Below are 144179 nucleotides of genomic sequence, written 5' to 3' on the forward strand. Positions count from 1 at the left end.
GCTGGTTTTTTGGTTTTTTGTTTGTTTGTTTTTGTTTTTTTTTTTCTATTTTATTTATTTATTTGACAGAGAGAGATAGCAAGAAAGAGAAAGAACAAAAAGGGTAAGCAGGAGGCAGAGGGAGAAGCAGGCTCTCCACCAGGCAAGGAGCCTGACACGGGGCTTGATCCCAAGACCCTGAGATTATGACCTGAGCTGAAGGAAGACTCTTAACTGACAGAGCCACCCAGGTGCCCCTGAGATGGTTTTTTTTTTTACCATGTTTTTCCTCTCAATTCTGTGAAATACGCTCCTTGTTTCCTGATGCATTTTATTTTTTGCCTAAGTCATTCTCCATGGCTTGCAACTAAGAAACCTTAAGGGGATATAGGAGGAAACATTTTTTGGCTTAGGAACATTCTTCCAGAGCAGGTTGATCTGAAAAGCAAGAGCACAAGGCTGAGGGTAGATGGAGACGAGGACACAAAAGCTATCCCTAACTGCTCCACATTAAAAATACATAACGCCCTGGAAAATGAGGACAGAACAGAAGGGGAAATGCAGTTGAACAACCTGGTGAAGTTGTTTGAATGGCTGGGAAGACGACCTCCTGCCTCCCTACATGTTTCACCCTAAGACATTTTTCTACACACAAGGATGCTGAGTGTGGATGGTTTTATGGGAGGTAGTGGTTGGGAGAGGGGCACTGGAAATGGGAAAGACGTTGAGTCCCACATTCGCACTGCCATGGAGTGAACTAATGACAGCCTGTGTGGGATTGAGAGAGAAATTCAGAGATGATGGTAGCCAAGAGCCACAGGTAACCATGACTCTAAGCCTCAGACGTGCTGTCTGCCGTATGCCATCAGATCGGGACACGGGCCATCGGAGCCAGACTTTCTTAGAACACAATGACCCATCAGGTGGTGCCTGTCTTGACACATACACCTCAGGAAGAAAGCCTGGCGGAAGATACACCAACATATTAGTAGATACTTCACAAGGTGGGATCACATGTGATTTTTATTTTATTCAGTGTACCTTTTCAGATAGTGCAAAATTTCTACAATAAAATGTAATGGGAAAAATACTTTTTTTTTGAAGATTTTATTTATTTATTTGACAGACAGAGATCACAGGGAGGCAGAGAGGCAGGCAGAGAGAGAGGAGGAAGCAGGCTCCCCGCTGAGCAGAGAGCCCAATGTGGGGCTGGATTCCAGGACTCTGAGATCATGACTCGAGCTGAAGGCAGAGGCTTAACCCACCAAGCCACCCAGGCACCCCGGGAAAAATATTTTTTAAAGCATGATCAAATACACAACCTTTTACCTCATAAGACCGCTGTGAGGGCCAAGTCACATAATGTGTGTAAAAGTCTCTGGTGGGTGTAAGGTAGTTCTAGATAATCCTTGAAGGCTCAGAGCTGGTGCTGTTTACGCACCTGGATGGGCAAGGCTATTGGGCACAACCTTGCTGACTGGGCAGAGGTGGCTTTGGCGCTCTAGCCCTTCTCCTTCTAAGCGTGGTTGTCTCCACAGCAGCATTACTGTTTCCTGGGAGCCATCCTAGTGCCATCAGGGAGGGACTTCTCCTACCCCGGATAATGATGCGCCTACGGGCTTTTGGAAGAGACACACAGCAGGATGTAGAAGCCTCCACAGACACTCACAGCTGGGACAGGTTACTCTGGCATCCGGCGCGCCAGCCTCTAGCACCCAGGATGGAGCAGCCGGCACAGCTCTCTGTACGACAGGGCCAGGCCCTCCAAGTCAGTGTTGGCCCGATGTGGAGTCCTTCACCGAATGAGGGCGCGCCGCATGGTCCTCTTGCCTATTCCATGATACTTTGCGCGTCCCTCACTACGGCATAGACCACATGCTATAAAAGTTATGTATAGACACACAGATACAGATAGATAATGTGGATAATAGATATAGACATGTCTATTTCCTGATCTTTGCTCAGAGGACTACGGGCTCCCAAAGCACCGGGAATAAGCCTCGTCTTCCTATCATAGTGCCCAGCAGGCAAGAGCCTCAGACGCGATTTATGAAGCAAAAGATTTCAACCTCTTATTCAACATATATTTATAGCATATCTGCCCTGGGCCAGGCACCGTACAAGGCACTGGGGACCCTGTGATGCATGAGACAAAAACAGCCTCCCTTCTAGTGAGGGAGCTTCCCTTCTAGTGGGGGAACACAGGGCAACACAAATACATTGCCCCACAATAAATGTCCAACTTCACTGAGCGCCCTGAAGACGTGAGAAGAAGGTTCTGCAGTGGGAGGAACCCTGCCGTGTCCCAGGACCAGCAAGAAGGCCACACAGGAAGGGGCAGTGGCAGGGGGGTGAGATGAAGGGGAACCCACAGGAGCCCAGGAATACAGGGCCTGATGAGGCTCAGAGGGGAGGCTGGCCTCTCTTCTGAGTGAGGGACAAGCCACTGCAGGGTTCTGAGCAGGGAATGGTGTGATCTGATTTGTGTTTTACATTGCCTCGTGAGACTTAGAGCTGACCAAGGGTAGAGGCCGTGAGAGCAGTCAGGAGGGATAGTTAGACCAAGAAGACACTGAGGGGTGCCACTTGGATGGTCATGAGGTACGAAATACTGTCAGGTGCATCTGACTTGCTGTTCTTAGCCTGCCGGAAGCAGTCAGGCTCCTGGCTAGAAAAGTCTAGGGAAAGAACCAACCACGTCCAGTTCCCAGTGTTCCTGGAAATCTGGTCAGGGCAAGAAAGAAGCAGAGCTCAAGGATGAGAACAGATAGACTGGTGGGTCCTGGGTTTCCAGCTCCTGAAGAAGATGGGGCTGACAGCAGGGTGGGTGGGGGCTAGAAGGCACTGGGAGGACATTGCCCAGGACCCACCCTGCCCCCTGCCTCACATTCTCCCCCAGAAGCCACTAGATGGTGCCGGGGCTGGGATTCTGGCCTTGAAAGGTGCTGAGACCCTTAGGGCTGTACCAGGGGCTGCTGGATCCCACCGCCTTGTGCCCAGGTTGAAGACAAGGAAAAGGAAATTGTAGAAAAAATAAGATACCACACCCCTCCCCCTCTTTCCCTGCAAGCCAAACCAGGTCCCATTCTCCAGTGTGCAGATGGGGACAGGAATGCTTAGGTACACCCTGGGGGGTAAGACACCTTTTGCCATCGCCTGGGCTCCCTCGACACAGCTGGCTGCAGAGTTTTCTTGTGGAAGTGGCCCCAGGCTCCAAACCTCAGGACCAAGCACCCCTCCCTTTCCTGCGGCCCTCCAGCTCCCGGGTGTCACTTTTATTTACTTGCTCTTACGGAGGACTGCGGGGAATGGCAACTAAAATGCTCACATAAGGGTCTGAGGAGATTTATTCCGCTGCCATCTTAGCGCTCGTTAAAATACATGTAAAAAGGGATGCCGGGAGGTGCTGCAGAGCAGAGCCAGCAGAGAGAGCGCACGACTCCTGCACGGAACCTGACAAGGGGTGTTCATGGCCGTCGGAGTGAGGCCAGATGGCTCTGCTGAGCAGCCAGGGACCCCAGGAATCTGGACAAACATCCCCAGTGTCTCCCCCAGGATGGCTTCACACACATAAAACCCTCTGCTCCCAACCAGCAAGGGCCTCACTGCTCTACCCCTCAAGCGGCACATTCCTTGCACCTATCCTGTGCCTGAAGAGTCCAGTCCTCTGCAGCCTTCTGAAATCTTGGCCTGTAAGGTGCACCCTTGAGCCCTACCCTTAGCAATGTCTGCCCTCACTTGTCTGGGTCATGGGAAACTTCCTGTGGCAGGCGGAGTAACAGAATAGTGGCCCCCAGAGATGTCTGTGTGCCCCTGCCCTGCATGCATGACTCTGTTCCCTTCTGTGGCCAAAGGAACTTTGCAGATGTGCCCTGGGAATGGGAGGTGCTGACGGATTTTCTGAGCGGGCACACGGTAGCTGCCTGGCCCTTAGAAGACGGACACAGGAAGCTTCGAATTGGAAAAATGAGGGAGGACAGAGCCAGAAGTCGGAAGGATGCACTTTGAAGACGGAGGAAGGGGCCGCGAGCCGAGGCGTGCAGGCAGCCTCTAGATGCTGGAGGAGGCCAGGAAACCAGTCCCCCTCCATGATTCCAGAAGGATGCAGCCATGCCAAACACCTTGATTTTAAGAGTTCTTTCTTCCAGAAATGTTAGAGGATACCTGTGTGGTGTTTTGGGATAAGGTAGGGCCACCACACTGGGAATGTAGCTCATTCTCCCCTTTGTGAATGTGCTTCTGCTATTCGTTTTGCTACTTCCCCTCTGTCTGCCTCACACTGTTCCCCACATCTAGTCTCATCTCCTCACCCGGCTCCCGTGAATTCGAGGGACACATCTTCCCTAGCTTTTGCATGGGCTTTTGCAGGGCTTAACAAAAGGCTTCACACATACCGAGCTCTCTGCAAATACCCAGGAACCTGGCAGGGGCAACCTAACTTGGTCTGTAGAGCCCAGGAAGGCTCGCTGGAGGAAATGACCTTGAAGGTGAGAGAAGAAGGAATGGCTAAGAAGAAACAGTCTGGTCAAAGGGCTGGGTGATGGGATGGGTAGGGGAAACGATGTGCCAAACAAAACAGAGGAAGATGGGTATACCCTCTCCTTCATGGCTACACCTGTCACCCCAAAGCCAAAGCGTCAAGTGTCTGCTGACGGGAGGGGATAGATAAAAGAGAGTCTGTACGTACGATGGAATATTATTCTGCCTTAAAAAGGACGAGCCTTCTGACACAAGCTACAACACAGATGAACCTTGAAGACATCATACCAAGTGAAATAAGCCAGTCACAAAAGGACAAATACAGCATGATTCCACTCAGAGTTGGCACTTAGAGCAATCTACATCCTACAGACAAAAGTAGACCAGTGGCTGCTCAGAGCTGGTGGGGGACGGGGTGGGGGGGGGTCAGTTAGTGTTTCATGGGAATGTCAGTTCTGCAAAATGAAAAGAGCTCTCTGGACGGACGCCTGTGACGTCTGCACAACACTGTGAACGCACATGATGCCACTGAACTACACACTTAACAATGGCTTAGATAGCACATTTTAATTTTAAATATTTTCCCATAATAAAAAAAAAAAATAAGAATTTAATGAAACACAACAACACCGAGGCTAGTGTCGACACTAGTGTCTTGCCACCACCACTAAGCATCCTCCTTCCTGCCTGGAAGGCTCCTGGGTGATGAGGGAGGGTTGGTGGAAACCAAGGGGAGCTCTCGGCTGGCAGCCCCCAGCCTCACCACTGTCTGGGGTGATGGGGGAGGGGGCTCACCTTCTGCCATTGTATGGGTTTGCCTTGGATCTAGCACACCTGGCTTCCCGACCTCTGATGTCTTTGCAGGCTATCCACCCCCCAAAGAGCTGGGGACTTTGGCCGACTGTTGAGTCTGTGGCTTGCCTACAGGTTTGGGTAGTCTGAGGGTCACACACGCGTTTCCCAGCAGTGTGGTTAGGCGTTTCCCTGATGTTCCCTCCAGCTGTGTACCACTGATCTCCCCTCTTTGGAGCCAGTTGGAAAATGGATGCTCTTTGAGGCCCCAGACCCTTCAGTGGGGACCCCCAGCAGAGGGACGGGCCACACAATCGCACGGGGCTCCTGCCTGTCCCCTTCCCCTGCAAGGACTGGAGTTGCAAGACAGGAGGATGACAAGACAGAGGCGATTTCCAGGGCAGACGGGTCTGCATCAGGCTCTCCTGAGGCCCTAAACCCCAGACCCTGCCCCCGAGCCATGCTCACGGTGCCGGACCAGTTATTCAGTAACAGAGATTTCTTTTTTAATTATTATTTTATTTATTTATTTATTTCACAGAGAGAGATCACAAGTAGACAGGCAGGCAGAGAGAGAGAGAGGGAAGCAGGCTCCCTGCTGAGCAGAGAACCCGATGTGGGACTCGATCCCAGGACCCCGAGATCATGACCTGAGCCGAAGGCAGCGGCTCAACCCACTGACCCACCCAGGCGCCCATGGGTCACAGAGATTTCTTTCCACGGGTTCCCTTTCTCTCTCCTTTCTCCCATCCACCTTCCACTCCCCATTCGGTGGTCCCTCAGATTTATCCACAAAGCTCGCAATTCCAAATAAAGCAAAGCCTCCGATTATTTCCCATGGAGCTCCCAGGCCCCAGGGAAATCATAGGATGTTACTTGACACCTGTAACCAAGTCTTTGAACATTTTGTGACAGTCGGAGTGATGTTTTTCTGCCCAGAGCACAGAGAAGGCCTCCAGGGGTGTGTTGCTTAACCTCCAAGTTGTCATATTCTAGTCGCAGCCAAGACACCCTTTTACACCAATCTGTACTACAATCTTATAAGTGTTTTCTTAGCACTTTTGAATTACATGTGCAGGAGAACAGGGGCGGGAGAGATTGATTCTGCAGAGGGGAGGTTGTACAAGAGGGAGGAGTAGGACCCGGGTGACCCCAGGCCTCCCTGACTTCCGCTGAAGTCACACAGGGGAGCACAGTGCCCTGTGACCCCTCCTGCTACCGTTGCTCACAGTCCCACAGTCCACAGGTCATGCCTCCCCCCGAGACACAAGGGGGGACACCGCCACAGAAGGAGACAGTGTGGGCTGGTGGGAAAGCCTTGGACATGGAGCTAGAGATCGGGGTTCACGTGCTCTCCTCTCCCACACCCTGGGGGGTGACCCCTTTCCGCACGACACGCCCCCACCAATACGTTCACTGCCTCCTTATAGGACTTCTGCAACAGCCCAGTGGGATGGCATAGGAAGAAATCCTTCCAACACTGTCTAACGCTCTACAAATATAAAATAAGAATAAAAACGATAGTAAAACAATAAAAAGAGTATTTATCATAAGAAAGGATTCAGTGATAAAAAGCCCAGCATAAATCAGTGGGTCTCGGAAATGGCTGATCATAATCTTTCAAATAGGACATTATGGATATTTGTCATGGCCAGAAAAGCCTTCGTTTGGCAAGAAAGGTCCCCAAGCCCCCACAGAGGCGTCCCTCTGGGCTATGGATCAGGAAGGATGGAGGATGTGACCTCACGCTTAGCCATCAGATGTCATCCTGAGTGACCTGGGCACCAGTCCACGGTGCTAGTTACCCTGAACTCAAACCGATCTTAGGACACGCACTGCGACATTCTCATTGAACGCGAGAGTCAACAATAGCGTCACTTTGTCTGCTTGAGCTGTCCCCTTCTAGAACAGGGCTCGCATTGGAACAGAGACTGGGTTTCCTGGTCTTCTGGCCACAGCCTTGAATCCCCCCCCCCCCCATTTCTTTTCCCAGTTCTCCAAGGCAGGCTTCCCCCACTCACGGCAGTGGGATGAAGGAAATCCAAGGAGGCCGTGGGGAGAGAGGAGGCTCCCACCACACTCAGCGAAGGGAGAGGCCTGTGAACAGCGAGCTCGGGAAGGTCAGGGAAGCCGGAGCAAGCCCCACGTTGCCATGGAGTTTGTTGAATTAGACACAGAACAAGGAGATGCTGGTAAGAGGAGGCGACCCCGGCTGCCGGAGTTACATCCTCTCCCTGCCAATGCATACACACAGCCCTGCTAGAAAATTACCTTTCACGGGCTGGGATTTGGGCTCTGGGGTGGGGAGCACCGTGTGAGGGTGTCTTATGTTCAAGGCTGGGAAGATCCTCGGCAGAGCCTGACCTGGGGAGGGTGCTTACGTAGCAGCAAGCGGGGAATCCAGGACAGGCGGCAAGTTCAACGTCGTGAAGGGGATTGACCAGAATCAGAAGCCAGCCAGAGCCCGTGTGGATGGCAGCCATGGGAGGTGTAGACCATGGCTGATAAGGGACTCGCTGTAGCTTCGATGTCAGTCAACCACAGGTGTGTGGAGTCAAGCAGGGGCGGCTTCGAGTGCAAAGCCAGGGCTCAGTCAAGGCCCTTCTGCACCCTTGAAACCACTTACGTCCATTTTCAGCTTTCTTTTGCCCACCAGCCACACTCCCACCTCCCCACGCAAGCTTCCCCTGGCTGCTGGAATGTGCTCCCAGTTAGCTTCAATTTCTCAGATCTGGGCCTACTGTCTGATGGGAAACTCACCCTTAGGAAGAGCAGTCAATCCACACGTTCCCAGCAAGCTACGCTCTGTCACCTTTTCTCGACACACGACCCCACGGACAGGCTTCCCAGGTGAGTGGCTAAGAAGTGTGTACCACCTGAACAGGTGCCCACGTTTCGTGCAAGAGGAGGCCCAGTGAATGGCACTAGGAAGCCCACTGTGACAACTGACTCCAGGCCTGCCTTGTGTTTTATTATTGCTGATATTAAAGCAAGATAAGCAATATCCTAGTTAATTTATCATTGGCCTTCACCTTATACTTTTGCAATATTTGCAATTTTTCCCCCCTCAGTCCCCAGAAGAGGATAGCAAATATTTTACTTTATTAAGCACTTTATGGATGAAATTCATAGGTATAAGACCTGGTATCTAGCAACTTCCCAGTGTTAAGGTTTTAAAAGCAGCTTTTGATCTATTTTGGTGTTTTTCAGGTTTCTTTTGCAAACTAGGCAGTTTCTCAAGGCGAAGCTTTCTTCTTTTTCTCCGTATCCAATTTATTCACGTGCTGCTTTTGGAAAGAGACTATAGGCCAGGTACTCTTGTAAAATGCTAAACTACAGTAACAAAGAGAAGCATCACCCATTCCTGTCCTCACTGCGTTTACATTCTCTTGGAAGACACCAACAATAAACAAGATAACTTAGCAAACTATATAGCGCTAGATGTTGTTGCTTGGAGAAGAAAACAGAAGAGGGAAGAGGGATATAAAAATCTGGGGAGAAGGATAAAGTAGAGGATTAAAAAATCCTTATTAGGAGTGGGTGGCTCAGTAGGTTAAGCCTCTGCCTTCGGCTCAGGTCATGATCTCAGGGTCCTGGGATGGAGCCCCGCATTGGGCTCTCTGCTCAGCAGGGAGCCTGCTTCTTCCTCCTCTCTCTCTCTGCCTGCCTCTCTGCCTACTTGTGATCTCTGTCTCTGTCAAATAAATAAATAAATAATCTAAAAAAAAAAATCCTTATTAGACAAAGTGACATTTGAGTCAAGACCTAAAAGGAAGCAAGGGAGCTGGCCACGTGGTACCCGGGGGAAGAACATTCCATGCAGAGAGAAAAACAAGCGCAAGGGGCTGGCATAGGGTGGGGCTCGGTGTGCCTAAGAAACAGTGAGATCAGTGCGGCTGGCGCAGAGTTAGTGTGGGGAGTGTAGAAGGAACTGAGGTCACAGAGGAAATGGGAAGTCAATCATGCTGGGTTCTCTGGCCACTGTGAAGACTTGGGCTTCTACCCTGGGGGGCCCAGGAAGCATGAGAGAGTTTTTAACAGGATCCCTCTGACTGTTGGATTGAAAACAGAACATGAGGGACCAAGAGCAGAAACAAAGAAAATGATCAAGGAGCTAATGCAGTATTTCGGGCTAGCGATAATGGTGGATTGGACCAAGTAGCGACAGCAAGGGGTGGTCACCAGTGGTGACTGGTGAACTGTGGGTCTATTTTGGAAATTAAGTGTGAAAGGATCCCCGCCCCCCCAGAGGAGACATGGTGAGTGATAGAAGGGGGAGAGTCACTGATGTCACCAAGACTTTGAGCCGGGACAATAGGAAGAATGGCATTGCCATAAACAAGGGCACAGAAGGTACAGGAGAGGATGGCTTAGGAAGGAGGAGCAGGAGCTCGAGTTTGGACACGTTGTGCTGTGATGCCTATAACAACAGTTCTACTAGGTCGAGTAGGCAATGCACATGTGTGTCTGGAGTGGAGGGGAGAGAAGGTGCGGGGGGGGGGGTGATCTTTAAAGCCACGGGGCTGGATGAGCTCCCCAATGCCACCTGGGTGTGGAATGGATCAGATCTCAGAGCCCTGAGCCCTGATGTGTTCCTACATGGAGAGCTTGGGTGCATGAAAAAGGATCAACAAGAATGACTTCAGACAGGGGCGCCTGGGTGGCTCAGTGGGTTAAGCGGCTGCCTTCGGCTCAGGTCATGATCCCAGGGTCCTGGGATCGAGCCCCGCGTCGGGCTCTCTGCTCAGCGGGGAGCCTGCTTCCTCCTCTCTCTCTGCCTGCCTCTCTACCTACTTATAATCTCTATCTGTCAAATAAATAAATAAAATCTTTAAAAAAAAAAAAAAAAGAATGACTTCAGACAAAGCAGCCAGAAAATTTAAAGGAATACTAATGAGTGTGGTGTCCTGGAAGCCAAGTGAAGGCAACGTCTCAAGGAGGAGGAACTGGTGGAAGGTTCCTACTGATGGGGCCAACTAGCACGAGGAGTGAGAAATGGGCATCCCTTTCGGAGTGATCTTGATAAGAGATTTTGGTGAAATGGTAAGACGAATGGAGTCAAAGGAAATTTTCTCTCTCTTTTTTTTAAATATAGGAAAAGTCGTGGCAGGTGTGGATGCTGATAAAAATGACCCAGAAGAGAGGAGAAGTAATCCTTCAAGAGAAAGGGAGGGTGGTGACTTGGAGAAAGGTTCTCGAATAGGAGTGAGGAGATGGGGTCCAGAACACGCATAGAGCTATCAGCCTCGTTTGGGTCATGGGTAGTTCATGCTCCTTACTAGACAGAGGGTAGAGCTTATGCATTTAAATGCAAATGACTTTTTTAAAAAAAGATTTTATTTATTTATTTGACAGACAGAGATCACAAGTAGGCTGAGAGGCAGGCGGTGGGGGGGGGCGGGGGAAGCAGGCTCCCCACTGAGCAGAGAGCCCGATGCGGGGCTCGATCCCAGGACTCAGGGATCATGACCTGAGCTGAAGGCAGAGGCTTTAACACACTGAGCCACCCAGGCGCCCCGACTTTTTTTTTTTTTTTTTAACTGACAAGAGGGCTCAGAAAAGTAGACTATCAGCTCCAAGTAGTCTTTGGCCCCTGAAAAGCCAGGGTAGGGGACACAAGGACTTCTGGCTCTTTGTATCTATTACTTTGGACTACTTCGATAGGAGTCACGGAAGCAAAATATTTCCTTATACTAGGTATGACCCCAGTGGCTTATTTTTAAACCATAGACCCAAGGGGCATGCTGTGACCAAGAACATAGTGCCTACAGCAGGGTAATCACTCCCTAGATGCTGGTTCAAGGACTGAACACAGGAATGCATGAAATCATGAATAACTGAATGGCAATATTGCCCTTTTACCCGCTATCAACCCACAAAGGAGGGTTGCTCTTCACATTTTCACCTGCCTTAGAAAAGCAGACTAGCTAGACATATCACAGGCTTGGGAGTTGGACAAGTGTAAGTTTAATTCCCAGGATGCATCTCAGTTAGATAGGTTTTTTACCTGTAGGAGTCCTGTTTATAAAATGGGAATAGCAGTGGTCTCTCACTTCTAGAAGGGTTGTGAAAATCAAATCAAACAAAGATTATTAGGCACCTAGCAAAGTGCCTGAGAAATATTAGATAGTAAATAAGTGTTGACTTAAAAACAACTCTGCTTTATGACCTTGTAAAACTCAGTGACTTCTGCAAAATCTGTAAGGGTTTGATTCAAGCCAGCCCACGGTATAAGGAGTTCCAGAAGGTTCTCGCCAACGGTGCAAAGTCCTGCTTCTTTCTTTGAATATAAACTTCTTTCTCCTATGCCTCAAGCCTCTTCTCTCCCTCTCTCCAATTTGGTGATTCGTTCTTACATTTTCGGTGCTTCCTCTGTTTGTTTTTAAGTTTGAAAAAAAAATTTTTTTTTTTTAAATCTACAAAGTACCGTTTTCCTAATGCAAAGAGATGGAGACTTGGGGATCCTGCCTTACTTTGAGTGAAGCTTCCCCCCCACAAGAAGACATTTCTTGGAGACACCCCATGAAAAGAGGCGGGCAATGCAGACATAGGAGCCTCTGACCACATCCCCTCCAGGGCCGGCTTTGCTGCACCAAGAGCTAGATGCCTAGCGGGTCAATGAAGAGGGTCGCCTTGTGGTGTTTTCACCCCCATCAAGTCATGTGTGACTAGCAGGAGATTTGTCTGCCATCTCTTTTCACGTGAGGTCAGTAACACTCAGCAGACGGTGTTGCAGGCAGGAAGGATGTTCTCACAGGACCCTGAGAAGGCTTGTCGTGAGAGATGTTTCTCAGGCACCTAAGGCCACCTACAAGGGCTGGTAAGTAATCTGAAAGCCGCTTAGACTTGGGGTGCCTACATTTTTAAAAACCAAGAAAGGATAGTTTATCTGCAAGGAAGCTTTGATGGGACAAAAAGAAAGTGAAAAAAAGACAAAGGGGAGCCCGTGGAAGAGTCTAGGCCCAGAAGTACATCAGGACACTCCGGCCAAAAAAAAAAAAAAAAATGGCAGCATCCAAGGTCAAGTGGGAAGCTCTGTCCCCAGCACCTCTAACCTGCCCATCTTCCCCTGCACCTATCGCAAACATCCATGAGACTCCCACTCCAGGTGGCCTCTTGCCTGAGACACTGAGCCCTGCGCAGGCTGTGAGGCCCATAATTCTTTCCTGGTGTGAACGTTTCATGGCCTTAGAGCCCGCATTCTCAACTCAGGGGGTTCCCTGCCCTTTTTCATACTACGGGCCATCACCCTGGCGGCAGTCTGAGGGGCCCACGAGAAGTTGCTCAACATGGAGGGCAACTTTTGAGGCCTCCCTGACCACTGCAGGTGCTGATGGGAGAAATGTCATGGCAACCTATTCCTACTAATGGCCAGTTGGGAAGCTAACCTCCTGGCTTTAGAAATTGCCCCCTGAAGAATGAGTCTGAAGAGCGGGACAAAGCCTGAAGGGAATCCACAAAGTCAGGTGTACAAAGGTTTGAGGTCCAAGAGACTGAAGGCAGCAACCACTCACAATATGCTTATAGACGACTCATCCCCGTGGGCTCTGGCTAATGGCCTTACGTGGCTTACCCCAATTTTGGTAACAACCATGTGACAAAGGTGCTTGGAATGAGGGCCAGTCACAGCAAGACTCATCCTCTCTCCAACCTGAAGTGGGATTCTCAGAGAATTCACCAGGACTTCTCCATGGAAGCTTTCAGAGCAAGGACCCAAAGAACACTTTCTAACCAGCAGCACCAGCTAAGGACAGAAGCAGTGTTCCAAGAAGTCAGGCCTTCTTCAGCTCAGCCCCAAGTTGGATACAGACATGGAGGCCGTAGACTGGGCTTCAAGGGGCTCATTCATAGCTCATCACTTCACGGTGTGGGGGGCACAGACGGAAGGGTGTGTGAACTGAACCAGTGCATCTGGGCGTGTGGTAGTCTACCCAAGCGGACTGAGAGGACAAGACCGCGTTGTAGCGCCTGTCCCTGAGGAAGACCTCGTCTGTGAGTCTAGAAATAATCTCAACCTGAGGAGAATTTTGTATGCCACGAAGAACAGCATGACTCATTGCTTCCCGGAGCCAGTGAGGTCCCTTCCGGTTTTATTTCCGGTTATGGTTCCTGTAAAAGCTCACATCCAGAGGCCTGAGGCATTGCTGGGTCTCCCAGTCCTAGGCGTCGTGGGAGATCACTCCCAGAAAGGGCGCCAACGCAGAGGAAGCTGAGTTGTGTGTCTATTCAAAGATGATCTCCCTCCCCCACCACACACACATGTGAGCACAGACCATTTGAGGTTCCGGAGACCTCTCAAGGTCATGCCCCAGTGGGGCTCTGAGGCCGTCCAGCTCCTTGGCTTGTTTCCAAAGAGGCTGGCCACAATCTCTCAAAACCCAGAGATCACGAAGCTTTGCTCTTTCTCAGAAGGCCTATCAACAGGCTTACGCTGAAGCGGGAGGGATTTGGAGTTAGAACAGCTTTGGAGGAAGCCTTGTGAGACCTGATTTAACAAAGGTGAAGAGCTTCGTCTTCTCCAGAGGCTTTAGGGCATGTCCTCCGGCTATCCTTTGGGAGAATTTGAGAGCTTCTCACCAGGAGGAAGGGGGGTAGATTAAAAGTCCGGAGAAGGAGAAGAGCTCTGGTCCACCCTTCAGAGGTCAATGACAAAGAAATTCCAATCAGTGTCAGAAATTAACTTTTTTTTTTTTTTTTAAGATCAGGAAAGGGGCACCCTGAGGGGGGGTCTGACTCTGAACGCCATCGCTCTGGGCCTGGACCCTCTGGGCAAGAAACACCCGGATGCAGTCCTGCTCCCTCCCTTCTTCTTTCCTTCCCTCTTTCCTTCCCGTTTCACCTGCTCCTCCTCCTCCCCTTTGCTCACAAAGCTTCGGAGAACCCTAAAGCTGTCTCCTGCCTGAGCCCAGCGGGCAGACAGCCCAGCCAGGAAGCAGAGCTGGGAGGCAATGTCATGTAAAGGAAGGTCCAAGGGCAAGGGCAAGGCCAGAGGGTAGAGACTGGAATGTATTTAGCTAAACCAAAGAGGGCTAAGTATGGTAGGTCAAGGGGGTTTACAGTGTGTCTGGAGATACACGAGTAAAAGAACAGGTCAGTGGTGAGGCCAAAGCACCTGTGCCCACAGAGATGGGAAGTTGTCTGCAGGGACAAGGCAGGGGTCTCCGTGAATCAGAGAAATGTCACCCCTCCATGCTCAGCAAGGCAGCCAGCGTTCAGACAATAAATCTATTTTCGGCTAACAATAATTGCATAAAAGGGCTCTGGAGTAAGTCCACCTTAGAAGGGAAAGGTTTAAAATTCAGCTTGCACCCACTCTTGAAGGCACACTCCCCATCCCTTTATCCCTACCCCCCGCCCCCCAAGAAAAAAACAAAGACTCCCTGGGTCTCTTTCTAGGGGAAAAAAGAAGAATCTGGTTCAGGGATTGGATCAGAAACATGCATTGTTCCCTCACCCACACTCCTAATGTCTGCAAGGCACATGATGACCTCCTCCATCCCAAGGCCTAACCCCATACTCACACACACGGAAGAACCGTACTCATCTTTGACCACATCTCCACGTGGCACCTGAGTAATGGGTCTTTGTGCCATGGACCCCTTTGACAGCCCAACAAAACCTATGAACCCCCTGAGAAAACTGACTCTGAATGCATAAAACAAAACACATAGAATTACAAAGGAAAACCATGACACTCAAGTTCAGTTTTCAAAGCCTCTTTGAAATAAATCTGTGGAATGGTAGTATGCGGGTTTTCTTATTAAAACTTTAAGTGACGTTTAACGATGGATCTTAACGAATGTAGTAACTATGACTGATATTCTGGTAGACCAGCCAGAACTGTAAAATGATATGAAAATATCTGTGATTTCTATTGGTAATAAAATCACAGACACCGTAATACTACTGTGGATTGTTGCCTACAATATATTGGAAAAAATGTCACATTTTGGTTAGAAGTTTGTAAAAAAATGAAGATTTCATGTTTTTCCCCATTCAGGCTCATGGTGCTTCTGAAATCCGCCGAGGGCCACTTGAAGATCCGTGGCTCCCAGTTACCCACCACGCCGACTGAGCTAGCAGGTGTATGCTTCTGGATCATACACACTCACACACTAGACCTAGAAACAGTCACCAATTCACACACACCCATTTCCAAATCCTGCCTCAAAAATAAATACCCATCACTCTCACATAGAGTCGTGTGATGGTGAGTGTTTAAGAACCAGCTCTCCAGGTAAAATAAATAAATAAAACAACCCCAATCTGCCACATTTACTCCCTTCCGGGATGTAAATATGGCCACGTGGCCCATTTGAAGTTACCGAACACAAATCGGGAAGAGACCAGGCAGGAATATTCCATTCTACCATACAGATAACCACAGATTAAACAACCTCAAGATGCAGATAAGAGTAAAATGTAAAATGAGGAAGGAGTGAGCTGTAATTATTACTTTCCTTTTAATGTAATTTACATAATTGTAAGCATATGCAATTTAATTTTTAATAACGGTGGATTTTAACCAGCAGCTTGCAAAATTCCTCAACGTCAGAATCTGCTCTCACAGGCCAGCTCTGGCCAGCTCTAGCAGACCACTGCTCGCACGGCTTCATGGTCATGTACATGCCAAACCCTCGGGTCACATTCTACACACACATTCAGATGATCACCCACTCCTTCCCTTATGACCCCAAGCCCCGACGCGTGGACATACACCCCACTAACACCTTCACTCATGCACACACCCACGAGTCGTTTGTCTACACCTTTGATATATAACTCGCACTGCTACAGTATACAGACATAATCGCAAACTCACAATTCAGAGCTACCCTCAAACTCACACACCCCCAAATGCATAAATGCCAACACGACTAATAGCGCAGTTGTAACACACTCATCACACACAGACCGTTCTCAGAGACCCGAAATCCTACTCATTAGCACAAACACCAACACCCCCTCCACGGCCATGCTCAGAATCCCTAAACATGTCCATGTCGGCACCCCTATGACCCACATATACTCCAGCACTCACGTAACGCTAAAGGTGCGTTCATTACACACATATTCAAATACCCACAGTTTCCCCGTGTCCCCGTAAAAAATGCACAACTAACCTCCATTCATGCGTCTGCACATTCATACATTATTCATATCGACTCAGGCCTACAGACACCCCCCCCAGATCACCTATACATACCCCTCACCCCTTCTTCACACTCTCACACCTGTGTGCCCCCCAAACCCCGTACCCACCCACGGGGCAGGGCCTGGCACTCCCCCCGGGAGGGAAGCCTTCCACTGGCTCTGAGAGCATCTGAAGAGCCAAGGCAGAGGCCAGCACTGGCCGGGTGACCCCAGGCTGATCCATCAGGAAAGAGCAAGACAGCAACTTGGCCAGAAAGCCCATTGTCTCCGCGGAGTACAACCATCAGTGTTTCCTCTTTTGTCTTCCGATTTCTGATTCACTGAACTACGGATCCCTTAAATCTCTGCCAACAGAAGCGACGGGACAGCCTGGGCTGGGTGGCAGGGTGCCACGGAGGACCGAGGAAGTTGTTTGTCTAATGCCACTGAAAGAAAGTCGGAGTCTAACAGAATTCCCACATTAAAGGAAGAAAGCGGCTCCTTGTTTCCCACAGGTTGGGAGTTTGGGAAGGTGTAAAATGTGTGGAGTGTTTGCTTCTCCTCCACGTAACTGGACCCTGGGCTGTGACCAACACACCAGGAGGAGGTAGGAGAAGACTGTCTACAGGGAGGGGCTCTCGGAGTGGCTTAGCATTGGGAATAGGGTAGCTTGCCACCATAGTGCACAGGGAGCCCCATGAGACCTCCACTTAGGGTACCAGCCCCCGTCAGGCCACCCTCAATGGGCCACGTGGGGAGCTCCCAACACAGGCTGGTGGCTGAGATGGTGCCAGAATCAGGTCTCTGCTTTTCAGCTGGGGGTGTCCCCGTTCAGAGCAGACCTCCGTAATACATGCCAAATGGACTTGAAACCCTTGGAGGCCTCGGCGAGTCCAGAGGGTGGTGCAGTCCTGACCAGGACCTGACTTGACTCCGGACAGCCCTCAGAGTCCTGGCCCACCCCGCAAGGCCCCTGCGTCAGCCTCAGCAGGATGGCCTGCCCTGTCAAAGCCGGGGACCCTTCAGCGGCAGGCAGGAGGAAAGAGTTTGAGTCCGAGCCCTGGATGGGTTACAGATAGCTGTGTGTCCCTGGATAGTCCTAAACCTCTCTGAGGCTCAGGTCCTTCCAGCAGAGAGTAAGAACTTTTAAGATTTCTTGCGGCTCTAAGACTGTGGGGCACCGACACTGGAGGAGGGAAGTGCAGCTAGAAGAGTATCTTTTTTCATCTGTTAAATGGCAGTGCTAATGCCTGTACACCCCCCCTATTGTGAAGATGCCATGAGATCATAGAAGGCCTGACCCCACCTACGTCTATGTAAATAGCTCTTATTATGTCTTGCAAACGGAACGAGGCACCCGTAGAGCGTCAGGATGAGACCTACACAAAAAGTAGGACACACGGTTCTTGCCCTCATGTTGCATGTGGTCTAAAATAAGCACATGACCCTGGGCACACGCACTCTTCCCAGGATACGCTACACTCAGTCAGCTTCCGAACAATTTTGTACAAGCCCCATAAGTGCAGTACGACACCAGGGCTTGCCTCTGGGCTGGCTTAGCAGCCCGAGAGCCCTCTCTGGAGACCGAACTGATACCACTGAGCAGCTCAGGAAACGGAGTTAGAGTTCAGAGGTGGGGCAGGGCTGGAGCAACCCAGAAGGTCATCCTGGAGCAGGAGGACTGAGCCAGGAACTCAGGAAGGGTGAGAACTAGACGCACGGAGAAAAGAGCTTTGTGAGCAAACTGTCCTCCTAGGACAGGTGGAAAGACTCAGGTCCTGAAACAGGGAGGCCAGAGCTCCACCCCACAGTCTTTGTTTTATTCAACTGCTTATGCACTGCAGCTTTATGAAGCACCCACTTGTTGGCAAGCACTGTCATTCAACCCTGGGGTGAGGGGAATAAGAATGACAAACGCCCTGCCCTCGGGGAGATGGAGTCCCAGAGGCAAGCAGGGAGGGTGACAGAAAGGAGAAGGAGCCCTTCTCTCAGGCCTGTCCTGGTGGAGAAGAGGGCGGGCAGGTTGGGTCAAGGAAGAGCAATGATAATTAACATTTATTATGTGTTTTCTGTGTACCATCAAGTCATGCGTATAAATACATATATATACATTATATATATACATCTATGTATATATATATAGCCCCGTAAGTCATCTAGATAGATAGACAGAGATAACGCCAATTAATATGCACATCTGCCCTATAAGGTAGACACTATCATTACATACAGATGAGGACGATTTGGGAGCAGCAATGGGGACCGGGAAGCACCAAGGTCAAGTCGACACAGTGAGGTGGAGGATTCAGACGGCGCTCCCAGGATCAGCTCTTCCCTGTCCCCCTGCCTCGTCTGTTCAGAGCCAGTCCCTTCCCAGAGACCCCCAGGGCCCCTGCCCCTCACTAATGCCCTTAGCGCGTCTGACCAGCCCACAGCCAGGACTCACTTGGACGGCACAGAGCCTGGTGAAGGCCCATTTGCTCAACGCATAATAGGGATTAGAATTCATTAATGCACTACAAATTAAAGTATTAATAACGGCTGCGGAGTTTAAATGAGAGCCAGGGAAGGGAACCGGGAGAGGGGCCGCCCCTCCCGCGGCTCCCACCTAGCTGCATTGTTCCTGCACGGGCAATCCTGCGCTCTTTAATATGCTGTGACAGCCCGCTGCAGTGACCCCAGACAATAAACAGGGCCTCCTAGTTAAGTATTAATCTGCCAAAAGAATGACCTTCATCCACTAAAGAAGGGATGTTTTTAAAAACCTCGCAAGTGGAGGAAGGCTCATTTGCTCGCTCATTTAGCATATTAAAAGGGTATTATTGCTACAAACAAGAAATCTAAATGAGGCCTGGGCAGGAGCTGCGGATAACACTCCTGATTAAAGGTGCAGGGTAATGATGAACACGGGAGGCTGAGTCCCTTATTGTTCACCAGCATGGCAGGACCTGGCTGCTGGCATGATAGGAGCATCGAGCCCGGCCAGGACCTGGCACAACCAAGGGAGGAACCCTGTGCGACCAGCCGTCTGGGTGCCGCCCACCCTCACCCACCCCACCTGGGCAGGTGGGGGCAGGATGCAGGGCACTGGAGGGGATCTCAGGGCAAAGAAACCCAGTGAGGAGGGCTCAGGCCCAGGGACCAGGCCTCCCTTTCTAACCCTCCGGTTCCCTAGGGCCGTGTTTACTTACAGCTTCTCCCTCCGCAGTTGGTCAACTCCAGGGATGAAGGCGCCTTTTCCCCAGGGTGCAGGCAGGGTGACATCCTGCTCAGTGCTCAGAGAGAGTCGGCAGGCAGACAGGGGTTAAAGAAGGGTGGGTGTGCGTCTCTTGCTTCCCCCCCAGAATGACCCCAAGGGCCTGAAAGGTCAGAGCAGGAGCTGGGAGAGTGGGTGTGTCCTCTTTTAGCCTGGGGTGGTGGTGGGGGGAGGAGGGGGCTCCTGGAGCAGAGGGGGGCCTGGGAAGCCAGGCAGAGAGCTAGAGAAGGGAAATGCAAAAGAAGAAAAGAAACAAAAAGATACAGATGTCAAACTGGAATGCAACAGAATCTAGGGGAAAATGGAGATCCACCCTGTGCCTGGTCCCAGCTTTCAGGACCTGGGCAACTGATAGGTAACTAACAAAGCTGGAAATCCAGCCCTAGGGCTTTACCACCTAGGGAAGGGAGCAGGAACGAGTCCCAGGCAACCCTTAGGCACGAGATAAAGTTTTAAGTACAGAATATTGAAGGTAAAAATAATTCCTGGGGTGCCTGTGTGGCTCAGTCAATTGAGCGGCTCACTCTTGATTTCCGCTCTGGTCATGGTCTCAGGGTCCCGGGACTGAGGCCCGAGCAGGGCTCCTTGCTCAGTAGGGAGTCTTCTGGAGAGTCTCCCTCTGCCCTTCCCCTGCCCGCAGGCACACTCGCTGGCCATCAAACAAATAGATAAATCTTTAAAAAATATACTTATCGATAGCAGGAAATCGTGGTGAAATCACAGAATTGTTTGAATCCAGGTTTGATTGGAATTAATATCATTACAGAATTCAAGGGGGAGCAGCCTCACTCCAAGAGCTGACACATTTCATCTCTGGCCTGTGTTCTCCTTGAGGAGGGAGCCTCGGTTTGCTCACGTCAGCGTCCCCCCTCCCTCCTAGAGGCCGGGACAGGGGTGATGTCGCTTATTCCCCACACAGCTTCCTCTTCCAGGACTAAAACAGAGCAAGATTCCCAGCTCCCCTTACAACTAAACTGGACTACGACTAAGTTTTAGCAAATAAGAATACTAGTCAAACCGATGAGTCACCTCTGGCCCAAGGCATGGAAAAAACAACTGACTTCCTCTTCTTCCTTTTCCTGCCACAGTAACCTTGGCCAGTATATGACCAGGAGGACCTCACAAGATGGAGGAAGCCTGGGTCCCCGAGTCACCCGATGGAAGAGGATCCCCACCAGCCCACAGCACAGTCTCCAGACTGCTCTTGCATTGCACCCCTGAGTTTTAAGGGTTGACCGACCGAGGCAGAAGTGTTATTTATCCCGATTAACAAATGTTTGTCAAACTAATAATTCAGTATTCTCTTTTAATTGTCCTAGTAAATTCAAGGGGGATCAGTTATTTCCCATTGCCAAATAAAGAAAGAGATTCAGAGGTAAGAAGTAACAGAGCCAGAAGTTAAATTTATATCTTCAAATCCCATGCTCTTCTTCCTCTACCTGGCTGCTTTTCAAAAATACAGTCTGATGTATATTTTATGTGAAATTTATCAAAAGGTACCTCGGTGTAATAGAGGTGAGGGACTTTCCAAATGAGAGGGTCCCCTGGTCATCACGGCTGTCAGGACACGGCTGTCATCTCGGATGCAGGTAAGGCCCCCTGAATCCAAGTACTACAAAGGAGAGCCTTGGCCAAGTGTTCTCGCCCCTCAGGGTGGGGGTGGGGAGGGCAGCAGGGGAATTTATATCCCTCCTTTCCGGGCTTAGGAAAGAGGAACCTCCATTCCCTAAACAGATGGTCAAAATCAGGCTCCTTGGAGAGACTGACCCAGGGTGACTTCCACACATCACTTCTTAAATAGATTTGTCAACCGCCCAACAGTTTCCAAAGCTCCGGAGCCTGGCCCGCCTGAACTTCGGAAGCAGGAAAATAGCTGAAGGGAAATACTAACAGGTTGGCTCACACTAGGAATCCCTTCCACTCTTCTGCCGTTGCCGTAAAGAAGGCAGAAGGTAGTACAAGGTGGGAGAAGGGCTTCCTAAGCCAAGAGGAAAAGCGCTCGATGTACAGGGGAAAGGAAGGTGTCTGCGGACTGGAAATTTAACCTCTAAGAGGAAAAGGAACGGGAATCAACTGTAATGGGTAAGATAAGTTATCTGTAGAGAAATCCACAGGGCAGAACCAGATTGTCCTCAGTCCCGTTCAATGACTCTTTTTCCTCTACATCCCTGCAGATCTAAGTACTCAGTTCAGCTGACAGAATAAACATTTGTTGACTAAAGACCATGTGCCAAGCATAGTTCCAGGTGCTGGAGACACGGATGTGAGTTAAAGGGCTCAGTATTGTTCTCACCCAGGCTAATTAAATCACAGGGTGCCCTGATACAATGCTGTACTGCTCAGTGGCTCCCCTAGTGGCCAAATCCTCCAGCGCCAAAACTCCTTTGTCTTCACGCCTCATCCTTCCCTTTGAGATCTGCGTTCCCCTGGAAACTCAGAGCTCTCTGAAACTCAAATTCATACAGCCCCAGACATTAGAGCTGAACGAATCCAGATAGACTGTTGTCGCCCAGATTCCCCATATTAAAGATGAAGAAATTGAGACTCAGAGAGGAAGAAATGATCTGATCGAGGTCACTCTCTGGGCTTTCCTGGGAGAGCCCACATGATTGACTCATGAGTGCTTGTTAACGTGTAAGCCAGAAAATCTGTTAGAGCTGTTTAGCAAATTAATCAAAAGATGGACTCGTAGAGGGCGCCTGGGTGGCTCAGTTGGTTGAGCGACTGCCTGCCTTTGGCTCAGGTCATGATCCTGGAGTGCCAGGATCGAGTCCTGCGTTGGGCTCCCTGCTCATCGGGGAGTCTGCTTCTCCCTCGGATGCCCCCCCCCCCGATGCTCTCTCTCCCCCTCTCATTCTCTCTCTCAAGTAAATAAATAAAATCTTTAAAAAAAAAAAAAAGTTGAACTGGTAGAGGTGGGTTGGGGAGGAAAGGTAATTATTTACTCGGACTGGGCTGAGGTCCCTGTAAGGCACTCTGATCGCCTCCCTGATGTGTGCCCATCCTTCTTCCAGTCCCTTCCCTCGGTGCTGGGTCCGCTCTCTCTCTCTTCTCCTGGCAATTTGAATTCAGAGACCGTGGGGAAACTGGAGCCTGGGAGATTCCCTGGCTGAGAAATGAGTCCATCTAATCACCCTCTCGTACTGTATTTATCTCAATAGAAAGGGTTGCCCATGGTCTGTCAATGACAGACAAGGTAAACGGGAAGAACCTGCAAACAGCCAGGGTCTCAATTGTGTGAGCTGCCTTAAGGGACATGACATTCTGTCCTGGGGCTCTGGGATGGGGTCATCTCTACTCTGGCCCCCTTGGCTCAGTCTATTTGCTATTCTGCATTCCTAGGGCAGACAACTAGGTGACAGCTCAGTCCCATCCAACCCTTGGGGGGCCCTGCCCAGCTCAGTTGTTCCCTCCTCCATAATGCCCCCTCTGACCCCTGTCCCCAGTCCCTGTGCTCTCAAATCTGGCATACACCTCCCACAGAGCTCCCCAGAGGGCACTGCCACTCTGGTCCTGTGCCTTTCTCTCCCTCCACCGCCCCCTCCTCCCCCAGCCTGAGAGCTTCTTGAGAAAAAGCCCATGCCATCCTGGGCACTGGCACCAGTCCAAAGCACCGTAATTCCTAAATACGTGTGTTGAAATCCAACTAACATTCAATCCCATTCCCGGTGTCTTGCGCCTTCCCCTGGTTTGGGTGTGTCGCCGGGCTTTGCCCTGTAAGGCTCCACTAGGCGCAACCGCGTGACTTGGCAGGGCACCAGCCATGTGCCTAGGGCTTCACGTGCCAGGTGGCGCCCCTGTGAGGGGTGGGCTCACACTCTCATTTTCATTCCCAGCCACCGAGCTCAAAGCAGTTACGTAACCGGTCTCAGGTTTTGGAGCTGGTCAGCGGAGAAGCTGGACGGAAGCACCCGTCTGCCTGACCCACACCTGTGGCTCCTTCCAAGGCAGCCCCCTGACTTGGCGGACCCAGCGCGCTCCGCTTACAAGTCCCCACGGTTTGAGACGGTCAACGCGTTGTGTTGCTTCAATGCAAATACTCACGCTCCAAATTTCTAGGATGTTGTGAAGTCACACACAGCCTAGACCGGACCTAACAGCTTCATTTCCCAATGAGAGCTGCCTCTGCATGTGTCCCCACTGTTTTAAAAGCCCTGTTCTCAGGTGAGCCAGCGCATCTGTGCTCAAGCTGCGGCTTGCTCCGGAGGCTTTCCCGCAGGCTTTCTCCGGGATTCGGGGCCTTAGTGCCTCGTGAACTCTAGTGGCTTTTACATAATAAAGTTAAGAGCTGCCTGCAATAAACACTCAGGACAAAAATCCCCGGCCATTATCCCCAGAGATCAAACAGAAGGTCTTCTCTGTGAGGTTCCAAAAGATCCCAGGCTCGGGTCTGTTTTTTGTATATTCCCATATAATTCCCTGGTACTTTGGTTTATCTACTTCCTGATGGCCACATAAGTTACTGGAACTTTCACTCCGTAAGAAGTTATATGGACTGAAGAGTCATAGGCAATTTTGGAGTCATCTAGAAATGATCTCGGCTCACACTTTCTGCAGGTACAAGGCAGCCTGACCGCTTCCCTGCAGGATCTCAAAAGGCCATAGACACACGCACACACGTCACCTGGTAACAGAGGTGGAGCCAGAAGGCAGAGGGTTAGGGAGGGGAGAGGGGGAGAGAGCAGGCAGGAGAGAAACAAGGAAACATATACCACAGAGTAAAGTTACCTACGAAAGGAATCCCAAAGCTGACGCTAGAACAGTGGTCCCCGTGGTGGGCATGAGAGGAAGGATCCTTGGGGTCCTTCTGGCCTTGGAGAAATACAGAAGGAAGAGGAGTCTGTACCTGCAGGGGGTATACGGTCATGAACTTCACCTAGTGATTTTCCAGTTTCTTGGGTTGAGAATTCTACTCTGTTCCCGAGAAAGACTGGAGACTGTGTCCTTGAGAACACCTTCATTTTGGGACTGGGGTGCCCAAGGAATTAAGGGTCCAAGAGAGACGGGGACAACCTCAGTCCAAAGGCAGGCCAATAGGTTTTCAATGGAGAGGACATTCCAGCAACAACGAGAAGGTCAGGAAGAAACGGAGCCCTGGAAGGAACTCTTCTGCAAACTTCTACATTTTCCAAATAGGATAGTTCCAGATGCCAAAAAAGAATCCGTGTGCACAGGTGACGGATTTTTCCCCCGGATACGGGAATCTGGGTCACAATTAACTTCTCTATGAGAGATTTCTCTCAATTAAGTTTTAGTTGACAGGTGGTAAAACCTGGACAACTGAGCAAGGGCTGACTGACAGGCAGGGAAGATGATGCCATTAATCCTCTCTCCCCGCCTCCTATTTCGTCTTCCCGCCACCTTCTCACCAAGTACCCTTAGCCTCCAGATACTCATTTCCAGTGTCTCCTCTATAAAACTGTCACCGACCTCTCGCCTCCCCCACCCACCCTCCATTCGAGTGGAGAGCCTCTCCTCTAGGAGACCATCCCCCATGGTGTCCATTTTAAAAAGAACATTTCAGGGACGCCTCAGTGGCTCAGCCAGTTAAGCGTCTGCCTTCGGCTGAGGTCATGGGATCTCAGAGTCCTGGGATCGAGTCCTACCTCGGGCTCAGCAGAGAGCCTATTTCTCCCTCTTCCTGCTGCTCCTCCTGCTTGTGTGCGCGTGCTCTCTCTCTGTCTGGCAAATAAATAAATAGAATCTTAAAAAAAAAAAAAAAAGGTTTAAAAAGAACATTTCAGGGGCACCTGGGTGGCTCAGTGGGTTAAGCCTCTGCCTTCGGCTGGGGTCATGATCCCAGGGTCCTGGGATTGAGTCCCACATCGGGCCCCCTGCTCAGTGGGGAGCCTGCTTCTCTTTCTGCCTCTGCCTGCTGCTCTGCCTGCTTCTGCCCTCTCTCTGACAAATAAATAAAATCTTAAAAAAAAGAACACTTTTTCCAACACATTATAACTCCCTGTCTCCTCCACCAGACCGCAAGTTCCTTAAGGGAAGGAACTCTCTTTTACTCTCGTACATTGCCTTCATTTCCAGCACGTGCCTGTGACCTCACAGATGTCCAATAAATATTTCTGCATGAATAGATAAAGGAATGGCAGAAGAACCAAGAATCAAGTCCAGTAATTCTCTGATGGTTCGTGTTTCAATAGAGGGGTCTGCCAATGGTATAGACATATTTTAAGAAATTAAATTATTCAAAATAACAGTCAACCAGTCCCTGGAAACCTGCTTTGGAGTCACCATTATAGTACAAACACGTCTCCCAATCCACGGACAAGTGTCCAAAGCCAATGCTCCGCCCACCGTCTGCGTAGAAATATTTGCTATTAAGACTGCTCTCTCTGGGGGCGCCTGGATGGCTCAGTGGGTTAAAGCCTCTGCCTTCGGCTCGGGTCGTGATCTCAGGGTCCTGGGATTGAGCCCCACATCGGGCTCTCTGCTCCGCAGGGAGCCTGCTTCCTCCTCTCTCTTCCTGCCTCTCTACCTACTTGCGATTTCTGTCTGTCAAACAAATAAATAAAATATTTAAAAAAAAAAAAAGACTGCTCTCTCTGGAGGGGCAAGGGTCTCACACATTCCAATAAACACAGCCTCCTCCTTTGGTGCTGGCTTGACTTCACACCGCACCTTGTACCTGGACGTGTTATTCACAGGAAGTCGTGCCCCGTTCTGCAAACCCGTATGGCTCAGTATCACTTCTGCAGGTGTCACATTAATATTGAAAGAGACATTCCTAAAGCCCCCTTAGGGAAAGAACCACCCATCTCAATGGTCCCCAGAGGACACACAGGCAAGGCTGGGGAAAGCAGCCTGTGCAGAGCAGGCAGAACTTCTGCAAAATCCAATGACAATGTCCCTTGGGGCCAAAAGGCAGCAAGACTTGCTCCAATCCATTGAATTAACCAAAGGAGAAACACAATGGAGAACTCTTGCAAACAACCTTTTTAATTTCTGGCGGAGAACAAAAGGAAATTAGAGGGCCACTATGTAAATCCCCCTCTAATACCTTTCTCAGAACAGAGAAGTAATTCTTTCAGGGAGAAAGTTAAGATGTCAGAAGATCTACAGACTTGCTCTAGGGCTCTTTGGGGTAGGAATGTCTTTTGTTTAGGTGGCAGCTTCAGAGAGGTGGGGAACTGAGCAGCCTGGGATCCAGCGGGAAAGAAGCATGAAGCTGGATATTTAGATCAGGCTGCACCTTCCAAATGAGGATACAAAAGGTTTCCAGCCAAGCCACTCAGAAACAGAAGAGCAAAGGAGCATTAAGGGTTAGCTAAAAGCCCTAGGCTGCTGAGTTCTGATTTGGATGGCAGGCTTCAAGGGGAAAAGCTCATGAACTCTGCATCGGAGACCCTGCCAGCATCTGTCGTGGCCAAGGTCTGGGAACAGTCCCCAGAAGACTTGCTTTCCAGCCACTTACAGAGGGGAGGGAAGCGGGTAAAGGGGCGTTCACCACCGATGAGCTACAGTCCATTCACATGTGGTTGATGAAAAGGTAGATTCTAGAGGCCACTGCACAGCCACTACAGAATTCCCCAAAGTGGGGTCTGGGAATATGCATTTGTCTAGCTCCCCAGGGGACCCTTAGGCACACTGAAAGCTGAAATCCAATGGTTTAGCACTTAAGAACACCATGTTGGGTAGGAGAGACTGGGGTTCCAATAGAAGCTTTGTACCCACTGCCTGAGTGACTCCAGAAAGTGGCTTTAACCCCCAATCACCATTTTCTCACCTATAAAATGAAAGTCATAATAATATCGACATTGAGAGCTGTTGCGTAGATGAAATGAAATACCAAATGCAAAATGCTTGGTTAGCTAGTGCCAGATACATGGTGATATGTGACCTATTCTTATATAATAATCGCTATAGTTTTTCGGGGATAAACAAGACATAATGTAATTGCAGAAAGCTAGCCACCAGGGGACCAGATATGCCCAGAGACATCCTGAAGGAAAATACTTTCCCTTGAAATGTGCCCCCCTTTATTTTCATGAAGGGGCGCTACACCTTTGGCTATTTCTCCAATTCGGGGAGGCCAAGCCGTCCCTACAACTCTCATGTGATTCCTTGAGGGAGTAACCTTGAATTAGGGATGGAAGGTGGCTACTTGAAAACCCAGCTGACCAGAATGGGATGTCTGTGCCTCCCTTCCTTGTGGTGGAGACAGCAGTAGTATCTACCCTCCATGTGCTATATCATGAGGATTAAAATACACAGCAGGACGCCTGGGTGCTCCAACCCTTAAGCATCTGCCTTCGGCTCAGGTCATGATCTTTGGGTCCTGGGATCAAGTCCCAAGTTGGGCTCTCTGCTCAGCAGGGAGCCAGCTTCTCCCTCTGTCTGCTGCTCCCCCTGCTTGCTTGCTCTCACTCGCTCTCTCCTTGTGACAAATAAATAAGTAAAATCTTTTAAAAAAATAAAATACACAATGATTTACAGTTCAATATTGAGCACATAGTAAGTACCTATTAAAAAGTAACAGTTTTTAATGGCCTACGGCCTGCAAAGCAAACCAGCCCTTCCCAGGAGGACACACATCCCTTCATTCCCTCAGAAAATGCATTCCATGTGGCTAGGGTTGTTCTCAGTTCTGTGAACAATGAAAGACTAGTCTTTTCCTTCCAGGGGTTTAGGTAGGGCAGTGATTAAGACAAGAAAAGTCATGAGATCATGTGTTGTGTGGTGAGTATTTGACGAATAACACGCAGCACGTCTTAGAAACTTTAGGGGGAGACAAACCAAGGAAGTTTCCAGAAACAGGAACAGACTGGTCCAAATAAGATGGAATGGGCTTGGGGCGCCTGGGTGGCTCAGTGGGTTAAGCCTCTGCCTTTGGCTCCGGTTCTGATCCTGGGGTCCTGGGATCGAGCCCTGCATCGGGCTCTCTGCTCAGCAGGAAGCCTGCTTCTCCCTCTCTGTCTGCCTGCCTCTCTGCCTCCTTGTGATTTCTCTCTCTCGCTCTCTGTCAAATAAATAAATAAATAATCTTAAAACGATGGAATGGGCTTGAAAAGGAGCAGGGGAAACCATCCGGAAGGGAAGAGGTGTATGCAGCTTATGCCTGTGTGCCAAGGGCAGGTGTCTGGAGTGTAGGACTCCCACAGTTACCTTCAGAAGTCACTGCATTCCACGGCGTCCGAGCGGACTTCTCACGGAGCAAGTCTGCTTAAGATTCTCTCTGTCCCTCTCCCTCTGCCCCCTCCCACCCCCGCCCACACACTAAATAAATAAATAAAGCAGGTCACTGTGTTCTGACCCAGGGTTTGGCCCATGCCAAATATCAAGGATATCAAGGATATCAAGAATATCAAGGAAATCAGTATCCCAGGAGGCCACGTCAGATCGGGATGCACAGCCCCGACACAATCAGTCACAGACCGCCCATATCTACTCTCCCCTTCCTCTTGTCTTCACGCTCCCCCCTTATTTGGATTTCCAGAGAAGGAGAGGAGAACGGGACCTGAGAGTGCAGAAACGTTCTGCAGCTCACAGTTGCCACAAGACCTTGCTTCTGTCCTCCCTGTGCCCCCACCATCTCCCCGGTCCCTTCCAACACAAAGCCATACCCTTGACCTTGATCACCAGCCTACGTGAAAGATGCTAAGTCAGAAAGGAGGGGGAGGACAGAAGAAACAGAGAACCAGAAGAGAGGAAAGAAGGGAAGGAAGGAAAGAAAAGTTGCGGGCAGCTGGAAGAGAAGAAGAGAACAATGGACACACGTGTTTTCTCCTGTGCCTCGGGGCACTCCCAGGGGGCAGGATGGGTTTAGGTAGGTAGAGTGGCTGGTCCTACCAGCGCCAGGTTTCTGCCCTACCCTCCTCACCTCACACACCTATAAACACCGCCTGGGGTGCTTGGAAAGACACACACACAAGTCCATATGTTGTTTTCCTTTCTTCATGAAGCCAATCAGTTATTTACGCATCTCTAAGTATTTACTGAGTGTCCCCTATATTGCAGGGGCTCGCAGACGCACGGGACATAAAACACATGACACAGAGGCAGCTTCCGGCCCCGCATTCAGTACCCACGGGGCACTTTTTGAACCGTAACCCACACAATGCTAGGTACTGCGGGAAGTACACAGTAATTGCAAGCAATACTCTACATTCTCAGAAAGCTTCTGATCTCCTTGAGGAATAATAATAACATACCCGAATTAATCATCTGAACAATTCCAGTCCCCAGGGACCTTTCATTCCTCTGCGTTCGCCTACCCACCTGCCTGTCCACTCGCGGCAGACCCAGCACACGCCACCTTGTGTTGTTGCTTATTGGCTTATGCATTTATTTATTTTATCCTACAAAGGCCTCTGTCAGTTAGTGCGCACTGCTTAACACACTACAACAAAGCTCTTTGGCTCCAAATAGCAACAATGTATTTAGTTCATGATGCTGTGGGCAGGCAATTTGGATAAGGCTCAGCTCGGTGATTCTTCTGGTGTTGCTGGGTCCATCCAGGAATCTGTTGGCGGATTCTGGTCTCTGCTTCTGGGGTGTTAGGTAGACACCGACTAGTGCATGAGAGGAGACAGGGCAACAGAGTCTCGAACCTTTTTGCAGGTTGATCTGGTCCTATTCACAGGGCAACTTAGTAGAGCGCGTAGAAAACCAGCAGTCACATGAACTAGCATGTCACCTTTTCAGCTACATTCTGTTGGCCAAAGCAAATCACAGGGCCAGCCCAAAATTTGGGAGTGGACAAACGGATCCTACCTTTTATTGGGAATAGATCCAAAGACACCTTGCAAGGGCATGGATCCAAGAAGGGGTGTGCTGAAGCCATCTTACCCCTCATCAACCACATGGTCTGTGCAGGTTCTCAAGAGAGATGCCATTTACACATTGTTGTATTCTCAGAGCAGAGGAAATAGCTTGCCCTTACTGATGCCACTGGAGAAGCCAGTCTCTGGACTTGGGGAAGGCCATTGTAAGGAAGGAGATTTAGAGTTGAGGTTTGAAGGATGAACAGGGGCTGGCTAAGCAGAGAGGAGCCTGGCCAGAGAGCACAGTGTGTGCAGACTTTCAACGTGGCAAGGATCCCGAGAGAGTCCAGGTCGGCCCAAGGGTTGGTTGGAGTGCGGGGAAGACTGTGCTGTGGGGCCCTGTAACCCTTCATAAGGAATTCGGACATTTTCCTAAGGGCGATGGGAAGTCATTAAGGAATTTTAAGCAGGGGAGAGAAACGAGGAGGCTTGTGTTTCTAGAAGGTGGCCTTGACTGCAGTATGGAGAATGGATTAAGGGAGACCAAAGTGGAAGTAGGTATAATAAAGTTCTGCTTTAAATTTGCAAATGCCATGGGCAAGATTAAAAGGCTTGTCAGCTACTTATACTTTAAGGGCATGACGCAGGACAGAGATTCGTGCCCCCCCTGTGCCCCCCACTTCAGAGCCGCTTGAGCGGGAGATCTGTTCAGGAGGGGGTAGAAGCAGGGGCTTTGCAGGCAGCCGGCTCCGGGTCGCAGCCCAGTGCAAGTCCCACCAGGATCTCAGGCAGGGAGAACAATGGGAAGTTCATAGATTAGGATTCTTTTTACCTTTCTATTAGCAGAACTAATCATTTGCCTTTAAGTAAGACATTTCATTTTGATTAAAGTAACAACCATGAATAAGTAAAAAGCAATTAATTTCCAGAAGGACATTCGAATCCAAGAGGGTTTCACTTCCTGTCAGGATTGAGGTTAATCCAACTCTCACCTCTGCTGACTTCATGGTAGCTACCCCTTTACTGAGGTCCTACTAAGTGCCGGGCAATTCCATAGCTGACCTCCCACCATCCCTAGGTGGATGCCATCACCTCATCCTACAGGTGACACTCAGAGGGAGGATGCGACTTGCCCAAGGTGACCCGCAGAATAGGGAAACACTGGAATGGGACGAAGTTCCTTGATCCTAACAGCCACAGAAGCCAGCAATCACCCCTGAGCCTTGCTGTGTGCAGGGTCGAGTCCTTGGTAGGCATTATCTCATTTGAGATAGGTGGCATCGTCATGTCCGCTCTACAGATGAGGACAGTGCAGTTCAGGAAGGTCACATAGCTCGCCCAAGGCCACACCACCAGGTCTCACAGCAGAAGCTGTGTTTTTAACCACATTATGCTGCCTCCTGTATTCTCCTAATGACACCATACTGTCGTGAAAACATTGAGTTTTTCTTAAATAAAACATTCCCTTATCTTTCCTAATCTCTGTGTAAGAAAGCCCTGAACCATGGATATGGTCAGTCCCAATCCATCCCCCTCCTCATCTCCCTCACCAACTGTAAGCTCCTGGATGGCCGGGTCTGTGCCATCGAGCTCTCTGCTCCCCGCCCCACAGCCCTCACAGCACCAAGCAGCGCTGACCCAAGCCCAGGACTCCATCAACCAGTGCTGGTTCTCATGTGACATGCCGTCTCTACTCACATGTGTGCAAACACTCCCAAACTGAGTCTTCTGAGCGGGTCCTCCTAACAAGCTGGCCAGGCAGCCAGCTTGCCCCTCCAGCTACTTGGCCACTTGGATGGATCAATGTCACTCTCAAAACAATGACCAGCCAGTCACACCCCTGCCTCCAGCCCCAGTGCCTAAGAGCCTTGGGGAGCTGGGGGCTGCCCTTGGATGCTGCCGTTCCACGGTGTAGTCACTCACCAGTAGGGAAGAGGCTGGGCTCTGCTCCTCAGGCAAGAACATCAGGAGGAATAATGAGCTGCTCCGGGGGAGGCAACAGCTTTCTGATCAGAAGACATATGGGGCTGTCACAGAGACAGATGGGCCCCAAGGTCCCTTCCCCACTACACTGCCCTGATGACCTCGACTCTCACCCTGGGTCTGTCTGTCCATTGGTGCTGATTTGGAGGGCAGGGTAGTCAGAGGGAGGAGCAGAAGACCATGCAGTCCATGAGAGGGGAGGAAAAAGCCATAATGTTCTTGAGGGACATTATCTGAGTATGAGACACATATTGGAAAGCCCCTCAGACCCCCTGTGTCTATCTGCATCATGAGAGACTTAGACTTTCATCTCCATGGATGTCGCCTCTGTTGTCTGTAAGTCATGGAGTGTTGCAGCCTTGTTGTCCAACCCTTGTTGTGGCTGTGATGGACAGAGCCTAGACCACTTGTCAGGAGGACCAAGCTCTTCTCCACTCACTGTGTTCCTGTGGTTAAGATCCTTGACCTCTCTGAGCCTCAGTTTGCTTATGGATGACGTGAACTTGCTAAAGGCTTTTCTCATGAGATTCTCGGGAGCATTAAATGAGACAGCACATATGGAATGCTCTTAACCCAGGATCTGGCTCAGAACAGACGATCTGCAAGCATTTATTGATGTGGCTGCGAGTTCAGAATAAGGAATCACCAATAAACAGGATGTTTTTAAACTGAAAAACAGACTACAAGGTTTACTCTTCGTGTTTGCTCTTGGCCTAAGTACTGTGTTAGTATTAGTATTAGTACCAGTACTGGCAGGAGGAGAGTGCTAACTCTAAGGTAGCTTCAACATTCAAAGACCAAGACCTCCGGACAGAAGGATGGGTTCGTCATACTGAGCTGGTTTCACAGTCTGAAAGGTGCCAGAGAGAGTCGCCTGCCTCAGCTCTGTGTCCCACCCCAGGCCATGCAGGGGAGCTGGGGCCCCAGTTCTACCCAGGGCAGAAAGTCATGGACAACAGATTGAGAAGGGCAGGAGGAGACTGTGAGGGGCCAGAGAGACGTATGTTCTGTCTGTGCGGAGGAGGCTAAGGGAGCTGTTGCCCTCAAAAATGGATCCACGCCCATAGATAACACCAAGTCTGGCGTGGGGTTGGCCCAGGGGCAGAGCACAGTGCAGGGGGTGGCAAGAGCAGGCTCAGTGAGAGGAGAGGCGGGGAAGAAAAACACAAAGAAGCGGGACCTAGAGGACATTGAAGTAGAGAAGAGAGAAGGCCACCTTGTACTTTCCCTTCTTTTTTTTTTTTTTTAAGATTTTATTTCTTTATTTGACAGACAGAGATCAGAAGTAGGCAGAGAGGCAGGCAGAGAGAGAGGAGGAAGCAGGCTCCCCACTGAGCAGAGAGCCCGATGCGGGTCTCAATCCCAGGACCCTGGGACCATGACCTGAGCCGAAGGCAGAGGCTTTTACCCATTGAGCCACCCAGGCGCCTGTCCTTTCCCTTCGTGAAGACCCTCCAAGATTCCCGTGGCCTCCAGGAGGGGCCCTGGGCTCCTGAGCCCAGGCACGAGCCCTGGGTGGGACCAACTCCTCCTCTGTCTCTGGCCGCATGGGCCAGCCCCAAGGGAGACACCAGGACTGTGTCTTCCTGACTTCCTGACTTTGCCTTTCAGCTTCCTTTTGAGAGGAAGGTCTTTCAGCTCGTCCTTGTCTTAGGAAGGTACCAGGCATCCTCAAATTTCACATCTAAAGGGGAACCTTCCTACACTGTTGGTGAGAATGCAAGCTGGTGCAGCTACTCCAGAAAACAGTGTGGAGGTTCCTCAAAAAGTTGAAAATAGAACTACCCCGTGACCTAGCAAATGCACTACCAGGTATTTACCCTAAAGATACTAATGTTGTGATCTGAAGGGGCACATGCACCCCAACGTTCATAGCAGCAATGTCCACAATAGCCAAACTATGGAAAGAGCCCAGATGTCCATCAACAGACAAATGGATAAAGAAGATGTGGTCCATATATACGATGGAATATTACTCAGTCATCAGAAAGGATGGATACCCAATTTCTGTATCAACATGGATGGGACTGGAGGAGATTATGCTGAGTGAAATAAGTTAATCAAAGAAGGACAATTATCCTATGATCACACGGATTTGAGGAATTTGAGAAACAAGACAGAGGATCATAGGGGAAGGGAAGGAAACATGAAATAAGACAAAACCAGAGAGGGAGACAAACCTTAAGAGACTCTTGGTCTCAGGAAACTAACTGCGAGTTGCTGGAGTAGAGAGGGTGACGGGGTGATGGACACTGGGGAAGGCATGTGCTATGGTGAGTGCTGTGAATTGTGTAAGACCGATGAATTACAGACCTGTACCCTGGAAACAAATAATACATTATATGTTAATAAAGAAAAAATCACCACCACTGGGAGGCCTTTCCTGAGTCCCTGAGGCAGAATTAGACAACACCAGGGCCCTGCACGTCCCTTGAGGACATTGCTCGGGAACTATATGCTTCCTTCCCTGCCCCCCCAACCCGGGAGCTACTCAGGGTACAACCTGTCACTTGCTCATCTCTGTGCCCTGGGGCTGGGATGCTGCGTCTGGAACACGTGGTGCTTATGTATCATTTATGGCAGGGCAAGACAAGAGGGGGCTGGGAAGAGAGCGGGGGGAGTGGGTGGGAAATGAGGAGGGAAAGAGGTGAAGGGAGGAAGGGGGGAAGGAAGAGAAAGGGGGTGACGCAGAAGAGAATGTCACTGGAGAGCAGAGCAGGAGGGAAAAGGAAGAAAGGAAAGGAGACACCCACAAAGGTCAAGTAGAAAGTGAAGTGAGAAAAATAAAAGGAAAGAATGGATAGAGACACCAGGGCTGCTGGCGGAGGGAGGAGCAGGGGGGTGAGGGCATGGACGGTTCAAAGGGAACCCAGAGACCCTCCAGGAATTTTTCAGCGCTTGGTGCCTGGCCCCCGGGTCCTGCTTCTTCCCACCTCCGCAACCTCACAAGGCACCAGGGTAGGCCCCCCCAGGTCTGGGGTAGCTGTGTACTGAGGCGAGGCCACCGTGCCAAGGAAGTGGGGCTCCTTTACAGCTGAGACGCAGGGGGTCCTACTGCGGCCTGGTTTGTGTAAACAGTCATCACTTAGAGCAGAGAGGACTGTCTTCCTCGTTCCTCCCTGTCACCACCAACGCCAGCTACATCTATCTGGATAGACGCCCACAGGAAAACCATGGGAGAGCGGCTTTGTGGGGCCACCTCAAGCCGCAGCTGGATTGAACTGGACCCAGCTGGTCTTGCGCTCTTTCCTGGGGGGGATACCCCCAGCCCCCGCCTCTCCCGGTGCACCTCCTGCACCTGCTTTCCAGCAGAGGCCGCAGCTGTACCAAGCGAGCCGTCCATTTCTCCCACGTGTCCAGGCAGGGTCATGGGCACGTTGCAATGGGAGCCACCAGCAAGTGCTCCGGGAGCACGGCTCTGCCTGGCTCTGGCTGCTCTCTGAAGAGGGCTGGGAAGACTTCTGGGCTCACCCCATGCTGAGCAATCAGAGGCTGGCTTCTCGAAGTGAGAGTATTACATGGCTCTGCACCACTTGAGGTCAAAGTAAACATCATTAGGGAAGGAAGAGCCGGGAGGCCCCTCCGCACCTTCAGCTCTCAGCTTCCCAAGGGAGGCTGTTGGGGGCCGGACTGAAATAAGTGGTTCTTCAGTTAATTCCAGGGCCCACTTAATTTGCATGATTCGGCCCCGGTCCCTTGCATCTTCTCCCTGATGCCCTCTGTCCTGCCAGCCTTGACCTTCATCCAGAACAGCACCAACCAGACCCCATGGCTCCTTTTACTTTTCTAATCTGTTGAGGTGGAGGAAAAGGATACACTTGTTTGGGCAGGGGATGAGGGGGGGACTCCCGAGGTCGCTCCTCAACCGCACGCAGGCTAGATGTTTCTAGGAGGAGGGAGAGATGAGTCACGTGTGTGCACAGAGAGCAGGGAAAAGAGAAGTTCTACAGAGTCCCTTGCCTTTCTGGGAGATGCAGACAGCTCTGTCTTTCTGGCAGGGAGGGGGAGGGGGCGGGGGCCTCAATCCACAGGGGCTCATTTTAGCCTGAAGCCAAAACCTTCACCCTCTACCCCGCCTTTCCTTCATTGGAAATCTAATGAGTCTCAACTCTCTTGTTTCTGCTTCTAAGCCCTGAAAAGGTCAGTGAGTGTGAACAGAAGAGAAAAACAAAGAAACAAGTCTTGAATAACCCCTAATCCAGAGACAATCCGGACTCCTAACAAAAAACTGGAAATTAACCAATACATGACTTTCTCCCGCAGGTCGGCGTAGCTGACTGGCCCTTTGCTGGTGGTTTTCAAGAACGAGAACAGCCTTTTAATTGGAAGTGGGACCGTGGCCAGGGATGGAGGGTGGCAACTGTGATTTCTCAGTCTCAAGATGCCAAAATTCTCCCAAATCCGCCCTCACTCCTACCCCTTTCACGGAGGTGCCCCTCTGCAAGCACAGCCCACTCCCATTCATGTACCCACTCATTCGTTCCTGAGCACTCTGGAGCACTGGGAGACCCAGAAAAGATGGGCAGCGTTCCTGCCTTTCTGAAATCACAGAGTTCAGGATGCGGTGCACACAAAAATGAGGCTGGACAGCCGGTTGGACCCGGATGACGAAGGCACGTGCATGGCCGGAGAAGGACTGCGAACTATTTTATAGACAACGAGGCACTTCGGAAGACTTGGAAGCAGGGGATGGCATAGTCCGTGTTTCCTAACAGGAGGTCACTCTGAGCTCACCATGGAAGGTGGCCTGGAAGGGCTGGCCAGAAAGGGTCAAGTCTCATCACCCCTGGACACACACAGGACTTAGGAGACTTGGCCAAGCAAGCCAAAAGCCAACAGAACAATACACTACTCCCCCCAAAGCTGTATTTTATTCCACTATTATTAATAACTGATTTGATTCTATCCATTCCATTTTACAACCCCGTCTCCTACAATTGTCTGGTCCTGGTAACAATTTTATTGGGGCATAGGAGGCAGATTATAAATACATTTTATATTGCACATTGTATTTTAAGCAAATTTGAGACATCTCTGATTAGGTGCCTTCCCAACGATAGCCTTGTTCAGACAGATAATTGTGTGCTGATTTTTTATTTTATTTTATTTTATTTTTTCAGCTTTGTTCTCTCCCCCTTGGCAAAGCTGCAATCTTGCATACACACGTCAGTGGATAAAAACCCTTGAAAATAACTCTTCAGAAGAAATCTAATTTACTTTTTAATCTGGTTCGGAAATTTGCCAGAAAAATTTCCACCGACAAGCACTGCCATTTATTACCACTTATCACACACCCGGGCTGTGCTCTAGCTCCTGATGGGGCTAATGTAACAGGGGAGGAATCTTCTGATACATTATTTATTTGATACAATCCCACCCAGATAAGATCTATGGGCAGGAGAGGACAAAGTTTGACCTTATCCTTCCTCTAAGGGAAAGTAAGGGATCTTCCCTTTGCTTGCTGGAGGAACAGCCCTCTCTCCATGCCCTTGGGCAAGTTCAGCTTCCCATAGAGCTCTGAGATTCTCACCCCACAGAGATCCTGCTTTGAATTTGCTTTTCTCTCCTGGGATCTACACCACCCACTCACATGGTTGTTTGTGTGTGACTTTGAGATGCTTTTCAAGGGCCTCGTGCTTATCCAGATCTGCTTCTTAGGGACAGAGACCACAGTGACATTTAGCATAGCCCTATCCAAGCTCAGTTGTGGAGTGGCTCCATGTTAGGGAAAGAATATTGGTATAGGACAGCTGGTGAACTTGGGCTGGTAATTAAACCTCTCCAGCATCCTCATCTGTAAAATGAAGGTCCATGGCGGCTGCTAGGCTTTGGGAAGAACAGAGGATGTGGGTCGAGAGAACTGGTGTGGGGGTTCTGGCTTTGATGCTTCCTGGCCGGCTTGATCTTCAGCAAGGTGACATCCTTGGGCCCCTATTTCCTAATCTGTCCATGGGGCAGATAGCTCTTCCTTTGCTGACCTTGCAGAGTCATTAAGAGGATGATGAGTATGGAAGCTTTGCAAGCAACAAATAAATAGATAAATGTGTAATTAATCATGAATCTATTTATTAACTACTGAAAACACATTACTAGATATTTGCAGAACCCACTCAGGGAACACGGGGAAAGAAGTCAGGCTGGGGGTAGCCGACAGTGAGGTTTCCTATATACCAGTCTCCGGCCTCCAGTGACAGATAACCTGGGCTGGCCCCAAGCAAAGGGAAACCGCTGCTTTTAGCAGCCTGGTGGATTTTGGCTGACACTCTCTAGTAGACGTCTCCAGAGTCTCCCCAAACTCCCAGGATCCACAGAATAAGGATTTGGTCTCTACGTGATCCCTCACATGATTTCTGCAAAGTACCAAAGTGAAAGATCTTTTTTTTTTTTTTAAGATTTTATTTATTTATTTATTTTTATTTTTTATATTTTTTTAAAGATTTATTTATTTTTATTTATTTTTAGAGAGGGGGAGGGGCAGAGGGAAAGGGAGAGAGAGAATCTCAAGCAGACTCCCTTGAGCGCGCAGCCCAACACAGGGCTCGATCCCACGACCTTGAGATCATGACCTGGGCCAAAATTAAGAGTAGGATGTTCAACCAGCTGAGCCACCCAGGTGCTCCATGAAAGTGAAAGATCTCTGAACACTGGACAGAACCGAATGAAATCTTGGTGTGGCAGTACACACACACTGAAATCTATGAGAATTTTCTTAGATTTCCTCTCATCTATAAAGTGAGGAAAATAGCACTTAGCTCATGGGGTTGTTGTGAGGGGTCAGACGTAACATAAACTTTATAGGCCTTATCTGTGCACCATCAGTGAGAGAGGGCCTCGTCCTTGTACACTCATGCACTCTTGGTGCCTAGGGCAATATCTGCCATATAGGAAGAATTCAATCCATGCCTATCAAATGGATGGATGAATGAATGAATGAATGGGACAGTGGTCAAGGTCATGAGCTAAAGACAACGTCCATAATATTCTTGACCTGAAAAGAGTCTTGAGTCCTAAATTAATTTTAAAATCTTAATCTCCTCTCAAATCTCTGCCTCCAACTTCTTCCATGCTTCTCCCCATTCTTGCTCCCCTTTGCCACCTTCTTGACTTCTAGAATGTTCCATCTCCCCCACACTTGCCCTCCAAGCTTTTCTTTCCCCAGTCAGTGTATGGGCAGTGAGGTTTGCCCACAGAACTTTCTCCCTATCTCCCTGCTTTCTGTGTTCCCTTCTCAGAGCTATGCCTCCTGCGGGAAGAGTAAATATAGAAAAATGACAACATGTACATTAATGCTCGTTAGAATGTCATCATTATACTCTGCAAAGTGTCTGCCGAGGGGGTCCCTAAAGGACACTTAGAAGCGAAGCAGCTGCTCCAGATTTGTTCCAGCTCACATCTCGAAGAAATGACATTGAGATAAATGCAGTGTTTCTGGCTGGAGGGAGGGGAGAGAGCAGAGCTTCTTTGGAGAAGGGGGAGATGGTGAAGAGAGAACCCACACATTTCCCCACAGGCTCAGAATAACAGGTGCCACTGGACAGACAGCATGAGACCACACAGGGAGCAGCACAAGCTCTACAGCGAGGGCTGGTTTGCTCAAACCAGAGGCTCATCATCTATGTAGTGAGATGGAGACCAAGGAACTCATAGACAACCTTTGATCAGCCTCTCAAAGAATCCCATGCTCTTCATTGCACGTGAGAAATAAGTTATGCTATGGAACGAGAAACACGTTCTACTTACTTTTTCACTAGTAGTAACTGGGCAGGGGATGTTGAGGAAAGGGAAGGCAACATGACAGCAGGCGTTTGAGTCTATTTACAAGTTTATAGACAAATGATACCAACTATAATCCCTCTATATTCTGCCCATCCACTCAAGACACATCGAGATGGCAAAGACCTCCATGACCTGCACTGGCCTCCTGGTCACACACTAGTGAGTAGTTGTCACATTCGGGTCAACAACTAGTGAGTAGTTGGTCCAGCACCCCAGGCCTGGGCCGGGCATCATAATTTCCTTTATCTCACCATCTTGAAAATCCAAGTGACAAGGTTTGTGAAACATCTCAGAGATCATGTTTTAATTTAATTTTTATTTTTGTTATAGTGACAGGCAATTTTGAGCCCAAGTTATAAAATGACTCTTCGAAGTTCAATGAATTCACACCAGCTATGGTTTGTAGAACAATTTCTGTTTATACCACACTTTCCCCATGTATCACTACCTTAAATTCTCATTATTATCCCACTGAATAATCAGGGCAGGTATTGTATCGTCATTTTGCAGATTAGGAAGCCAAGGAACAGATATTCAATCCTATGCACCCACAAATATATACATCCTTAGAAAGGAATGCCTTTGAAAGGAAAACCTCACAGAGAGATGTCAGCACTCACACCGAAGACACATGATCAAGGCTCCTACAAACTCGGTAAATCATGCTTTATTCAACCTGCCATAAATAACCATGTCAGAGACCTTTAACTTCTCAGGATTAGAACCCTCCTTGCCTGGTTGAGATACAGCAACCTCAGTGAACAAGACAGAATGAGGTGAGCTCAGCTCTGAAGCCTGCCAGCCCTAAGACAGGTTATACGTGTCATTCATCAGCCAAGGAAGGAATGATGGGAAAAGAAAAGCATACAGGAACCACGTTTCAGAAAACAGGCATTCCAGCTCTAGTCTGCCATTTTCCATCTTGGTAACCAGTCTTCAGTCTCTCTGAATCTCAACATCCTCTTCTGTGAAATGGGAGACTAAGCCTTTCCACCTACTAAGCCCCTGGGACTGCTGGTTTCTATTTAAACCTGGGTTAATCATGGCCTTCTCTGCTCAATGCCAGTCTTTAGAAGCTTTCAGGGATCACCATTGTTTCATGGTTAACAATCAGAGGTAAGATCCTGGGTCTTGTCAGCTTTCCTGCAGTTCCCTCCCCAGTTGCTCATATATGGGTCCAAGTACACACACACACACACACACACACACACACACATACACACCCTGCCTATCATCTCTATCCCTCCTCTGTCCCCAGGACTCAAAAGGTTGGGCAGAAAGATTAATTATCTTTAGGTTCTGTACCTTTCACCACTATGGCCAAGCACTGGTTGCTTTGATGATTACTTTAAAAAGAACCCTGTTATAATTTACTGAATATTCCCATGTACCAGGGAGACTATAATGTTGTATTCTTGTCTCTGCCTTTATGGAAATCTTATGGGTTCATGAGAAGATCAAGTCACGTGAATTCCCTAAGCATCAGTCTTCTCTTTTATAAAATGGGGATAGAGGTAATGCCCTCCTTTTAGGTTGTTATGAGGATTAAATGAGATAAGGCATGTAAAGTCCTCAGTACAATGCCTATGCACAATACACTCATTATTCTTATTCCCAATTACTCTGAATATTCTGGGGGAGGCATTATACTAGAGTTAGGAGTGAAATGTGCTGTGGGAGATCTGAAAAAAATGGAACTTTACGTATTTCCCGCAGTCTTTAACTAGAGAAAATTGGTAGGAGAAAGAAATAATACATATGACTTTTTGTGGTTGGAGAAGATGCTTTCTTACTCTTACTTGATGTACTCAGGAGGTGAGGAGGAATCCACTCTGGGCCACAATCATCAGTGTTGCAGATACACAACAGCAGTTCCTGTAAGTGTGGAGAGGGACAATGTCTCTGCATTCACGGAACAACCCATCTAAGTTGGCTGCATTAATGATGGGAGGAAGGATAAGTAGGGGAGGCTAACTCCACAAACAGAGATGTGTCTTCAGAAAAGATTGTGGTCTTTATGCATCGTCCTTTGCAGAGGGAAGAACTTGTGGTGGGTAGAACACAAGGTGGGTTGGAAAAGTAGACTTGTAGATAACTTTTTCAAAGTTGTAGATGAGAAGAAGGAAGACATTTGTCAAATTTTAACTAGCATCAGCACTTTGATAAGCATAGTCTTCAGACCAGAAATCATCTGCCTTCTTGTGTTATTAAAGTAATTTCCACTAGCCAAGTGGGCCGCTATCTCTAAAGTGTGTGCAAACAAGTCAACAAATATTAAGCGTCAATTTTGAGTCAGCCATCTTAGTGGGGGTGAACTCTGAGAAACAAGTCTCAAGCTGATGTGGGAAGAAACAGAAAACATTAAAAGACCGAACCCGGCCACAGCATAAAGCAGCTCCAACACGTATCCCAGTTGCTTCCCACCATGCCTAAGAGCTATCACCACTGTTCTATTTCTTCCTTGACAGTCCTATCTGTTGCCACCGTATTCATGCCAAGAAAGGACACCAGACAGAGTATTTTACCTTGAAACCAAGAGTGGAGGATTAAAGGAAATGGGCAGCTCTGCTGCAGTGTCCTCCTTTGATCAATGCACCTTATTAAGTAGGTCTATTTGGAGAGCTTAGTGTTGAAAACTTCCTTTCATGGGTAAGGGACCATCAGGATAAACTATTGTCTCAACTCCTTTTCCCCTCTAGCTCCCTCAGCCAGCCATCTGGAATAGTTCAGGACAGATTGTAGAGGGTCCTGAATGTTGGCTGAGTAGCTTGGACAGAATTCAAAAAACGGAGAACCAGGTTACAGGATGATATAAACGAGGTGGCGAAGGTAGATACCAAGAGAACAGGGGTTCCCCTTTGCAACAAAAAATCACTGTGGCAGAATGAAGGGTCATAGGTGTAAATGGGCTTTACATAGACAGGCAAGAACAAAACAAGGTTTAGGTGAGTAATAACAAAGCAATTCTGCCCTATAACCCAACCTTTTAAGTCCTACTTATAGAGAGAGAGAGAGAGAGAATGTCATTGATAAGAGTTTCTTCCTTTAACTCTAAGAGTTAGATAGAGGTAGCCCCTAGTTCAACCAGTATTTACTGAATCCCACCACAGGCAGTACACAAAGATGGATAAGACATGGCCATTACCGGGATGCCTGGATGGCTTGGTTGGTTGGACGACTGCCTTCAGCTCAGGTCATGATCCCAGAGTCTTAGGATCAAGTCCCACATCAGGCTCCACTTCGGGAGTCTGCTTCTCTGGCTGACCTCTCTCCTCTCATGCTCTCTCTCTCTCTCAAATAAATAATAAAATCTAAAAAAAAAAAAAAAAAAAAAAAAAAGACTTGTGAGGATTAAAGGAGAGAACAGACTCAAGACTTAAAAAAAAAAAAAAAAAAAAAGACATGGCCATTACCTACACATCAAGGAGGAGAAATGAATGTGTAAGCAACAACCCATTGCCCGATGAAAAAAGTACAACCCACCACCCAATGGAAAAAGTACATTTCAAAGGTATTTACAAAGGGTAAATAATACTGCCTGAGGCAGTCAGGAAAAGAAAATGACTTCTCAGGAGGTTCTTGAAAAATTAACAGTTAATTGGAGTTTGTAAAATGGAAGAAGTTTCTGGGCCCACTATGGACCACTTCCCTTAACCATATTTAGGCGTTCACTATCCTTCTGTTGTGGAAATTATATGTGAGATAAAAATGCAGCGCTTTCCCTTCCCTTGAAGGTGTAAGCCCATCCCGTCATGTATCTGTAAGGCAAACGTCTGGGATGGTGACTGAGATTTCTGAAAGAAGAAGAATCAATCCGTAATCACTTTTCCCAAATAAGTGTAGCCGCCCGAGTGGCAAGCAGAATCTTTGTTTTATTACCATCTAAATTCTCACTCTTGTTTTTTTAGAGTCCCATATTATCATGTCTCTTTTCTATGCTTGGGAGAAAGTCTGTTTGAATTGATCCCTTTCTGAGAGTCCCCAGATGGATGCTTTTCTTTCCCTTTGTCTCTCTGGTGTTAGTCTCAGAAACTGTAAACAAACTTTCTCCATCTTCCCTGGAACCTACAGAGAGTGCTTCCCATCACTCTTTTGTTCATTCAACACATATTTATTGAATACCAACCATATGCTTGGTAGGGAGCTAGGAATAGAGCAGTGATTTAAAAAAGTAAGTCCTTACCCTCATGGACTCTACAGTCTGTTGGGAGAGATAGGCAATAGATAATTGAACATATAAAGATATTAATATATTACCAGTCAGTTATGAGTTCTTTTGAAGAGAAAATGCATAGTAGGTGGATATTCGGGATATTGGGCAGAGAGTTAGTTATAGGTCAGGAATGCCTCTCTGAGGAGGTGATATTAGGGCAGAGAAAGAGAGTGGACATGTGAATGCCTAATGGAAAGTTTTTTCAGGCAACAGAGATGGAAAGTGGGGCTATCCTTGGTATGGCTGATGAATGGAAAGGGAGAAAGTCTGGCTGGAGTAGAGTGAGCAAGGGAAAGAATGGTTGTTACGAGACCACCAAGACAAGGTCATTTAGATCTTTTGGACTGATAAGGACTTTGGGTTTCGTGCTAATTGGGGTGACATGTTTTTGGAGAGCTTTGAGCAGAGGAGAAACATACAGGAGTATAGGTCTTTGTAGCGTCCTGCTGGTTATTTGGTTCAGAATAGATGGAAGAGAGGCAAGAGAGGGTAAGGAGTCTCCTGGTAAGGAGCTGGTGTACTAGACTGAGCAAGAGATGGTGATGACTTAGCCTAGAGAGGTAGTACAGAAGGTGGTGACAAGTAGACCAAGAACATATTTGGATGGAAGACTCAGCAAGACTTAAATAAAGGGTCAGATGTAGAGAATGGGAGTGAGATAAAAAACCAAGGATAACTATGTGGTTTTTAGCCAAAGCAACTGAGCAAATGGTGGGGGCACTTACTAAGATCTGAGGATGGAGGAGGAGAAACAGATTCTGTGTGGTGACATCAAGGTTGGATTTGGGTGACTCCTGCTGGGCATTCAAGAAGTCATACTGAGTAGGTCAAGGGGGTATGGTCTGACGATTTCAAAAAGTTGGGTGGTTATAGGGAGGGGGGAGAAACAACTCGGACACAGCAAGGAGAACCAAGGAGAGTACATATGCAGACCCAAGTCCAGAGGTAGTGGGAAGTAAGAGCAAAAAGAGCCAATATAGAATGGATTAGAGGGGGAAACAGGATCGTCAGGAAGATGTGGGTTCAGTTAAAGCAAGAAGGTGATGGAGCTGCTCACAGATGGGACTGAGGATTCAGGGGACCTCATCAAAGACAGAGCACAGTTCCACAGTGCTCTGTGAGAGCGTTTGGAGTTTGGGCATCAGTGCAAGTGACAGGGCAAGAGGAAATTTGTGAGCCTTACAGGATCATGGATTTAAAAAAAGGGCGGGGAGCCTTAAGACAATAAGACGAGTTGGCTGTCCACCCCTCCCTCACCCCCAACAATCTCCCCACAACACAGCTCTAATGTCTGCATACACTGCTTCTCTACAATCCCTGGGATAGAGATGAGAGAACAACCAAAGGGAAAAGCCCTTGAACAATCCCAAACATCTACTCCTTCCAGGATATAAATCCTGAGTTCCTCAAGGTCATGTCAGCACTGATGGGATACGAAAAACTCCACGATTAAGAACTATATGCTATTCTCACCAGTTTGCCTTACTAAATGTCCCAAAGCCAGTGGTCTTCCCCTTCCCAGGTTAGGAGAGGGCATGTGGTCACCTCAGGTTCTACCCCGGGTCTTGTGGATAAAGGTTGGGAAAATAGAACAACGAACCTAAAATAGCTTATGAAAGAATTACAGGCCCACAAGCCCTTGCAAGGAAAGCCAGCAGCTCTAGGCAGTGAGAGATGGATCCCAACACGTTAGGTCAAATGGGAGGTCAGTCTGTTAGGATGTAGTCTGTTAGGATGCTCAGGGGGACCACAGAAGGTTCATGGAGAAGGTGGCCTTCATGAGGTCCCCAAGAATGAGGGGGGCATTCCCGGGGTTACCTGAGGCAGTGGACAGGGAGGTGGGCTGTCTGAATCAGCATCTATCAATTTCAGTAGTGTGCCTCTGGGTGAGAAAGGACCCTTCCCTCCTGCTCATCATCCTTAATAATTCTAAATCATGGGGTGATGGAAAACCAACCCCAAGCTCATTTCAGAAGGATGTGAAAAGGAGGAGGCAGAGGGAAAACACGTCAGAAAACAAATTCATCTTCTTAGCACAGAGACAAAGGACCGGGGCTTGGTCCAGAGCTATAAAGACTGATCCTTCCAAGCCTGAGCCAGTTTTTCAAGACATTCAAGTCAAGTAGTGATAAAAATCCCACTATTCACTGTTATATTAATGGCTTCTCCACTATATGCAGATAGGTAAAAGCATCATATCTTTATTTGCATTTCTTTTTCTATTGCCTCCAGCTCACTGAATTTCTCCCTTATCTGCCAAGAAATGTCTACTTTTAAGGTATTCTTTCATTTCCTCATGCCATTGGCTGTCAAACGACTTAATAACTTGCCCATCATGGAAGTCAAATATAGTTTATTAAAAATGCATGTCTCACTCAGTCAGATGCCCTTTGGCAGTCTCCAGACCTTGACGACTCTGTCTCAAAGCTTGGAGCACAGAATGGTCTTGGCTGGCCGGCCGCACCGCCTCGCCTTGTATCCTGCTCACTGCCCAGATTCTGCCAAAGCGACGCAGAGAAGGGAGGTGGGGACTGTCCAAGGAGGATGTGGCACTGGGTCACTTGTCTCCCCTGAGGAAGGGAGACCTAGGCCTGAGAACTTCTGAGCCACCCAACCAGGTCCCGGGGGAGGAGTGTGGCCCTGAGGAGGGCGCTGGTACCCCCGGGGTAGGAGGAAACAGCAGCAAAGCAGGAGTGGGCTGTGTCAGGTCAGTGCGCTGGGATGATGAATCAGGCCCAGGACGGCTCACATAGCAAGGCTACCTCGCTGTTTGCAGGGGCTAATGAGGCATCTGCAGTCCCAGATTCAGTCTGAGTGCCGTGGCGGCTGGAGGAGAAGCGAGAAGCCTGAGCTGCAAACACAAAGGGAACCAGAGGTTGCCTTTTCCATCATCTGCAGCAGGGATGGACGGTACCAGAAGCATTCCATCAGGGTATGTTGACCCTTCCCCAGAATGTCTTAGAGCAGCCCCTCAGCTCCCTGGTGATGCTGTCTGGTTGCCCTTGGCTCTCCTGGCGAGAGCCCCACGGCTTCAGCTGATTCCCTCGTTCTTTTTCTGGGCACGGCAGAGATGAAGGACAGCTGTACATGCCCCGCCATAGCTAGCATCTCCTCATCTATGTGCTGACTGTCCTCAGTCCCCCTCTTTCTCTTTGCCTGGATGCTAATTAAGCCCCCGATCTCCCACTGCAGTTTCTGGCTCTGCTCTCACCTCTGGCTTAGGAAACCATGTGCCAGGTTCTACTTGATCTGCTCAGAAACATCTAGACCAGCAGTATGGTTGGAGCGGCCCCACTGCACTGCGGGAGAGAAGGGGGACACCACTCTCGGAGAAGACACACAACCCTAAGGCCAAGAGGAGGCGCTGCCAGCCCAAAAGCATGGCTTCCTTCACAAGGCGAGAGTCTAGGATTCCTCCAGGGGAGAGATAAGACTGGGCTGAAGGAGTGGAGAAGGAGAGGAAGAAGGTACAGGCGGCAGGAGGAAAAAGTCATAAGAAAGAAAAACAGAAGGAACGAAGCAGAAGGAGGGAGCTGGGTCATGAGGTCGGACCAAGAGAAAGGGAGGAAGAAAGCAGAGGAAGAGATGAACAAAGGAAGAGCCAGAGTAAGACCCAAAGCCAGAGAGGGAGAGAAAGAAGCACCCGTCCTCTGTTGAGACCACCAACAGGGGAACTGCCCGCAGCCAGACAGCCGGAGGAGCAACGGGCCAAGGGTCCTTTGCCTTGGACTTCCTCGTCACCTGCAGTGGGGAGCTAGCGGGTGCTGACCCGGTGTGGGGACGGGCAGGCTCTACAGCATCTTCGGGAAGAAACCCTGCGGGATGGAGGGGAGAGCAGCAGAGTCCTGCGGGGGGGGAGTGGAGGGGGGAGAGGCAGAAAGACAAACAGTGACAAGCCGAGACAGGAAGGAGAGGTACTCCGAGAGATGGCTCGGAGGCTGATAAGGACGGGAATGGCAACAAGAATGATTGGGAGATGGGGAGAGAAATTGAGAGAGATGTCTCGAGATGGAGAGGATAGTGAGAGGGAAGGAGGTGGAGGGGGAGGAAGGAGAGAGAGAGAGAGAGGACAGAAGATGTACGGCGTGCAGTTGGAGCCGCGGAGAACGGAATGGGTCCTGATTTTGAACATTTGCCAACATCTGAACTTGCTATTCTGCTATCAATTTTTCATCTGTCACTAAGACAAGCAGAAAGAGCTAAGCGGCGGGTTTTGTTGATTATAGAATGTTCCATTCTGATCTGAACCGAGGGTAGTTCTTCTGGACTTCCAGATGAACCCAATGCAGTGAGAGAGTATGGGAAGCGAGGTGGGGGCAGGGCGCGGGGTGCCCCACCCCCGAGGCTGCACAACCAGAATCATTTAGTGACGCCCTGCAGGGCCAGAGGACAGACTTCCTTACCCACTAGTGCCACTCCTTGGGGACAGGAAGCTTGGTGCCACATTAGGGCATCTGTTGTCCTGGGGGTGCTGGGGCCAGTCTGGCTGCCTGCAGAGTGTCCCCTCTACCTCCTTTGTCTCTGCCAAAGGCCAATTCAGAGCGCTTCCAGGGGCTTTAGCACCACCTCACGCAGATGACGGCTGCCCATGCAAACAACAGCTTCGATCTCCTCAAGGGGGGCCGAGATGGGGCCAAGCGAATGGACGGAAGGGCCAGCTCGCCTGGGTCCCTCATCCCCAGCTTCCCTAGGAACTCCCACTGAAACCAGCGCAGCGCCCACCCGGGCAGCGGCACGCGGAGAGGAGGGAGAGGGAGCATGGGGAGGTGGCGGCACGCTCCACTGCACCTCTCCCCAGAACACAATGTGACACAAGACATCGGGAGATGGCAGCGAAAGTTCAGGGGAAAAACACACAGTTATTTATGGCTCGGGCATCTGTTGTCAGATCAGAAACAGAGACCTGATCTCGGGCAAATCCAGCAGCCTGTTCGAGAGCAGATGGGGAGGTGTGTGCAATGCTCAGTCCTGTTCGGTTCTCAATTTATTATTATTCCCCATCTCCAGATCCCATCTCCAAAGCAGACATTTGTCCTGGCCACAGTGCCGGGAGGCTGGGGTGGGAGAGTGGGTGGTTATTTCCATCGTGTGACTTGGAGCCTTCCATGTGAGAAGAGAAGGTTATGGCAAGATCCAAAGAGAGAAGGTGAAAAAGGGAACACTCCGGCCCCAGAAGACCACAGGCTGAAATGGCAACAGGGTTGGACGGAAAGTGCACAGATCAAGGCGCCAACCTTCGGGCCCTATCTTGCCGAGTGACCTTGGGCAAGTCATTCCGGCTGTCCTTTCTGCCACATGCTTGAGATTGTATAATTGTCCATTCCCGAAGATACACAAAGACGGCCACTCTACCAGAATGTGATGGAAAGAGTACAAAATTGGGAGTCAAGAGGTCTGGGTTCAAGTCCTAATTAGCTAAGGAGCAGTTCAGTGACCTAAGGCAGAACACGTTACCCTGCTAAACCTCAGCAAGAGGAAGAAAAGGGACAGATGAGTTTATCAGGCCTTTTTCCATTCTAAAAATGCCACAATTCCATGAGAAGAAACCTGGAAATTGCCAGAAGACAGCAAAATGAACAGTCTCAGGGATTCAGGGGCCATACCTGGTAATCAGTCGACGTTGGCTGAAGAAAAAAAAATACTGCTTCTCAACACGGTTCCTGAGCTCCCGGCTCGGTGGGCTCAGCCCTGCCATGCGGTGTAGATTTCGGGCCCCCATCGGTAGAGGTAGATGCCTATGCCACCCCATGTCACCCCTGGAGCAAACGACCCATCTCCCAAGACCTCCTCCATTGACATATGCCTGTCTCCAAAAGCACTTCTCAAGGAGAAGGCAGAGGGCGGAGGAGGAGGAAGGGGGGCAGTCTGGGGAGAGACGCTGCTCAGGGTCTTGATTTAACTCTCCACGCCTGCACCAACTGCACTGCCTTAGATTTGTAAGGAGGCACTGTAGTCCCAAGAGACACCTCATTTTTCCCACTTGAGATGCAGCTTCTCAACTGAAAATATGCAACAACCAGCGCTCTGCGTTTCATTGAAAGGCAGAATTAAATTTCCCAACCGGCCTAGATCCGTTTACACCTCCATCAGGACGATTCAGAAGGCAATTCCCAGGCAGGGCCCACAGTCAATGTCAAGGGACTCAGCCTCCCAAGGGAGTAGGGCGGAGAGACCTTCTCCTTGATCTGACTGCAAGCACCCTGGCTGGTAAGCCCCGGCCCCAGGAGAGCTCTGTGCACGGTACAAACTGGAGAGTCTGATGTCATAATAATGGTAAATAAGCCCCAGGTAGACAGATGTTGTCATTGATGAGACACAGGTGTCTCTGCCTCCAGTGCAGGGAGAGCTGGCAGGGGATGGGGGATTTGCATTTCCGCTCCCATTCCCAGGGCTGTCTGCCTCTGAGCCTCACCTGGGCCCTTTGCATCTCTCTCACTACCTAGGCACTCCTGCTCCTGGGGACTCCATGCCTCGCTGCTAATTAACATTTGCAAGTGACCTAGTCAGACCTCGCTTTCCCCCAAGCTTGATGCCTTCCCTGCGGTATTCAGCTGGAAAGGAGGGGACGATCTGACTGCCCCCTCAATCAGGACTGGCTGGGAAGTCTCCGGAGGTGCCTCTGGTGTTGGGACCCGAGGTCTGCCTTGAGGTCCAGCCAGACGCCTTGGCAAAGAGAGGTCGGGAGCTAGATCTCATTCCCTGCGGTGGCAAAGCGGTGCCTCTGAGGAAGCGGTGGCCACATCTGGTGAGATGACGAGATGGCGCTCTTCCTCCGGGCCTGGCCAGCCTCTTCTGGCAGACCGCGTCTCTGCAGTTGCTTTGGCTGCTGGCGCCTGTTTGCAGCTTACCCCAGCTAATGTCTGTCGGTGGACTAATTATCATCAAGGATAAGAAATTAAGGAATTATGAATGTGTAGACACTTCTGTTCTCATCCTAACGGTTTACATATTTAATGGTTTATTATTTAATGATTTGTTTATTTTATTGATGGCATCTGTCTTTGTTTGAACCTTATCAAGTACAGATTGGACTTGGATTTGTTCTTATTTGGGTTTCCCCCACCTCTGCTACCTTCTCTTGCCCCTAGTGAAGGGGACAGTCATTGTGTAAGTGGATGGATGGTAGAGTAATAGATAGATAAGCAGATAGAGACACAGACACATAGGCAGAAATAAAAGGGTCTCTAGGGTGGCAGAAGCTTTCAAATCACATTTATTGAAGGAACTAACAGTGTTTGGCCTGGAAAAGGGAACATTTCAGTGGGATTACAGCTGTTAAAAATGAGAATTATCTATATTTTTTTTTTCTTTTAAGAGTAAGAGTGCACAAGCAGTAAGGGAAGGGTTAGAGGGAGAGAGAGAATCTTTTTAAATTTATTTCCTTGAGAGATTGAGTGCACAGAGAGTGAGGAAGATGCAGGCTCCCCGCTGAGCAGAGAGCCTGATGCAGGGGCTGATCCCAGGACCCAGAGATCATGACGTGAGTCAAAGGCAGACGCTTAGCCAATGGAGCCACCCAGGAGCTCTGGGGGAGACAGAATCTTAACCAGAGCTCAAAATGGGGCTCGATCTCACAACCCTGATATCCTGACTTGAGCTGAAATCAAGAATCAGATGCTTAACAGACTGAGCCACCCAGGCACCCCTAAATTAGAATTATCTTTTTAAAATCATTTTAAAAATTGTGACGTCTAATACACCTGCATCAAAGTACAGAGAGTAAATATATAGTTTCATCAATCATGAAAACAGACTACTGCATCCACCAGGCACATCAAGCTCTAGAACGCAGCCAGCCACCTCCTTCCAGCCCCTTACTTCTGGCTTCCTCACAACCGCCCCTGTTTCCTGCCCTCAGAGGAAACAAAGGTCCTCAGAACTCTGTCTTCTATGGCAATCAGTTTTTTTTTTTTTTTTAATTTTGTTTGTAACTGATGACCTACATATGTACTCAGAACAATATAGTTTACTTTTGCCTGTTTCTGAAACTTACATAATGGAGCTGTGTGATATCCTGGCATGTTCTGCTCAGCCTTGTGGTTTTTTTCAGATTCGTCCACACAGTTGCTTATAATTATGGTCTGTCCATTTCTGTTGTGTGTGTTAGTTCCCTTGTATGAATATACCATAATTTATTAATCCAACAGAATGCTAGTGAATATCTGGTCTGTTTCCAATCTGGAGCCATTATGCTGATAATGCTGCTATCAACAGCCTCATTTGTGGATCCTGGTGCACATGTACTCCCAGGGGATATAGGAAGGAAGGAAGGGGATGTCTGGGGAATTTCCTAATCAGACCACCCTGAACAGTGTTTTTCAAACCAGTAGTTTCTATTTATGATCCCACCAGCAATGATAACATTGCACCTCACGTTCTGGCATTCTTGCTATTGTCACATTCATATCATATTTCCTGCCGATGTGATGAGTATGTAGCAATATCGCCATGTGGTTTTCATTTTAATTTACCTGGTTATTAATGAGGCTGAGCACCTTTTTCCCCATGCTTACTGACCATTTATAGGACTGATCCAGTCTTTTGACTGTGACTTTTATTGGGTTGTGTGTTTTTCTTCTTACTGTTTGGAGGGGTTTCTGATACAGCATGGATTGGAGAGCTTTCTCCAATGTATGTGTATCAACTATCTTACCTTAGTATGTTGCTTGCATTCCATATCTTAATGGACTTTTTAGATGATCAGATTCATAATGTTAATGTAGCCAAATGTAATGACTTCTAAATTTATGATGAATTCTTTTTGTGTTCTGTTTAAGGAATATGTAGACAAAGAAATATTTCTCTCTGCACTTCAAAATTCCAAGTTGAGATTTATATCTGTATATTTAATTCGAGGAGTAGAATTGTATCTACTGCTAAGGCACATTTTCAATACCAGAGAAGATTTGCTAACATTTCAGACTGGACAACCATGAAATGGGCCATCTTGCTCCCTGTCACCCAGGAGGTCCCAGAAGAGAGTGGGAATGTTCACCAGGAATGTTCTAGGGGAGGTCTGCCTCTCTGGGGTCTTCATACTCTAAGACTGGAAGACTCTAATGAGTAATAAAATCTACTTTGATAAATATTCAATGATAACCAGTGGGGGGCTTTAGCCATGACATGAGACGTGATGCATTTGACTCCTTTGTTAAGCAAACAGACATGAATGTGTGCACCCACACTCCTGTCTTATATTGGATTTCCCTTTTGTTGCCTGGTCTCAGGGCTTCTCTTTCCTCATTACTAATCCTTAGTTCCAAGCAGAATACCCAGCCCATGTATGGTCAGTGGGTACCACGGGCTGAGGTTACAGGCAGTGGTGGAAAATAGGGTTTACTTCAGGCTAACTCCATTGGTGGTGGTTGCCTGGAGAGCAGGACTAAGGGACAGAAACAGCATGCCTGCACGCGGCTGGGGCTTACTCTGAGAGTTCTCAATATGGAGCTCTGCAGAGAGATCAGCCCAAGGATGTGGGCTGCCCTGGAGGCCTAACCCTGAGCTGCCAGGCTCCAGAGGACAGAGCTGGAGGCAGGCAGCACGGCCTCTGCTAATGCTTGGACAGCAGAGGAGATCTAATCCTAATCCCCCAAACACAGACCTTCCCCAGGTCTGTTTGTCTTCCCCGAATCCTCTAATATTTAAAGCAATTTCAATCCTGTTTGAAGAGACTTCCCAGCAGTTTGAGTCTGGGGCCTCTGGAGGGAGGGGGGGTGAAGGGAGGGAGGGAAGAAAGACGCAGGGGAAGAGCAGAGTAAGAGAGAGCCCTGGAGAGGAGGGAACCAGGAAGATGACAGGCTGCCAATGCTCGCTGACATCCCTTCCTGAAGCTTCCCTCCCAGATGGCTTCTTCAAGGTCTCTGAGAGTGAGGATGGAGAGAAGGAGAGAGAAGGGGAGAGAGGGGAGAAGGAGGGTCTTAGGCTAAGACGGGACCCTTGAATAAAGTGACTTCATTCACTCATTCCATCAATGAGTCAGCTAGTCAACATACTACTTACTGAGCACCTACTGTGTGAGGCTGAATCCAAGCCAACCTTGAACAGATAGTTACCAGGATCACAATTACAAAGAAGTGCAAGGTGCAGTGGGCTCCTACATAGTGTATGCACGTGTCTGCAGACGAGAAGAGACCTTCGATTTATAGGCTATTTTTACCATGTCCCTCGTGCTTTTTTGTTCCTTGTTGAAAACAAAAAACAAAAACCAAAAAACAACACCCGAAAGATTCCTGCTTTCTCTATCTTGGTGCCCTTTGTCTCTGGAACTCCTTCGCTCCTGCTCTGTCAGCTTGGGCTACCCAAAATTAGAAGGGCTCTAGCACATTACAGTTAGCACTTGGGAAAGAACTGGGAGAAAGAGGTCTCCCAGAGGGATGAAGGGAGGGGTTCTGTCCAGCAAGATAAGTGAGATCCGAAGAACTGTCTCATTTCTGACACCTTGCCTTGTTTCAGTAGCCAGAGAACCGAACGTGCCTCTGAGCAGGTTGTCCTCATTAGAGAACATTCACCTGTTTCAGGAAGGGTCCCTCCCTCTGAGCCATACTCTTACTTTTATAAATGTTTAACTGAAGGAGAGGGAGAGACAAAGAGAGGGGAGGTAGAGGAGAGAGAGAAGGAAGAAAGAGGGGGAGGGGAGGGAGGGAGAGAAATGGATGGATGATGGATGGATGGGTGCAAGGGGAAACAGACTGATAGATCATTCTATCTTAGATGGAGAATAGGTTAATTTCTAGGATTTTAAAAGAGAAGGCAGAAGGTAGAAGAAAAGATGGTTTTATGACCTCACAGCATGCAAACAACAAAAGCATCATCTTAAGCAAAAACAAAAACCCAAATCATCTCACACAATTTCTACAAGAGGAACATAGCAACAGAAGCCCAGCAAAAGCACAATCTAGTTAGACCCCCCTCAGGGCACCAGGGTAGAGAAGTGAGGAAGGCATCAAGTAACCACTAGTAGAAAGTCTGCCTACACATTCCTTTGCCTTCCTCCTTTATGCTGTGGCAGGAATGCAGGCCAGGCTTGTGCTGAGCACATGCTTATATTTGAATTAAAAAAATATAAATGGAGTCTACCAAGAAACTGTGGCTTAAGATCCCCAACTTCAACCTCAAGCCTCAGTGCGCTGGACGGCCTCCATCAGTAACTGCCCGAGTGACCTTCAGCTGCCCTTGTGAATGCCAGGGCTCGGGATCCTCATCAGGAAAAGAGAGATTAGAGGAGGCTGTCCCTGCAGCCCTACCTACCTTTGATCGTCTCTGATGCTCGCCAGGAAAGCACTAGCAACCCCCAGCGCAACAAGCAAGCCTGGCATCTTGCCAGGTTCCCGCAGCTTCTTCCAAAGGCTTTTCCAGATGGGATCCTTGATGCTTAATAAGTATCTGAACCCAGACGGGAAGCCCTCCTCCCACCGCACCTCGTGCCCGTCCCAGCATCTTCATCAGTATCTTCCACTCTTGAAGACCTTTCCAGACTCTCGCGATGTGTTCCAGTGGCTATTTTTATTTTTAATTGTCAGAAGATACGTTTGCATTCCTGATCTTAAAGAATTTCCTTGAATCAGGTCCCTCCGTGTCATAGCCCCTTGTTTCACGAGTGATGCCAGCCTTGGCCACAGTAGGCAACCTTCACGCTGACGTCATTTTCTGCCCATCTTCTGCTTTCTGTCCTGGGGCAGCTCCATCACCACAGGGATGAAGGCTGTGCCTGGGCCCCACCGCATGTGCTCTTCCTCACTGAGGCTGATCTAGCTGTTGCTGCTACTGAGCATCAAGGGCAGAACCCATTGGTGAGGTCTCAGTGAGATGTCACGTGATAAGAAGACACCTTGACCTCCATGGTCAAGTGGATTATGCTAGATCCTTTCCACCTTGGAAGGAGAAGGGCTTTGTCCTTTCTGGACCTGACACCTACTTTGGATACTGGTTTGTCTTTCTTATTGGAAGCATCTCTGCCAGCATCACTCTCTGAAGGCTGGGGAAAAGCAGATTTACTGACCCGCGGTCCCACATAATATTGTAAGACCTAGGGACATACTTTATGGCAACAAAGATAGGAGAATGGACTCTTGACTCTGACCCACTGATAGTACATACAGAGCATCGCCTGGAGCAGCAAGCCGGAACAGCTGCCCACACCCCCAGCTTAGGGGCAGCACCCTCTGTTGTTGGAGTGCTGAACCTGCCGCTGATACATAGTTCTGTGTCCTTAAAGACTCAGGAACCCAGGACCCGATGCCGCTGTGGTCCCTCTCACTGTATCTCCTACTTGTGGGATGTGTACTTCAAGTCCCTGCCAAGCCTGGTTCTTTGGCATTGGAGTTCCTGGTTCCCAGATGGGGAACAGTAAGGGCTCTACCCAATCTGATAAGATCTACCACTCATGCTGATAGATCGTGAGGCCAAAAAGCAGATCTTAATTATAAGAAGCCAGAGTTGCTGCTATATGATAAGAAGAAAGAAATACATATGGTGCTCCAGTGAGTCCCTTGGGCATTCCTCATGACCAACATGAACAGGCAGCAGTCTCAGCCTAGAAGGGAGAGGAGCTTACACCTCTCGGGAATGAAGACCTGGGTCTTCATTAGGGAAGCAAATACCCTAACCCAGCTGAAGTTCTGGCTGAGAGCCAGGGGAATCGATAACCTGACAGAGGAAGAAAATGATGACCTCAATGGTAGCCAGTGAGACTAAAGCTTGTTCCCCTAACTGCAGTGTACTAGCTTTTCTAGAAACTGTGGGTAGCCACCGCCTCCAAATTCTGATGACAGAATGAGCTGACTTCACATAAGATACAAGAGGATCTGAGGAGTGCAAGGAGTAGACTGTATGTCACATCTCTGCTGTCCCCAACTCACACAGTCTGATTTCAGCCACAGATGCTGAGGATGGAACATTCCATGCGGACTTCCAGGTTCCTCCTGCTCAGAACACTGGGGCTTCAGGCACACACTATGGCTCTTCTGCCTTCTGCCCGGGGCTTCATCGTTGCAGGGGGGGGAAGGGACCCCGTTATTCAAACACACTCAGGCAGCCTAAATGTGGGGAGAAGTCAATGGCCAAGGGCAACACTGTGACCAGAATAGACACCAAAGGAGGGCAGAGTCTTCTCTCAGTTTATTCTTTGGTGGACAAGTCTGACCCACCTTCTCTATCCCCCTCAGAAGGTTCCAGGCAGGATAGAGCCCAGCTGTTTCTGGCTATGACCTCCATAACACACACTTTTGGGTTTTCCTTCTTCCTTTACCTTCTCAGCCTCCCATTCTTGCCTTCTGGAATGATCTCCCAAAGAACCTGCACGTGCATGAATTTGCCTCGGGTTCTGCTCTCATAGGGAACTCAAGATAAAATAACATCCACACTATATAAACATCAAGCTCCGTGAATCCCGGAACCCCTCCCACTTGTTAACAGTGTCACTTGGTTTGGGCCCACCATACTGGCCCACACTGAATCTGCCTTCTTGGGCCCCAGAACAGTGGGCTTTCAGCTGGTATGCCTCTTTCCCTGTTCTTCAGGGAACCTTTACTCCTTTCCCTATTAAGTTACATTTCTCTTTCAAAAATATGTTAAAAGTCAGCATGAGGTGGGGAAAGAATATGGGTTTTGAGGTGACATAGGCCTGGACTCATTCTGCCTTAGTGTCTGCACTGCACAATGATCTTGGGCAGTCTTACCCTCTAAGCTCACAGCCAACGATTCCAACCTCTGATGTCCACACTCCGTGTGAATCCCCTCAGCGGTAACGTTTAGACCTTTGGTTTCAATGACCTCTTCCAAAGTTTCCAGACTCACACTTGTAACCCCAACTTCTCTGATGATCTCTAGACACTCCTTCCTCCTCATTTTCCTTCATCTTCTTCATCTTGTAACAAACACTTAATATGTACCAGGCACTGTGCCGTGAGCTGTCAAAATCATACTATTGTTTTCTTTTTTTTTGGTAAAGAATTGGAGAGATCGGGTAGCTTGGCTAAGCACACAGAGAGGGGTAAAAAGTGGCGTTTCTAGCCCCGAGGCTTAGAGAACTCCTCTAGTCTGCCGTGTGTTAGCAGTTTATGACTCACTAGTCTCTCATACTCAACGTGTTCCCAACGCAGCTCCTTGTTCTCCTCCTTATCCTGCCCCAAACCCGCTGCCCTGTGTTCTGAGTCTGGGTGAATGGTGTGTCTGTCCATCCAATCATATGAACCAGAAATCTGGGATTCATTCTAGGCTCCTCTCTTTCCACTCTAGTCAATATCATGTTGTAGAGATCCTCCTTCATAACATCCTCAAATGCATCTCCTCTTCTCTGTCTATATGGACAGGGCTTGGTTCCTTTACCTTCCCTTCATTTCTTGACTCTATTCTCAGCGGCCTCATCACTAACTTCTCTTCTCCCAGTCTGACCTCCTCCCAAGACTTCAAGAGCATCTTCCTACATTGGAGTAACTTGCTCAAACCATCTTAAGTTCCCTCCCCACCAGCGTGAGCTGTGGGGCATCTGTATCTGAACCAGTGTCTGAACAGGGTACATGTAGGAGCTGGTTCCTGTCTGGGCCCTTCAGGGTGCTCCCTGATGCTCTATCCCAACACATGTGGTAGCCCAAATGCCCAAAGAAGCTCCAAAGTCCTGCCAAGGGCTGTCCTGGGACATCATGACCCAGCACTGGTTCCAGCAGGATGGCCTGATTCATGGAGCTTTCCCACTGAGCAGAGCAGTATTTCTTTTGTGGAATGGAGGTGTTAGGTGTTAACAGGCTGATTTGGGATGACCCAGACTATAGAGAGCGCCCCCGTTCACCCTCTGAGAGGCCCTGCCTAGCACACTGGTCTCCCCATCTGTCCCCTGGACTCCTTGAAACAGTCTCTGGAGATGCCTAGTGTGTCACCGGTTTTGCTTCTGGGCTTTCCCATATGCTGGCCCCCCCTTCCCAGTACTCCCCAACCTTTTACCCACTTGGCAAACTTCCTTATATTTTGCAAACTTCAATTCACCCTGAGTCATCTTTTTGTATAGCTTTCTACCTTCTCCCAGTCCTGGAGAAGTAGCTGCTTCTTCTCCATGGGGCTAGTGCATATATTTGTGACCTTATATTGCAACGTTTCCCTTATTAGACTCTAAGTCCCTTGAGAATAGTGACAAGGACTTACTGAATGGTATTATAGGTAAATATTTAACGAATGTTTGTTGAATTAATGAAGAGATAGCTCATAGGTTGCTTTGAGGATCCGGTAAGACAACTCACATACTCCAGATGTCAGCGAAGGTCACTCTGTCCTCTGACTTTTAAATGCGGTTGATAAACTCACCATCTCACATTCCATGGGAAGCTAATGTCTTCCCAAGATTCCCATGAAAGTCAGAGATTTTAAATCTTCGTTATCCTTCCCATCTCTGAATGCTTGCTTCTATTCATCTCACTCCTTTTTCACCGCCATTCTTTCTGCTGATCTGTGTCCTGGTTTTAGTGCTCAGTCCCTTTCTCTAATTTCTCTCCTGGTTAAACATAGAAGTCAGTCGTGTGTGCAGCAGACACGTAGAAGGTTTGGGACAATGACAAGGATTTATATCCCGCAATGCAAACAATCTAAAATTGAATATTGGCTTTTGTATCCTTAAAAGAGTGCAACCCACCCAGTGGAGAACGTATTACCTTCACCATGGGCTCTGGCTTCCCACTAGGACACCTGTCCCTTTTCTCTTCTCCTCCTACTCTCTCAAAACTTTTCTGCTCTCCCAGACACAAAATTGCATTCATTTCTTTTTTTAAAGATGTTATTCTTTTATTTGATAGAAAGAGTGGGAGAGAGAGGGAGAGGGAGCGCACACACCAGGGAGCAGCAGAGGGAGACAGAGAAGCAGGCTCCCCACTGAGCAGGGAGCCCAATGCAGGGCTCGATCCCAGGACCCCAGGGATCACCACCCGAACTGAAGGCAGACACTTAGCCAACTGAGTCACCTAGGTGCCCTCTGTTTATTTCTTTTTAAAAATAAAATAGGGGGGGGGGGCGCCTGGGTGGCTCAGTGGATTAAGCCGCTGCCTTCGGCTCAGGTCATGATCTCAGGGTCCTGGGATCGGGTCCCGCATCGAGCTCTCTGCTCGGCAGGGAGCTTGCTTCCCTCTCTCTCTCTCTGGCTGCCTCTCTGTCTACTTGTGATTTCTCTCTGTCAAATAAATAAATCTTTAAAAAAAAATAAATTAAAAAAAAAATAAAATAGGCGGCCCTGGGTGGCTCAGTGGGATAAGCCTCTGCCTTTGGCTCAGGTCATGACCCCAGGGTCCTGGGATCAAGCTCAGTGGGGACCCTGCTTCCCCCTCTCTCTCTGCCTGCCTCTCTGCCTCTTTGTTATCGCTTTCTTTCTCTGTCAAATAAATAAATAAATAAAATCTTTCAAAAAAATAAATAAATTAGATGTTCATTCCTGGGTTTCAGCGCACACGCGCGTGCGCGTACACACACACACACACACACACACACAACCCCCCAAAACAAAAAATTAGAAATATTTAAATCAGAGCAATGCATGGGTATCATTTTTTAAAGAATCAAATAGTACATCTTATAATGAAATTAAGTCTTCTCTCCTACCCTCCACCTTGAATCTTACTCCCCAAAGGAAAGCAGGTTAAGCCCTTTCTATTTTGATGGCTCCTAGCCGTTTCTTCCCTGCACTAAATGGTGTACTTACACCTCTATTTCTTGATTTATTGATCACAGATATCATCTCTTGATTATCTGCTAGGAAGTATAGAGAGTTATATTCACACCATACCCAATATGACTTCCTCTTTGCTTCTCAGCTTTCACACATTTTACGTTTTAGTTCTATCAGTTGCGTTCATGAGTTTAAATAATACGCGTGAATATGCATATCTTGTTTCATCTATATCAGGTCCTACTCTACAAAAGGAACGCACGAGCACACCTAGATTTGCTTCTACTTCCCGTCTACTTTTCCCCACTCCTTCCTGTCAGCTGTGCCTCTACTTTTTTATTATTCGGACTGACAACATTTCTGTTGTACTGGGCATCCTCAGGTCTGCCCTGCATTATATGGTAGGAACTGCGAGTGCCCATAAGGACCACACTGGTTGTGTATGTGAGTCAACCGGACCCAGAGTCTCAGTGGGGGGGAGCCCTGATGCCTGTACTGAACCAGGCATAATGTGTCCAAACATTAAACCACTCCAGTTTTTAGGGGTGCCAGGGTTCTGGGATCGAGCCCCACATCGGGTTCCCTGATCAGCACGGAGCCTGCTTCTCCCTTTCCCTCTGCCTGCTGCTCCCCTTGCTTGTGCTTGCTTACTTTCTCTCTCTCAAATAAATAAATAAAATATTTTTTAAAAAAAATTCTGTATACTCAAGCGGCTTCATCTGAAGCTGTGTTTGCTCTAGGTGACCAGATTGTAACTCTTATGTAAGACATTGAATGCCACTGAGCGGTGATGGTACACAATGATGGCCACCCAACACTCCATTTGCTCTCCTATGTTTCCATCTTCCTCACTGCCTAATGGGGAAAGAAATATGGCTGGTTTCACCCAGTGAAGTGTGAGAAATCTCTTAAATATCTTAAGTGATTTTTAGGTTGAGACTGTGAAAACCCAGTGAGATTTACCAAATTTCTTTCTGCTTCTATAGCTGAGGCTAACTGCTCTAGATGGCGCAGGTCCAAAGTGGAAGAGTCTGTCACCTGTGTTCCTGAGGGACTGGAGGACCAGAGTCCCATGCTGACCTACTTTGACCATGGGGGTGACCAAGAAGTTACCTTTCCTGTGAGAGTCAATGAGCATTGGGGTTGTTACCTCAACATAACCTAATCCATTGGTATTCACTTGGTATTTACATTAATATTTCTATGAAAATATTGCAGAGCCAGGAAGTAAGTTAGAATTATGCCTTTCTCAGGTGGATCAAATGTCATGATTCCTTTTACCACTTGAAAGAAAGTCTTGCTATGACCTAGATCAAATGTATTCTTTTTTCCACACTCAAGCACTACACAGAAAACATGAAAAACTTTATTTTGATTCAAATACAGACCATTCATTTCTTGGGCACCTTGGTAACTCAGTGGGTTGGGCAACTGACTCTTGGTTTTGACTCAGATCATGATCTTGGGTTGTGAAATTGAGACCCATGTCAGGCTCTGTGCTCAACAGGGAGTCTGCTTGAGATTCTCTTCCCTCCTCCTCTCCCCTGACTCATGCTCTTTCTCTAAAATAAATAAATAATTTAGAAAACAAGTGTAGACCTATTGATTTCTTGTGTGAAATTTTGTGTTTTTTTCCTGCAATTTTCTTTCTTTCCTTCTAGAGAAAAGAATAATTTGCCTTTAGTATAACCTCAAATCATTAGGCCTTCAATTATTTATTATATGGAATCCATTTTCTTCACAGAAATAGAATTTCAGAAGCATCACACCATCTGCTTTTACCTGGACCATTTTTGTCCTTTGGGTCTATCACACAGTTATTATCTTGGATATTCACGTCGATGGTAGGTTAGTTGTACAGGTTCCAGGATCTCATACCCTTCTCTTTTATCTTCTTTGTTTTGCAGGAGTACATCCTCGAGTAACTTCCTCAGGAAGAATGTTTAGGAGGCAAATGTTCTCTGTCTTTGGATTTTTGAAAGTGATGCTATTTATCCCTTACAATTAACAATGGCTCTAGGTTCAAGACATTTTCCTTCAAAGCTTTGAAAGCGAATTTTGCATCTGGATCAATGGACCAACCACATATCACCCTGCCTCTCACACTGAATACAGCTATGAAATTCATATAGAATGAATGGTGTCACTGCTTGAGGACTCTGAAAAGTGAACAGAAGCAGGCAGATGAGGGAAGAAGACCAGAATGAGAGATACCACCAAACCAGCAGTACATTTCACACTTTTTCTCCAGTATCCCCAGACTTTGGCAGAGAGAGCTCCAGGTTGGACCATCTGATTCTGAATCAAGAATGAGAGAAGGGACTCAGCATTCAGAGAGAGTGGAGGAATTCCTTGCTTTTCTTCTTCTTTTCTCTGCTCCGTGTGTTTCAGATTCCCCTCTTATGTCAGCAATGTCATTAGGAGTCCCAGATATTTAAAACTCTGAGGCAAAAGAACATCCCCCCTCCAATCAGAGAAGAGTGTGAAACAAATTCCCATTGGTTTCTTTCCTCTCTGTCCTCTCTCTTCTTGAACCCAGAAGTGGGAACAGTTGCAAATAGGGTAAGAGAGAGTAAAGAAACTAAAGCCGAGCTTTCTGGCCACAAGAGCAAGAGAGAAGGCCCAGGGACCTGGAAAGTACAAGGAAGACCTCAAGAAAGCAACCCCATAAAGTTTTTTATCAACTCCCAGGATCTCCCTGAGCTGTGTGTGCAAGGATCAGAGCCTAAACAGTGAGCCCAAAACCTTAAGAACTGAACTACGGGTGCAGTTTACTACCAGCCAGGTCCCCATGCTGGTCACTGGATGGTGCAACAGGAACTGATCCAAGTGGCATGCAAAGACCTTGAAGTAGACCTGAGATTGAAATCACCACCCACTGAAGGCCAGTTGGAATGTACAGCTTGAACTGAAACAGTTATCGGCCTGGACAAACTTCCCCAAATGATTTAAACCAAGAATAGAGACTCAAACCATTAAATTCATAATGCCCAGGATATAGTTCAAATTGCTCAGCATATAAAGAATGAGGAAAATCTCAACTCCCATGGGAAAACACAATTAACAAGCACCAATGCCAAGAAAACACAGGTGTTGGAATTATCCTACAAAGACTTTAAAGCATCTATTATAAAAAGACTCCAATAAATAGAAAGGTAAATTATATCAGGAAAAAATACAAGATATAAAGAATCAAGTAGGAATTATAGAACTAAAAACACAATAACAAAATTCAATAGCAGAATGGAAATGACAGAGGAATGAATAAGTGATTTTTTTAAAAAGATTGTTGGGGTGCCCAGGAGGTACAGTCAGTCGAAATCTCTTGGTTTCGGCCCAAGCCATGATTTTAGGGTCATGAGATGAAGCTCCACATTGGGCTGACTCTGGGCTCAGCACAGAGTCTGCTTAAGACTCTCTTTCTCTCCCTCCACCCCTCCCCCACTCTCTTTCTCTAAAATAAATAAATAGATCTTTAAAATAAAATAAAATAAAATAGATTGTTAAAAATTATCCAAATTGAGCACCAGAGAGAAGATTGGGGATAGAATTTAAGGTACCTATGGGACAATAACAAATTTCTAATATTCATGCCATCAGCACTCTAGAAGAAGAGGGAAAATATACAGAGTTGAAAATTATTTGAAGAAATAATTGCTGCAAACTTCTTTAACTGGATAAAAGACATACACCTACAGATTCAAGAAGGTCAGCAAACCTCAAACAGGGTAGGGCCAAGAAAAATCCCCCCCCCACAAACATCATAATCAGGGGGTGTCAGTGCAGAGAAAAGATAGAAGACACCCAACACTCAGTCGTGGATGACTCCAAAAGGACCAGAATTCGGAGATCAGAGAGACAAAAAGTAGTCAGAAAAGGAGCCTGAGAAGTGGTCAGTGAGGAAGGAGAAAATCAGAAAACTGTCATGTCCAGAAATCAAATGAACAAAGTGCTTTGAGGAAGGGCAAGTGATCACCATATTAGAACGCCACAATGTGTCACAAGGATTGAAGATTAAGAAGTGAGCCCTTGGGTTATTTTTAATGTCTAAGTGAATAATGATGTTAAGAATATCAGTTTTGAGAAATGGGGGACCTAACTGTTGAGGAGTGAAAAAAACAAAACAAAACAAAACAAAACAAAACCACAAAACCAGAAGAGAAAAACTGTACAAAGTATAGACATTCTTCCAAGGGGACCTTTCTCTATAAAGGTCTCTATCAAGGGAAGAAGGAAACAGAGGCAGTTGCTGGAGGGGGGAGGGTGTGAGAGCGGTCTGGTTGAGCAGCAAGAGAAGGAAGACATGCTAAGGGGAGAATAGGGAGGAGGATGAGGTCTGGACCACACCAATGTGCTGGCTTTAACTCTGAGTACAGAGAGTTTAGTGCAGTTACCTCAGAAGCGGCAGGGTATCTGGGCGTAGATGCGAGCTGATGGGTACCAGTGCTGGAGGGTGCACTGGTGGGTGCGTGGGGAAGTTCTCTTCTGTTGCTGCCATTTTTTTCAGCAGAGATGGAGTAGGTGAGACATTGCAGAGGATGGAGAAGACAGGGAATGATGTGAAATAGTGGTCTAGTGAGTGGGAAGAAAATATAATGGGGTAGAGGGTAGCCTCATGGACCCACTAGAGGCTGGTGATGACCATTTTGAATGAGACCAGTCAGTGTGATTGCATGTTTTTTCTCTTTTTATCATTGTTGCTCTCAAACATCATCAGCATGTGGTGTGGACCATTGTCATCTTTCTGTTTTAGACACTTCTTGTGTTAGTATGGCCTTTTAGCCTAAGGACTTAGGATTTTCTTTTGCTCTGGAAATATGTTTATAATTTCTTTGATAATTTCCCTCTTTCTTTCTTTTTCTCTAATTCTCTTTCTCTCTCTTTCTCTTCCTCCCTCCCTCTATACTGGGAGGTGTCTTTGACTTAATCTCCCAACTCTTCTACTAAATGTTTAATTTTGGCAATCATATTTATTTTGAATTTCCACAAGGACTCTCGTGTTCTTTAATTACTTCTATTTCATAGACTGGTTGTTTGGGGGGGGGTTGTGATTTTTCTGTTTTTTTTTTTAATTTTTTAAATTTTATTTCTAATGAGAGAAAGTTCAGTGTAGAGGTTGAAGGCACAAACGCAGAAATCAAACCAGTTGAGTTCAAATCTCAACTCTGCCACTTACTGGTTGTGTGAACCTGGGAAAGTCATTTAATCTCCCTGTGTCCAGTTTTTCCCATCTCCAACATGGGGATGATGGTAAGAGGAACCTCCCATGATATCTGAGGATTCAATGAGTTCATGCACGTGAAGTGCTTCCAACGGCACCTGTGCCAGGGAATGCTAAAGGAAGTGTCAGTCATGGCGATGACCTTGATGGTGCTGATGATGGTGGTGATAGACACGATACCATCTTGAGGTCCTCTGGGCTTGTTAGTTAGCACTAGGAAGTTTCCTCCCTTTTTCTGAGTTAACTGTGGTTCTTCCCAGTGAGCTGTTCTGTTTGTTTACCTTGGTCTTTACATTTCCCTCAGATACTTTTGGCATTCTGGGATTGTACCTTAGGATTTAAAAACAAAGACCTAGTTGACTGTCCATGTAGCTGTCGTGTATGTAAGTCTCTTTCCCTGAAGGGCTTCCTTGAGTGAGAAGAAGACCGCAGAACAGAGCTCTGCAGTGGCAGGGCTGTGCTCTGGGATACAGACTGAAAAGTCATCTGTAAGGTGGGAGCACGATGAGGATGCTTATGGGACACCAGTGCCCATACTGGAAGCCCTAGACTGTCTACCTTCTGGACGAGAGGAGCCCCGTGCAACGCAGAGAGAGCAGTGGAGACATTTCTTCCAGATCATTCCACCCTCCTTCTCCCCACACCTGCCGATTCCATGCCCAGAGCCTCCTTTTGTTCTGCCAGGAAGACTGGCTTCCAATAACTCCGCAGCTGCCACCTGAATGTATTCTGGGCTTTGGCTCCTCACTCTGCTTCATTTATCAACACATTTTCACCGAGGTCTCATTTTCCAAGTGTTCGTTGAAATCTCTTATCCGCTGGTGATTCTGACCTCACTCCCTATTCCTTTTATTATTATGGGTTTATTCATTTTTGTATTCCTTTAGCATCATTTTAGTGGGGTCTCCAGAGGGATGGGAGGTTAATTTATTGCCTCCAGTATGCCATTTTGAACCAGAAACTCTATTCGTTTCTTATGCAGAAGAGTTCAGCATTCTCTCTGTGTTTGTGCCTCTTTCCAAAAGATGCCCTCAATGCCTCACCTCCACACGCGAAGTGCCTTCTCAAAGGTATTTTTCTAAAGAAAGACAATTTCTTCCCTCAGAGGAATGCTGGTGTGATATATTTAAATAACATTTTCTTCCCAACTTGCTCTATGAAAACCACTCAAAATGGCGTGTGATTCATGGTAAGTGTTCATTAAATTGGATTTCCCCTTCTCCTCTTTGTAGTCTTTGCAGGCCACCACTACTCAGTTCTAATCACATTCTGCCAACACTCCTGCTCTCATCTGAATACAGTTATCGACTTATGTTTATTTCTGGATTGGCTTGTGTATATATATCTCTTTATATGTGTTTCTTCTTGTTTGTCTGTATTCCCTTTAAGGAAAATGATGCCCAGAGGTGTTGAATGGCTCAATCAAGAATGTAAAAGTAAAAAAGGGGTTAAGTCAAGGCTTGGAAACATACTGTCCAGCATAGACCTGGTGCACTTTCCACTGGACCACCCTGCCTTCTGAGAATGTGTGGATGGGTCACCCCATTCTCCTCCTTCTCCAGCTACTCTTCTTCCAGAGTTTCTGGAATTAAGATCAAAACCAAAGTCTGTCTTAACCCCAAAGCTAATGCAAATGGTTCCTTAGCAATAGCCCCAGCACCCCAGCGCTGCCTTGGAGGGCTTTGGGTTGAGCTCAGTGCTCAGTACTTGGAGAGGCTCAAAAATTTAGCTTGGGGGTCTACATGTAGGCTGCTGAGAACTCTCTGCTCATATAATTCTCAGGAAACTCGAGGAGACTCATATTTCAAGGCCACCATTAGGTTAAATGGGCATCTGTGGGCCAGCATGAGAACCAAATCATCAATCATTTTTGATGGGAAAATGTGTTCCCAAGTAATACACAAGCAATTCATGAATGAGCTACATCTCATTTATAGGTCTGCTTATTCCCCGAAGCAGGGCTTACGGCAGGAGAAAAAGGAACAGAAATGGTGACCCTACAATCCCTTTGAATATGTTCCCCTCCTTTGCCTCCTCCACTTTAAGGCTGTAATTTTAGATTATTAAAGGGGAATTTAGAGAGAAGAAGGAAAGAAAGATGGAGGAAAAGAGATAAGGGGCTCTTTTGAATCATGTATGCCCTTTCATAGGAAGGTACCTAAGTTAAATCTACTACAAGAACTAGAATTCTGCTGCCTTTCAACCTTAAGCACCGAGGACAGGAATGGCCCCCAGATCCACTCCTGCCACGTAAGGAGGCTGCACTGGGTGACTTCTCAAGGTCATTGCAATTCCATGAGCTATGAATTTAGTTCTGGAAGGCCCTTCCAGATTTCGAGATAGTATTCCATACAGCAGGGTCTGGGAAGATGGGGGGCGGTGTCCTTTCTAGGCGCCCTCCCCCACTGTACTCTCTGCACACCCCACCCCATGCACAGAAAACCTGGCCCTTCTTGGCTGTCCAGGGAGCTCTGCATTCTGCCTTCTCAGCTCAATGAGCAGCCTTTACTCTGTGGCTGTAGGAGGAGCAAACTCACTCTCTGCCCGTGCCCCCCCCCCACACCCACAGTCTAATTAAATGTCTGTGGAGCTTCAGTTGAGCTCCTCTTGCTCAGAACCTATGGCAAAGGGCGAGAGACCCCCTGCTTAAAGGAAGAAGAATTCAAAGGGTGTTTTTTCAAGAGACCAACAAAACAGAAGGTGCTGCTTGTGCAACCTCTGATTTGGGAAAACATTTTTTTTTTTTTTTTCATTTTCTTTTAGGAAACAACCAGAGAATGAAGGAAAAGGGAGGCAGTTATCCATAGGCAGAGCACCCCCCCCTCCCCATCAGTGGAGGAAGGAGAATCTAAAAATAAAAAGCTCAACAGGGTGCAGAATGTGGGAGAGGAAGGAGATCAACAAGTGGGGGGCTGTGTGCCTATAAAATGTCCCACTCCTCAGGCTAGAGCAGACCCTGAATAGAGAGGCTCAGCTCTTCCCCTCTTGCAAATCTGAACTGTGAAGTATGTAGTGAGGAGGACCACATTCCATCAAAGGATCGCAGAGTTCCTTGGGTGCCCTTGTCACTTTCACACCCTCATTTAGGAAATGCAAACCAGCCTCCTGGAAGTTAGATGCCCAGACCTGGGCCACTCCCACTAGGTGGGTGTGGGAAGCCTAGGGAAGAGGTCAGGGGATATGGGGGCAGGGGGCATCCAAGTTTGCAGCTATCCAGGCTCTTCCAGAGCCTCAAAATCTCCAAACCATCAGGTCTTTGAAACACAAGTCTTTTCTGAGAGTCACCCGCCTGGCCTCTTTGGAAAGAGCACACATAATCAAAGCAGTCGCAGAAAGCCCAAGCCTGCAGAAAGAGAAGGATGGCTAACCTTGGTGGGACTGCCGATGACCTGGGATCATTTCCATGAGGCAAGGAGCACACGGGAGAAACCACACCCCAGGCTGGGCCAGGGCTTAGTGGAGAACATAGTGATGGAGAAGAGAGTGCCTGTGTTAGGAGGGAAGGGAAGAAAGGAAGGCGGGGATGCAGGTGAATAGAGAAACACGAAGGAAGAAGGAAACAAAATTAACCGAGTATCATCACACACTCAGTTTGTTGCAGCCTCTGAATGTAGCCTTTATTATTCCCATTGCAAAGATTAGAGAATGGAGAGGTTAGAGGCCAAATATTGACTCTTTAGTGAGAGGTGGAATCAAGATCAGGACTGGAATTTGTCTTAATTCCAAAGCTAACGCTTGTGGTTCCTTGGCAATTTCCCCACCACCCCCGAATTCATCCCCAACCCCCCACTCTGGCTCTATTTCAAGCATCACTTGTTTGGTCATTATCTGGGCTCTGAATGGGAACACGTGGAAGTCCAGTCCACTAGCCACCTTAGGAACAATGATTTGGGAAAATGACCGCATTGGGAATGGGACCCAGGAGACGGACTCTCCATCCACGCACCCATCTACCCCTGAACGTAGACGGGCGCACCCTGGACATCGGCACCCCATCTGTGCCTCCCCGCAGCTTCAGGAGGCCCTCACGTTTCCTAAGCTCCAGTCTCCTCCTTCCTCTGTGCTGGGCTATAAAATCTTCTCTTCAATTATTTCCCTACGTCTGGCTTCGGAACAGCCTAACCAATAGCGCTGCTCCGTGAGTTATGCGCCGTATGTCACTGTGCTGTGAAATATTAAGCCTTCACAATAGGTCCGAAGTCGGCGACGCACAATCTTTTAATGGTTTAGCTCACTCGGGCTATTTGAAAGTGGCATAATATTGCTATTTTTAAATAAATGGGATCTGTATTAATGAGAGCCGACCTCTCTCGGCCATGCAGAGCTGGATCTGGCATGAAAGGGAGGGGGGAAAACAGCTTTTCAAAAGGGGAACCAAGCGGTGCTTTCAATAATGCTCACGGATGCTAATCGTCTTGGGGGGAGGGGGAGGTGGTGGGAGGATTATTTGAGTGGATAATAGATTTCATCTTCAAAGAAGACTTAGAGTCTTGATATTGAGAAGGTGGGTGGCATACGAGTATGTGTGTGCACGCACAGGTGAGTGTACAGGTGAGTGTGTGTGCAGGTGTGTGTGTACATGTGAGTGCAGGGCGGTGGGGTGTGTGTGTGTGTGTGTGTGTGTGTGTGCATGCACACATGGGCACATGTGCTCAGGGGCCACACACAAAAGGGGAGTCCATGAGGAATGGTCAGGAAGCCATCTGGACTGGCTATTGGGACTGTGGTGACCGAAGGAAGATCCCCCTTGAATAGGGATATATCAGGCTCTGGTATATCCACAAGCAGAAGACTGAAAATCTGGAAGTCAGCTCCTGCCCTGTGGTCTGGCAAGCTGACATCTCATTGCCAGGCAACAGGTGTAAAATAATAAATCAGGCTCATTGGGGCCCCCCTGCTTCTTGAGAAATAGTATTGGATTTGGAGACATCGAGGACAAAACCCACCAGGGTGTCCCAGGCTCAGAGGCCCTGATGGGCGAGGCCCCCTTGCTCCTGGGGACTCTGTTAAAAGCACCCCCTCCTCAGGTTCAAGCTGGAACTAGAGCTGCTGAGCAGACTGGGATGGGTCAAGGGGACCTTGGAAACAGGGAGTGGGATATGGAGCGGAGGACTGGAGAAGAAGGCTTGTGAGAGAGAGGAAAGCACCTCTCCTGGAGAATTTGGCCAGAAGAATTTATAAACACCAGCCAGCCAGCAACTCTACCACCAGAGTGCATGAGACTCAGTTAAAAACAGCAACTCTGACAGGAACTCCTCCAGAAAGAGATTTGTCTCCTTCTTCCACTTCAGGAGGCTAAACACTCTGTTTTTAATATATTTAAAATATATATATGAATTTTCTCCATGTGTAATGAACAGCGCGGTGACAGTAGTTAACAGTACTATATTAGACATTTGAAAGTTGCTACGATAGTAGATCTTAAAAGTTTGTACCACACACATACACACACAAATTATCACCATGGGAGGTAATAGATGGGTCAACTCGTCTTCTTTGCACGCTCACTATCCTATCTCTCTTGGATCCACACTGATTCTGTTCCCACACTGGGGTTAGGGTCACCAGATTTAGCAATAATGGCAGACAAATAATTTTTCAGTTTAAGTATCTCCCGTGTGCTAGTTGAGACATAGTTAGCCTACAGATGATTCCTCTTTGATCTGAAATTCAGTCTGACTGGGTAGCTTGTGCATCCTGTAATCCACAGTGGTAAGGTTGTGGGGGGAAGCCTCAGAGAATGTCTCCACATTCTGCCATCAAATACTTTTTGAACCCCTCCTGTGTACCAGGCCCTGGCAGTCTAGCGTTGACTGAGGCAGCCTGGGAACCACAGACACCGGGGCTGGGTCTTTCTCATTTCACAATATCCATACACCAAATCATTATGTTGTACACCTTAAATTTGCACAATATTACATGTCACTTATATCTCAATAAAGCTGGAAAATAATAATATATGAAAGTCAGGAGAGTCAATCTCACCCCCTCTTATTAGTTATCTTTTGTTGTATAACAAAGGACCCCAAAACTGAATGGCTTAAGACAACAAATGTTTCTTAGCTCAGGTTTCTGTGGGTCAGGCATTCAGGCACAGCTGGCCAGGCGCCTCGACCTCAAGATCGCTCAAAAGGCTGCAGTTATGGTATTGGCTGGGGCTGCGGTCTCATCTCGAGGCTCAACTGGGGAGCCATCTGCTCGCAAGTTCACTCACGTGGTTCCTGACAAAATTTTGTTCTTTGCAGGCTGTTTGACTAAAGGCATCAGCTCCCAGCTGGCTGTTGGCTGGGGGGGGGGGTGTCCCCCTAGATTCCTCACGACATAGGCCTCTCCATAGGGCAGCGAAGATGCACCCAATGGCTTCCCTCAGAGTCGCAGTCTGGAGGTAAGCTGACCTCGGAAGGGACATCCCACCACTTTTCTTGAGATTTCAGTTGTTGGAAGGGAGTCATCAGGCCCAGCCCCCATCAAGAGGAGATGCTTACACGAGCAGATGAAGACCGGGAAGCTGGGATTATTTGGGGGCGGTTTAGAGGCTCCTACTAGACCTTCCCCTTCAACAACAAATTTCAGAGAACTCAGAGGGGACATAGAAGTCCCCTCAGGGCAGGACTGTGTCTTGTTCACCGCTGCATCCCCAGCACCTAGCGTGAAGCAAAGAGGAGAGGCTCTCACTGTACAGCTAAGACCGAGCCTCCTAGAGCCTAGTGGCCAGTGAGGGTATTTTCGGTTCAGCAGAATGCATGGTCTGAAATCTAGAGTGTCCCTAAGCTGGCTTTGGGGCCATGACGGATCCTCTCTATTCCCTCCCTTTCTTTACCCTGCCCTCCATTTCCTCCACCTCCCAACAGCTGCTTGGTAAAAGAAGGCAAGACCAGAGCCTATCCCAAAGCATGACAGTGCATATCAGGAAAGTTGGGAGGCAGGACTAGAAAAAGAAACAGAACAGAGGAAGAAGACAATAGAAAAAGAGAGCACCCCAGCTGCTACTTTATTTAAAATAAGACATAGACGTTTATTAAACATCTACTATGCACTGGATAGTTCCTCACATTTGTTCACTTAATCCTTATAAGTTTTCAAGGCAAACATTCTTATTCTCTTTCTATAATTCAGAAAACTGAAATTCACAGAGGTCAAGTGACATGCTCAAGTTCTGGCAGCTGATAAATGAGCTGGAATTCAAGCCCAGACTTTTTAAGATACCTTCGTGCTCTTTGCATCTAACAGAGTGAAGATGAGGGAGAGGAGGGAGTATCAGTCTACTTACAAAAAGAACTGATATTGCAAGGGTTGTATTGTGGCAGTGGTGGTGGTGGTGGGTGTTTACAGTTAAAGGAGATATAAAGTACACAGGGAGGGGAGTGTAGTGAAGCTTGTTTCCATTACAGAAAACAAAGACGAGTTGGTAAACAAAGAAATAAAAGAGATACCGTCTCCTTATCATACAGCCACACTTGGTTTGTTGTCAAAACCAACCTTATCCTAGCAAATCTCCCTCCTTGAACTCAGACTGGGTTTTACATGACCTTGACTGAGTCTCAAAGTTGCACATGAAGAAATGCACCTCATCAAAGGACTCACAAGACCACAGGGAAGGAAGATCCCTAGAGGAACTCCAAGGATGGCACAAGGGGTGGCAGGCCTCCCTGAGTAGAGGGATGTTGTTTCTCAAGGAAACGGACGGAAGCAGGGACACGTCCTTTTATATGTAAAGGTTCTGGAGTGTTTGTTTTAAAAAATTCAATTTCCTTAGGACAGGGCCCTAGATCTAAATTCATGGCAGGTAAGCGAGTCCTTGATCTCCTTCTCTAAGGGACTGAAATTGGAGGCAGGTTGGTGGGTTGAAGAGGAGACAGCGTGAAGGAAAGCTCTTCTTCACCACTCTGCCACGCCACTTGTGGCCCCTTCCAAGAGACACACACACATATCTCCTACCTGAATCTGGAGACCTTCTTTTCTTTCTGTACATGACAGGCATTCTCTTATAAATACGGGGGGCTTCTTCATCCTTTTCCTTTCACCACGATCTATCCACTCTGGTAGCCCATCGCTTCCTGAACATGCCCACCTAAACAAACTCTGGGTGGGGGTCCACAGAAGCTTGAAATGCGCCCATTCCAGGACTGGAAGAGACCTCTAGTAGTCACTGCCTGAGTCCTCTCCCGGCACCCAAGCCCCTCCGGGCAGACTCAGCCCCAGCCTCTGCTCCCTTTGTCAGCGAGTTTTAGCACCCGGATGTTATTTTCTTGAATCTCACCAACTGCAATATAAATTTATGGATGCTGAGGCATGGAAGCGAAATGCATTTCACTACGAGCAAAACACACTGATAACGACAATAGATGACTAGGAATCTTCTTTTTAAAAACTCAGCAGAAGTTTGAAAGCCCACTAGTTTGGAAACAAATGATAAAGTGACCGCTAGGTATTAGGGGGCACCACGAATCTGTCACTATTTTATTTGTCTGTTTCAGTCAGGTTCCCCCTGTTATCCTGCCCCACTGACAATCACAGATGGAAAGGAAGGACAGCGGAGTAGAGGTCAGGAAACCTGGGGTCAAGTCTGAACTTAGCCACTCTGGAACCTGTGTCAGCTCTCAGTGTCTGCAAGCACAGAAGGAAGAGGTAGGACTGGGTTATGGGTTATGCGTAAGTCGCCACGCAGCTCTGTTTCCATGAATGATATGCATGTGCTGCTGTGAGAGGAGCCACGATCATTGCAATCACTGGGTTATGCCGTCCTTGTTAGGAGGAAGTGCCATGGCCCCCTCCTCTGGGCTGCTACCGCCACCATGGTTATTCAGAGAAGTCAGGGACTCCTACAATTGGCAGGTGCCTTTGCTTAACTCGGAGCTCCCAGGAGCTGCCTGTCAAGGGAGAGCTCAGAGTGGCTGTCAATCCCTTCTGAATTGCTAATACAGGATAGCTACAGAGTCCCTACTGGAGGGCCCCCTACCGCTGACCCCATCAGGGGCTGCTGCCATTTCGCTGTGCACCAGCCTCCCAAACCATGTGATCCTTCCCCAGTGCTAATGACATTCAGCACAAAAAACGCTGCCCTGACAAATGGAGTTCAACCCCTCCCCAGCCTCTCAGGCTCAGAGCACCAGGCAGCTCCACTGCAAACACCTCCTGCCTGCAAAGCAGCCTCAGGCTAAAATGCGTTGGGTCCCTGGCTTCTGGACAGAGGCGCTCACTCCCCAGCCCCTCTAAGCAGTCTATGTGTTGACCCAATGGTGAATGCTACCACACCAGAGCGTGGGCAGTGAACGGGCTGGGACAGAGCGTTGGAGGCAAGCAGCGTGTGGGAGTAGGGGCCACGAGTGTTGTTCTTTCCGCCACATCTCCTGTGCTGGACAAATACGTGTTTACCTCCATGCTTGCCAGCCCCTTGTATAAGTGTATGGCTTATATAAATTAAGGCATCAAGAAGGAAAAAAAAAATCTATTTTGGAGGCATGAGAGACAATATAAAGATCAGAACAATCGTAGTGAGACGAGGAATGTGGGAGGAGGAGAGAATTCATCCCAGGAATAGAGGGTTTATACCCACAGAGTGGAGGTCCATAATGAACTCCAACTCCCCGCTCCAAGCACTTTGCCATCCTGTTTCAACACGCCGTTCCAGACATCTTGTTTGGTAACTTTTTGGCCTTGCACATGTTCTAGAATGCTCTTTTCTTGCTTCTAAGTATCCACGCATTAATGATGAAGGGATCCACACAATATGTGTTTGTCTATGAATCAGCTCAGGGGAAATTGAGGCTTTCCTGCTCCCTGTCCCTTCAAGCAAAGTCAGTCACCTCCTTTTTGTCCCATTATCCCTGCTTACCCTTTATGGTATCGCGTAACACGCTGTTTTGACTTCTGTTCATGGTTTGTCTTGCCCACTAGTCCCTAGTTCATTGAACAGAAGCGCTGTTTATTATTTCTTTTCTTTCCACAGTGCTTAATACAGTTCATGGCACACAGAAGTGCTCATAACTATTCATGGAATAAACAAAAAGGCGATTGAAGGAATGAAAGGGGATCAAACACTCTGGGTTTTTGCATAGATGCCGGTCCCTGAGCTGTGGTTGCAGTCCCATGAAACGGGGGTGTAGCAGCTTGGTAACACTGTCTAATGTGGTGGGTCCAAACTTTTAACCCATTTCTTCACCCGTTGCCTACAGTGGGGACACCAGGAATCGCCTAGCATCTTAGGAACAACTGCTCTCACTCTGAACAGTGGGCTAGTCTGGTTGCCTGGTTCTGATCAGGTTTACGACACACTAAGCTCCCATAATCATCCCTCAGGACTGATTTGGGAGCCAGTAGAAGAGAGATATCCATTAAGCCGGTGCTGAGTCTCAGTAACGGCCCTATGGTTTGAATAATCAATTGTCATTACCCAACATCCAATAACCAATAGAGATGAAGGCGTGCCTCCCCTCGCCCCCTCTTTCCTCCACGACAGCCGGATTTAATAAGATGACTCATGATACTCCCTCTCCCCACGCAATGCATGAAAGCATCATAATCAAGTCTCTCGTTCACTGGATGTGCCCAATCAGATGAGGAGGGTTTACAGGTGAGAGCAGGCTGGAGGCTTGGATCCCTGACTTGGAAACCCGTGCCCCCATGTTCACCACGCAGGAGGGGACCTCTTCAGCACGCCGCTCACAACTCGGAAAAAAACCCCGCATCAGCCATTTCTCATAAACAAGAAAGAGGCCAATTTCCAAGATGCCGCCTGATTTCCATAACCCTTCCTCCCTCCTTTCTGAGGCACGGAGTAATCTCTCCCCTGCAATATAATAAATATTTCACTTTCAAATCCCGATTCATTAAAGGAAGCCCAAGAGGGAGAAATAATAAGGTGTCGCTTTACAGCCCAAATAAAACAGGGAAAGATATATTCTATAATTTATACTTCCGACTTTAGGTTGAGATAATTCATATATCATTTTCAGTTAGGGACCCCAAATGGTGCTGTGTCAGCATATTGGTTGAAAAATAACTTTTTGTATTATTTTATGCCTTTCAGTAACGTGCCCCGGTTATCATACATCAACACTAGGTTAAGTTCCAATGTCTCAGCAGCTCCTCCTAAGTCATTCTCTTTTCCTAACCAATGTCACTTTCCCTCCTCTCTACAGACGGGGCCCCTAAATTGCACATACACTTCCTCCCAGACACGAAAGCACAGCTCCAGCTGGAATCAGCGTGGCTGAAACCATTTCTCTCTCCATTGTCACCATAACCTGACTGCTCTCTTCTCCGAGGCGGAGAAAACGAAACAAACCCCTGTTGGAAACAAGCTGCAGGGTAGGCTTCCAAGAAAAATACAATCTTACACATGTGTAGCATTTACAGGCAGGGGTTTGGTGGAAAGAGCATCAGCTCCCGGCGTGTGTTCAAATCCCAACTCCTCCTCTTACTATCCGGGTATTCCTAAGTCACAGTTACTTTCTCCAAGCTTCAGTCTTTCCATCCATAAAATGGGGATACTAATAGCTGGCCAAGCAGATTTTGGGGAATTGTAACTGAGGTCATCAAACCATGGTAGAAACTGTGCACTTACTCTGTGTGTGTGTGTGGATTTGTGTACACACTAAGTGATAATAAATGCAGACACACACAGCTGACATGGGTCCTACACTCGAGAGGGATCATCTCATCCACGGTTGTTGTAACCTCATAACCTGCCAGGTGTGTGCTCCCCAGTTTACAGATGAAGAAACTGAATCTTGAGAAGTTAAAGCATTGACTTAAGATCATTGAATATAGGGGCGCCTGGGTGGTTCTGTGAGTTAAGCCTCTGCCTTCAGCTCAGGTCATGATCTCAGGGTCCTGGGATCGAGTGCTGCCACATCAGGCTCTCTGCTCGGCAGGGAGCCTGCTTCCTCCTCTCTCTCTCTGCCTGCCTCTCTGTCCACTTGTGATCTCTGTCTGTTGAATAAAAAAATAATAATAATTTAAAAATTTTTTTAAAAGATCATTGAATATACATACTAGATATGTAGAAAATATCACAAAAGCATTTTCCTAAACAATTTGCTGGGCTCTTAATGGTAGTGCTAGGTGCCAAGCAAGGCAGGAGAATCATTACGAGAAATCACGTCCCCCTGCCTGGGCCGCCATGTTGTCTGGGCCTTGTAGCTTTCCTCACCTGGATCAGACGCCCATTGGTTCAGACACATGGCGAGGGTGTAGGGCCTTTGGATTCCATCAGGTCAAGTTGGAAAACATCAAACTTTCTCGACCAATCGCCTTTCTACTCAGCAGATCTCTGGTTACTCCATTCATCAGGAAGGTACCACACTGAGACTAATCTTCTCTCCCACTCAAGGATCTTCCATAGTCAAAGCCATCCCTCTTCTGCCTGAGGAAATCAGAAGAGGACCCCAAGAGCACTCCAGGCTGGGGGCTCCTGGAGTAGCAGAGGAATTAGGTGGACATATGGTCCTGCCAAAGGTTTTTGGGAGGTGCTCATACTTTCCCTGGATTTAGCCTTCCTTTCCCAGATCGTTTGGTGGAGACCCACAGGGCCCAAGTGACCCGGGTTTATAGAAGCTGGTGTCGGCATCAGGACCTGCTCCCAGAGCCCAGGTCCTACTGTCTCCGGTGCATCATGAACCCTCCCTGTCCAAGTCCTGGACAAGAACCCACAACTTCCCACCTCAGTCCTGTGAGTCTGTGTGCAGTAGCAACAGTTCTAGTAAAGTAACGACAATGACAAGGGTCACATGCAACATGTCAGACACTCAGCTTCATCCTCTCTGTGTATTAGTTCATCCGATCCCTACAACAACCCTAAGAGGGGATAACGACACATCATTACCCATTCGTAGTGGACAAAAACAGACTTTAAAAAACAATTCTCCTGTGGTACCTCCAGATAATGGAATACTATTCAGCACTAGAAAGTAATGAGCTAGCCAGCCATGGGCAGACAGGGAGGAAACTTAAATGCATATGATTAAGTGAAAGAAGCAAGTCCGAAAAGGCTGCATAGTACATTCTAGAAAAGACGAAACCATGAAGACAGTAAAGTGACCAGTGTTGGCCAGGGCTGGAGAAGGAAGAAGGGAGGAGTAGGCTGAGCACAGGGTATTGTTAGGGCAGAGAAACCACTCTACGGAATGACGGATCTATGGAATGATGCATCTGTGACATTCCATGTTTGTCAAAACCCACAGCATATGCGACGCAAGGAGCGAATCCCACTGTAAACTCTGGACTTTAGTTAGTAATAATGCGTTCTATTGTTGTGTTGGTTCATGAGTTATAATAAGTGTACCATGCAAGATGTTATTACCAGAGGAAGCTGAGTGTTGCGATGCGGTGGGAAGCGGTATACGGGAATTCTCTACTTTGTGCTCCATTTTTCTGTAAACCTAAAATGGCTCTAAAAATAAAGAATTATCAAGAGCAAAACAAAACAAAAAGTAACTTTCCACGGTCCCTTGATCGCTAAGTGGGCAGCCGTGATTTAACCTAAACTTCAGCTTCAAGCTTCAAGCGTCTAGATTTTAAATCAGGATTTGCAACAAACCTTTATCTGAATTCCAGGCTTCTCATCCCTGAAATGGGACTAGGGTCAGTAATACCTCTCCAGCCCCTTACGCAGAGAGGGCCAGCAAAATGGTTGACTGTAAAGAGCTGGAAAAATTTTCGTCAACGGTCAGGTGCTGTGCAAATTTCAGAAATGACCATCATTGATTAGAAATCCCATCTACTGGTCCATCAAAAAGGAGGCCATGCTTCTCTGTCTGCTGCTGCCGAGCCTGAACTGGAAGAAAATCACGTGAAGAGGCTCCTAATCACCTTCCCTTTCCTTGGACACTGGCCTCATTTGATTGGACCCAGAGGTCCTAGAGGGGTGGAGCAGCCACGGACGCAGAAGCTGCGAGTCTGCAAAGCTCCTGAAGCAGAAAGGGGAGAGAGAGCGAGTGAGAGAGAGATAAAGTGAGAGAGAGAGAGAAAGGACAGCTGCATCAGAATGCTCATTTATCAGAAGAGCGATTTCCCTGTTAATAAAGTGACCTTGTGTAAACAGCTCAGCTTCTCACGGCTCTTGCGTCATTAGGAAAGGGACACCCGCTGATGGATCGTGACCACATGGGTGGCGGAACCAGGGTGAGCTGCCACCACGGAAAGAATACCGGCCCCTGGATCACAGAGAGACTGGGCAGGGGAAGGGAGAGGCTTCTCACCAGCTCCTTTGTGAGCAGATGGGCAGACTGGACCCTGGGTGGTGGTGGGCCCGGGGTGGGGACTCCGCCCAAAACCTTGGAACTGCAAGAAGAATGCCCCTTGCAAGGCTTGGGGCATCCAGAAGGCGTTCTGCTTGTCCTAGAGAGTGCATACAGATGGTTCTTTGGTTTCCCAGAACGAGAGGTCTAGAATAAGTGAGACCCTAATTACCTGGGTCTGTAATGTAAAACAGCTAAAAATGACCACAGAGCCTAAGGCCCTTTCAAGCTCTCCTTGGTTCTGCCTGGCTGAGTCACCCTTCAGCACACCCAGATTCCCGGCTGAAGGGTCACCATCGCCCTAGCATTCAGGCCACTGGCAGAAGGGGAGCTCTCTGTCTCAGCTCCAATAGAGACAGACCAGAGGAATCCCGGCACACCCTCCATGGAGCCCAGGAAATGATGCTGGGGGGTATGGTTGGGGGATCCTGCCAGTATGGGCCACGCACCTGCTGTCAGATCCAGGACACCTTGCCCCGTGTCCCTGAGTGAGGGTTAAACCAGCTGATCTCCAAGGTGCCATCTGGTTCTGAGGGTTCCAATTATGTGTGGTGCTTCTCCTAACTAAACATATAGATGTTAAAGCAATTTTTAAAACTAATAAGTTGAGCAGCTGGAGTGGAAAATCATCCTTACATTAAGGCAACCCTCGACTCCCCTCCCCAATTGTTTTCCCCTGCCCCCTGAAGCGGAGATGTGGAATTTGCCAATTTTTGACATTTTACAAAAAGATCTTATTTCCTGCAAAGACAAAAGACACCTTTTAACCCTCCTTTCATGTCTCCTCTGGTCTGGAATCCTGAGAGAGGGAAGCCTCCATCCTCCAGGAAAAGAGGACAGGATACAAAAAAACCAAACTCATCATCACCCCCTTTTTCTCTCCTAGTAGAAGCTTCCAATTCCCAAGCAGGGCTCTAAGCCCTGGAATTAACCCCCATTATGTTGCATAGCAGCCTGCCTCAAATACATACAATGCAAGCAGAGGGCTCTTTGATGCGTTGACACAATTTGGTGAACATAACATATTTCTTTCTTTTCAACAGCATCTCTCCTACCTTTTGTCCGAGTTCTTTGAGGGCTGGGGGCGCTCAGCCTAGCTATCACTGAATCTTCAACAGAAGTGAGAGTTTAAAAAGGACTCCAGTTCTATCCCCTCCCAGGAGTATCTGCATTTTAACAGGGAACCCTTAAGGGTTGAAATCTTCCACATCAAGGAATGAATCTCTAACAGTAGAATTTCAAACCTTAGGGATCTCTTTTGTCTGGTGGGGGAGACCTGGCAGGGACACCGTCTTCTCAGTTGACTTCTCACTCGGGCCCTGCCCACAAAGCCCACTGGAGGGATTTTAGTGAGACAGAGGCTGCTTCTCACTGAAAATAGGAGAGCAGCAGGGGGCCTGGGGGCTGAAGTTGGTTAAGCGTCCAGTTCCTGGTTTTGACTCAGGTCATGATCTCAGGGCTGTGGGATCAAGTCCCACGTCAAGTCCCCGCTCAGCATGGAGTCTACTTACGACTCTCTCTCCCTCTCCCACCGCCCTCCAGCTCACGCTTGCTGTCTTTCTAAAATGAATAAATCTTAAGAAAAAAAGAAAGAAAGAAAGAAAGAAAGAAAGAAAGAAAGAAAGAAAGAAAGAAAAGAAGAGGAAAAAAAAAGAAAAGAGAGCAAGCAAGCAGCTAGCTATGCCCACTCGCCAGTTTTTACATCATAATGAGAAGGATCTGTATTATTCCTGAAGCACGGTCTGGCTGGGGTGGGCGGGGGAGGGAGGACTAGAGCCAGTGAGGGATCACCTCTCCTGAGGATCTGTAAACCCATCTGCGTGAGGGGGTGTGGTGGGGGACGAGTTCGTGCTGGGCCTGAGGGCCAACCTCTTTTATTTATATAAATATGAACAAAGGTAAATAGAGTATCTTGCTTCAACAAAGAGTAATGGAGATCCAACCATTTAAGAGACACGCAGTGTATGGGGCACCTGGGTGGTTCAGTGGGTTAAGCCGCTGCCTTCGGCTCAGGTCATGATCCCAGGGTCCTGGGATCGAGTCCCGCATCGGGCTCTCTGCTCAGCAGGGAGCCTGCTTCCTCCTCTCTCTGCCTGCCTCTCTGCCTACTTGTGATCTCTGTCTGTCAAATAAATAAATAAAATCTTTAAAAAAAAAAAAAAAGAGACACGCAGTGTGGAAGGTCAGGTGGGGAGCGAGGATGGGAGGGCGCTGTTAAAACTGAGGGGGAAAACAGATTCGTTTAGTGTCTTGAGGCAGCCAGAGTGCAGCGACCAAGACAAGCACATACTCAGCACACCCTAATACTGCGTGGTAACCGCCACACACGCAGAGTGGTGTGGGGGCTGATGGCACCAGGGGGTCAGGAGAAGCTTGGAGAGACAGTTTTTTTTTTAAATTTTTTTTTTTTTAATTTGACTCAGAGAGAGGAATCACAAGTAGGCAGAGAGGCAGGCAGAGAGAGAGGAGGAAGCAAGCTTCCCGCTGAGCAGAGAGCCTGATGCGGGGCTCGATCCCAGGACCCTGAGATCTTGACCTGAGCCGAAGGCAGAGACTTAACCCACTGAGCCACCTAGGTGCCCCTCGGAGAGACATTTAAACTGGGCACTAGAGAATGAGCCACGTCTTTCCGGACATAGAACGTAGAAAGCCCAGAAGGGCAGAAAGCACATGGAGACATGAAGAGAATGGAGGGCCCAGGACTACACAAAATAATAATTTGCCTAACTAGAGTGCTGATTTCCTTAACTGCACCCTTCTTCCAAGTACTTCTCTTTTCTCCAGCTAGATGCCTAGGCACGTGCCAAAGATACCCACCCTCAGGGCGCCTGCAGCAGCCTTGCCGGTAAGAAGCTGGTCTGCAGGCATGGGGGAGGGGTGGACAGTGGCCTTGAACACTGGGCTGAAGTGGGGAGCTTCCTCTTAAGCCATCGCTACAGAGTGAACAGCAGCCCCTGGGTAAATTGCAGTCAGCACAGGGCGGTGAGGAAAGCTGGACCACTGGCCATTTTAGGAAGCCCTGCCACAAGGGAAATGCACTTACAATCTTGGTTTTATCTTTGAAATCCTTGCCAGTGTAGGTGGATGCTAGAATGTACCCGTGTCTCTTTGAACATAAAAATAATATTTGCAACCACGTCCTCGTGGGTCACGCAAGGACCGGCCATGTTCGTCTCGTGGGCTGTCTCACCCCCAACACGCTGCTGAGACTCTCGGGGTGCAGCCCCACTCCCAAGTCAAGAGGGTCAAGGGGTGTGAGGCCCAGATCTGAGCGTTGAGAAGGAGGCGGTGGGAGAGGCCAGAGGTCAAAAGACCAAGTGAAGGGGAGCCCTGCCAGAGCAGAGAGGCATTGACAGAAACGAGGAGGGCCGAGGAGATTCTAGGGAGGTTTTCTATATGACCTTGAGTGGACTTGGTAACTGTTGGTCATGGAGCTGAGAAAAAACGTCCCAGGCTCCAGGTTTTCTCTCAGGGTGCTAATTATAGTCTCTGCTGCTACGTAACAAATGCTCCCCTCACTGAGCCACTTCCGACAGCCATTTTATTACGCTCCCAAATTCTGTGAGGTAGGAATCTAGAAAGGCAGAGCTGTGGTGGCTCGTCTCACTCACAGCGTCTGAGGCCTCAGCCAGGGAAACGTGAAAGCTAGAGGGACCTCCCCAGGCAGGAATCACCAGGTGGGTCTGGTGGTCCCTGATAGTTGTCCATCTGGCCTTCAGCTAAACTGTGGGCCGGAGCCTCCTGGCCTGGGCTTCTCTGGGCTGCCTCCCAAGATGGCGGCTGGGTTCCCAGAGCAGGCATTCCAAGGGCACAAAGTGCATGACCTCTTCCCTTACCCTTAGAAGTCACAAAGCATCCCTTCCATTGCGCTCTGTTGGTGAAGGCAGGCACAAAGTTCTGCCCCAGCTCAACAGACCGTCAGGTTCCTGGACTCCACCACAGGATGGGAAGAGCGTCAAGGTCACGTTGTGGGAAGAGCATGGGAAATGGAAGGTTTTGTTGTGCTCCACCTTGGAGAAGAGAGTATGCGGCCGTGCTCTGTCAGGAGACCCTCTTGTCAATTTTCACTCAGTCGTAAGCCCAGCTTGTAACGCTGAGCAACTGAGACGGGGTGCTTGTGGGTTTCACCTTTGCCTTCCCCCACAACATCCACCATCATGTCTTGTTTTCAGAAGGGTTTCGCGAGAATTTGTGTGATGAATGAATAAACAACAAATGAATAAATGGATGAGAAATGGGCTGCTGGAATGTCTCCATGGCACCCGACGCAGACATCTGCCTGGAGAAAGTGGAGCTCCTCGAAGGAAGGGCCCACTTAAGGCAAGTTGGTTTTATTGCTCTCACTTCCCTCCTGTATGTTCTCAGCTAATCCGGCAATCCATTATTTATGTGTAGCCTAATTAAGGTTGTGAGTGGCTTGATCCTTGTTTACTTAAGCCTATCCCGGAAGATTGCCAAGATTAAATAAAATTACCTCCAGGCAGGCAGGCCTCGCAGGGGTTGGGCTAGAAGAGAAGATTGGAGACGAAGAAGCTGTCTTCTGGGGAGTGTGCACCTTGGAAAACTTCCCTTCTGTCTCCCACGCACGCACTCGTCACGTGCCCGAGCCCCATCCCCACCCAGAGGCTCAGTGGACCACACACGTGCATCCGTGAACCCCTCTCTCTGCACACACGGGGGGGGGGGGCGCCATATAAAATGCACTCGTACACAAACGTTAATGCTCCTGCACTTGCTGCTGCCTGTTCCAGCTCCCTTAATAAAGATTCAGATAATCTAGACCAAACAAAACTCAGTGAAGTCTGAAACTAACTAATCGAAAATGATTAGCTCCTCTCAGCCTCTGAATTTACCCTTTTCTTGTAAAACCGAAGACCGGTTCTTATGTGGCTGCTGGGTCTTGTATATTTAATGAAGAGATAAGAGGGTGGCCGGAGGGGAGGGGATGGGTTAATATTTTTGAAATGATTAGTAGCAAATGAGAGAACATTTCACAGGGCCATTTGCATCCCCACCACCACCACCACCACCACCACTAGCCCTGAGCCTGTTCTTTGGAGCAGCAGTTAACCCATCAGTCTCCAGCTTGAACTCAGGGTTCTAGGGACCCTTCATCCATGGAAGAACTTTGGGGTTTGCTCATGCTCACATCCAAGAGGCTATTGGGGACCTCGGGGGTTTAGGAAAAGAAGTATATTCTTGGCCGCTTCTCTGCGTCTTCCAGTGGCATCCAAAGAATGCCATTGGCAATTGTTTATCTAGAGGGAAGGCCTGGGGGACAGGGATGGAGACAGGGTCCTCTATCAAGAGGGAACGCAGGAAAAAGAATGAGCTTTCTCAATATGGAGAAAGTAAAGACACATTTCGCAACACGTTCCTCTATTTATTTATTTCAGAATAGAGACTGGGCAGCGTCCCAATACCAGGCACTGTGCTACTCTCTTGCGGTGGTTACTCGCAGTTCAGCAGGTGATACCGATAAGCCAATGAGCTGATCGCTGAATGATAATGCTGCTGTAGGGTTAAGCACAGAGAATGCATAGAAGGGGCTTCTCAGCCAGTTTTACAGTTTGAAGCAGGTGTCTGGAGGTTGGCAAGGGCTAAGTTCTGCGTTAGTTGATAGTGTGTGTGTGAGAGAGAGAGCGAGAATGGGGAGGGAGGTGGGTGGGTCGGGGGGCTAGTGGTGGGAGATGGTGTTTGGAGAAGTAACTGCATGAGCAAAGACGTAATAATACCATCCTCATCGTCACAGTAGCATAACAATAACAATGGGAGAAAAAATAGTAATGGCTCCACCAAAAATATCCGGCATATACGGAGCATTTTGTACGGACTGCATTTAATCTTAACAACAAATCTAAACTCTCCCCGTTTTATGCAATATACCATACATCACACCCAGATGAAGGAATTTCCCAAAGTCACAGGTGAAGAAGTTGGAATTGAAACCCGGGCAGAGAACTGAAATGAGTAGCCTGTGTGCTCTCTAAGCTGCCAAAGCAAGGGGCTTGTTCTTTGTCCCTCAGCAATTAGACATTGAGGGGTCTTAAGCAGGGGAGGGACAAAGTCAGATTTGCATTTGAAAGGCCTGTCTGCAAGCCCTATGGCAAGGGATTTGAGGGTGGAGGGCTGGACATAAGGTGGCTAAGTAGGACGCCTCAAGTCCCCAGGGGAGAGGGCATGAGTGCCTCCCCTGGGGACCTGGAAGGAAGGGTCAAGTTGGAGAAATGTTTGGAATAAAAACTTGAACAGTATGCATGACTAGAAGTGCATGAAAAGGAATCTCGAATTCCCAGATTTATCACCAGAGTGAGCAGAAGCGCCATGAACCATCTGGAAAACCCTGGAGGCAGGGTGGGCTCGGGGGTCAGAAGGGGGAGGAAGACGCGGAGAGGCAGGTGCATCCTGCAGCTTTACACTTGCTGACGCTGGCGTGCAGCGGGACGTCCCAATGCATGAGCAGAAGCTATTTGGAAGAACCGGAAGCTGCGCTAAGAGGTTAGCGATGAAGGCACCATCCACATCGCGGTGGCGGTTAAAACCACGCAGATGACGAGGTTACCCTGGGAGGGCAGTCCTGGTGGGAAGAGAAAGAAGCCGAGAGAGCACCTATGTGAAAAGGGCAGGTGGAAAAGAGAAGCTGGAACATTGTCCACGAAACAATATCTAAAAGGTACAAGGACACTCCAGGGGGAAAAAAAATGAAACCATAAAAGAAGGGAACAGAGAGTTCGGAGAGAGTGGTGATTACACCTCATGACGCAGAGAAGTCCGGACAGAGGACTGAAAAGTGTCCCCTGGCTTCGTCATCTGCAGTCCCTCCGTGAGCTTTGACCCACGGTTCAGGGAGGTTGTGGGGTGGGGAAGGGAGGCCAGTGAACACACAGAGGGAAAGGAAGGTACGAGAACAGGGGGTGAATCTTCCAAGCAGCTCGTCTATGTAGGAACCGAGTCATCCAAAGACCAGGGACCAAGATCAAGGAGAGCTGTTGAGGATGTGAGACATCTGAGCCTCTTTGAAGGAGAAGAGGAGGAACAAGTAGAAAGAACAATGGGACAGAGGAGGAGAGAGAGGACAAGGGAGTGAGGTCCCAGCTTTGGTGGGAGTGGATGCCATCAGGGCACCGTGGGGAGTGGGCCGTGAACTGGAAGAAGCATCGCCCCTTCGTTAGTTGGAACCAGGTTGGGAAGATGCGTAAATTCAAATGGTGGGGACGTGCAAGAGACAATATTCTAATTTTTCAGAGGAAGTAATGGATGAAAACGTCTGCTTAGCGTGCAGTGGAAGCTTGAGAAGAGAGCTGGGGATGAGTGGCGGGGAGGGCAAGGGTGAGAGCTGCCCCCTGGCAAACAGCTCCGCTCGCTTTGCTATGGAGCTCCCGCTGTCCTTGGGTTATGGGATCTCCCCTCGGAATGCTCAACAGATCCGCTGCAGGGGTAAAGGCAGTGGACACATGGTGGCAATCTGTCGGCTGAGTGTACGATGGGGTCCAGCAGACACACCGACACCAAAGTCTCTGGCCACGGCTGTGGCTCTCTCTGTTGGGAGCATCGAAGAAGCCAAGGCGTGACGGCACCCACACGGTGCCTGGCACGCGGCCCCCAGTGAGTACGGGCTATTGTCAGCAGCGATCAGCTGGCGATCTCCATGGTCATTCCCGATCTTAAATTATAAAATCTAATATTCTTCTGTCCAACAGAAGAAATAAAATAGAGACAGAGGCTTTTAACAGATGAGCTTAAGATGAAACCCAAAGGGATTCCCAAGAGGAAGGGCTATAAAATGCCCACAAAGGCTATTAAGGAAGGTCATAGAATCCTGGCTAAAATGAAGATCGGGATGGCAGCCCCTGGGGGGCTCAGTCAGTTAAGCGTCTGCCTTCGGCTCAGGTCATGATCTCAGGGTGCTGGGACTGAGTCCTGCATCGGGCTCCCGCTTGGTGGGAAGCCTGCTTCTCCCTCTCCCTCTGCTCCTGCCCCGCCCCATGCTCACTCTCTCTTTCCCAAATAAATAAATAAAGTCTTCTAAAAAGAAAAAAAAATGGACTCCTAGGTGCCCAGGGAGAAGCCTGAGGTCTGTGCCTGCACAAAGCAACGTCCCATAGCGTCACATGCAGTCCACTCATCAGGGTCGGCACCAGCACGGTCCTCAGAAGGGCTGGGGGAGTGGGGGTGGGGGCAGGAGAGTCAGAGTCACACCTGCTGCGGGGTCAGCTGGGGAGCGAACGTGTTTGCTCTCCCTCCTACAGCCCTCACCCCTCTGTGGCCGATGACAAAACTGAGGTCTGGACAAAGCAAACGCCTTGGCTCGCTTTTAAGTGGAAATCAGGATGACCCCCCAGGGATCCCGACTGACAGCACCCGGAGTCCTGTCCAGCTCCCTGTGTCACCACCTCCCCAATACAAACAGCATGAACATCACAGCCACAGTTACCGAGAGGGCCTGGAAACAGCCGTGAAGACCACGGAGCAACAGATTTATGAATTGAGGCCCTGTTTCCACCGTTGGGCTCGGGGGGGGGGGGGATCATCCTTTCACATAAATAAGCCGCAGCATAACCTAGAGTAATCCTCAGCAAAAACAAAGTACTGAGGGGGCCTGGGTTCCTACTGTGAGATACTAAGTGTGCAGTTTAAGCTCATTTGAAGCATGCAAAAGCCAGAGGGCCTACACATGGGCCCCCATAGCTTTAAGGAGAGCCTGTTTCGGTGGCAACAACGTTGTCTGGAACCTAATACTTACCAGGAACCCAGAGTGGTGGCCCCGTTACAGGATTAACATTGCTCGGCTCTGCTCAGCCGAAGAGAAAGTCACTGCTCTGCAAAGGGGCTAGACATCCAAAATGAAGCAGGGGACAGAGAGGCCCCCCCATCTCTCTTTTTTTGCCCAGCAGCATAGTGCCAGTCCCAGAATCTGCCAGGCAGATGGAAGGAAGGTACGGGTAGAGAAGGGGGAGGAAAATCACTTGATTTCACCAAATATTTTCTCCCCTCCCTCTGTGCCTTCTCTTTCTCTCTCTCTCTCTCCCCCGCCCCTTTCCTCCCTCCCTCTCCTCTGGACCCTTTTGGTTCAATCTATGGACGTTTCAAGTGTTTCTATGCTGCCCCGCCCCCCCCCCCCACCAGCCTCGTCTCAGGGAGGGTCAACTGGGGGAACTCAACACAGAGGCACAGAGATCGGAGCTTGACTCCCTCCTTCACTAGCGTGAGCTGTGGGATCTCAGACAATCTAGTTGACGTCTCTGAGTCACACTTGGCTCACTTGAAAATAGAAGCGAACCCTCAAGGTTTACCTTGCAGTGTGATTCGGAAAGATCAGGAAGGTGACAGCTACTGGTCCCCAGCACACTGTGTGCGTAAACTCTGAGGTCAACTGGAATTAGCCTTGCCCTGAGAGTCACATGAAACTGACCTGCACCCCAACCCAGTTTTGGGAGAAAACCCAGTCTCAGAAAGTCTCTCTCAGAGAGGCCTTTAACACTTCTCCCGGTTACCAGGAACCAGCTGCAGTCAAGGACCTATTTGATTATCTAAAGATAAGCATCCCGTCTCTGCTCCACACACTGAGCTTAAACCCTACCTTGATGCCTTTAGTCCCTGCAAATACTCTTGCCCCGAGGCTGGGGCTTGTACTGAAATGTGAGGAAAGAGACTTTGCCTCGTGGAACATGGAACACCCTAACCCGCGAGGATCTCACTCTCTGATTTTTGCATGTCTTTCCCGCCCTCGTCAACCCTGGATCCCCTCATAGCCGCTGTCTCTGCACACCCCAGCCGCTCCCCCCCGCTTCTCCTTGTTCCCTGTCCTCTCTCGGTTCTCCCCCGCTCATCCGCAAGCCCAAATCCCCGTCCGTCTCTTGTACCCAGCAGTTTGGTCATTTCCTCCTGTGGTCTTCCCGTTCCATGCTCGGACTCTCACCTTCACGCCCCAAACACCCCGTTGAAGTACTTTCCTAAACCAAGTCCATCTCCTTCCTAGGAGGAAGTCTGGTACCTGCCGTTAACGCAACAATTATGTCCTCCCTACTATGCCCATCCTCAACCAATCAATGTTCGTGGCCTCTTCTCTCCTTCGACTGAAAAATATCTTTTCTCAGACCACCTTCCGCTGCAATGACCTCCCCCGTCCCTAGGGAGCGTCCTGAGAGCAGATGCCATCCTGACCCTGTCCCAGTCTGTCCTTCAATTCTCAGTGGTTGCTCCCACGCCCTCCTCCGAGACCGCGCTCCGAAAAGTCAGCTTCAGTTTGACAAACCTGATGACCTAGTCCCATTCTTGTAGCAACCGACGCTGTTGACTATGAACTCTTCCTAGCCCTCAGCCTCCTTGGCGCCATCACCCCTAACCCTTCACCCCATCTACCCCCATCCCCTGGAGGGGTCCCTTCCCCCATCCCCACCCCAGATGTGTGGACGCTGCTTCTGCTAGTAACTGTCGTCTCCTCTCTCTCTACACAGGTTTCCCACCTGCCTCACCCACTCCAACAGCTCAACGTTGCAGGAGGCTGGTGGGGCCACAAGCTATCATCTCCCCTAAGCTCCCACATGGACGCATTTGTGAGTACGTCCTGGGAATCTCTAACTAAATGGGAAGCGTCTCCCCTCCCTACCCCCCACCCCCCGCAAGCACACACCTCCTCTGGCATCGCCATGTTCAGCTGGGGACCCATCCGTCCCCCACCCTCTCCAGGCACCCATCGATTCACTCTGGAAACATTGATGGGGCCTTCCTCCCCAGGTAATCTCATCCATCCCCGTGGCTTTAAATAACATCTATATGCTGACGAATCCAAAATTGATCTCAGCCCCAAGCTCTGCTCTCAGCTACAGACTCGTATATCCTACCGCCTTCTCAGCTCTCCTACTCACCTCAAAGGCACCTCCAAGGTAAGATGCCCCAAATTCTGATTGCCTCCCTACCATGGGACTGCTCCTTTCCCAACCAAACTCGTGTTAGTAAGCTGCCCCTCCAACTATGCATTTACTTAACACAAAAACATGGACGTCACTTGGATTGCTCGCTCCCCCGTATACTCCAAGCTGCTAGCAACTCTCATGGTTTCTTGTTCTGAAATGTATCCCAAATCCACCCTTTTCTCTTCCCAGGTTCAAGGCTGCTCTCATCATCTAGGCTATAGTCGTCTCTTGCATGGACGATTCTCGTAGCCTCCATTAGGGACTTTCACTCTCTTCTTGTTTCAACAAACTCACAATATCCTGAACAAGAAAGTTCTTCAAAAAACATAAAAGGGATCATGCCATTCTACTACTTAAAACCCAGCAGTGGCCTCCCATTTCTCTTGGAATAAACTCCAAATTCTTTATCGTGTCCTATAAGCACTTGTTGTCTCTCCAAAGTCCCTTCATCCTACCTCCAGCAGTGCATCTGTGATAACGTCACATCTTCCACATCCCTCAAATAAGGAATGAGCCATGCCCTTTCCAGCCCCCTTTCTTCCGTTTGATATTTTTTCTTATTGAACTTCAGATCCTTGCAAAATTTTATCTCCTTGTAGAAGCCTTCCAGACTCCACAAGCTTGCTTTATAACTGTTAGCCCACCATATTCTTGTATTACTCGATCCTATTCCTTCCTAGCATCTAGCCACTTTCTGGGATTTTTTTCTTGGCTTGTTTATTGCCTGTCTCCTCTATAAGAACACGGACCACATCTGTTTTGTTAACCACTGGATTCCCAGCATTGGAAACGTTGTCTAGCACATAGTAAGTGATCAATAAATTCTTGTTGAATGAATGAATGGTTGGAAAGATGAATGAAATTTAAATATTCATGAGTTGTTGGATAAAACACAGTCCTTGCTCTCAAGGAATGAGCCACCCAGCAGCTTATAAGCTCCAAATTATAATACTGAGTTGTTGTTTTGTGAGAGGCATGGTCAGTTGGTATGGAAATGCAGAGGTAAGCACAGCCAACCTGCCTGGGGGATTTCTGGAAGAATTCCTAAAAAGTTTACAGTAGACTGGATAGGTAATGACACAGGATAGGGATTTGGTAAATTTTAATTTTTTTGTGTCATTGATTGAATTGAAATTAAAATTTACCCTTACATTTTCGTTTGACATCAACCGAGATAATCACCTGATACTAGAGATAAGAGCTAGAAATTTTGAGTGTCAGTGCAAAATATAATCTTAGTCCTTGTAACAAAATAGGTCATCTATTGGTATGAAAAATACATTTCCTCCCTCACCCTCAAAAAAGACAGCCCCCAAATGCTATTGAGTCCAACATGTCAATATTTTGAACATAAAGCCACAGGCTACAGATGTGAATTAACGAATCAAATTAAGGACAGAATAAGGACCATGACCTATAAATGACATTTTCTCCTTAGCATATCTGGCATGCATTTTAAGCTACATTACACTGCGGTAGCAAATAATCCCCAAATCTTAGTGACTTCCAAAACCAAAATTTATTTCCCTCTTGTGTTATGTGGGTATTGGACTTATTTTTATTCCCTGACCTAGGCTGAGGCAGCAGCTTCTATCGGGAGGACATGGAGGCGGAGGGGAGAGAGTTATGACAGAACACAGTAATGGCTCTTAACGCTGACGTCACTAACGCATTTCACTGGCCAAAGTCAATTACCTAGAGAGGGCTGGCCTCACTGAGTCAGGGATGTATAATCCTTGCAAATATTTGGTGATAAAAATACAAGCTATCATGACATATATAATTCAAGTTCATTGCTTACATGACTTCCATTACTGTAAGGAGGCTGAGAAATACTTACATAAACTCTAGATAGGAAACACAGACAAAACAATCGTTGATACCAATGATGGAATGAGACAGCAGACTATCTCAGCAGAGACCCAGATTCTACTTCCTATTCGCAACAAATCCTACAGAGCTAGAGTTTAGGATTTCCTCCAAGAATTCCACCTAGAAAATCTATAGGAACGAAACAGTGGTTTCCTCTTCAAGACCAACTTTAAATAAATTCCAATCCATAAGCAAGAAGGAGTATATACCTTTTTCTTCAATAGTCATAATTTTGGGTAAAGGCAGAAGCATTTGATATGCCTATATGTTTTCTAAACTGGAAAGTACTGTATACAGAAGTTTTGGTTGGCCTTGAGAATCAGGTGACCTTCTTTGCACATGATAAACGTATTTTGAAAGATAAAGTTAGGGTCAGATTCGGCAGCTTCTCAGTCATACCATTAAGTGCAAATTCAGACATTTTATAAGGGGAGTGGGAGCCCACTATTTAATTCCAGCAAATAATTCAACCACAATCTCCTAAATCACAAAGAACATATCCTATGTATTTTTGAATCTTCAGAAGCTAGCACGGTATCCAGGTATGCCCAGTATCCAGGAGGTGCTCAATAAATGCTTCATGTTAACATTTTTCTGAAGGCCAAGTTATATCAAATTTCAAAATGCTCAGTCAACTTGACCTCAAAATTCCAAGTTTAGAAATGTATCCTTAGAAAATAATCAGAGGGGCACATGGGTGGCTCAGTGGGTTAAAGCCTCTGCCTTCGGCTCAGGTCATGATCCCAGCGTCCTGGGATCGAGCCCCGCATCGGGCTCTCTGCTCCTCAGAGAGCCTGCTTCCTCCTCTCTCTTCCTGCCTGCTTCTTTGCCTACTTGTGATCTGTCAAATAAATAAAATCTTTAAAAAAAATAATCAGAGATGTTCACAAAGAAAACAACGGGAGATACGAAGGATGCTTATCACAGTCTCATGTATGACAGCAAAAATTATGAACAACCGGAGTATCCCAACAATGGGGTACCAGTCCAATGCCCTGGGGTACAGCATATAATGGGATGCTACACAACAGTGCAAAACCAGGTTTTCAAAGATGATTTAATTGAAAGGGAAAATAAAATATACTCTGAAGGAGAAAAAGTTCAAAAACTTGTAGGTACACTAGAATATCATTTTAATTATTAATTTGACAGAGAAAGAGAGATCACAAATAGGCAGAGAGCCAAGCAGAGAGAGAGGGGGAAGCAGGCTCCCTGCCAAGCAGAGAACCCGGCGCAGGATCCTGAGACCACGACCCAAGCCGAAGGCAGAGGCTCAAACCACTGCGCCACCCAGGTGCCCCTATCATATCATTTTAATAAAATACGTATAGAAAATGTGGGCACATATATGCACAGACACACACACACACACACACACGTGTCTGAATGAGACAGAAAAAAAGTACCTACTACAAGAAAAGAACATGCATTTCTTTTTTTTTTTTTAAAGATTTTATTTACTTATTTGACACAGAGAGAGAGATCACAAGTAGGCAGAGCAGCAGGCAGAGACAGAGGAGAAGCAGGCTCCCTGCCGAGCAGAGAGCCCGATGCGGGACTCTATCCCAGAACCCTGAGATCATGACCTGAACCGAAGGCAGAGGCTTAACCCACTGAGCCACCCAGGTGTCCCAAGAACATGCATTTCTTGTAAGACATTTTGGCTGGTAAAAATGGGGGATCCCTCATGTTCACAGAAGTGGACGGTGTAAGGGTGAGGAGACAGGCGAGGCTGGGGATGAGGGTGAGGCAGGCCAGAACTTGAGGCTCTTGCCAGCTGATGGAAACTGGGGGCAAAGCAAAGAGCTCACGTGTCTGGAGGAGACTTTTTATTAAATTGTGCTGTGCAATATCTATCGTATCCTTCTTCTTTGCATCTGCTTGAAAACTCTGGCAAATCTTCGTCTCCCTTTCCTACTTTGTGAAGATAGATTCATTCTGCGGACTCTTGGGAAGGGTAGGAAGCAAGGGTGGTCTCAGGATCTCAGATGGGACCCGGCCCCATCTGAGAGATCTTTAAGGAAGAAAATGCACCAAAATATTGAACAGTTATTAGCTTGGGGTTGAGAGGAAAAAAGGTGATTTTCATTTCCTCTTTGTACTTTAATAGATTTTCCAAATTTTTTGTGATGAATATGCATTACTATTATAATCAGGAAAAAAATGTTATTTTTAAAAAATAAATTGATGTCAAATGAATGAATACGTGAATAAATCAATGAATGAATGAATTAACTCATTAGTGAAATGATTGACCCAGGCAACAGAAGCACAAACAGCATTCTAGCTGACAAATTTGCTTGCTTTTATTTCCTGCTGTGGACATTAGCTAGCTTCTATCTTTAGATAAGACATATTTTTTAAAAATGGGGGGGAGGCAGAAAAATTCTCTTTGGATGGAAGCAATATTTTCATGCCCTCTACTTTCCGACATTTGCAAAATACCTTCTCCATCTCCCCCAGCCTGGTTCATTCCTGACAAGCCTCTTATCTTTTCCTGCAAGGTCTGTGGCCAACACCCCCAGAATTCACTAGAACAGAATTCCATGAAAATCAAAGAAAAGCAGGCACGAGATGGAAGAGGCAGCATCTACAATGAAGCCTGCTGCCTGCTTGCTTTGAAATGTCGTGGCTTTGTGTTTAGATGGCCTTATAATATCAGGATGGCCACGCGGCCGTGTGCGTGAGGAGGACAGGCATGACATCGAGGCTGTGGACTGGAAAACATACTTTGCACACACCTAAGCACATTCAGCCTGAACCAGGGCCAAGCCACATGTGTCAAACATCTCAACAAACTGTCTGATGTGTTCCTGTCCCCCACGCGGACACGGTCAGGCAGGGCTGGAAAGCGGGTGCGCTATGCTGGACCGAACCTACAAGGGCTTCTAGAGAAAGCATATTGTTGGCCCAGATGGGCTGGGGGAGATGGCAGCTGGGTGAAGATCCAGCCGCCTGCCAGGCTGAGAGGCAAGCAACGTGTTCCTAAGTCCTGGAACCCAGGCTGAGGACAGCCCAAGGGCATAGGGACCTTTCAGAACTATCTGGGGTGGACAGTTCCTGAGTGGGCCCCTTGGAGAGGAGGGGGGCGGAGTGGAGAGGGAGGAAGACGCAATGAGAAGCCTGCCTGATAAAGCTGATTTTTTTTTTTTTTTTTTTGGTACAGATGCTGCTGGCAGAAGAACAGAGTGGGAGCAGTGTGTTCAGCTACATTAGTCAGGGATAGAGTTTTAATAGGCTGCAGAAGGAAATGATGACAGCAAAGTCAGGAGCAGTGAGTAACTCAATTTGAGAGAGCCCAGCTCCCCGGGAGGTGACAGCCAAGGGACCATTTCTTTGTTTGGCCCTGTGGGGGCGGGGTTGGTGTTGGGGTCACAGCAGACACTGGCATGGGAACCTGGGCCTCTGGGAAGTGACCCGGCATTTCCTGGCATGGTCCTGAGACATCTGGGGACTGTGAGCAATGACAACCAGTAGAGAAATGATCCGAGCAGATGGAGACAGAGCTGTCGTTTACGGTCACAGGACAGAGGGAGAGCCCTATTCCTGGGGAGGCTCTCTGCACAGATGGGGCAGGAGGGAAGCCTTTTAATGACTGCAGGGGCTGAGGATGGAGAAGGTGCCGGGGGTTGGCAAGTCTGGGAAAGGAGCAAACTGGCGACAAAGCTCACAGGGCTGAGGCACCTTTGCATAAATTAGAGAAAGGCATCTTCCCACCCACCACTGACACACGTATAGCTCGCTGGAGAAAGGGAGGCGTGGATTCAGCGTTCCCTTGTTCCCTGGCTGGGCACCCTTGTTCAGACTACCATCTGCCCAGCCAGATGAGACAACCAGGAAAACTAGCCTTTGATGGACCAACTCCTGAGCCTGGCATTCCTGGCCCTCCACGAGCCAGCGCCACTCCAAATGTCCCATCCAGAGTCTCCTATCATTTGGCACAAACCTACAGTCCAGCACAAGGTAATTGCTACTCATTCTCCACGCCTACCTTTGCTTCCTCACGCTTATACTTTTGCTTCTACTGTTTCTTGAATGCTTTAGCCCACATTTTTGCCTAAGGTTACCCCATGCATTTTTAAGGTCCTGCTCAAATACCATCTCCTTCAGGAAGTCCCCCTCTGGTGGCCTCCAAGTCAAAGGGATCTTGCCCCTATACAAGCTCTTATAACACTTTATGTCCTTGTGGCATCATTTTGGGGGGGGTGTCATAATTTACCTCTTTCTATCCATTTTTTCTATTTGTTTCTTATCATCTCCACTGGACTGTGAGCACCCTGAGGGCATGAACTGTTCCTTATTACTATTATATACTCCACAGCATTGAAGGGGTCTACCTGATATATGAAAGATGCCCCATAGGTCATCTCATGGGAAGAATGTTAAACAAAGCTGATTGATTGATTATTTATTTGACGCAGAGAGAGAGAGAGAAAGAAAGGAAGCAAACACAAGCTGGGGGAGTGGGAGAGGGAAAAACAGGCTTCTGCCTGAGCAGGGACTCGATCCCAGGACCCTAGGACCATGACCCAAGCCGAAGGCAGATGCCTAACAACTGAGCCAACCGGGCACCCCAGCAAAACTGATTTAGATCCCAACTCACGTCACTTGAAGATAATAAAAGTTAATCACCATTTATTTGTGTGTGTGTGTATCAGGTACAGTGGAAATTGCTTAATAAGTAAGCAGTTACTGAATTCTGCTAACTAGTCTAGCTTTGCTTTTACCTTCACATGCAGAACAGTAAACCAAGACAGAGACCTTGCATGTTGCACTCAGGGTCACCAACTAGGAAGTGGCTGAAGTGAGATTTGCACCCACCTGTGACCACGTGCTGGTTAGGCTTGGGTTTAACTAATCTGATTTTCCCTTCTTGATCTTTAAAATGGGACTAAATACTACTTACATATTATATAGGTCAATTATATATTAACTCTGTACATTCCTGGAACATAATACATCTCCAATAAAGAACAGTCACCATTAATATGTTTTGAATGAAGGAAATAAAGAATATAGGAATATAGGATAGTAATATGTCTGATGGATAGATTGCAAACCACTATGTGATTTAAATTTTTCTAGTAGTTACAGAAATAAATAGGAAACCAAGTAGATAAAATTAATTTTAATAAGGTATGTTATTCAACCCAATAGATCCAAGATTTTATCATTTCAACATGTAATCGATATTAAAAAAATACGAATGAGATATTTGGCACAGTAAGTCTTCAGACTCTGGCTTGTGTCTTAACACTTAGCACTCACCTCAATCCAGACCGACCACATTTCAATTATCCAAGAGCCACACATGCCTAGTAGCTACCATATTGGACAACGCAGATTTAACATCACCAAGAGAAAAAACCCTCTCCCAAAATCCGATTAGGAAGTCAAACTTCTGCTATTTGAGTTATGATGGATTTTCTCTTTTCAAGAGCTCATCATTAAAATGTAAATACCCCTGGGAACTATCAAGTAATGCTGAAGCCAGGACCAATGTTGCAACTCAGACTTGCTGAGATGCTCAGAAGCCACGATCAAGGGTTCAAAGTGTGACTCTCACAGTGGGGCAGACCCGAGTTGAATCACGAGACTGCCTCTTACAATTGTCACCACAGTGGCTGAGGCCCTGAACACTGCTGAGCCCAGTTCGCTTGCTGAGGAGAGGGAGGCAAAACCCGGGCATGGGGCTGACTTTGGGCTGAGCGGGAACAGGTTTGCTGGGGCTGGCGCAGATGTTCCCGAAGCCTCAGCTCTCTCCATTTGCCCCCAGACCTCTGCGTCGCCCTCGCGGTTCCTCTCCCTATCCCTTTTCTTGCACCAAGATACACCCTTGGGGCTTTTACCCAGATGAGTCATCATTCTTGGACCCTGCTTGCTTACCTGCCGCAAGGATTTGCTGGGTGTCTGCCTTCTTACAACATCCAGGCACCAGGGCAGGGGGTGGGAGGGAGTCCCAGGAAAGTGTACCCTACAGACAATGGTTGTTTCAGTGCCTGCTTCGACCCAGGGATTTTCAGGTGGATTCTGACTTGGACATTCCCCTGGGATCTCAGCCTCTACCCCCGGCCCTGCCTCTGGCCCTGTCCCTGGGCAGTGGGGTAGAGCACACCAGCCCTGCAGTGCGTTCACTCGACCACACCCAGATATGGGGCCCCGGGCTGAGAATACGGCTCTACTGCTGACCCTGTCCATAATGCCTGTTCTTTTATTATATTTATAAAGATTTTTTTTTTTTAATTTATCTGACACAGAGAGACGCAGCAAGAGAGGGAACACAAGCAGGGGGAGCTGGAGAGGGAGAAGCCGCTGAGCAGGGATCCCGAAGTGGGGCTCTATCTCAGGAGTCTGGGGTCATGACCTGAGCTGAAAGAAGACTCTTAACTGACTGAGCCATGCAGGCGCCCCCACAGATGCCTCGCCTAATTCTACGTCTCTGATCACCTTCCTCTCCCGGGTCCCAGGTCCACTGTCACAGCCCATCACTTGACTGTGTCTTGTTCCATCCATAAGGCAAAGGCAAGTGTGTGAGAGGTAGCCCATGGGGGTGCCTACAAGCAGGAGAGCCCAGGGGATCAAGGTGCACACGTCAGGGCACTGTCCAAGGGCCACGGGCAGATTTCTGGGTCAGAGTGGGGAAAGCCACAGTCAGGAGGAAAGATGCCCCCCGAAAAGGGCAGACTGCTTTGAGCCAAGATGACTTGAAGACCTAATGGCACAAGAACCAGTGTGAGAAGCCCAGGTTATCACAAGAAAAAAGGGAATGATGTGAACAAGTCAGCTGGCCTGGGGAGCAGGTGAGGTGGGTGCTTTCCAAACAAGCCCTTCGCTGAGGGCCCAGGGAGCATCTTGGGGAGGGAGCACCCAAAGCCCCCTGGCTTGTTCGCAGCACTTTCAAACACCTCTGCCCCTGGGTCAGACACCTGTGCCACTGCAACTTGAACATGGTCCTGCTATTGCCAACTCCTTCCCAAGCTGTGGCCCGCCCAATTCGCAAGCACGGCGTGCCACCCTGAGCCCAGCATCTGGTCCGTCCCGGTCCTCCCAGGGCACGCTCTCGCCAGCGTCCCTGGACCGTCCCGACCGTACCCGCGGAATTCTGAGGTATGACATGAGGATGCTTGCTGTCTGGATGGGGAGGACTGACACAGCAGGAGGCGGAAGAGAACAGTGAGGAGAGGCTTGTGTCAGAAAGACCCACATGGAAATCCCAGCTCTGCCGCCTTTACAACCTTAATCAAAAGGTTTATCTCCATTTTCTCCTCTGTAAAATGGGTGTGATGAGATCTATGTTGCAGAGTTGCTATGATACATGTGAGAAATAATATATATATAAAGTCCATTTCAATACCCAGCACCCGGGAAGCACTGCATCAATGGGAGCTTAATTTAAATAAATCAGTGTACATGTGCAACCGTGCATAGTTCCAGAACCAGCCACATGCTCTGCTGCCTCCGCGACTTGGCATGAGCTGCTCAGGATGCTCTCTCCCACTCCCTTTACCCACATGGCTCCTACTCCCACCAGTCAGACCCCGTCATGTCCTCTAAAGCCTCCCTCCCCCTGAAACGCAGGACTCCTCCCCTTCTGCAGAGTGTGTCGCCCCTCACAAACTGCTTGGCGGGGTCTCTAGTCTTTGCATTTTAACACATTGTAACACATTGTAACACCTCCAAGAGGGAGGGAGAGGTCCAGTGGAGACATACACTCTAAACAATCATCGGTGGTCTTTTTAATGCTCATTTATAATTGGTGATACATATTCACTCCGGAGAGTTAAATATGTTCCCCAACAAGGACTCAGAGGGAAACAGAACCATGGACAATGGTTTTCATTATCACCCAGCCCACAGAGCCCCTGTCCAGCACCTCAGTTTCCAGCCAACGACCCTTGGAGGACGCAGGATGAGGATCCGCCACCTCCTGCCTTTTTTCCTTCTCCTCCTCCTCCCTGCAGAGACATGCTCTTGACTTCATCCCTGCAGAAGCTCGTAAGGAACGGAGTACTCCTGAGGTCCCGGCACAAGTGGCGGGGCTGCCAGCTGGCCGTCCCACCTCCTGAGGAAGGGACTGGAGGAAAAAAAGGAAACATCTGGAAGGAGCGGCATTTCGTTCTGGACCTTGCGCACATGAATGATGCACTAAGACAATTCTCTGCCTTATCATAAATTCTGCAAACTCATGAACTTTGCGATCTCTGAAGCTCAGCGCTGTATGGGAGCCACTTATCTTGTGCTGAAAGCAATATAAAAACAGATGGCAGAGAGAGCCTCGGGAGATAAATCAGCGGCCCGGCTGCCGGGAGTTTGCGGACAAACCCAACATGGCCAGACTCCTGACTCTCGGACCTGGATGGGACCTGCTCTGCGGGGACACCCCTGTGGTGGTGGTGGGGGGGGGGGAGGCTGGCAGAGGTGACTAGTAGGAGGAGGCAGGACAGAGTCCCGTGGGGGAGAGCCAGGGAGCAAGGGCACCTTCACAGGCAGCTTTGGGAAAGTGGCCAGCCCTTTCCCCAGGGAGGAAGCTGTGACAGAGGACAGCTTGGGGCACTGTCCACAGAGCTGCAGCTAAGACCAGAGCTCTAGCGCGTATAAGCACTTTTCCATAGTGGCCACACTAAATCCTCACTGTGACCCTGTATGATATTTACTTTTGCAGATATGGAAACTGTACCTCGGGGTTTTTGTGTTGGTCAAAGTCACATGGCAGAGCCAGAACGTGAATCAAGGTGTGATGACTCTAGGGCTCGATCCTCTGCCTGGTAGCGTCTGGCTTGGCCTTCTCTTTCAGCGGAGGGACACCCCACCTGGTAATTGACCTAGCTCCCTGGGCCACAGGCCAGCCTGACCTGTCTCCCACAGCCCAGTGTACAGCTGCATCTGCCATGAAGCCAAAGTGAGTGGCCTAAGGCTCCTGGACATGCCCTTGGCCACGGGGGACAAGTCCAAAACAGAGAGGTAGTGAGGGCAAGGGAATCAGAGCCAAGGAAATGCTAAGAGTCACGAGAAGAGAAGAGGGACATCAGGGACAGGAGGCAGTGCACAAGAGAAGGAGGGATGCGGAGATGAGAGGAAGAGGGAGCTGCCAGCCGGAGCAAGGACTCCAGCTCTGGCTCAAGGTCAGCCCCTCCTTGGAACATGAGTCACAGAGCTGGAGCTCAGGGACCCCACCTCTCGGCGCTCTCAAAAATGCCACAAATGACTCTTTCCAGAGGGGTCCAACAGAGAGCAGATGGTGTTTGCTCGGGTTCTATTGTCCATGGGGAGCAAATCCGGATTTAGGGAGTACCTGCTCGGTACCCGGCACAGCTAAGTGCGGGAAGAAAGGAAAGTGGACGCCCACGAGCTTGCTGAGACACACCCAGAAACCAGATTCTTCAGGTGGGCTTGGGCCCACCAGCCCCAAAGCCTAAAAGAAAGGAGGTCGGTTAGGACTGCCCTCCCAGCGGGAAAGTGCCGCACAGAGCAATGGCCAGAACCCAGGTGCGGGGGCAGACCAAAGCCGACTCCATGCCCACTGACTCAACTCCAACAATTCTGGAAACACCCCCCACCTTACCCCCGGTTCTTCAGCTGCCACACTGGGCTAGGGCTGCCCCTCGGAAGGCTCATCGAGGGCAGGGATGAGGTGAGGGCTTAGGACCCCCAGCACATACCTTAACCGCATGCACTCAGCCATGTTCCTGCCTCCCTCTCCCGCATCTGCTTGAGGATGGCCCTTCTCCGGTGTGTTTGGATCCTGCCCTGAAGCCCCCCGTCAGCCTTGCCCATCCTGCTCACACCTTCCCCTGCTCCCTTCAGTGCTTAAACAGCAGGCTTGGCCTTGTCCGTTGGCAGGAGTTTGGAAATCCTGGAGTCTTAAGGTCTTCTATTTCTGTCCCTTTGGTTGAGCTTCCCAGACTAGAGACCATCCACCCTTCGCCCTGAAAGCCCCGCAGTAACTAGCACTCCAGGACCCTGGTCCTTGGGGGCCTCTGGCCTGACTTCAGGCTGGGTGACCCTGTCTGGTACAAGTCAACACCGACCCATCTACAGTGCGTCCAGCAACCTGCCTGCGGACCACACGTCATGCTCATTGCCCCGTCGGATCTTTCCATAAGCCCCGTGAGTGAGGAGAGCAGCTCTCTCACCACCAAGCGAGTGTGAGCCCAGAGATGTGTAGAGCCTGCCCCAGGCCACACAGATCCGAAGGCGCCATGCTGGCGTTTCCGTATTTAAGGCCACAACCATCACAAACCTACGACATGACCGACTTTATCTCAAGTGGGTCTCTCAAGTCGAGCCCCCGGGCTCAGGCAACTTTCCCCAGGAGCCAGGGCCGGGACGTGGCGCAACCTGGGCTGTTCTCCTCCATGCCCAAGAGGCTCAAGGCTGGTCAAGTTCCTGCCTCTGCGGCTGGAGTCCGTGGACGGGCCCCCGGGGATGGTCTGCCTGCCTTCCAGATGCTGCTGCCTCCGCAGGCTCGCCCCACAGAGGGGTGGTTCGGAGAAGGACTCGGCTCTGCCCTGCCCACCCAGCCCTCCCCAGGGGGAACAGATACTCGTTTAGAAGCGGAGCGGAGAAGGGCCAGATGTGGGGAGGGGCTGAGATGAGCCTGCATTTCACTCAGGCGATGAGACGCCTGCTAGCGTTGTTTCAAAACATCCCACCCCTCCCCCAAATGAGCAGGCTCCCAGCCACGGCTGCACAGAGACAATAATCACTAATCAAGTCGAAGTTTCCTTCTAATCAGTTCAGTTGTTAGAGGAGGCCGTGCAGCCGGGCCTGTGCCGGGAGGATGACGGCTCATCGGCACCACGTGCCAGAGGGGCTGCCGGGGTGGCCGCCGAGGCTGGCCCCGCATCCCAAGCCAGCAGCCTCCCGTCGCTCCGCTGGGCATTCGGCACCGCAGCTGCTCTGAAGGTACCCTCTCCGGGGGGTCTCTGGCTCCAGCCTCCCCCTACTTCTGCTGCAAGTTGCTGGAAAGGGGAAGATTGAAGTCAGAGCATGAGTGTTGCCTCTGGAATGGGGCAGTTGGGGTCTGAGCGCGGTTCTGACGGTGACATCCTGGATCCCGGGAAGCGTTCCTCGCTGCCGACGTTGCTGGCCCTCCGTTGTCAAAGGGAGAAGGAAAACAAGTTGTGTCTTCCTGGAAAATTCTACGGTCCTTTAAAACACGGCTCTGATACCACTTCTTCTGTGACTCCTTTCCCAATCTGTATCTTGTCCCCCTGCCTGAACTCACAGTCCCTCTTCTGCGTTTCCCAAAACACGTTACTCCAATACCTGCTGGAGGGCTTATCAGTCTGAGTGCTGGTTTTAGCATTGACAGTTCTGTTTTCTACACCAAGAGCATGCCAGGGGAAGAGATTATAATGTATTCCAACTGTGACCCCCACCCTAGGCCACCATAACGCCCGGCATGTAATAGCGGCTCATTAAATGTTCGCTGAAGGAATAGTGAAGGAGAAGGTCGGTGAATGTGTCATTGGGACTCAGATACGATGGTTCCCTCTTCACCCAACATCGTTCTCACATGCAAAACCTGTTACAGACGCTGGCATTCCAGCAATCACCATCAGTCGGACCAGAGGAATGCAGGAGAGAAGGAAGCGGGACCCTCAACTACTCCCACCCAGGGGAAGATTTTTCCAGTTCCTGGCAAATGCACAGATTCAGCTTTATTCCATCTAGATTAAATCTCTTAGTGAGAAGACTTTAAATTAAGTGTGACTGAATTAGCTGCTGTTAATTTTTTCCCCCCAGATCTGCTCATCTCCAAGCAGACCCATTTCTTCTCGAATGATCGGTTTTCTCCCAGTGCTGCAGGATTGATCCGTATCTCCCGGGATACTGAGTGGCCTGGGCTCTCGGGCAGGGAGAGCCTGGGCCCTCCTTGCTGCGCGATGCCCCCATGGGAGGGCTGTGTGACCCTGGCCGCGACAACAGGTACCGTGCTTGGGAGGTCCTATCGCTAACAGTGATCTGTGTGCTCTGATGAGCTTTGCTGCAAACTCTCATTTCATAAAATGGAGATGTGCAAGAGTTCGCCAGGCCCCAAAGCCTCTTCTGGCACTGACTGTCCTCAAGGGCAGCAAAGGTCACAATCATGTGCAGAGTTTCCTCCACCCTCTTCATTCTCTGCTCCCCCCCGCCAAGAGAAGGGCCCTGCTCCCCCTCGGCACACATGCCCACGTTCCTATCCTCCTCTTGATGTTCTTGTGGCTGGAGACCCAACCGAATGCTTGAGGATCCCGGGAGAGGCCCGTGGCCTGGCAGGGCATGAGGGACCCTGTTACAAGTTGAACTGTGACCCCAAAAGGATGTTGAGGTCCTAACCATTGGTACTTGTCAATGAGACCTTATTTGGAAGTGAGGTCTTCGTAGATCATCAAGTTAACACGCATCCTTGGGGGGAGCCTTAATTCAATAGGACAGTGATCTTATTTTTTAGAAAATGTCCTTGTAAGAAACTTGGACACAGAGAAACACACAAAGGGAGAGCACCCTACGAGGCCTGGGATTGTGGGGCCACAAGCCAATGAACTCCCCAAGCTGGAGCGAGCCTCGGAACAGATGCTCCCCTAGAGCCTTCTGGGGGAGCACAGCACCCCCGACCCCGAGGTCTCCAAGGCCAGCCTCCAGACCTGTGAGACCAGAAACTGTTGTTGATAAGTTGTCCAGATCATGTTACCCTGAAGTGAGCACAGAGCCCACACAAGTCCTTCCCCATGCTGGGAAGCCCCCTCCAGAACAGAGCGGCCAGTGGGAGCCATGGCAGAAACAGAGTGGAAAAGAGCTCACTGCCACGTGGGGCACCCTTTGGTGGCAACAAGGCCTGGTAGAAAGAGCTCAGGCTTTACAATCACAGCTATGCTTGAAGCTCTGCTTTTCCCCTCACTGTGTTTCCTTCTGTCTCTCCGACCGTAGCGTGGGGAGAGAAGACCGATTTGCATTTCTGCCAAGAGGAAAATGGGTATAAAGCCTGGGTTCCCACCAGCGCCGGATTCAGTAAGTTGAGACACCCGCTAATTACTATTGCAGTGATTGTAATCGCTATTAAATCACCACCAGGGAGAGGTGGAGAAGACAGGCTGACTTGACCACTTCCATGAGACCTTCTCAAACCTTCTGATCCAAAGCCGCTGGGTCCTCTTACCCAGAAAGCCGAGCGCCCTGCCTGCCGCTCCTCCTCCTCCTTCCTCACGGCCACAGCCCTGATGTCCGGCCAGCGAAGCGGTTCCCGGGCCCGTGCACGCTCCGGAGTGTCCTTCGGGTCCTGTGTGGTGGGAGTGGGGCGATGTGGCATTGATGATTCACGACGCGGCTGCGGCAGCACAAGGACTCCGGGCAGGTTATGAAGCCATCAATCTTGAGCTGAGGTTTTCTGGAATGCTACAGCTAGTGAGAAAAGGTTGCCAGGGCCTGAGGGGGGCAGGGGCGGGGGGGGTGCAGGCAAAGACGGGCAAAGACCTTGCTGAGGTGCACAGGAAATGCACAAGAAGAAAGCGGGCGCACATCAAACTAGACTTGTTAGAAGCATTTCCCACTCCTGCCTTCTCCACCCCCACCCACCCCAAATCTCTCTCTCTCTCTCTCTCACACACACACAAACACACACACACACACACACACACACACACACACACACTCAGCTCATCCCACCCAGGCCACTGCCCTCGGGAATCTGCCACACTTGCCAATAAATAGGTGGTTCTGGTCATTTGAAAGCTAGGACACGCTGGGAACGTCTCAGCTTGTAATTGACACTGTGCTCTTCTGACCTCCTACCATTTGTCCAGCCAAGCCTGCTCCATCAAACCATTCGCTGCCGTCCGAGTCATTCCCCAGCAAGGAAACCAGCAAGGATGGGCGGTGGGTGGGGGGGTGTTGGGGGGCATGACCACTCCCAGGCCAGAAGGGGAAAGAGGGGAAAGCCAGAGAGAGGGGGCACGGAGGGGGACTTTGACAAGTCCTACAGGATGTGGCGGGCCGAAGGGGCACAGCCATCCGCCCTGGCAGTGACCAGTGGGGGCAGGAGGCATAAATACCCAACTCGCTCTCCACTCGTCATCGGCCGGAGCCTCCCACTGCAAAACCCCCCAGGAAGTCAAGGGACAGGCGGGTCGAAGCCCTAAGTCTGATCCCCCCAGGGTGCAAAGCAGGGTGAGGTTTGTTTGAGCAACAAATCAGGTTCTTAGCTGAAGGCCTGGGGTCAAACTTCAGGTGTCCTTGCTACCAGCTGTGTGACTTTGGACAAGGAACTTAACACTCCGAGCTTCATTTTCTTTATCTATTTTTTTAAATATAAATGGGTTTTATTTATGTATTTATGTATTTTTTATTTATTTGAGAGAACGTGAGCACCAGCCGGGAGGGGTGGACACAGACGGAGAGGGACAAGCAGACTCCGGGTTGAAAGAGAACACTGACGCAGGGCTGACGTCAGGACCTTGAGATCACGGCCAGAGGCAAAATCAAGAGTTGACGCTCGACCGAGCGACCCAGGTGCCCCCATTTCCTTTATCTATTAAACTAAAGTGAAGTAAGACTTCTTGGGAGTATCCACGCCACTGTGAGACTAAAGAACGGCAACACATGAAGTGCCTCTCACAGCGGCTGGTGCATTGTACAACACTTTTAGGGATTTTTAGTCTTGTTGAAACCCCAATGAGCTCCCATCTCTCCTGTTAAGCAACTTCTGACTTTTCCTTTCTTACCTCTTTAGAGACTCCTACAGCATTTACACGGGAGACGTTTGCTGTTTTGGATCATCGCCGCGCTTCGAAAGACCTTTCTGACTTCCAGAGTCAAACAGTCACGTTTTCTTCTGCTTGTATTTTTTAAAAGATTTTTAAGGAATCTCTACACCCAATACGGGACTTGAACTCACAATCCTGAGATCAAGAGTCACACGCTCTGCCCACTGAGCCAGCCAGGAACCTCCCTTCTGTGTGTGACTTTTAGGTCTGAAACTTTAATCCTTTGGGAATTGATTTCTTTGTAAGACAAGGGGTGCAAACTCAAACATGTGTGCGTACAGTACATATGGGGAAGGAAGGTTGCGTATATGAATAAAATTGGTGGTGACCTGGGCCATGAAAGCCCGTCCCTTAAGGAGTCATAACTATTCTACTCCAGAACAGTGACCTTTTTAAAAATTAGCATTTTTTAAAAATCAGGATAAAATACACATAGCATAAAATTGACCATCTTTACCATTTTACAGTGATCTTTTCACCAGTACAGATCAGATCCTATCATCCCACCACCAACAGCTTAAAGCCTGCCAGTAGCTTCTCCTGCACGTAACAATAAAACCCAAACTCCCCACCACGACCACCCGTGGCCCGAGGCTCCTGTGGGATCTGGCCGCCCCGCCCTTAGACCTGGAAGCTCCCGCATTCCTTTTCTGCTGGTTCACCCTGCTCCAAACTCACCAACCCCTTGGCTTCCTGGCCCCTCGTAGGTCTGTGACTGTCTCAAGTTCTTCCTTCTTCTCTCCGCATGACAGTTCAGAAACCACCTCGGCACAGAGGACTTCCCAAATATTGAACCCCCCAGCGCTGAGAGGTCAGAAATGAATCCAAGTCTTCTACCGTTAATGCTTCCTGCTCAACAATGTCTGGCAGGGGCTCCCAGTCCGCAGCCACACAAGGGGACAGCAGGAACTCTGAGGCTCTGTGGCTCCGGGGTTTCCTCCCGAATGACTAGCCTGGGGCCCCAGCCCTCTTCTTAAATTAATCCACCACCATTTCAGTGAAATGCCATTTTCAGCGTATTCTAAATTCCCATCATTTATCGGGGTTTATCTCTCGAGTCCCTATTTCCATTCCTACTGCAGACCCAAATACTTGGATTTCAGCTTCATAACACATTTTAATTTCTGGCAGTATCTTAATATCTAACTCTCTATTTAAAACCTTCTTTACATTTTTCTTAGCTATTTTGCATTGCTTCTTTTCTAGAGGAAACTCAGCACTATTTTGTCAAATCCTTCCAAAAAAAATCCTGTTTGATTGGGATCATGATGAATATACGCTTTAGATCTGGGACGACTGATGCAATTAACAAAGTTGAATCATTTCATGAAAGATCAGTGTATCTTTCAACCTTCTCAACTTTTGTTTAAGAAATCTCATTAGAATTTCAGGTTTTCCTTCCTATAGGCCCTACCCCTCTCCTATAATATTTATTCATGGATTTTTTATCTTCTTTGTTACTATGAATGGAAGTTTTTCTTCCATGACACTTTCTAACCGGCTATTGTTGGCGTAAAAGAGAGCTATTGAATTTTGTATTCTGAAAATTTTTTAGCTAGCCATTGGGCTAAATTCTTTTTTAGTCGTTAATAGTTTTTTTAAGTGCTTCTCTTAGTTTTTCCAGATTTACATTCATATCTAAAAATAGTTATTTTGCAATTTCCTATTCATTATGTGTCTTTTTTCTAGTATGTACGCCATTGTCTCCAAAATAACGTTGAATAATTGTGATGTCAGTAGCCATCCTTGTCTTATTCTCGACTTTAACAAAAACGTTTTCATAACCTTCAAGCATGATGTTGGCTTTAATTTTAATGTGAAGGAAGTGACCCTCTGGTCTGGATTTAAATCAGAAATAGGTATTGCCATTTGCCAGATGCATTTTCATTTGGCATCTGTTGAGATAATCCCAAGAAGGATTATCCTGGTTTGACAGCCCCCCGCCCCCGCCACTGCCAGACCACCCCTTGAACTCTGCAAGGGGTGCCTCCAGCAGTCTGGCTGCCCCAGGCTTGCCAAAACTAGGCCTGATCACTGGTTAACAGCCCTCCCATGGCTGCAACATGGCCCTCAGAAGATTTAAGGCAAGTTTCCAGAGCTCCTTCTGTCCCTGGTAAGACACCGCACCCCTGTTGAGATGACATTTCCTGGAGGACCAATCCCCAAAGGAGGCCACGTTTAACACTGATCATATGTCTTCCCTAATTACACTGAAGGCTGATCTCACGGTGCCCTACAACCCTGCTCCCCTCCCGTCGCACTCTGCTCATACCCCCATGTGAACATGTTCCGGTACAATGCTATCCAACCTCCCACCTTCCCAGACCACGAAGACCTTCCACGACCACGAAGACCTTCCACATACTTTCCAGAACTTGTGTCCTTATTGGCAAAAATCCCTACAGAGGATGTTTAAACTTTTCTCTGAAAGATCCCATCTCTGAATCCTGCCTCTGTCCCCCCACCTTGGCTTTCCAGAACCCCCTCTGAAGGGTGGCCACTGCTGTCCCCACAACCCACCTGCCAAAGTCTGGAGCATAGCCAATATTCACCTTTTCTTCGTAGTTGTTTTGGGCCTCCTTTCCTCCATCCTTCTTTCCTCTAAATCTAAGCCCTTGCTATGGTTACCTACCTGTCCATCCCCCAGTGATGTCATCATCGCATAGATGACCCACACAAGGTGTAGATGATGCACACGACACCATTGTCATGTGGCTGAGTTACTACTCCGTAAGGGACATGTTGTAGATGACACAACATAGATGATGCACACATGTATTTTCGTGTCCTTGAACTCTCCCCTTTCAATGAAGTGAAGACTCTCCCTCCAATTCCACTCAAGCTCTGGACTTTGTCCTTTCCTATAACTGTACACCTGTCCACAGCCAGACCACCAACTGCCCTCCTTCCCCTCCCTACTCTAGCCTCTCTACTCCAAGATCATTCCAAACCCATCAAGGATTTCTAAAACTTCTTCCCATTTTTTCTTGTCTTCCCATTCCTTGTTACCCAGCTTTGATTCCAAACCCCATGCCTCTCATCTCTCCCTGGCACATATCCTCAGCTCCCTTCCTCTCGTCCTCTGCTAAATTCACTTGGCAAAAACCCCAATTCGTTCAACTTGCACTGAAACAGTAAGATGCAGGCACTCAAAAATTTTACTGTATTTCTTGAATTCCTTATCCCACCCTCCAAGAGAACTATGTCACATTGTGGCACAGACGGAGAACCATCCCACAATATTTGTAATATTCTTAGTAATAGAATCTTTAATTGGACATATGGCTGCCCAGAAGTATGACTACATTTCTCAGATTTCCTTGCAGTGAGGGGTGGGCCTGTGGCCAAATTTTGCCCAGTGAAACTTTCATGTGGCAACTTTTGGAAACTTCTTAAGAAGACTGCAGAACCCCCAACCAGTCTACCCCTTCTCCCTTCTTCACTCTGTGGCTTGGAACGTGAATGTGACAGCTGGTGCATCCTTCCAGAGCAGGAGATGAGGGCGATGTCCCAGGAATGGTGGAGTGGAAAGCAGGAGAATATTTCAGACCCCGAGAACTCCACGGAGCAGGGCTCTCACAGAGCACTGGGGACACTGCTTCCAAATTTTTAAGCCACTATTACTTTGACTATCTGTTACTCATGGAAGAATAAAATCTTAGTCAACACACACTCTCCTCTAAAATTCAAAACCCCCTCTACTTTTTTTCTATCAACTGATTGTTTCTTAAAATAAACACGATCCAAACAGAATTCCCATGTCTTGTCTACCACCAAACCTATCAACCTCCATGCACTATGTGTACACCGCCTGCCATGCCTGTCTTGACCACGGGTGAACCGAACAGTCCCATTCCCCTGCTCAGAGGCTGAGCCCACCTCTCTCCTCTACTCATGGATTTAATTCCTGCAGGCAGCCTTGCCTCTCTGAACCATCATCGCTTCCCGTATTAAAGGATCAACCCAAGGGACACAAAGCATGCTTCACTTTCTCTCCTCCTCAAACACAACAAAATGCAAAATTCCTCTAACGTCCCCACCATTCTTCAGCCCCTTTCCTCTGTTGCTTCATAATAAAACCCCTTGCTTAATAGCAGTCTGTTCTCAAAGTCTCCGCTGTTCCTACTCTCTCTTGAACATAATTCCAGCAAGCTTTTATCTCCACATCATCATGAAAATTCTCTTAACAAGGCGGCCACAACCTCCTCCCTTCCAGACCCAAGAGTCAACCTCCAGCCAAGTCACCTGGCATCTCAGCAGCATTTGGACAGTGGATCATCGCCTCCAATTGGGTCTGGGGGACGGCGCTCTTTTTTAATTGCTCCCTGCTTCCCGGGCTGCTCCTCTGCAGTCTCTTGGGCCTTCTTCCTCATTCCTTGGACCCCTCAATGACCTCAATGACCTTGGACACTTGGACTCCACGGGCCTCGTCTACTCTCACCCAGCCCACGGCCTTGGTTACCATCTGCATACTGCTCCTGTCTCATTTCATACCTGGGATCTGCCCTCCCTTGTGAACTCCAGACTTCCACCTCCAGCTGCTACTCCACAGTCCCAATGGGATGACTAATAAGGATTTCAGATTTAACACAGCCAAAATCAAATTCTTGAAAATTCTAGAGTCACATAAGGAAGACAAATCAGGCTGACCTCAAGAGGGATATGTCCACATGGATATTGAGTACTTTTCTCTAAGGCAGGATCATCTCCATGAATGGTTCCTCCACGTATCTAGCTGCTCCGACCAAAAATTCTTCATTCATTCTTGACTCCTCTCTCTCTTTCCCCCCCCTCTCTCTTTTCCATTCTTGACTCCCCATCTACGTTATCAGCAAATCCTGTCAACTGTACCTTAAGAACAAGGCCAGAAGCTAATCGGTTTCCAACCTCCACTGCTACCACCTTCATCCACGCCAGTTGCCCCTTGATGGGACAACCGCAAGGACACCATAACTAATCTGCTCCCCCGGCTACCTCTCTGACCTTGCCAGTGACCCCTCTGCCCACCTCCCACTCTGTTCCAGCCACACTGCCTCCTTGCAGGTCCTCCAACCTGCCAAGCATGCTCCTGCCTTAGGGCCCTTCCCCACGCAGCTGCGGAGGGCTGACGCGTTCTTCTCCCAGACATGCACATTTCCCTCCTTCATTCCATTTAAAGATCTGCTCAAAAGGCATCTTGTCAGAGAGGCTCTCCCTGACCATCCTATCCAAAATGGCATCCCACTTTCTTCTATCATTCCCTATCCGTTACATTGTTTTACATTTCTTTATCACAGCCTGATTTTATATTATGTCTTCATTTATTTGTTTATGGGATATCTCTCCCTGACTGAAAATGGAAGTTGTACACAGACAAGGGCTTTGACTGGCTCTCCTCCTGCTTATCTCCAGTGTCTAGAACAGTGCCTGATAATTAGAGGCATCAAAAATATTCCAAAGTCCTGTTATTCTTTAAACTCCGTACCATGTGGACAGAGGTTAGCCTGAGCAGCAGGTATCTGGGGGCTGGATGAGAAACGCAGGGGCCAGCCCCTCAGGAGAAGATAACCACCCCCCTGATGGGAAGCTGGCAGGGGATGGAGCCCAGGGTTTGTGACCGCACCAGCCCAGAGTGGACACTCTGTCTCCTTGGGCCAGGAGGAGGGAGCAGGACTTGGTTCAAACACCAAGACTCTTGATTTTCTTAGACTTCTGGTCGATTTCCTGAATAAATATTCCTTCATTTGCTGTATGTCTTCAGGACCACTTCCAAAGATTTCAAATAGTTTTTTAAAAGAAACAAATTTCACCAGTATCTAAACGGGGCAGCTCAGTGGATGCGCTCACCCCGTCAGGCCGGACCTGAAAGTTACGTTCCACATCCATCCTCTTGCTTTCATCCCAGGACCCTGCCAGGCTATCGCCCTTGCTGGGTTTTCTGTTTTGTTGTGTTTCTTGGGTTTTGTTTCGAATACCTCAGGTGTAGAAAGGTGAGGTCATCCCAGTTCTCCATGTATCACATACTCCCATTTGGGCACTCTTTATCATGATATAGTTTTTAAAATTTATCTCCTTTAGTTCTAGCTCCTCCCTCCCATTCCAGTTCCAATCTCACAGGCCGCTAGGATATTGGATTAAGTATTTTCTGTCCTTCGTGCCATGGAATGCGTATGCATTGCATTATAGATCATCTTTTTGTTTTTGTTTTTCACTTAGCACTGATTTTAGGATCTAGCCATGAATATGTTTAGTTCTCTGTCTTCAAACGCTGCATGGTACTCTACGAGGTGGCCCCCATCGTGTCTGCCCACTCTCCCACCAACAGGCCCCATAGTGCCTTCAAGCAGAATTGCCACAGACATCTTCACCGTCCTCTTACGGTCCTGGGTGAGAATCAGGCTCAGACATATTTCACAGGTGCCAGACACAGGGTCTGCTTGTACGTGACCTGCCGGTATGTCCAGACCACCCTTCGGAATGGCTGCTCGGCTCCACGATGCTCAAAGCCAGCCAAACGCAAAGACTCTGAGAGCCACACCTTCCACAAGCACTCCACAACATCCTGGCACTGCCGGTCTAATAGGTATAAAGCGACGTGCCATTGCTGTTTTAATTTATATGTCTTTGATCACTAATTAATTCCAGCATCTCTTCCTATGCTTATTAATCTTTAGGGGTTTTTCCCCTCTGTAAATTGCCTGTTCGTATCTTTGTAGCCGATCTTTGTTCGTATATGTGTTTGGTAGGGTGTTAAGGGCTTTCTATTGTGTATCATTTAATTCTCGTAACAACCCCGTGGAGCCAGTAATATCGTGTGTTCCCTTTTGATCCAGGCTACAGCTGTGATTGAGAAAGTTTTTGTAACTCTCCCAATGTCATGTGCGTTTAACTAACTGCTGAGCCATGACTCAGGCCCAAGTCACTTTGGCTCTGAATCACAATACTGTTTTCTCCCCAGCAGAGCTCCCCACCCCCATAGTAACTGGTGCCTGGGCAGGACAGTTGGAGTCTTTCTCGGTGGTGGTGGGGGGGGGGCGGTGTTTAATGCATTCATTCCTTTAATAACTATCTACCAAGTACCATGGGAGGTGTTGGGAAGAGAGAGATAAATATGGCAGAAAAGTTTCCTCGCTCCTAACTTATGGCTAATAGGGAGAAAAATACAAAATAAATATACAATGATTCATGAATCATGATTGCTCTAAGAGTTAATGAGAAGTCTGTGTGGACCTGATGAGTCAGGCTTTTCTGAGAGTGGCATTTAAGCCAAGTTGAAGCAAGACAGAGGGCAGTGTAGTTTGAGTCCCTGAGAACGGAAAACCCAAGTCAACAGAGGCCTTCAGGGACAGAGACACGGGGGAGGCAGAGGCAGGGAGAACTGCTGAGATAGTACTGTTGATGGAGCTTTTTGACACAAACAGATTGGAGGACAATTTGACAATATCTAGTAATGCTGAATAGTATGCACACTATAGTCCAGCAAGTGATTTTCTACCCATAAACCCTAAAGACACTATCATGCTCAACAAACAAGGATGTCACCATCGCAGTGTTGTAATAGTAAAACATTCAGGGTGGGGGGGAACCTGGAGTGTTCATTACTAGAGGAATGGACAAAGTGTGCCATGGTCACAAATGATGAAATATACTACAGTAGCTAAAAGAATGAGCTAGATCTATGTGTATCAATGTGAAAATATCTAAAAAGCATAAAATAGATGTATACAATATAGAAGATTTATACAGATATTAAAAACCCAAAGAAACACTACATTTATTTTTTTAATAGATATAGTTTTAAGTAGAGAAAGTATAAAACAAGGACTGGAAGAATATGGGAAAATTCATAATAGGCATTTTCTCTGAAAGGGAGGATGAGGAATAGAAAGGCGATGAAGGGGAAAAAAGGAAACTTTAGTTTTATTTGTATTGTCCTATTTATCTTATTAAAAAAATTGATGCAAAAAAATACAAAATGCTAGCGTTTTAAAATTCCGGATGGTGGGTACACTGATGTGAGATTCATTTTCTGAACATTAAAAATTTATTTTCAACATTTTTCAAGGAAAAATATATACACAAAAACAAAATCCCAAGTTTAGCCCATTAAAATTGTCACAATATTTAAAATGTTAATAGCCTGTATTGAAGAAACTTCAAGAACATCTCTTCCAAGAACAATTCTATTGTTATTAGTCAAACCTTCCCGTAGGGCTAGGTATGAGACTTGCAGAAAGGAATGTCTGGCATTTGTTAGGCTCATTCAGGTTTCAAAAATGCTATACAGAGTGTTTCAATGACTGTAGTTTACTGTGCTGGAGAAAGTAAAGAACTAGGAGGAAGTTAGCTGGTAAGGCTGGAACCACAGAGCTGGAGCCCCTTGGACCAGGGTCATCCTCTAAAAACCAGCATCTGGGACTCCCTCTTCTTCCCCTCCACCACTATTAGGCTGTTAGGACAACCAGGATCCATTCCTGGGTTAGTGTGTGACGTGCTGCCTTAAAACACGGCAATGGTGGGAAGGACCTTTGGGTCTTAGGAAGTTTGATTGATTTGGAGGCATTCACTGTGCCACGGAAGTTGGGCAACAACTGAGCCCAGGTTGGTTAGACTCAGGAAATCTGGCAACCAGTTGTAAGCAAACATATTCCAGTAGCTTCTTTAGCATCCCTCCAAACACCGTGTACTCCCTCCCACCAGCCATGGTGTGTGCTACTCTATCTCCTGTGTATGATCCGTGCTTCAGTGTATCTGGATTTGCAAGGCCCTCTGAAGACCCCAGCCTGTTTAAAGTTTTATAAACCTGGACCTGAAGTTTCTATTGTGAGAACTTGAAATGTGACAGGTATTCTAAAGAAATTAGCGAGGAAGAAAAAGAAGAACAGGAAGAAAAAGAAGAAAACTCATTATCAAATATATGGTCATTCATAACTATTTTTGCCTTGAGGAGAAAAAGTGTGGTTGGTAAAAAAGCTCAGATGATAAAAATTTGGTCCAGCAATTCCATTTCTATCCATAAAGCCCCAAAACACTGCCGCAGACATTGTGGCGGTTGTCCCTCAATGGCTTCATAAACTGAATTGGGTAGAGCTATCGATCTATTTTGATGTTCTGGGACAGTTTATATAGCACAGAGATGATGTGTTTCTTGAAACTTGAAAGTATCCATTGGTAACAGTCCCCAGACTGAGAACTTTTACTTCTGAGAAAACGATCCATTGGTCAAGACTTCTTAAGAAACTGGAATGTTTATATGCCTTATCTCAAAATGGTAATTATAAAAATCAACGATTTTAATTTTCTGCATGACTTTGAGTTATTTAGCACTTAGCTTTTAATTATATGTTTTAATAGTTTTGATGCCTATATAATTCTTTTCAATAATGAATTCTTCATTCCTGAAATTACACGTTGGTTCCATCTTCATCAAATGAGGTACAACCTCAAGTAGTTTCTCCAATGAAGACTGTTACTATTACCAATAATAAGAGGTAACATTTTTATTTCTTATTTTTGTTTTTTCATTTTGTATTGGCTTTTTTTGTTTTATTTACTTATTTTTTAAAAATTTTTCCCATTTTATTTTATTTCTTTTCAGTGTTCCAAAATTCATTGCTTATATACCACACCCAGAAGTAACATTTTTAGAAGCAATAGATGTGCAAGACACTCTTCTAAGTGCTTTGTATGGATTATATATTTTAAGATTTAAAGGAACTCTATGTGATATTGAAATTGTGCAGAGGGTACTTAGTATTTTGATCCTCCCCAATTTGCACAATTTATAAGAATTTAGACACCTAGAGCACAAATAACAATAGAGTAGGGTATATGATTCTTGAGTCAATGACATTTGCCACAAAGGACATCCAAATATAAGTTTTTCTGTTGGTTTTAGCACTTAGGGTTACTGAGAAGAAATCAAAGGCCAGCAGGATTTTTGTCCTTTGGCAGCAGCCAGTTTTGTCACTGATGGTGGTAGGGGTTGTGATTTCTTTTGTTTTCTTTTCCTGGAGGGCTGCATATGGCAGAGGCATGGTGTACCTTCCATCGTCATCTCCTGGAAGAGAGGGAGCCCATGTGATCTGCACATTCAGATTGTTCTTCATTTCTGGAACATTTTCTTCAGTTCTGCCCTGCTTATTGCTTCTGCTACAGCTAATGTCGATGGTATCTTGAAGACACTTATAGAACTCTGTTCTCTGTCTTCCATCTCTACACGGTTCTCTTTAAGCTCCTTATGCTGCAGAGGAATTGTTTTAAGAAATATATATTATAACCACTGCTGTTTTTATTTTCCATAAAGTCAGATCTGCTCTTCATTGCTTCCAAAGGGATTTCAATTCTTCCAACACAATTCTAGAACCTTTGGAATCCTCCCTTAATTTGTTTTCTTTCTTGGCACATATCCTTATTCCATCCTCTCACTCAAACTTGCTCCTTTCCAGTAGCTTTCTGATCCAATTGTAAAGAGACTGTATCTTCATATCCCAATGAAAATAGCATGGAGCTTGTATCACATGGGATGCACCTGGGCTGCAAAAAATATAAATACCAACTTACCCCATAACAAAGCAAGCAATTCAGGAACATTTTGAACAGAGCTCAGCTCTTGGTCCCAGTGGTTTCCTTGTTTTCCTGCCTCCACATATCAAATTATTTCTTCAGGCTAGCTTTCTGAGATGGCTGCCAGAAGCAATCGAAATTGCACATTTCATCCCATGCATCCACACAGAGAAAGAACATCAATCACTTCCTCCAATTCTTGATAAAAGAATCCTAAGCTTCACTCTGATTAGCCACCTTTCAACCAATCACTGGGACCAAGGAAATGCATGCACTGTCTAGCTTAGGTCTCCTAAAACAATCACTGTAACATGCCAGAATCACTATAATTCTGGAGGTGAAGATGGGGTCAGCATGAGGGAAGGGATGATAGTCCAAACAAAAAAATCTGAGTATGGTTAGGAAGGGAAGGGAGAGATTTACTTGGAGTTTGTTGAGATTGAGATTTGGTCTGGGTTTTGGGGGGTTTTGTCTGTCCTGTATGCACCTAGGTGTCCTCATGGAGAATCACAGGTATGTTTTCTCTTGTCCTCACTTGTGTAACCTCCATCAGTCAGACCTATCAGCAACAACTCTGAAACATTTCCTGAATCTGACCAATTCTGACCATGACTTCCAGCCAAATCCAGACACTGTAAACTCTCACCTAAATCATGATAACCACCACATATTCTTCACTACACCAGAGTACTCTTTCAAACAGTTTTTAAAATGCTCACTGCAATGAGAATAAAATTTGAAATCTTAATGATAGTGTACCAGGCCCTATATAAAATGGACAATAACTTTCTTTTGGTGCCACCTTAATTTCTACTAAATTTAGGACCTTCGCACCAGCTACCCCCTGTATCTCATGGGCTGAGAGAGACTCTTCCTAACTGCTCCATATAAAATCGTACCCACCTACTTACCCCACTGCTCTACACTCTTCTCTTTTTCTTCATTGGTGTCCCTTGCTCATCAAAATTATCTTACTAATTTGTTTGTGTGTTTATTCCCCCACCATAGTAAAAGCTTTGTTAAAGCAGGACTCCTTTTTGTCTCATTCCCTACCATATTCCCAGCACTTCCAGTAGCACGTGGCACTTATCACTCAATAGTCATCTGTGCAGTGAATGAAAAAAAAAAAAAAACAAAAAACAGCTGAAGACAAATTCTGGGAGAGGTTATTGTTCATGAAGAGCCGGAGGTTCACCCTGTCCACTTCTGAAGTGTGCTGATAAGGTTTGGAGGTGGATGGAATCGAGGAGAGGGTGGCAGATCATGGTTACATTTCAAAGAAGGATGTGATATGTCCAAAGTCGCAAGTCAGGAAAGGAAGGGCTGGCGGGCTAGATTCAGGAATCCTGAGCACCATCACATCCCTCTTCTTCAAGAGGGAATCCTGCCTAACATGAAATGATGAGCGTTTGTCCAGAAACAGGAGACAAAGGAGGCTAGACGGGAACTTTGATTTCTAGAGCTCATTTTCCAAGAATACATAAAATATATAAGAGAAATTCATATGAGACTCTCTGGGGAAAAAAATCAGTTACAAACAATTCATATAACAAGCACTGGAAGGCTCATATATCTTCCTAGATTTATTAAATTTCATTTCAAAAGTTGGTTATAAATCAGCCAACAAAACCCCTTTTCAAACCGTCTCTAATATCCTCCATTGCTGTTATTTAGAACCTTAACTGCCATTTTCACAAAAAGACACAACACTTCCCATGGCCTTCGACAGCCAAGAACTCCAACTGATTTAGACTCTCCATTTGGGCGAATGTGCTTGAATGAGCCCCAAGAGGCCAAGACCCAAAAGGCCAAGCGATTAATGGGGAGACTGGGAGGGCTGCCGAGAAGTGGCAGGTAGAGAGAGCAATAAGTATTGCCAGTGTTTGCAGAGAATCATGTAGGGCAGCCCTGGAAGCTCCCTAGACTTGCCATGTGTCCTGTGGAGCTTTGCCACTAGGCACTTATGAGTTTAAACTCCTGTTTGGCTACTTCTTACAAGTGTGTCTTGGATGGGTTACCAAACCATATTGAGCCTTTGTGTTATCATCTGAAATGAGTAGCATCACCTAAATCACTGTATTGTTGGGAGCATTAAATGAGATCATGCATGTAAAGCACTTAGCTAAGTGCCTGGCACATGTAAGCCCTCAATAAATACAATCTCAGGGGCCCTCCTGTCAACCGCACATCTGCTCTCTCTTGGGACAGTCAGCCTACTATGGCCCTGGATGAATTTATGGTAAAGCCTCATTAATTTGGGCCTTACTCACTTAGAATTTATGATAATTCATCAGTGGCCTAGGCTGAAATTTACTTTTATAAGTGCTATAAAAAAAAAAAAGTAACAGAGAGGTTCGAACAAATTTATGAAGAGACTATTTAAGTTAATGAACCATTCACTGTTACTTTAGAAGTACTCATATACATACAAATAATTGATGTGCTAATTACAAATGATTCTTATCTACATAGGAAAGGGGCCCCTGATTCGAAGAAGAGTTCAAATTACTGAAAATATAAAAGTTGAAAAATTTATTAGATGCTTTTAAGAAATTATTGCTATTTTAAGGTAAGTAACAATGCATTGTCAATTTTTAATACAATTATCTTGCATAGTCAAGTATTGGTTATACTGAAGGGTTTTAACCCAGCTCTGTTCAAGTACATGTGGAGGAAGGGAGGATGGAAAGAATGAACATTTTTCCTGCTATGCTCCCTCCCACTGCTGGTGTCACTTTGTCTCTGCCATTAGAGAAACACTGGTCCTCACAATTACAATTTTCTTGGTAAATAATGACCATTTCACCACTGTTTGAGCCCCTATTACACATTTTATTTTTATTCTGATAAAAACTGACATTTTTTGTAACTCTAGGCTTTTTTAAGAAAACAATTTGTAGTTTATCCTCTGAGCTAGAGCTGTCATGATTAAAGCATGTAATGAATATATGTAAACACTGCTCATTGAGAAGGACTGGTCTAGAATAAGAAGCAGGACTAAGGAAAAGATAAAGAAGCATCCATTGAAAGGAAACTTTCTTCTATGTGGAAAAAATATGATCCCATGGCTTCTACCCACTGATAATGAAAGGCAGAACAAATTCTAATTTCCTCTGACTTTTAATAGAGAGCTCAAGAGACTGAGGAGTGAATAAGACTGAGGAAAAACACCCCACATTTCAACAATATTTTTAAACATAGCAAACCTTTGGTTATGGAATTTTACTTCTAACTTAGATGAAGTAACAAGATTGGATTTTCCCTCCCACCTGAAACAAACTTTAAAAGCATCCAAACCTAGGAAACATCAGTTCTCAAGACAGCAGACAGCAGACAAGGAAGGACTGTGATCCCTGAGAGATGAAAAACAACAAGATGAGCCCAGGATTGGGGGAACATCTACCTCCAGCCTGAAGAGAGATGTTAGACTTCAGCACAGGAAGGGAGACCCATAAGCCCTGGCCTCCTGAGCTGAGGAGAGAGAGCTTAAAGTCTGAGGAGGTCAAGGCAGCTAAGCATTCAAGGACAAAGTACCAGGGAGCAGAGAGAGCCCTTCAGAGACCTGCAGGGGGTCTCCTTCCTGCCCTCAGCTGGGCACTGACCAGAACATGCGTAGGGAGAAACAACATGGCCCCACTCATCAAGCTGCAAGGGTCACTGGGGTGGTAAGGAGTTCAAGGAGAGGTGAGGACAGGGTGACCAGGTCTCACCTGAAAAGCTATTAAAGAAGGTCGTTTGTGAATGCTATCAGAGCAGTGAGACAGAATCACAGTCTAGAAGCTTGGGGTTGTAACTGGGAGACATGAAATGTGAGGTTCAAGAAGAACAATCACTGTGGTCAAAGAGGCAGATCAATGGACAACATATGGCAGGGTACTCTTTCGTTGTGGTCCCTATGGCTCTGTTTGGTGTGCTCTTTTGTAGGTTTGTGAAAGGCTACATTACTGGCTACCTTGGGCTAAGTACCCCAAAACTTCTGACTCTTAAAATGGTCTTCCTTCCATCTTACACAGACCAGTTGCTCTGTGTAGTGGAGAATTATGGCTTTGTCTCCCTGAACCCCTCCCTTCTTTCTTCTGGTCAACTGTATCTGCCTCCTTCTACAACCAGGGATCTGGGACTCCAATGGGGGATTCCATCTTCTTATATGAAGCCACAGAGAGTGACCTCTGGGTCTAGCTAAGCCTCCGTGCCAGCCTCCTGATCAGGGAGAGACCTCTGGAGGTAGACACATGATCTAAGTCAGCCAATCAGAGCTCTTCCTTGGAATCCCCTCCAACCGTCCTCTCTCTCACACACAAAAAAAGTGGGAGAGCTTCCTTTCTCTATAGTCTGAAACCTTGAGTGATGAGAGGCTAGAAACTGCTGGTGGCCATGTCCTCACAGAAGAAGCTTTTTGTGATTGGAAAGTATGAAGATGACACAAAAAGAAGTAGAAATGATAAATGAGTGAGAAACTCCTTTAAGGGTTCAAGGAACTAAATTCAGTCTGGATGCCTTCATTATGTGAGACAATAAATTCCCCCTTTTGCCTCAACTAATTCAAGCTGGCTTCTCTAATCTGCATCAAAAGAAGATCTGAGGAATGTATTTTAATTTCTTACATCTAATCTCTGGAGCAGGAGAGAATATACTTAATTCTTACTCCTCATGGCACTTCTTTAGGTATTTAAAAATAAGTATTATATCCTTCCTAAGCCACCTCCACTCTCTTCCAGAAAAAATACTGCAGTTTCTCAACTATTCCTAATGTGTCATGGTTTTCAGGCCCCTCTTTATGGTGGACACTCTAGTTGGGGTGTTTTCTAGTTGTCTGTGATCATCCTGAAATATGTAGACCCAAAAAGTAAGGTACCCCTGATGTGGTTTTATCAACGACTGGGCCAGACTCTGGACACAAATTCTCATATTAATACGCCCAAAGACAAGATCAATATTTTAGGCAATTCCATTCTTCTTGGTTGAATTTACAATTGTGACTATTCTGAATCCCCTGTTTTCACATGAGTTATTGCAAAGCCACATATCCCCAGCCTTACAGTTGTGCAATTAACTTTTTTGAATTAAAGACGTTATGGCTTTCCCTGTTCAGTTTCATCTCACTTTGTTAACCTCATGGCTGTCCTGTTAAGATAATTAAAAATCTGATTCTTTCTTCTGTGATATTATCAGTACTAAATACAGGAGAACCAAACCTTTCTTGGCTAGGGTCGTAGACAGAACTCTTGGGGTGCCATCAATAGACTCTCTGCCTAGCCACATGAGCCCTTAAAAGGTAAACCTCCCTGCCAGACAGGCAGGAGTGACTGGTGCCTTCTCGCCATTCCAGTTGATGAGAACCAGCGCTGCCTGATGTTCTATTTAATCCTATCCACTATCTATTAAAATTCACTAAAGCTTGCTAAGCCTCATTTCCTTGAAAGCCTATCAGGTTTCGGTTTCATCAAAGTCAAGTGTATTTAATTAACACAATCCAATTCATTCTGGAAGTGGTCAAGTTCTCCGAAAGGTACTCAATAGAACTACTGGTGTTTTTATAGGAATTAAACATATGATACAATAGACAAAAATAAGTGCGCTTTATACATGCCATTACTACTACCTCTTTTGCATACAATTGAATATATTATCTTTTGTTATGAAACATTAATCCTCTTTGCTAAGTGGAGTAATTCTCATCTCAGATTCAGCCTGCTAAGGAGTGCCTTGGGAGCCAAACTTGAGTGATTTTGGCCTGGCGCAGTGAAGAGGGGACATGGTCCTCTGGAGAAGACTGCCCATTTTCTGATGTCCAAATTTTGCCCTTCTGCCCCACACTGGGATATCTAAGTCCCTCACTAGGTTTCCCTCCCTGATACTCTCAGTTTCAAGAAGAGCTCGGGCATGTAGGCACAAGACTTGCAGGCAGGAAGCTCAGGCGGTTACAGTCAAATTAACCCAGCAGGACATGGCCGCAGAAATTGTGCAAGAAATTGGTGTGAATATCAGTTCCCAGGCTTTGAAAGACTCCTCTGGAATGAGTTAAATGGTAACTCCAAAAAGATAGGTCCATGTCCGGTTTCCTGGAACCCTGTGGATATTACCTGATACAACAAAAGATCAAATGTCATCTTATTTGGTAAAAGGGTTTTTGCAATGTTATTAAGCTAAGGATCCTGACATGCAGAAATCACCCAGGGTTATCCAAGCAAGGTCTTAAACCCCATGACAAATGTCCTTAGAGAAATGGAGAAGGATAAACGGCACCTACAGAAGAAGGCACTGACGGAAGAAGGCAGGGATAGGAGTGATGGGGCCGCAAGAGAAGGAATGTGAGAGCCACTGGAAACAGGAAGGGGCAAGGAAGGATTTCCCCTTCAGCATGAGTTCCTCCAGAACTTGAGAATAATTTCTCTTGTTTTAAACCACCAAGTCTATGACAGAAGCTTTGGGAAACTCGTGACCTTGTCCACAAGCAGCTGAGTAGTATTCAGGAAGAAAGTCAGAGGGGAGAATGTGGTGGTGCCTCCAACATATGCCTCCAAAGTGCACATTTCGTAATCAGCTCAAAGGTGTCCTCCCTGTGGCTGGCAAGGTCAAAGTGTTAGAATGCCCTTCACCCCTTTATTGAGCCCTCAAAGGCTGCCCACTTCCATCCTGTGTCTTCTCCCTGCTCAGAGCTGTTGATAGTTATATTAGTCTGACTTTAGGTGGATGCAGATTTGGGGAAGCAATAGAAGGAATATGGGCAGCATCATATAAGACCTTGACCAGCCAAGCCACCAGCTGCCCAGAACTCTAGGCCATCAAGGCCCTTAAAACATAAGCCGATTTAACTGGAAACACAGGGCCATTTGACTCAGGTTTGTTCATACTAACCTTCTAACATACATGCCAAAATGTAAATTGGTTCATTTGTTCTTCTCTCACTGGAATAGACAAACTCATCGAGAAGAACTAAGGAAAATTTTATTTCCACACATCTCTGTAGAAGTTTGGTTTTTTGTGTATTTGTTTCAAGGCATACAAGCAAATACAGGTTGAACAAATCCTTCTTTCCTCTTCCTCCTCCCCCCTCCCTCTCCTCCTTCTACTACTACTACTTCTTCCTCTCTCTCCCCCTCCCCCCCACTTCTTCTTCCATTTCAGCTACTCATTTTTTTTTTTTAAGATTTTATTTATTTATTTGACAGACAGAGATCACAAGTAGGCAGAGAGGCAGACAGAGAGAGAGGGGGAAGCAGGCTCTCCACTGAGCAGAGAGCCCGATGCGGGGCTTGATCCCAGGACCCTGAGATCATGACCCGAGCTGAAAGCAGAGGCCTTAAGCCACTGAGCCACCCAGGCGCCCCAGCTACTCATTTTTTGAATTTCAAAAGTTCTTTCCTATTTTCTTATCATCCTTTTCTCATAGTACCCAATTCTTTCATCTTATAGAGGTCGTATCATCTTTAATTTCTTTGAGAGATATTAATAAGTTGTAAAGCTTTTTTTTTACAGACTTTTCTACTTTTTGAATAATCTTTTTTTTTCCCTCCACGATCTTTAATTGTCAACTTATTTTTGTCAGTCTTGTTTAAGATTTTTTTGGAAGCTTTTGTAATAATTAATGTGGTAGATTATATTTTCCCAACAAGATGATACAATAATATCTTCTATTCCTCATGTTTTCTACAATGTAATACGTGCTTCGTCAAGAGATGGAGTCTCTATGTTCACCTCCTTGAATATGGGAAACCCTGATTGTTTTGACCAAAAGAATAAGGCAGACGGGGACAGTAACAGTTCTGGGTATACCCTTTACTGGCTCAGCACTTTCTACTTTCCTCTCTTAGAAATGAGCCTTCAATAATAACCATGATTGGTTGAGACTGCCATGCCATGACAAACCAGAGGGAGAGAGCAAGGCCAAGGAGAAGCAGAGTACCAAGCATGTGAGTATGAATGCCATCTTGGACATCCAGCCCAATGGAGAAGATTCAGATGACTCCAGCCCCCACTGCCACCTGACTATAACTACCCCCACTGCCACCTGACTATAACTACATGAGGGACTCCGAATGAGAACCTCATTGGACCCAGACAACCTAAAGAACCATGAGAGATCGTAATAAACTATTGTTTTAAGATGTTGAATTTTGAAGTGGCTTGTCAGGCAGGAATCGAGCGCCAGAACACTTGGTTTCCCATTCATATTTAAGATGTGGCAATAGGAAGACTGATTATAGACATCTGGGCTGGGCATAGTGGGCTGGTGGCCTTCATCCTAAAGATAGTGACTGAACCTGATCTTTGAGACCTTAACTACAACCTGTGGATGGCTTTGCCCCAAAACCTACCCTACTTGCTTGAGTTCTTTCCAGTTCTTCTGGAAAGAACCCTGCTATTTTTTTCTTGGCCTGAGACAAAGTATGTGCTATAGGTTTCCCTTTGGGCAAGGTAAAGGCAGGGGAATGATGAGGTAAGGGTAGAAACTATTCCCTGTATTCACCATAACTGTGCTTCCGCTATGATTCCTGCTGCTTGCCTCATCTCAGTCCTAAGGGCACGGAATGGCAGACACACTGCCTTCCCAACTGTAGTCATTTGGGTGGCTTTTCTCAGCTTCATCTTCCCCCTTCTACTGCTTCTCAGTCTTGACTTTTTCTCTGGCTTTCCATCTTCCAGAAATTTATTAAGATCTTTCTCTAGTTCATGGAATACCTCCAACTCTGTTTTATTATTTTGTGTGCTGGGAGGATGGCTGATTCATTGTTTTATTCCTTTAAAATCATTTAACATTTGATTTTAGATCATTTTAAATACAGATAAAAATAGATGTGTGCACTCTACATTCTAGAAGCTCTGTTTTATCTGAATTTAAAACACTTTAATGTCTCCTAAAAACTTTCTTGGCTTAAATATTTGAAAACAATTTGTTTTAAACAAATTTGTTTTAAAGTAGAGACCAAAAAATACAGAAAATCTGCATTACACTTTTACTTTGGATATAGAATTTTGCAGAAGCTCATTCTCATCCTAATCACCAAAACAGTCCAGATAACATACAAAATCATAAATTAAAAAGATTGAGGGGTGCCTGGGTGGTTCAGTGTGTAAAAGCCTCTGCCGTCGACTCAGGTCATGGTCTCAGAGTCCTGGAATCGAGCCCCGCATCAGGCTCTCTGCCCAGTAGGGAGCCTGCTTTCCCCCTGTCTCTCTGACTGCCTCTCTGTCTACTTGTGATCTCTGCCTGTCAAATAAACAAATGAAATCTTTAAAAATAAAAAAAGAAATTAAAAATATTGATTAGAGAAAGAAAACACAGAGAAACCCAAATGAAATAAACTCCAGAAAATTAAATTAGGAGTTTGTTATAGGAAAGAAAAGACTCACTGCCATTCACATCCCTGGTGAACCTGTAGGAGGAGAAAACCTCCACCATGGTCAAGTAAGGAGAACTTTGAAGGAAAGTTAAAAGAACTTGTTATCAGGGTGCCTGGGTGACTTAGTTGGTTGAGCATCTGACTCTTGTTTTCGGCTCAGGTCATGATCTCATGGGTCGTGAAACTGAGTTTTACCTCAGGCTCTGATCTCAGTGGGGAGTCTGCTTGAGGATTCTCTCCCTCTGCCCCTCCCCACACTCACTCACACACACACACACTCTCTCTCTCTCTCAAATAAATAAATAATCTTTAAAAAAAAAAAAGAGAGAGAGAGAGAGAAAGAAAACTTGTTATGGCCACGTGTGGACTGGCATAATATTTTGGAATCCTGAAGAGCCACAGAGCAAGCACCACCCCACCCAATCCCATGGATCTCCACAAAGCTCTTAGGATGTCTGCTAAAAGAAAGGGGGCAAAGGAGAGCTGAGAGAGACCCACTATGAGACAGTAGGACCAGTGTAAGATGGTAGGACCAACGTAAGATATATGCCATTTGAAATCATAAGGGTGAAATACAACAGGGTAGCAAAGAGAAATCCAACAAAAGCACCTTAAACTCTCAGGCTGAAGGCAAAGAGAAGAGCTGAAAGAACCAGGATCTTAGGTACTCCAGACTATAACCTGAGGGAGACTGGGATGGAGAAGAAAAGCCACAAATGACCACAAGGCATCAAGGCTTTTAACTACGACCCAAAGACAGAGCAAGAGGCAGCAAGCCTGAAAGAAATCCCTGTATCTATCCGAGGACTTCACAGAGGGTAGGGCTGCTACAGTAAGGAGATCTAAGGGTGGAGCAACAGGAACGAAAAAGATATCCCCAAGTTTGGAAAGAAGGATGCTAGACTCATGAGCAAAGAGAACTAGGACACCCAGAAGACAGGATGTTGGATTGTAAATCAAGGAGAGATCTTACACAGTTCAGAAAGTTTATATTAGTTCTCAGAGCTCAGGCAAAAGTGATGGAAATGTCCTCATTTCATCCTTAAAATACCCGAAGTCAGTGACAAATTGAACCAACCTAAAATCACAACAAAGACCAGTCCCAGCTCAACTGTAGATCTAGTGGTCTAACATAAGAAAGCACATGCCCCTCCCTGAAGACAGACTATTATTTCTGTCAGTCCCTACTTTTCCTTTATACAAAATGTCCAGAAAAAAATTTTTTAAACACTCATAAAAATAAAAAAGAAAGAATGAAAATGACATCCACGGTCAAGAGAGTAAAGAGTGGTCACAGAAGCAGACAAGAGATGACTCAGAGGACAGAGAGGGACTTTAAAATAACGCTGATAAAATGTTAACAAATCTAGTTTATAAGACAGATAAGAGAGATGAAGAGATTCAAGATTTCAGTAGAAACATGAAAACTGGGGCGCCTGGGTGGCTCAGTGGGTTAAGCCTCTGCCTTCGGCTCAGGTCATGATCTCAGGGTCTTGGGATCGAGCCCCACATTGGGCTCTCTGCTCTGCTTCCCCCTCTCTCTCTGCCTACTTGTGATCTCTGTCTGTCAAATAAATAAATAAATAAATTCTTTAAAAAAATTTTTTAAAATAAAACTAAAATAAAAAAAGAAACATGAAAACTATAAGATAGAATGAAATAAAAATGCTAGAAATCAAAATATAATACAAAAATGAACTCATTGGACGAGCTTGACGGCAGAATGAACACAAGCAAGGAAAGAATCGGTGAATTCGAACAAGTAAAAAGAAACTCTCTGAACGGAAATAGGAATATCAAAAAAATTAAAACTTAAAAAAGTTGGGGGAGTAGGAGGGAGAGGGCACTCAAGGTCAGTGGAGCGATGTCAACAGTCCAACAACTATAAATAGACCACCAGAAGAACAGGAAGGAGAAAATGGAGACGGATAATATCTAAGAACACGTATCTGGGAAAACTGTCTGATAGCAATCAAGTCTGAGATGCATGCAATTCATAGCATGAGAAAAACTATGTTAACCCTCACGAACAAGAATATTGTACTCCTCAGCCTCGTGGGAAATGCCGTCAAGGACAACCTTCATCCAACACACAGATGACTGAAGACTCTCGGGAAAGGGCTGATACTGAAATGGAGCATATTAAGTGGAGACTGAAGGTTAAAGCGAGAGTGAAGACAAGAGTGGAAGAATAGTAGGTGAATGCCCCAAGGTCCTGACAAAGTGGAAATAAGACAAATAAAATGGGTAGAGAAGAAGAAAGCTGGAGGAACGGAACAAACTCACTGACTGACACACAGACCGTGAAGTAGGAGGCAGAGGATATCACTGAAGTCTTAAAACTCGACAGAAGTTGCCTATGTAAGGAGAGAGGACTGCAGGCATTAAAAGTTATTAGTATAAAGGTACATCTAGAATAAATAAAACTTCCTAAATACCCAAAGAATTAAAAACCAAAGAACAAAGAAAAATATCACAAAGGAAAACATTAAATCAAGAAGAAAAGGGACAGGCAACCCATTTTTTTTTTTTTTTAAACAGGCAAAAGATTTAACAGATACTTTGTAAAAAAAGATATCCAAATGACTAATATGCATATGAAGAGAGCTCAGCAGCCATGAGCCGCCTACAGAAATGCTTCGGAATGAGTACAATTTAAAAAGGAACAGGACAAAATGTTGGAGAGACTGGGGAGTAAATTAAAATCACGTACACGGAAGGTGGGTGTGTAAATTGGTACAACTACTTTGAAAAACGATGTAAGCGGTGTCAACTGAGCTTGAATATTTGCTCAGACCGTGACCTAGTAATTGGGCTCCTGATGCGGATGTACCCAGCAGAAACATATGCACGTGTGCGCGTACTGACATGAACAAGCGTATTCATTGCAGCTTTACTTATAACCGACCGAAACTGGAAGCAACACAAACATTTATCAACTGTAGAATGCCTAAATAAAGGGCAGTATATGCATAAAAAGGAATATATTACAGTCACAATGCCTAGCTAAAGCAGTCATCTCTGAGAATAAATTTGGAGCCAAAAGGCCAGAGAGGAGAGAGTACATACCGTATCACTCCATCCATAGGAGTAAATTTTGCATCAAAATCTTTTTTCAAAAAGCAACAAATCACAAACTAGTAGAAACAATTGCATAATACATTGTGCATAGAGTACTAATCTCCCTAATACATGAAGTATTTAATTTTGATGGAAAAACACCAAAACTCTTTTTTGAACAGCAGGAGATGGGGCAAAAGTCATGAACAGACAGCCCACACGATATATAAATGTCCTTTAAACATGACAAAATGCTCACTCATAATAAGAGAAACGTAAAATAAAACTGTATCGAGACACCATTCCTCACCATTGGATTGCCAAGAATTCAAAAGCTTGACAACATTCCGTTAGCAAGGTTGTTGGAAAACCAATAATCTCACATATTGCTGGTGGAAGCACAAAATAATATCACCCAGGGGAGGGAGGTCTGGTAACATCAAGCAAAATTGCAGATATCTTAACCCTTTAAATCTATCAGAACCACTTCTAGGATTTTACCCTTAAACATACCTTAAAGGGTGCCTGGGTCGCTCAGGGGGTTAAGCACCCGACTCTTGATTTCAGCTGAGGTCATGATCTCAGGGTCCTGGGATCAAGTCCCATATCAGGCTCTGTGCCCAGCATGGACTCAGGGTAAGGATTCTTTCCTTCTCCCTCTGTCCCTCCCCCTGCTCATGATCTAAGAATAAGTAAATCCTTAAAAAAAAAAAGACATACCTTAAGCTATACCATGTGTGGTGGTGGATATTAACTAAATTTATTATGGCCATCATTTTGCAATATATGCATGTATCAAATCATTATGTTGCACACTGTGAACTAATATAATGTTACGTATCAATTGGAGCTCAATAAAACTGGGGGGAAAAAGACACCTTTCCAGAATTTATATGAACTTCTGGTTCCCAGTACAACTTGTAAAAAGCTTGGAAGTCGTCACTTTTCATCTTTACAACAAGGAAGAAAAAAAAAAGGCTGAGCCAACTGAAAATCAACAGCTGTTCTTCTGTTCCTAGGTCCATCAGAGAATTGAGGTCAAAGAGAAACCACTGCCCTGAGAATTGAACAGGAAAATATGGAGGACCACGGCCTACTGAGAGCAGAAAACACCGCTGGAGCCACCAACTGGTAGGAAATCAAGAGGGAAATGGAGGTCACTGACTAATTACTGAGGACTGAATGTGTATTAGCCAAGAAAAATATCTTGGGGACCATCCATAAGGGGGCCTTCACTTTCATGACTTTTACTTCTAGGATCCTCATAGTTTCTGAGGTTAAAACACTTAAAAAAAAAATCCTCCTGTATTTCCAGAAGAGGGAGGGGACAATTAACTATTTTGAAACATACCCAAAGCTTTCTCTTTTCTTTAATGAAGGCCTGCCCTCAAAGAAAAGTATTTTTCCAGAGCCTCATGGACATGGAAGAAAGGAAGTACCCAACTCCAGGCTCCTATGGTCTTCTGGTCTCACCTCAAGGTTGTGAGGGTGGGGAGAAGCTGAGAGCACTTGTGTAGCTCCCAGCCTTGTGTATAGCCTCTCAGAAGACCGAGACCTGATCACAGGACTACAGAATGCCTCCCACCCCTACATCACCACCACATCAAGAGGGCTGCAGTATCATATCAGGGAAATGCAATGGAAGGAACTGAAAGTTTCACACCTTATTTAAAAAGAAGTTCTAAGGAAATCCAAAGACAGCAGAGGACATAAAAATAAGGCAATTTTAGGGTCTGACACCTATATAAATAGTTATTGCAAACAGTAAACACAGCCTAGCTCCTAGGCAGATAACCATAAAACCTCACGTTAATGGTCCATCTCAGTTACTTTTACTCAATACAGCATGTCCAGTGTTCAACAAAAATGACAAAACACACTAAAAGGCAAAACACACAGTCTGAAGAGAGAGAGCGAGCATCAGAACCAGATTGAAATATGATAGATTTCAGAATTATCAAGCCAGGAATATGAAATAACAATGATTAATAGGCTAAGAGCTCAAAGTGAAAAAGGGAACCAATGCAAAAACAAATCGTCAGTGTAAGAGAGACACAAACACTAAAAAAGAACCAAAAGAAAATGTTAAAAACCAAGAACACACTAACAGAAATGAAGAATGGCCTTGATGGGCTCATCAGTAGACTAGATGCAGCTGAGAGAAAGAGTCCGTGAACTTGAATACATCTCACCAGAAACTTCCCAAATTGAAAGACAAGGGATTTTAAAATAAATAAAATAGAATATTCAAGAAGTATGGGACCAGTACAAAAGATATAATATATGCAAGATGAGAAGAAAGAGCAAAAGGAACAGAAGATACACCTCCATGTATGCACACAGCCACTCGTGGAAACCCTATTTGTACTAACAAAATGGAAGGAAGCTACATACGTGTCCATAAAAGGCAGGCTAAGTAAGCGACGATTTATCTTCTCACAGTGTAGCACTGTATGGCAGTAAGAAAGAAATTGGAAGATCTCTGTTAACCGATATGGAGTGATTTCCAGGATAAACTGTTAAATTTTTAATTTAAAAAATTGACTTTTTTTTAAAAAGTGCAAAATTTTATATTTTTACTTATTTTATGTATTATGTATAAATATATTATTCATAGATATAGATACATCAGAATACTATTTTTAAAAAAAGAAAAGGGAAAAGCATATTTTTGAAGAAGAAACTCAGGGTGAGTTAGTGGGTGAGTGTAGGGAGGAAAAGATGGGGGTGAGAGAGAAACTTCTCCAAATATAACCTTTCCATGGTTTTGACTATTGACCCATGTAACCCTTCTGCATATTCAAAAGTAAAATTACATCAATAAAGGATGAAAAAGCAAATCTTCAAAGAGAATGCAAACAGAGATAAATGAATCCAGCAAAATATTGGAAGTAACCTAAATGTCTAGCTATAAAAGTTTGGATCAACTAGTGCACTGTACAGCAGGCACATGACCGCACAAAGAAAGAGAATTTTTAAAAAGGCTCCTGAACACAGGATTCTGGTTACATACACACTATGGCCCATATTCTGAGATCTTTTGAAAAAGCAAAATATCTTCAACTTGATTCCACACGTTTGTTGGAGAGGTGGTGTTGGTGTAGTGATTCTGAAATTCTTCATCACATCTAGGACGTGCGTAAGCGAATGCATACAAGTGAGGTTTGGGGGAACGGGGGTTCTCACTGTGGAGAAGGGACGGACAGTCAGTGCGGAATGAGTGACGGTGGGCGGTGTTGGATTTGAATTGGAGGCATCGATATGAACTCACAATTTTGTGATGTTTCCTAACTCTGTCCACTGAAGGGAGAATGACACCTGGCATATGAAATGATATCTTCGGAAAAGCTGTGTCTCCATGCCTGCTTCTCCACGTCATTACCACCTACTTCCCAGAAGTGACCATTTCCATTTGTTTCTGATTTATCTTTATTGAGTTTCTTTCTGGAAAATAAGCAAATGCATACAAACACACGTGAGCTATTCTACTTCTCTTTTCATACACAAAAGGAGGCATATAATGAAACTTAATGCCCGGTATTTGGTTTCTAAATGTAAGTCCTCACTAAAAGCAACGAGGGCTCCTTAAAGAAATGACTGATTCTAAATGCGAGGCAGAGAAACTACAAAGGAAGCTGAGGATATTTTCTGTGCTAAGAAGCAAGGGACACTCGAAGACTAAGGAGGGTACCTCCAAAGGACATAGGAACTGGCTTGAAAGGGCTCTGATTAGAAAAATGTCAGATAATTTGAGCCTCAAAATTACTACTGAAGGTAATGGGCTATAATACGTTGAATATAAAAATCCATATATAGTGATACTTAGTGAGCCAGAGAAGAGGGGAAGACAGTGGAAGGAGAAGGTTTTTTATGGGAGAATGCCATCTAATAAAGGCTAAAGAATGAGAATTAGAAAAATCACTATTTTGCTGTCATCGATATAATTGCTTTAGGCAAGAATTGTAAATGGAGGCTAAAACTGTTGGGTTAGAGTTTGTCAGGGAACAGTGTATTTACATCTATTACTTCTGCTAGTATTTATAGTTTACTTCTTAAGTATCGAGATAATGAGCTATTAAAATAGAGAGATCTGGAATACACCATCTTATCCAAGCGACTAAATTTAGCATCACCAGTAATGGAACAATCTGATGTTATCCGCCTCCTGATGGGATGCATGAGACGTACACAGCACTGACTGTGTGTTATCCTTGCTAAATATATAGAGATAAATGTATTGAATCCAAACCTAATTGTGAACATACAACCATACAAATCCAGATTATGGGACGTGCTACCAAAAAGCTTGCTTGGATTCTTTGAAATGTTAATGTCATAAAATACACACTCACACACACACACACCCCTGAGGCTCTGGGGGTGTTTTAGATGTAAAAAAACTACAGGTAAATGGTCATCAAGTGCAGCATCAAGTGCATCAAGTGCTGTATATTAGGATTGCAGGAGGGAACAAACACCATTACAGGAAATGTTGGGATCCACTAGGATGAGCTGAAAATGGGCTATACATTAAATAGTATTACCATATTAATATTAAATCTCTCCTGTATGAGAACAGTGCTATGGTTGTGTAGGAAAACAGTCATTCTTGAAAGAATCACGCTGACAGGCTGGAGATAAAAACGTCCTGATGTCTGCAACTTTCAAACGGCCGAGAAATAAAAATATATGTGCATGTAAGTGAAAGACGCAAAAAAAAGAGCTAGCCCAAGAGCCCCTGGACGAGGGAGAGAGTGAGCGTACATGTGTGGCAAACTGTTAACAATTGATAAATTCAAGTGTAGGATATGTCAACGTTGAATATTGCAATTTTTCTGTAGGTTTGATATTTTTCAAAATAAACACTTGAGACGATACACAAAAATTAGAAGCAGTTTGCAGGTTTGTAAATGAATGAAAATTAAAAACAAATATAGGTTAATATGATTTGTAGCTCTAACCATGTAAACTACTTCCATTGTAAATGAGTAGTTGTGCTAGTTAGGAATGATGATAAAACTGTAAGATGCAAAAAAGGGGAAAAAGGGTGAAGTTATGTTATTTTGACCGTTAAAAAAATATATACAATTTCAATAAAGAAAGTTCAATTTCTTCACATCTCCACCAAATAAACACTGAGAAACTTTAAAGACTATCATTGGATTTCAGTTCAAGGCAGACGATTTAACATACACATTTAGCTCTGCTCTCTTCCAGATTCCCGATTTATTGTATTTTAGCATTTGGAATAAACCCATGAAGAGAAAGAGTCCTGGAGAGGAAAGTACAATAACAAAATTGTGAAAGCAGCAGGCAGGAGTGGGGTCAGCAGCAGGAGAACACTGGATCCCAAGCCTGTGTGAGGAAGACCAAGGAGAAGGGTGATTTACATTGCAGAACCCTTGAAGACTCAGAAATTGGCAACATGGTGTATTTTGGGAAGTATAAGGTGAACGGTGCTTAGAAAGAGAAGGACTGGCTGGAAGTGTGTCCAAAAAGCAGAATCTCTTTTGTACCCTTAATACCCCTGGGTTTGTCCTTTCCCCATACACTGGAAAACTATTCCCTGGAAAACATACAAGAGGCACCTACCATACGAAAAACAGAGATTTCCTGACAGTTTCCACGAGACTGCTAAGAGCTAACCTCCAACACTCTTTCCCTCCTTGACTCCCATTAAAGGGACAGCCAGGCATTTAACCACCACAGGGGGAGCTAGAAGAGCCAACACTAACATGGCCAGCCCAAAGAAGAGACATGAAGGCAATAAAACAGGAGGTGCCCCACTACGACAGTCCAGACAGATCACAGCCCATTCTGTCTCAATGGAACTACATCTGTGCCCGACGTGCTCTTTCTTCTAGGCACTTAAGCACTGCTTGTTCCCTTAGCTTTTTTGGGACTTAACTCAAAGGTCACCTTGGTGGGGCAGTGCTTGATCTGCTTAGCTAAAACGACAACCATCCCAAGTCTCCATCCACCAGAATTCCTTGTCCCTCCTCCCCATTTTATGTCTCTACACAGCAGTTGTGATCATGTAACACACTACTTACTTTATTTTGTTTATGGTCTTTCCCTCTTACTAGACTGTAAGCTCAACAAGGGCTGTTGTCTCTGTTTTATGCTCTATTACATTGTCAGAATATAGAATACAGTGTGCTGCAGAGTGAGTACTCAACTATTTGTGGAATGAATTACTGGATAAATAAATGAATGCTCACTGAGTATATATCACAGTAGATGGAAATAGATCCATACCAAGAATATGGCGAGAAAGAAAGAAAAAGACCTCACAAACTTTCTTAGAGGAAAAAAATAAGGCATTCACAAAGGGTATTCACAGAAGGTAGATGCAATGAAGCGATTTCTTCAAAATTCTTTAAAAGATATTCCCATCCTAAATTCTACACCCAAACTATCAGTTAAATGCAAATTTACACTAAAGATGCTTATAAACATGCTTTAAGACCTTTATACGAGTTTTCCCTCTATAGGAAATCTTCTTCCCCCAAATAACATCAAGGTTAACTGTCCCACCTCCCTTAAGTCTGCTCACATGTTAGTTTCTCAACAAGGTTACCCTGGCTTTCTCTAACTGTCCTTGCACTCCCAATCCCAGGAGCCCTCTGAGATCGAGGCAAGAGGGCCTCTGACCTGGGCGAGGTTTCATAGGGCCCAGTGTACCACAAGCACAGGCATGGCTGCCTGTCCATACAGTTGGAATCTGGCCCTCCAAGCTGACCGATCACTATCCATAACTGTAAACATCCACTTCCGTGGCTAACACCGTCCAGGCTCCAGGAAAACACACCCTTCCACCTTTTTCCCTATGTCCTTGACATAACAGGAAACCGAATGCATGAAGTTTTGTGGATTGGGCTACTACCAACATCAAAGAGGGACACTGCTTTGGAGTGTAGGGAGGATTTGAGCGGCAGAAACACTTAAATAAGAGACAAATTAATTAACTTGTCAAATCCTTCCTCCCAAATAGCATGAATGCAATAGACTCTTACATAAGAAAGTAACATTTTCTAGTGGTGCTATACATTCATTTTCTTACTTTTCTCTGAATTCCAATTTGTGATTCCAAGGTACTCACAAATTCAAGAGATACCCACAGCAATTGCATGTGACAGCTGAAGAATATTTTGCAAAATGAAATGATTCATATTGCTTTTAAATGTATAGATATGTAGGGCCAGTGGTAACATAAGTCAGTTTGTTGCCAATTAAAATGATCCTCACCTGATCTCTTGCTTTGGGCTCCACAGATGTTAGGAGCAGGACTGTCTGATCTCCTCATTTTTCTTCTTCTTTCTCCTTGGCACTTCCCACTTCTAAAAATCCTATGCAATTTACTTATTTTGCTTATTTTTGTCATTAGATGTTCTCTGGCAGAATACAAGTTCATCAAATGCAGGGAACTTAGATTTTGTTCATTGATGAGTCTCAAACACCCAAAATAGTGCCCAACCTGTAAAAAAAATGTTTTCTTTCTAGAATTCTTTTTTTTTTTTTTTAAGAGAAAGATCATGTGAGCAGGGGCGGAGGGAGGAAGAGAGACTCTTAAGCAGTGGGCTTGATCTCATGACCCTGAGATCATGACCTGAGCCAAAATAAAAAGTCAGATGCTTAACCAAGTCACCCAGGCACCCCTCTTCCTAAAACTCTTAATAAGTGTTTGATGACATTGAATGAATGAATGAATCAATCAATCGGTCAATGGCTTGATTCTATATATCATCTTTTAAGAAGGAACTGAGGCATGTGAACCCCCAGAACAAGGGATAAAGCAAATAAGAAACTGACACAGAGTTTAAAAACACAGGATCATATGAGATCCTGTGTAAGAGAGAAAGAGCATATCCAGGATGATGGGGAATGAAAAGTTCAAGGTGCTGGCTCTGCAACAGGTCTGGAGACCGACCAGTCCAGCCTGGAGCCGGTCGGAAGGTTCCAGAAAGATTTCAAGAAAATGAAACGGACTGACTCACGAACATGGCTGAACATACTGAGAGGAAATCTATGCAACTGAGAAACTATCTGAGGCTGAGTTATTGACAGCAACAGGGAAAAATAAACAAACAAGACAATTATTAACTCCAGGGAACAGCATGTTAGAGGAGGAAAAGTAGGTCCAGTGTACCACATGGTTTATAACAGTTATCCTATGGTAAACACAGAACATTACCGAGAGGGTGCAGTGGGGGAGGGGGAGGGAGAAAGACAACCAAATGCTCATTTTCTATCTGGAGAGTCACGAGGTTACGCCTGAAACAAAAAGAATGATAAGTTGTCACATAGGAAATGTTGCTAGCAATATGGGGGTAAGTACCCAAAGAATCAGCTAAGGGACGAGAGATGGATAATTTCCGGAAAGAAGGAAACAGAGGGGTAACTACAGGGAGGGACTTCAGTTTCTCATCATCAGCCTGGAGGAACAGCTGATTTGCTAAACTGTTTGCACCCAAAACTTCAGGAAAAATGAAAGCTAAATTAAATTCAAACAAAACCCACAACAACTCCACGTGCGTGGGTATAGACATCCACAAGTAGACAGATGGAGACAGTAGTTACTTCCGGCTTCCGGTCATCGGGCTGTCTCTGGAGGAGGGAGTACGGGTGTGGGGATGGAGGCAGGCCACTCTCCTGTTCCGCGACACTTACCTTCTATATCATTTTTATCTTAATGAAAACACATTCTCGCATTATTTGAAAAATTAGACAAAAAAGATACAACAACACGTGGCGGGGGGAGAAGAATGCATATTTGAAGAAACATCAAATTACCCGTTAGTAGGGGGCAGCCGCTGATCTATGACTTGGACTAGAAGGTTGAGAAGGGGAAGGGGCAGGGAGGTTCAGTGAAGCTGGAAGGAGCGCATCAGAGTCCTCCGGAGACCAGAGCCTGGAAGAGGGCTGTCAACCCTAAACAAAAGCACGAACTTCTGGGGTCCAGAGAGCCCTGGGGTTTCTGCAGAGCAACTGGTTCTCACGCTGTATCTTTGATGGAACCCAGAACTGGCCCCTCACAGCTAAATATAAGAGCAGAGACACCCGGAAAAACATGCCTCCCACCACCCCCCCAAATCCTACACCCAGAATACAGATTTGCATCCATCTGTGGGTTTGGGGGATTCTTTTGGTCGAGTTTTGGGGGTGACTTTTTGTTTTTTTTTCTTAAAGCCCAGATAATGCCTTCCTAGGAATGGAGTGCATGAAGCCTGCCTCCTGCCCTCTGGCCAGGCTCACAGATGGGCCACTTGGGCTAGGAGCCACCCAGCCCTGCCCTTGAGTGTTCCCGGCTCACTCAGCCCTGGCCGGCTCCCCTGTCAGAGGCCTCTGGGAGCTGTAATGCTGTGGGCCATTACAGCAGAACATTGCCTCTGCTGCAGGGACAGCTGGCTTGTCCCCGGAGAGCTGGGCCTCAGCAGATGTCACACCTCCCTCCCCACCATCACCAGTGAGCAAGGGGAATGTGTCTCCTGCTTGGACAGATCAGTGCCATCCGGCAGGCCGGAAGGATACCTGAGAGGCAGGGCCGTTCCCTAAAACAACATCTCCTGCGCGGTGAGAGGTCAGAAAAGAAAACATGGTGTTTTGTGGGCTTTGCTGGATTTTTGCTATCAAATTGCGATGAATCATCTGTCTATGCCTGTCCCAAGCCTTGCCTACTGCGTGTGTGGCTAACACCGTCAACACCCGTGGAGACACAGTGTAACAACAGCTAACATTCGCTGAACGGTGCGCCTCTTTCCACGCTAATACTTGATGTCTGGAATCTCAGTTAATCATCACAAACTTACGAAGCAGGCACTCTGATCATCTGCCTGTGTAGACAAGGAAACGAGATTTGGGTCAAATACCCAGCCCAAGATAACGTTTGAGCACGAGGATTGAACCGTTTGTCCTTAGCTCGTGATACCACACTTCATCACTTCCCCTAAAATGAGGGGGTTTGAGCTCGACACTCTCTGTCAATCAGAAAACTTTATATTTATTTTAGGCTGTGGTCTACCAAACCACCCCAAGTTGAAGGGCAATGAAGTTAAGTATTTCTGGTTGGGGTTGGGGTGGATTGGCACTAGTTTGGTGAAAAACCAGGCCGTCTGGATTGGGGAAAAGGGTGAACCCAGATTGGGCTCACGTGTGGAACAGCAAGTCCGTGAACTGCAGGTCTGTCTCTCATTGGTCTAGGAACCATGCCAGACCGAACATTCCTTCAGCTTCTGTGGCTGGGCAAGGTAAAGACAGGCAGAAGCAATGTGTGGGATGGCAGTGCTGTTGGACGGTGGGGAGGCGGCAGAGAGAGGGCATTAGAGTTCATCCAAGAAGTTTACCTGAGAAGCCATCAGAGCCACTGAAGATTTTTGACTAGGGCAGAGTCAAGATTAAAAAAAAAAAAAAGAAAAGAAAAAGAAAAAAATTATTTTTTTTTTTGGTATAGCAACTGTGTATGTCTAGCATTTTTATGCACAATAGGCACGGAACAAGGAAAAGATGGGAATTAAAGAAGCAGTTCAAACGGTCATGAATCCATTCTTCTAAACCTTAAAGGCCTCATGGCTATGAAAATAATGGAAATGACATTTAAAATGATCAAAACAGCCTTGCAAAGGAAAGAGAACCCCGGCTCCCACCGCCTTCTAAGAGATGCCCTCTGCACCGCCTCCCTGCCCGATGCCTTCCTCCTTCCTTCCGTCCTCCTGCCCGAGAATTCTCTGCTGACCGTGACCGCGCTGGGGGCAGGAGGCCAAGGATGGTTTCTTTTCCTCGAGGACTGCTTTGCCGCTGCCCAGTTCCAGCAATACGTGTACGGCTCTGTGTAGAGAGGAGCTCGCATTGAATCTGTTAGAAAGGAAACTCCAAAAACCTCCGTCGGAAATGACAGCTCTTGACAAGATGAAAGGCGGTGTCTCGCTCAGATCTTCACTTAAAACAATCTGGAGTTCCATTAGTATTCACCGAGGAGAGGCAGCACGAAGCAAGTACAAGCCCCATGAATAAAATTAAAACTGGTATTGACTCTCCGCGCAGATGGAGGGAGGGCGGGGGCTGCTAGGAGCCCGCCGGCCTCTCGCAGCCCAGATTCTTCGGGGCCAGGTGTGGGCCGTGCGAGGCGGCGTGTGTACGTTTTAATCTGGCTGCTGTCGACCAACCGCCCCACCAACAGGCCTTTAAGCCAACCCGCAGCCATGGTCCCACTGCCAGGAGCGAGTCAGCCACGGGCCCCCACTGTGTTCTTCCTCCCTGTGGTCCCAGAGGGAAGCACCCAGCCCCTCTTGACTCTTGACTCCATTATTCCGCGCCAGGATTCTTAACCCGACCTCTGTGCTCCGTGTTGCTGTTTGTTTGGATGCAATCGGAGACTTGTCTTTTCTTGGGGCCTTTGGTTTAGAGGTTTCCTCCTCTCCCCATCCTCCCGGTCTATTCGGATGTCAAGCACAGAATCCCCTGGCCAGGTCTTCCCACTGAGTCCCAGCCCCCAGCTCCCATCTGGCCCCCTTTGTTCCCCTTCAAGTGAGGCTTCCCCCTTCCCAAAACCGTCCCTTGCAAAACCAATCGGGCTAGACCTCATCATAGTCTCCATTCCCAGCCCTAAGTGTATAATGCCCACCTAAGAGGAACGAGGAAGGAGAAGGGAAACCAGCCCCTGGAAGGTGAAATTGTTCCAGGAAAAAAGAGTGGAAAAATCCCACTGGACTTGTCTCAGCTCCCTTATGTGATTCCTCCAGGGTTAGGGCGACCTGACCATTTGGAGGCCTGATATGCCCCCAGGACCGACTCACAAGGCCACATTGGCCCCTGATTGTGTCTGCAGCTGGAACTCTCAGCTCCAGAAGGTCCCCTGTTCGGGAAAGCACCTCCGCCTGTCGCTACCACCCGTATGTTCCGCATTTCCTAGACCCGCCTGAGCAGCTGTCTCCAATGAGCCGTAGACAAGATTCTGGCTCCAGAGGATCCAAGCTGGGCAGGGCATCCCTGAGGGCAATGTCCACCACCATAGGCCCATGTGTCTCATGGGAGAGAGGGAGCCGGGCCGCTCAGAAGGAGCCACACCGTGGAGGGGTCCCCATGGCTAGCCACTCTTCGTATAGTTTTCCAGGTTCATTTTAAGACAAAGAAAAAAACTGCTCTCAGCGATGTTCAGGGCTCCAGAAAAAGCCATGGCAGGCCCTCCTGCCCTCCCAGCGGCACCCTGACCCCCTCACCCCTTCCCTGCTTTATTCCTGCCTCCTACCCGTTGCTCTCTCCGCCTCATCTCTGTTACTTTGTTCAGAGTCCTCTCTGAGTCTGAACAAAGTAACTGGTCACACATGACTGTGGCTCTTGGTCCTGTGAGGTGAGGACAAAGCCCTTCCCGATGGACTGACAGGGACCCTCTTCTGGTGAGGGCCTGGGACTAGGGGACTCTGGACAGCTGCTGCTGTCTGCCTGATTACTGGCAGACTGGGAATCTCTCTGCCGCCTGTAGTCTCTGTGTGAAAAGGGGGGGGGTGGGGGCTGGTTTGGGAGGAGTAACTAGATCTTCTTTCTGTTGTCATTCGGTTAACTTCACATGCCCTCAGGTCCTTGCAAAATGATTCAGATCTAAAATCTGGTGTCTTCCTGGGGCCCCTGGGTGGCTCATTCCATTGGGCATCTGCCTTCAGCTCAGGTCATGATCCCATGGTCCTGGGATCGAGCCCCATGTCGGGCTCCCTGTTCAGCGGGGAGCTTTCTCCCTCTGCCTGCTGCTCCCCCTGCTTATAAACTCTCTCTGTCAAATGGATAAATAAAATTAAAAAAAAAAAAAGTGGTATCTCTTAACTAACTGCCTTTAAACAAAGTCATGTCTATGCCTTATCACCTTCCAGAAGTTGCCACCCTCAGACACAGCTGGAAAAGCTCGGTGATGGTCGTGTTGGGACAGAGGTGGACACCTTGGTGATATCCACCGTCATGAAGCTCAGAAGCATGTCTGCGCACACACGCAAGGGACCTCAGGCTTGCATTCATATCTCACGGCCACTGGGACACTCCCCAGAACAGCTCACAACGCGGAGCTCTCTGCTGTGCAGGCTGTGTCCCCCTCCCCAGGGATGCGTCTGCCTCTGCAAAGACTTCTACAGCACTTACCCTGCACTGGGCCCTTCATATAGATGCTGTTAACCCACTTGATCCCCACGACAGTTTAGAGCAATCTCTATTGCTAGCATCCCTATATTTTCAATGAAGAAACTGGCAGAGAGGTGAAGTAGTGGTGCCTGGAATCCTGGCTTTATGATT

Source organism: Mustela nivalis (assembly GCF_964662115.1).
Source record: "Mustela nivalis genome assembly, chromosome: 9".
NCBI classification, from domain to species: domain Eukaryota; kingdom Metazoa; phylum Chordata; class Mammalia; order Carnivora; family Mustelidae; genus Mustela; species Mustela nivalis.